This window comes from Citrus clementina, unplaced genomic scaffold (genome assembly GCF_000493195.1).
Source record: "Citrus clementina cultivar Clemenules unplaced genomic scaffold, Citrus_clementina_v1.0 scaffold_5, whole genome shotgun sequence".
NCBI lineage: Eukaryota > Viridiplantae > Streptophyta > Magnoliopsida > Sapindales > Rutaceae > Citrus > Citrus x clementina.
Genome location: NW_006262201.1, coordinates 35952786 through 36093145, shown reverse-complemented (window position 1 = coordinate 36093145; position 140360 = coordinate 35952786). Strand labels below are relative to the sequence as shown.

Genomic DNA, 140360 nt, shown 5'->3' with positions numbered 1-140360 from the left:
AGACACAAGTAATACCTTACTCATCATTATAGGATAGCGGGTCTGCAGATCGGCCATACGAGCATCACCACCATATATCTCTCCAGCAGCAATATATATCGGAGTGCTTGATGGATATCCTAGAGCAGTAAGAAATATTCCAACCTCCTTTGGAGTTAGGGGGCAATAACCTTTGGATCTCTGTTCCTTGGAATCAATTTCCTTTACTTTCCAGTGGACAGTGTTTTCTCTACGAAGTTTAAAATGAAGTTAAAACGAAAAACATGCATCAAATATCACAAACAACTAATCAAGTGAAGAAGCATCAAATTGAGCATTTAAGTCATCACTAGTCAACTCAGACCTTATTGTCCTTAGTTCGTCTGCCTCAACAAGAGATAAATCATGTGTGCATCCACTAAAGGCAAGCATGTCCTTCTCATATCGCAAATGCAGTGCAATATAAGGACCGTAAGACCTCATCCGATCCACCAACAACTACAATGAAATAAATTTTTCCCACATCTAATTGCATAGGTCACAAGAAGTATAGCACTAAAAAAGAATCAAATGAAAATTCAGGACTAATTGTTTACTTTCCCCATTGCCTCAATTTGAGGGGCAAAACGAAGGGCTTCATAGCAAGCACGGCAACGCAGCTTCTGAATATCCAAAGGTAGATTGTTATTCGCTAGACGAGAATCAGATTTTGCAGCTCGAATAATCTACAAAGAATCATGTGAGTATCAAGATGATCACATTTGGAATTCTACACAAAGCTGCAACCAGAAAACTGGTGAAGAATTTCAATACACACACCTGATAATCCTCCCACATGCTAGCTATCTCACCCTCATAGTAATCCATACCAGACCAGCTTCTGAAATGTTTAACTGCTCTCGCAGCCGTACTGAGTTCCTTAGGAACCTTTTTTATGACTTTCACATCATTAGCCAAAGAGTTAATGAAATGATCTTCATCAAAAACATCAGAAAAGTTGCTGCAGACAAAGAAAGTAGAAAACAGACCACGCATTTCAATCATTAAGAAATTGATGCAGAGACAAATAGCTAACTTCCAAAATGGGAAAGGGAGGAACCTAGAATCTTGCCAAAATGACCGTTTATCAAGCTCTGGAACTACAAGAGTGGCATTTATGATACGAGCTACTGCTACCATGTCGCATATCTGCGAGTCAAACATTTAGACTATAACTCAGCTCCCAATAATAGCCACAAAAAAATATTTTTTAACAAAGCAATTGACACAAAGCAAGAAGCAACAGAAACATAAGTTAGAAAAACTACATTTTTTATAGTTATCGAACCAAAGACGCACCAATCAACTAAACTAACACCTTTTGCATTTAAAATTGTCTAAAATACTATCAACAGAAGAAGGAAATGTAGCAGGAAAAGCAAACCAATTTCAAGCGGTAAGCACATAGATGGTTAATGAGAAAAGTAGACTGAGTAAGCACAACAAAATAACATGTCTAGTTCATCCAATCTGACACTCACAGGTAGGACACCGGGTTATGCTTATGCCTGTGTAACTAATAAAATATGAATACAATACATTCACACTTTTAGTTCTAATGATAATAATAATGAAATTAAACTAAAATGGAGAAATATAAAAAGAAGCATCATTAGTTTCTACTGTTCTGTTTTAACCAAAGTTTGGATCAATTTCCAAAAATATGAAAATGAATAAACATTAAAACAGAACTCAGAATCTGGCACCATAACAAGTCAAAATGGAATCATTCACCGAAGCATTCCAGGTGTATATTTTGTAACTTCTCAATTCACCAACCAGAAAATGAAGAGCTTTCTCGCCATGGGATAATTACACAGACAAAACGAAAAATTATGCATAGAAGAAAACAAAAATACAAACCCCAGCACGCATCTGGTTGAGTCCACCATTTGTATGAACCAGAAGATATCCACGGGACTCCGTAGGAGCTAATAAAAAAACCAGTAAATTGGTAAATAATCACACAAGACACCACATAGACCAAAAAAAAAAAAAAAAACTGTTTGCTTACATGTATAATTAGAACTAGGTTCCACACATGGCACAAAATCACGATTTGAAGGAGGCTTCCACAGCTTAACGATATTCGAATTTGAATTCCCACCAGTAACATCCAACTGTCAAATCTAAAGGAGTGAAAAACATGAAAGAGGCATGACTGCTTCGAATAAAAAATTTATAATCCTACATTCATTCTCTAATTTTCATTTCTTTCCTTTTTGTTTTCTGTTTTCATAGAGGAAAAAATTAATAATAGAACAAATTAAATATGAAAACCTTGCGAGAAGGTAACGGAGTTTGGGACAAATGAGGCGGAGCTAGTTCTTCAGTCCAGCTTTGCTCTGTGCTCAATATTTGGTACTTGATTTCGTGTTGCTACAAGAATTTTATAAAACAACAAATAAAAGCATAAATCAAATCACACAATCAAAAACTAAAAATAATAATAATAGTAGTAGTAGTAGTAGTAGTAATAATAATAATAATTTATTTTTTTTAATCTGCGGAAAGAGAGAAATGAAAAATTAAGGTAATTAGAGAAAGAGAGAGACCTGAGTAATAGTGGGGAGCTTGTAAGGATCAGCGAAGTCCGGCACTTTAAAGGAAGGAAAAACGGGCACGTGTACGTGCACGGACAGCAACGCCACCAGCGCTATTACGCATATGGCGCACGTTAGCATCTTCCTCAGCAAAACCACCACTCGTCTCCTCCGCCGCTGCATCTTCCTCTCTTCAATTTAACAACTAAGCGGCACACACACTCTCTCTCTCTCTCTGATGTGAAATGCAACGCAAACTGAGTGAAGTTTAAACGACGACGCGTTGACAAAATTTTCAAAAAAAGAAAGAATTTAGGAGATCACAACTGAGCCGGAGTGTCTGTGTCTCCTCTCCACTCCAGATTCTGTGCTTTCAATGGAGACGAAAGACAGCGGTCGGCTGTTCTTGTATCCTGTATGTACCTCCTTCTTGTTGACAGTTGCCACTTTGCTTTGGTTTTGTTTTGTTTCAGTTACTAGGCCTCCACTTATATCAAATTAACAAAATGGAATTATCAAAGTCAGAAACAAAAAAGGAATTATTAAATTGCGGATCAAAATTAATAAGACGGGCATAATTAAAAGGTTAAATAAATTTTGTTTTTTTTAAAAAAAAAAAAAAATTGATCTCGTACTGAGGAGTGAGGCGAACCCCTTGTGGGCCCGGGACCGTAATGCCCAGATCTCACCGTAATTTTTAAAGGTTTTGAACCCGTTATGAATCACTCCCTTGTTTGGTTTTCGATTTAAAAAAAAAAAAAAGGGAACGATCTTTCGCAATTTGGTTGGTTAAAACTTATTGTACATTGTTAATCTCGTTGAAAATGGCATTAATGATATGATAAGATTTAACATCTTAATTGAAAAATACTACACTATTTAGTAATATTAGATATTAGCATAATGGCAGGCTAGATAAGTAATTTTCTGAGTTGCATGTGAGCCTTGATTGAGAGAATATGTAGTTTTCATTTCAAACTTTTTTTTTTTTTAATCTTATCATTCAAGTTCAATCACAACAGAGGTTAATAAATTAATTTAGAGTGTATTCGGCTTAACGTTGATTCAAATTCAATAAGTTAAATTTTATAACACGTGACTTAAAATAAATCTTTTAAAATATCACATTGGAAGTATAGGAACATTGATTAATTTAAAATGGTAAGAATAATTTTGGAAATTTAAAAAATCGTTACCAGATTCTTGCAAAATTACCAAAAATACAAATGCAAAAAGAAAATTTCCATTTATTTGATCTGACTGAAATCTGTATGAGGATAGTTTAACTGTTTAAGAAAATAGCCCAAAAGCTTCTAGAGGGGTATTGGTTTTTTTTTTTGGCCTTTTTCTTTTCTTTGAATAGCAAGAGAAAATCTAAAAATTATTTTAAAAGTGAGAAACTAAACAAAGTGATTAAGTTAATTCGCCTTTGCGGACTTTATGATTCGTGTGAATGGATTATTAAAATACTGAAATTATTCCCGTGTGCTTTTGACTTTAAGGTTACTCTTTCATGTAAATAAATTAAATTAAAATAACACAAGAGAAGATTTTTAAGGGGTTTGGGTTGACGGTCGGCCTAATTACACTGAACTATCTTAATTCAAAGCTGCAGAAGCAAATTTTTAAGTAGTGTGGATCTCAAGAGGAACAGAATTCATTAAAAGGATAGCATGCATGTGCGGTGCCAGCCACCATTTTAAGGGCTGGGGTGTGGTTGTGTACACAATTGTATCTGGATTTTATTAGCTAAAATTCATCTTCTATCTATCTATCTATAGAAAAACGAACCCCTTTCTATTTTTCTTTCTTCTTTCTCTTATTTTGAGCCAAATACAAGAGTAACAATAGATTTGGCTTTGCTGTGTCAGGTACCGAAATGGCAATATGTGAAGTTTGCGTCAATGGTCAACATAAGTATACGCAGCCGACGGCTCTCTCGATGCCGACTAGATTGGAATGAACTGTTGAAGATCGAAGAAGACAAATGGCTCTTTCATTTCTTGTGACACCGACCTCATTTGTTTTTTTTTCCTGCTCTTTTTTGGTAGCTTCCAGCTCAGAAACACACTGGGTAGACAAAATACCAAATGTGAAAAGACAACAAATAATCAAGCGAGTTTAATGTATCTCTCGTGACTTTAAAAAGTGTGATTGGTCTGCATTAAGGGATGAAGTTAAGGGGAACTATCACATAGCTTCCTCACATTTTGTGAATTTTCAAAAAACTATACAACGTTTTGAAAGATATCTTGGAGATCAATAAACTTTATTGAATTACTACCTAACTAGATGATTTTTTTTTTTAAAAAAAAAAATGTACCAGTCAACCAACTATTTTTTCACTTAAAGTTGAGTCGCTAAGAATAACTGAAGTAGTTTAATTACATAAACATTTTCATTCATCGCCTTCACATTACCCTCTCGAACACCGCCACAACTATCAATTAGTGTTACTAAATTTGCAAGCATATTATGAGGCGCAGAATGAAAATATAAAAGAAAATTATTGATTTTGCTCCTATGATGTCATAATTTTGTTAACGGTGTTGATGAAAAAGTAATTCAGTGATATAATTAAGGAGCCCTAACCTATATGTGTGTGTGTGTGTGTTAAAGTATTAAATACTTCTTGTCTATATATTTTTTCTTTATTTATATCTCAAATGATCATAAAATTTCATCTCATTTCCCTCTTAATGACACTCAAACCCAATACCTTGTCCTAAGGGAGGCTAGGATATCTATATTTGAATATTTGTTAATAATAATAATAATAACAGTTGGGAAAATTACAAAAATAACCCAAATTTTATTTGTAATTTTCACAATTGGCCCTCCAAAGTTTTTCCTATCATAATTAGCCAAACACAAGGTTTCTTCCCCAAATTACCCTTGTCTATCAAACCAAACACAACTTTTCTTCTCTCTCTTTATCAAAGCAAACACAACTTTTCTTCTCTCTCTTTATCAAACCAAACGCATCCTTTCACTCTTAAATCATCAACGGCAAACAGCAACCGCAAACGACGACGAACAACAATAAAAGTGAACTTCGATCAAATGCAGCCGAATCCATCCGGATCCAACACCAATCTGACAAGATTCTAACAAAGTGAAGTAGAGTCAACTTGATTTCATGCGACAAAAGAGTTTCAGTGCGATTTTATGTTGTGCGACAGGTTGTCTGTCGCATCAACTTCACGTTAAAAAACAAAAACAAATTGTAAGTTGCATGTCGCACTAAGTTCCATTTTTTTTTTTACGTGAAGTTGGTGCGACAGGCTACCTGTATCCCAGATCATGTGCGACAGGCTACCTGTCGCCCAAATCATGTGCGACAGGCGTGCTATCGCACCTGATTAGGCGCGATGCCTCCCGGCACTAAGCCCACGCCAAATTCAATCTTCACCCATGCACCACACCAACAACTTCAACCATGCCATCAACATAACAAACACTTCAATCTTCACTCACCATCACCAACACAACAAGAAAACCACAACATAAAAGAAGAATAGAAAATAGAACATGCTTCAAAATCTAGGGTTTTTAAACTAATCTTTTATTTCAGATCTTGACCGACAACTTCAACCATGCCATCAACATCACAAACACTTCAATCTTCACTCACCATCACCAACACAATAAGAAAACCACAACATAAAAGAAGAATAGAAAATAGAACATGCTTCAAAATCTAGGGTTTTTGAACTAATCTTTGATTTCAGATCTTGACCGAAATTTTAGTGATGTTGGCTGTCGAGAATGGACTCCAGGAAGACATCGGCGATGAGTGACCATCTTGGGAGAGAAATCGTTGGTTAGAGAGAGAGAGAGAGAGAGAGAGAGAGAGAGAAGAAGAAGTTTGGTGAGAATGAAATGGGTATTTTCGATACTTGAGAGAGTTTTTGGCTAATGTTGATAGGAAAAAATTTAGAGGTTAAATGTGAAAATTATAAAAGTTTTTAAGTTATTTTTGTAAATTTTCCATAACAGTTACATGTGTTATATTTTTATTAAATTAAAATCCTCTCATTAATATGATGCGTACGCATGAATCTATTCAAGGTCATTGATTGAGCTCTCTTCATCACCAATTATTGGGTTTTTGATCTAAACCTAACAGTGAAGCATAAAAGTCATAATTCGTGTCCATGAACGTACTCTTTTTTTTTCTTTTTTCTTTTTTGGGGGGAGAAGGTAAACGTACTTATTAGTTATTCGTAAGGTCCCTATGTCTTCTATTTTTGTCACATTCACTAAAATTTTAAAAATTGTGATTGCAATGACCTCCCAATAAATAATCAATTGGTACCCAATTCTTGGCAATGGCATGGGCTTGGCAGCTTTTTTTTTTCCCCCTTTCCTTTTTTCTGATCAACTGTGTGCAAGCTAAAAATATTGTTCGTAAGGATTAATTGTTAGCTTGAAATAGCTTAGATTGTGCGGTGAACATTGTTATCGGATTGGGTGACCAAATTTGACTGAAACAAAAGCTCTCATCACACTGCTCTTTACTTTCAGATGCTTACATGCAAAGAATTCTTGTCACAGATAATACGATAACGCCAGACAAAAACACACGAAATTGCAATTTATGAAGGATTGTCTCATAACAGCCAGCCTTATATTCCCAGTTCCCACAGGCTATCCCTTGATAACAATTAGTAGATAAATATAGGCTAGTAGCTTTTTGAAATGTATTGGTTTAAAAAATAGTTATGTAGATTCAACAACATTCTATTTTGATGACAAACCATTGTATTAAGAAAGGAAAATGGTAGGTCAACCAAATATTGACCTAATACTATCATCTACTAATTTAATAGTAGTTCGATAATAAACCACGGAAAGAAATTTGAGCTATCGCATATATTAAGTTAATTTTTAAATATTTAAAAATAAATTTAAATTATTTTAAATATAAATTTCTTTAAACATATAGTTAATATCGATTTGAGAGATTTCAATAAATTTTCAATATATTCGAGAGATTGCATTGTTCCACAACGGACGGCGACTAAGTTACAATATATGTAACTTACATAAATGTCTAATGAGTTTCTCGTAATTCCTTAGTTGTTTGGCCAATAACAATTGAGCCATATAAAAAAATTACTTATGAGTTGACGTAAGTTATATCATATGTAACTTAACAAGACCCTCAGAATAGCTATGCGGAATATTAAAATAGAATTTTAAACTATAATATTAGTAGCTTAAAAGTCTAAAGCTTTTCTCTAATTAGGATATTCTTACTTTGATGTCCTTAAAATATAAAAAATATTTATTTTAATACATTAAATTTTTTTTGTGTGTTAGTGTATTGAAATCAATATATTTTAAAAAAAGTCAAAGAGTTAAAATTGTTAGTAGATAAGTTCGAATTATTTCAAATTTATAAATAGCAGCGATCAACACTTGCCGGAGCTGAAGAAAATAAACTGAAATTAGATTCAAGAGTGAATATGATAGAGTCTGGGCTGGACTCTGGAGTGTGGAGTCACATGCTTATCTTCATCCTCCTCCTGCCCACCTTTACTATTCCCATTTTGCCTCCAAACTTTTATCAATTCCCCAACATACCCTTCACGCTTCCTTTCATTGACAAGCTCACCGATGAAGAACCACATCCCGGGCGCCGCTACTACTTCTCGTTCCCTGTTACTGCTGCTTGCCGCCGTCGCTTCTCGTATCGGACGTATCAATTAGATCCCATTATAAATAAATTAAAAATAAAAAGGAAAAGAAGGGGTCACATGAAATTTGACAGACAAAAAGACAAAATGAGAAGTATATTACCCCTGTGGCAACATAAACGGGGTTCTTTTTTCTAAATCTATTAATAACATTTTCACTTTAGCAAACTTATTATTACCGAATTTTTTTTTAAATATAATATTAAGAAAATGACCGCAATTTGTAGACCTACAGAATTACAAGTCTGCGCCTTTATTAACACAACCACCCTTGTTTGTTTTTTTTTCTAATTATTCTCATTAAGTTCATTTCAGGGGCGACTTTTGACGTGTTTAATAGGTAAGGCATCAGTATCACAATCCAACATGAGCCACGTGGCTTGCAATTTACGGCCAAGCGAGATTGTGACTTGCGGAAATGCTGGTACCTGTTTGGTTTGAATGGAAGAATCAAGCGGCAGTGGAGTGGCCACTTTATCGTGGCATCGCACGTGGCGGATGATTCTATCATATCGTGGTGACATAATATAAGCATCAGGTGGGTCCCTTGTATTTCGCATTCACTGTCACGCCTCCTTTCAAGGCGAAACATTGCCGTCAAGAAAAGAGCAGGGCACATGCACGAGCAAACGCAATTCCATTGTGATGCCTTGTGACGCGGGAGGATTACAACGGTCGGTATTTTAGGTTAAATTTTGTAAAACTAAGGAAGTGATAATTTTCTATGCTGCCATTGCTTTGCGTGATCTTCACTGATTTCCCTCAACTATTTCCAACCCACGTATAGATGGACTTTTTTTTTAATCTAAATTAATACTAATCTTCCTTCGACTAAACGTTTGATTCTTACCATCAAGGATAATTTCGTAACTTAATAAAAATTTGATCAAATTTCTTGAAATTAACTTGAATATACGATTAAATATTTGAGTAATGGAAGTTCTATCAAATTGTTCTCTTCTCTATATTTTTCTTGTATTTATTTAGTTTTGGTCTATCATTACGTGAGTTTATTTGAAGACATCATGTAATTAAAATTTAATTTAATGCAAATATGAATATAAAAGAGTATATTTTTTTAATATTATATGACTTATGTCATTAAACAAAAACTTCCTTTGTGACTCTAATTGTTTAATTTTTACATGAATAAAACATCATTTTTATTCATTATAGGTATTAAATTTCGATCCTTTTTTTTTAATTTCTTTTATAATTGTTTACTAAAATCCATGTGTGGGTTGAAGATAGTTGAGGAGGGCATTAGTGAAGTTGCCCCATTACTTTCGATGGACTTGCTGTCGTTGACGATGATTATAAGGGGGTCAGCAAAAACTAAAGACTCTGAAAGTGAAGTGATCAATTTTGAAGAGGAATTGGAAGTTAAGGTCGCCACTCACGTAGTGCGCACGATAAGCAGGGAGTCAACTGAAAAATCATGGACACCATAAATCAGAATTAGCATCATCATCAGATTTTCTAAATGAGTACTAAAACCTTAAACAAAAAGTTTGGTATAATGCAACAGTAAGTGTTGGTACTCGTCATGATTTATTTCCATAATCATCTTTTGCTTTTATTAAACGATTAGTGGTATGTGTTGATCTAACTGATAATTTAAAAAAAAAAATTCAAGAGATTTCAACTCCCCTCGTATAAATCGAAGAAATTTATCTTTCATTTTCTTTTTTTTTTTTAAAAAAAAAGAGCAAGTTAGTTGTTGTTGGAGGTAGTGAAAGAATTAGGCTCTTGATCAGTGGGAACAGACCGACCCATTAAACAAATCATGATTGCAACCAAGACCAATGTGCAAAAAACCTTTTTTTTTTGTTTTTTGGTTCTCATTTAGAATAATTACAGGTTGTTTAGACTACTAGAAGAACCCATTGGCTTTGCTCACCTAACTTCAAGCAAACAAAAGAATAAACTATGAAGCATCAGAGAACAAGCGAACTTTGAAATAATAAACAAAAATACGAAAGGAAAATAATTGGTGAAGAAGGAGATGCTGGGAGTAGGGGCTCTAGAATTTTGGATGTGGGAGTTGGGACAATGAGAGTGCGGTGGTGTTGGGTTAATTTATTTATTTTTCAGTGGAAGTTCTCAACATCTACTTTTGTTAGCGTTGAATTGCCTGCGGCCCGTGGGTGTGGTGTGGATTCAGCAGCCAACCGTGAGCTGCCAACGGCTCTGGGACCAAACCCATTTATGAATTGAAATGATGATTCCCAAATAATGTAATGCTGTTGTATTATTAACCGTTATTTGATTTATTGTTAGTTACTGTCATTTCATTATTCAAGAAGTGGGGTTTCGGTCCTTATTCGTCAATGAGGGTTCTTCAGCTCGCTGGACTTAGCGTAGGAGTCCGCAGTGCGTGCATAACATAATATTTGGTTTCTAATATCATGTTGAACTATTGAAGGACCCATATTGGACGAAGACGCCATACAACTCCTTAGTTAGATCTGCATTTTTTTTTTCCAATGATAATCTAATCTCTTCCAAATTTTTGTGTGCGGAGTGCAAATTTCAAATCTATGATTTTTAACGCGAGTTCTTGTTATCCCAGCTAGATGTAAAGCGAATAAACCAAGACTGTTTTTGAGACGAAGCTTTTTGAATCCGTGCTGAAACATATCTCAATCTGTCAGCTAGATACTAAGCATAAAATTAATTTGATTGAAGAGACAAGTACACTCTACAGAGGATGGACAGGAAGCTAGCAGCAGCAAGTTAGGCCGTCTACATCATTACGACTTAAGAGATGAGAAATGCGGAAAAGAAAGGAGAAAACTACATCTAAAATCTCAACTAACAGACCCCGATTCAGCTTACACTGCATTAAATCCAGCCCAAATGAATTCAACTCGGCAGCTTCATTTGGGCCAATTGCCCCACAATCGGGAGAACCCATCTCAGATTCGCGTGTACGCACCACATCCATTTCTTTGTTTGATATGTAAACGTGAAAATAATTGTTGACATGAGGTTGAGACACAATAATCAATTTTATTCCTTCCTCATTCTGTCTTGTAATTCATTAATTAATCCAAATTTTGATAAGATATAGGGTGATTAGCAGTTCGCGGACCAAAAAACGCAGCAACCAACAAAAAGTAGAAAGTATAAAAGGAGGCACCAATTAAATCCTAAACAATAAATTATTTGTCATATATACCATGCAGCAAATATCACCTTATAATTAAGTGATCACATGAAATGATAGACGACGACCAAGATCTTATTGAGAATGATAGCCCATTTACCAGCATCTTGATTATTACCGATTATCATGCTATCAAAATAATGGTTATTTATTTAAAAATTCTACACAAGGAGCAGAGTCAACAAAGTATATGCCCTAGAGATACCGTATCATACCCTCGAGAACAAGCAAACTTCACATTTAGAGAAGTTGGAGTCAATGGTGGAATTAACTAGCTGGCTAATCTTATATTGTCAAATATGTCGGTAGCCATTCCAAGGAGTTTGATCAAGTATATAATATTATAAACATATAGAGATGTTAAATATTGGTAATAACAAGTGCATGAAGTATCCATGAAATGCATCGTTTGATATTTTTCCCTTTATTAAAAAGATTGGTGCAAGCCTCAGCAAGATCATCATCGTGTGAACTAATAATTATGGCCTACCTGTAAACTTATTTAATTCTTCCATGCTTTCTTTTTCCCCCCTTCCAACGCACGAATTTGAACAAATATAAATCCAGAATATAAAAAAAATGTAATTGTCAAGAACTTGATCTGGGCAATTTGCCAGCTGTCAATTGATTTTATCGATTTTCCAGTGCCAGCGTGACTACAGAGTGAGCTTTTAAGCTCGAGGGCCTAAGCTAGGAAGCTGCTAAGAATTTGGTAATGATTTATTTAATCGGCTGTCCCACAGCCACCGGCTTTCCAAGTTTGATTCAGTCTTAAAGACAACCAAAGGTTCAAAGTTAGACTTGCTGAACGTGAAGTTAAACGCAAGTCACAGACTTGAAATTTTCAATCTCATGAAATTTCGTGGATCCGGGGTCAGACCCAGACCCATTGGCCACTGTCCTACCCCAGCCCAGTTGCCAGAATGTTTCTTCGCTGTTACATGTGGAAATTTTTGTCTCATCATTTGACGCAGACAACATTAAACAACCCTTTTTATATACAAATCTTAACTATTAATGAACAAAATATAAAATAAATAGACAAAAAAGGGATCTTGTGCTAATAGTTTCTCAAGCACAAAATTATAATCATCAGTATAGTTTAAAGGGATTAACAGGAAATGAGCAACTTTTCCTTCATAATATTCCCACTACAGATCCGTACATATGTATAAATGTATATACATAAAAAAAACCTCCTAATTTTTCTTTCTGCTTGCTTTATATATAAATATACATATATTTGAGAGCTACATTCTAATCTATCAACAAAAGAAAAGAAGAAAATAATAAAAAAGAATGATCGTAATAAATGAAATCAATTAGCTAGTAGTAACGACCTCTCTCATGGTTCTTGAATGAACCAAGCCCTGATCAGCGTTCTTCTTGTTTCTCGGCCGAAATAACTTAGAAAAGAGCCCATTTTTCTTCTTCTTGCTTTCACCTTCTTGATTTCTCACCCTTGGAACAAAAGACACTAACGATCTACTTTTAGTTAACACATTATTCTTGCGACTGCCAAACAACAAAGTTGACAAAGAATGCTTTCCCTGATGATCCGTAGTAGTAACACTATACTTATTAAACACTGGAGAAGAACAAGAAGAAGCCTCAGAAGAAGAGTAGTAAGACGATAACGATGAGGAAGAAGAATAACAACAAGAATCCAACGTATTGCGTGATGACGAGCTTGAAATAGCCGCTAGTTGAGAGAGCTTATCCCTTAAACAAAGAGAACAAACCCCTGGTGATTGCTTGTGTTTAGGATGCTTCCTGCACTTGATCACCGTAGTATCATGCTTTGATTTTGATGATGGTTTTTTGAACATTAGGGTAGCCATTTTGGTAAAAAAAAAACTCTTTTGGGTTCGTTTTTTGTTTTCGTTTATGGCTGCACTATTTATAACGGTGGGTGCAAACGTGTAAGGTTCATTTCCATGAACCGTCATGGGAGCTTCTTTGGGTTTTCTTAAAAAACAAAAGTCATTTTGACAGGTTATGCAAAAGTTTGAAAAGTTATTTGGGTAGTATGCGTGTGTTGAGTGTGTGTGTGTGTGTGTGTGGACGGTTTTGATAGGAACAAGAGAGCACTGTGGGGCCAAGAGTGAAGATTGAGTCAGTGGCTTTGATGGTTAAAGTAATTCGGTTCGAGCGTGGAGTTGGGGTATGGGATAATCAAGGGCGGCGCGGAAAATTAAGCGTTCGCGCAAAAAATTAGTAAAAAGGGCAGGCGTTGACACCGTCAAGGCTTACAAAACGGCGACGTTTTTGCGACAGATCTTATTGGAAACAAATAAAATGGCACGTCGATTCATTCTTTCATGGGATGCGCACGGGACAGAAGGGAGATGTCTCCAAACGCATGCTTGCATGCGCTGGTTTCTTCCCTGCAGCCAATAATATTTTGCCACGTTATAAATCAGGGAATTTTTTATTTTATACCTCGTCAAGCATAAATTTTTAAATACCTATTTACTTACTTATATGACAAATAGAAGAGTGAAAAAATTAGTAATCTTCTAAAAAACTCTTCAAAAAATATATATATTATTTTAATCAAAATATTTTCCGCTACCAAAATAAAAGTAATTATAACACCTCTTTCTTCAAGAATAATGAGATAAAATAATATACTATTAAAATTAAAGTTCTAAAAAATTCTCTAAATAAGATTTTTTAAATGAGATAATATTTCTCTCCATTCAGTATTGAAGAGAGAGAGTGATAATTTTATTTGAAAAGTTTTTAAAACTCTTTTTTATTGATTTGACTCTTTAAATAAATAGTAAAATATCATTTAAAAAGTTTTTTGGTGATATTCTAAGGTCATCTCCAATATGACATCAAAACTATCACTAAATCACATTTTACACAATTTTTGATGTAAAATGCTTCTCTAATGTAACACCAAAACCAACACCAAAATGATGTTATGAATAGTATTGCACCAAATATGATGCAACACTATTCATTTGGTGATAGAAAAAAAAGTCTCAAATATCCTTATTATTATTTTTTATTTCCATACATGTCCTATTTTATATAATATTTAAAGTTATTATTATTATTATTTTTATTTCATTTTTAATTTTTGAATATTATACTAATATTTTAAATAAAAAATATTCAACATAAAAATTAATAATAAAAATAAAATGCCAATAACATTAATTACTAGATTACATATTACAAAATTAAATTAACACAAATTTAAAAAAAAAAGCTAATACCAGTAGCATAAATTAGAACAATTATTTAATAATATGGGAGATCATTATTAGATCCTCCAATATCATCAAAATATTGGCCAATATTATTAGAAGTATTTTGAGATGCTTGGCTTTTCTAAGATCTTCTCTGCAAAATTTTAATTTGTTCATTTTGAAAATATTGACGTAAGCTCGGATCACTTATCGAATTTAAATCTTTAAGTAAATTTTTTTTTCTTCACGATATGAGACCATCTCCAATTTTTTTTTTCTCATTTTGGGCTCGTATTATTTAAATTTGATAATTTTGTTGTCTATCTCCACTGCCTTTTTTAAGAATTTCATAAAGTCGTCAATTGTCTTCTTTAATAGTATCAATAACTAGTCAATTTTGATATTCAACTTTCCTTTTTCATTTTGCCTTCTTTACTCCAATGGGCCGTTGAGTAGAACCATCGTCAACATACTCATCATTTATATTTAGTGAAAATGATGATAGACCAAGAGATGCTGATGTTGGAGACTCCGAAGCGGAGAACCTTATTGTGATGACACAAATTCACTACTTTGCCTTCAAAAGTATAGTGTTGCAATGCTATGATCATCTCCAAATTTTTCAATATCTTTAAGGATAGGCCATACATGATCAAATTTGAACCATTTATTGTATTTCTTATCTTGTGCTAGTAACACTTTCGCTCGATTTAGCTACAAAATAATGTAATTAGAATGTTATATATAAAATAAGTGTAATATAAGCTTACAATTTCTTGTTCGGAAGCACCCCTTGGATTTTGATTTTCAATTTGTCGAATGCATCCCCTCAGTTTGCCAATTGTAGCTAGAATACTTTGCATTCATTTTTGCAAAGATCTTCTTGGTCGAACTTGAGTGGTGAACTCTGCTTTAGAATTATTGTATTCAATTTCAACTCGAGACCAAAATACATCTCGAGATTGATTTATACCAACAATGGGGTTTTGGAAAATATCAAGATATATATGACATAAGTGTATATCTGCTTCATGGGTGTATGAAGTACTTCTTGGAGTTGGAATCATTTTATAGAATAAATGGTTGAAAAGATATGTTTGAGTAAAGTGAAGTTTACAATGATATTTATAGATGAAAAATAAACATATCTAATGAATGAAAATAAGTGAAATCCATCCAAGGTTGGTATTGAATATGAGATAATCCTTATCTTTAAATTTTGAATAATGTGTAGATATTATAAGATTGGATAAAAGTAAATCTATTGGATGCAAATAAGTGAAATACATCCAACGGTTGGTATTGAATATGAGAGAATCTTTATCTTTAAATTTTGAATTATGTGTAGATATGATAAGATTGGATAAAAGTAAATTTAATGAATGAAAATAAGTGAAATCCATCCAACGGTTGGTATTGAATATGAGAGAATCCTTATCTTTAAATTTTGAATTATATGTAGATATGCTAATATTGGGTAAAAGTAAATTTATTATAAAAAGTATATACTTATGTGTACTAAAGCTTATTCAATTTACATATCTTTGAAAATGAATTTTAATATTAGAAGTTCATCTCAGCACTTATTATATTTTTCATCTTCTTCAAATTCTGATGGTGAAAATGATGATGATGTAAACCTAATAAATGATATTGAGGCGATCAATGCACATAGAGAAGCGATAATTAACATGATTGCGAACAACAATATTTGCATAGTTCACTATCTCAATCAATTAAACAACAAAGTGATCCATGGTGGCTCAGTTACTGGTCATATAATAATCAACCACGATCATGAAATGGCTGATCGTAATCTGTTCAACGACTACTTCTTAGAGAACCCACATTTCAATGATTTAATGTTTTATCGTCGATTTAAAATGTCTTGAAGTTTATTTAGTCGTATTACTAATGCTGTGTAAGGTCATGACAACTACTTTATGCAGTGAAGGGATGACGTCAGCAGACTTGGGTTATCTGGTCTTTAAAAAATCACTGTCGTATTTCGGATATTAGCATCTAGCATGCCAACGGATGTTAGCATCTACTGATGAGTATATTAAAATTAGAGAGTCTACAACAATTGAAAGTTTGAAGAGATTCTGTCGTACAATTGTGGAAATTTTTGCAGAGTAATATCTTAGATCACCCAATGCTAATGACGTCGCCAGGCTACTCCACGTTGGTAAAGAGTGTGGTTTTCCAGGAATGTTAGACATCCTAGATTGCATGCACTGGAAGTGGAAAAATTGTTCAACAGCTTGGGCCGGACAATATACTGGTTGTAGTGGAACCCCAACTATTATTCTGGAGGCTGTAGCTGATTATGATATTTGGATATGGCATTCACATTTTGGTTTGCCTGGTTCAAATAATGATATTAATGTGTTGGAGGCATCCAATCTTTTTGCTAACCTAGCTTTAGGTATTGCCCCTCCTGCTCATTATGTCATTAAAGGGAACGAATATAATATGAGTTATTATTTAGCTGATGGTATCTACCCAAAATGGTCTACTCTTGTGCAAACTATCCATGATCCATGTGGTCCTAAAAAGAAATTATTTGCCATGAAACAAGAAGAATGTCAGAAAAATGTAGAACGTGAATTTGGAGTCCTTCAATTACATTTTGCAATTGTTGCTAAACCATGACGTTTTTGGAACAAACATGTGTTACATGATATAATGTCTGCTTGCATTATTATGCACAATATGATAATCGAAGATGAACGTGATGTTAATGCAACAATTAATGATTGAATGCAAGCGCCAATACCAACCGTTGATATAAGGGTAGATGAGAATACTAGATTTCAAGAATTTCTTGCTCGACACAAACAAATCAAGGATAAAGAGGTTTACATTGCACTCCGAAATGCACTAATTGATCATTTATGGGATAAATTTAGTAATTCGAATAACTAGAATATTATTATTGTTATTGTATTTTTCTATATTAATGTAATGTTTAATTTTCATAATGTACTAATATAGTTAATTAAATGAAAATTTAATAATTTTTTAATCGATATAAAATTACCTATTACTTAATTATCTATATTAATAGTAATATTTATTGTGTTAATTGAATTAATTCTTGAGAATAAAAAGAAGAATATTCTTTTTGGCGTAAAATTTAGTGTAAATGGGTTGGAGATGAAATAGTAATTTGGTGTGAAAAATGTATATTTTTTGTATTGGTGTTACACCAAAATGGTGTTAAGCATTGGAGATGGCCTTAGTCTCTTAACCATTGTTGATCACAAATATTGTTAACATTATTATTTCATCCTTATAACATAAAGTGACTAAATTGTCTAAATAATGTGTTTTTGTATTAGAAGTTTAAACAATTGATGAGGATTTAATTAGTTAATTGTCATCATAAAAAAATTGGTTGATTGTTTAAATTTTTCTTTATTTGAAATTATTAAAAATTAAATGAATTCTTTATAATTATTCTTTTGAAATGGGGGTGGGTTTACCCAATTTGGGAGTGACATTTTTTTTACGGCTTGCAGGAAACAAAATTACATGACGCCCGCAGGCCCAGCTTGTTGGATTTCTTGTTTGGGAAACATTAAAGAAAAATTTTAAAAGAAAAAGAATTGGTAAAATGAAATGAAGCGAAACTCAAATTGGAGATTTATGTAGGCGTTGAACACGTTCTGAACGCACGTGTTGCTTTATTCCAATTAAAGTCATAAATCAACCGTCCTCTTTCCTTCTTAAAGAAGTCATAAATCAAATCAATTTGGAAATAAAAAAATGTCATTTGTTAAAATTATTGAAATTGATTAAATTCAGTTTATCTGAACTAAACCAGCCAATTTAAATGAAGCATTTTCAGAACTTAAAAAATATATATATTAACAAGTTTTTTTTTTTGTATGGGATTAACAAATTAATAAACCTCATAGCTGTGCTATTAGCACATGTATTTAGATTTTAATAAATTAATATTATTATATATTGAAATCAATCGTTTTTAAAAATATAAGTGTATAATAAACTGATGGTAATGCAAAATAAAACAATATTAAATGTGAAGATAAAGTGACACTTGTAAAATGCATCAATATCGCTATTTTATCTAATACATTAAAAAATATACACAATAACATGTGCGAATTCAATACCATTTGAGCACCGCCATTAATTATGGTCTCATAACTCACAACTTTCACATTGGGTTATTGTTCACTGCATATTTGATAAAAGCACTTTGACTTAGCATCGATTGGTCTTGTCTAGCTTCTCGATTAATTTATTTACAACCGAAACCAAATCTTCTGAGCAAAATGCTTATTTTTCCTGGCTTCCAGGGAGAGCACCGCCGCACCTGTTCAATACTTCAAGGGGTCACATTTTAGCTCCAAATGGAATTGAAACCGACATAAAATAAGCAACATATTTTATCACAAGCTTGTAACGATAGAGCAAAAGAAGAGTTGGGTAACAAAAGTAGAATCTATAGTGAAAGCCATAACTGAAGGTTGGTACTTGGTAGAAACAAGCACCGGCAGTCCTGCTAAATTTGGACAGAGATTTATTAAAACGCGGAAACTTGACAGTTTATAGTAGCAGCCTTTGAGTTCCTTCCAGCTTCCAGCCACAGAATGCCGACACCCCATCTGTGCCCATCTGTAATGACTAATGACTAATGAAGCCTTTGTCTCGCACTCTCACCGTGACCTATATCTAACTAATTCCTTCTGTGTTTCATGTGCTAGATGAGGATGCTTCTTTTTTCATAACTAGCGAGGCCAGGAATGACTTTGTAACCAAACACCTATTGCTCACTCAGTCATTAGCATAGAAAGTGAAAAAAATAAACAAGCTAAATAAGTGATTCCTGAATGTGGAACATCAATGTTGAACCTGAGGGCGAGGCAGAAAAATGCGAGCTCTTGTACCGTATCAATTACCAATCATCGTACATTCATAAGAAACACTCATACTTCGAATTAGCAACTGATAATTGTTCAAGTTTGCAGAACAAGAAAAAAGAAAAAGAAAAAGAAAAATTGTATTGAAACTAATGATACTGAATCTCTCATCTACTTTCACATTGCAAGACCACTCCCAACTTTCAATACCTTGCAGATGAGCGCAGGAGTTGGACAAAGATCACGTACCCATCTCTCTTTCTATAACTGTTTTGTCGATTCAGCAGCCTCAGCTGTTTTGAATTCTCTCGGGCACTGAGATACTTTTGTCTTTAGGCATTTTACAAAATCCTTTCCTCAAGAATTAAAGATGAACTAGTAAAAGAGTTTACACTGTCTTTTGCGAAGCATTTCTCCCTCTCTGTAACGAAAAACAGGGGACCAACATACCACGCGTGAACAGACACATACATCTTGGCAACTTTTTAAAACAACAATGGGGATTCATAAACGTTTTGAAATTCTTATAGGCTGGGGAAGGTGGGTAGGCAGAAAATCCTTAATCCCCATATGTTAGCAAGTAATTGAAACTTTTTCTCAATCGGTTCACCTCTTAATGTGAATGAACGCAACTCGCTGGTTGGTTACTTCAATGTCTCCAATTTTAACTATATCTCACAAACTTCTTAAACTATACTTGTATATTTCCTGCTAACACAAGTGTTGGAACCTGAGTCAAATGAAAATTTGAAGAAACAGAATGACAAAAAGAACTAAAAAAGAAAAACTAGAAAAATGAAAAAAAAAAAATAGTACAACCTTGAAGTGAGTCAGATCAGGAGCGGCATAGTTTAGCAGCTTCTCTTGCACCACGACATTCCCACCTGCAATCAATTGATTAGTTGATTCATAAACAACGTAGCTATCTATATTCATATGCTCAAATCACGTACTAGATATCTTTCATGCAATATGGTTTGGCTCTGTCTCTACGTATATTCGACTTTCAGCCGATTCACTGGAAACTCTTGAGGACCCAAAATCTCAATTCATGTTAAAAGCATTTCTTCATAATAAACGCAAATAAATTTTATGAACCCAAACATAAATGCCCAAAAACTCAGTAGGCCTTCTTAGCCCAAGTTGAGATAGAAGTAAAGAGATAAAATATGGGGTTCTATAGAAGCTCTCTGGGGATTTTTTTTAGGAGTCCCCATTTACACTGAAGCCCATATTACATACACGTGTTAGAGATTCTCTTATTCTAAAATTTTGTTTAAATGTTAGAAAAATGATATTTAATCACCAATAAAATATTTTAATGATAAAAATATAGTATTGTAATTTTGTGTACTATAATGCTGTATTATGAACATAATTAATTTTTTTATTTCAGTAGCATTTTTAGAATATTCAAATATCAATACTCTTAAACATAATTCTTCCTTCTTTTCTTTTTTTAAATAATCGTTCTTTGATGGTAACATAGGTTAGTGATATTTTATTAGGATTTTGTTAATTTATATTTCAAGTAACTTACAATCTATGTAAAATAATGCAAAATTAGTGATATTGACGGTGGGACTCATTGATTTTTATATAGAGTGTAAGTTACTTGAAATGTAACTTAGCAAGACTCATTTTATTAATATAAAATTTTATTGAAAATAGTGTGTTAAAGAAGTTTTTTCAGGATTCCATAATCGGTCCTTAAAAAAATAATTGAATGACTAACTATTGATGTTGATTAATTAACTAATGTGTCTTCCACAAAATGTGTTGCCTGGTCAGGAACAGCCTCGCTACAATTTTCAACTCATTTCTAGTGAGGTCACATCTCTACTGTAGCACCATCAATATTAGCACCATTATCAGCATTAGAACAACAAATCGACAAGAAATGATAGCTTTCTTGAGTCACTAAAAGACCTACTCGTTAGCCCAAACAACAAGTTAAACCAAAAAAAAAAAAAAAAACAGAAAATGGTTCTTAGAATTAGAAGAATAAATTTGATGATTGCCACTTGTCATATGTTCAAATAACAATAATAGTTTCATCGTGTTATCTCAAAGAGAGTTTGAATATTTTTATGTGGGTTGAAACAAAATTCGTTATATGCTATCATCTTAACAGTATCAACTATCAAGTTTCTTCTTTTAGATCACGAATCTACGATATCCAACTACAAATTCAACATAGAAGCAGCAATATGATACCCTCTAATCCGGAACCATTCGTCTCGTATAACAAAGGACTGAATTTATGATCCGGATGAACGAGCGCTTGTCGCATGCAAACGCATTAATTGGTGCATTGGTGCCGTGCTTTTGGAGCTTCACATAAACAAAGGATTGATGATTGATGAAAGAAACGGTTCGTGATTTGAGAGAGAATTGATAGGTTTTTTTGGGATTTTCACCCCACATAAACAAAAAGCAAACGTCATATTTACGCAACAGGAAAAGGATAGCTATGGCTAGATTCCCTATAGGGCAGTAAAAGAGTCAAAGATTGATGACAGGTGGGTCCCACTTCTGACACGGCAAAAGACTTTGGAAAATGAGCTAAGAGTCTCTGCAGCTTTTTGCGCTGTCTCTTTCCCCACCAGATAATTATGAAATCCTGAAAGGGACTTGCCTCCTCTTCGCATCCACTTATTCTCAACTCAGGACGCCGAAGTCTGATCACATTGTTGATCGACATTGTTAACCCGCAGTTCAGCTGCCAGCTTTATCACCTGATCGCTGGTTGTTTGATTTCCATGCCAAGGTTTCGACGTTTCGTTCAGTATTGTGTGGTGCTTGTGAATTTGAAATTTGCAGTTCTAGTTATGAATTGAGAGAGTCTTAGCTGTTATTTGAAAGTTGGTGCGTCACGGCTTGTTTAGTAAGCATCATTAGTTGTTAGGAGAAAATTTGAACGGCGGAAATAAACAAAGCCTTATAATACGCTTACATGGTGGGCCTAACTTGACATTTTTATAAATCTCGTAACAGCATTTGTGTGCATATGGTTGCTGATTTTTTTCACGAAGTGAAAATGTGCCCAGAAACACATTAAAGTTCAACCACTGTAGGGCAATGAAAAGATAAAGCTTCTGATGGACAGTGATGTCTTATATTAGGCGCACCTAGATAGACACGTGAATTGAGAGAGTGGTGCCACTAAAAGATCTTGAATTGTTACGTAGTCTGGCAAATTTCTTTGGCCAGTTATGTAGCCTTGCCATTCAGTTTCTTCTTTTTACCAACCACATGGGTTGATAGGTGCACATAAACCACGACCGAATATTTCTGAACTCAAATGGAAAAGCAGTTTTTGCCAATCGCATTCTTTCAGTATCATTCTTGTAAAAGCATTGATATTCTGCAAAGAAAAGGCAAATTATAATCCGTGTTATTAAGGAAAAGTCTTAGGTGCTCTCGATGTATGCACCCCTTCCCTCGTGCTGGAATTATTCTTCAATTCAGGTATCCACACGACTTTGAACATTTCAGTGTCGTTTTGGTGCCTACAACCATGTAAAGGTCTATAATTTTACGACATTAACGTTTGAATGAGAGATTAAAATTAATTATGAGATCAAATCATCCAAAGTGTTAAAATGTCAGTTCACTTAGCATATAGGTGTAGCAATTTTTACTCACTCCAAGAAGAGACATTACATGCCAGCTTCCTTGGTATTAGCTGTAAGTAATAGTAGTTTTTACAATAAGTTCACTAATGACTAGTGATAATGAAGAACACTCTTTTGCCATTGCCCATTGTCGAGAAAAACTAACTTCAAAAGCCCAAATTACAAAACTTGAAACTAAATTATTCCTTTTGAAGAACTTGAAAGTTCAGTAGTTTCAGTGCCCAGTGAAGTACCACTGAAGAGTAGGAGCTTGATCAACTGAAAAGATATTGCATGGATCCTCGGGATTAAACAACAGGCTTTGCTCTTCAACTTTCACAAGTTGAGGCTGCTGATAGACATTACTCAATATTGTTCTCGAATCAGAAAACTGAACCCAGTTCATTGATGGATGCGAAGAGGAAGAAGAGCCAGTGAAAAGAGAAGAAAAAGAAGGTGGGGATGTCAATAGCTGAGCATTTGCATTTTCACTTGAAACGTGGTTTTTGCTCTGTTCGGAAACAGGGGCCTCTGCCTCAACAGCATGACTAGTCTCTTCATTTTCTTGGCAAAGCTTAGCTTTCAATTCCCTTAACTGCAAATCAAACACCCAATGGTATATAATTTGATGAATTTGAAATCAATTAATGCTGTTAACTTCTTGTCACCTAAGTTAACATAACACTATAGTACCTCAGCAGTAAGGGCTTCATTTTCTTGTTGAAGATTATTGTGGTCAAGCCTTAAAGCATCATAGTTAGCTTTGAGAAGGCCATAGTCTCTCTCCAATTCTTTGCTCTTCAAACGAGCGCGCCGGTTTTGGAACCAAACAGCAATTTGTCGCGGTTGCAGTCCCAATTCTTCAGCTAATTTAACTTTCCTATCAGGCTCTAGCTTGTTATCGACCTCAAAATTCTTCTCCAAGGCCTTAACTTGATCCACAGTTAATCGACGCTTCTTTTCTGTAGCTTGGCTAGCTTCCTCTCTGCAGTCTTCTTCTTCTAAGCAATCCATCATGGCCTGAAACTCTCTACCGTAAATTTGCTTTCTCTTTGTACTCGTCTTGTCTTCATGAAAATGATCAAAAGTCTCAGAACCCATAAACAAAAATACTTAACTTCAGGATAAATCTGTAGTTGAATTGTGCTTACCTGCAGATTTATAGACAGTGATCAGAGCATCAAAGGAATCTGAAGAGCTGAAACGCTTCATGCTTAAAGCTAAGACACTAAGCAGAGTTTTTTAGGTTTACTGGAATAGAATTGCAAGAGGTTACAAGATTACCCAGAAATAAAAATGCTGTAAAAGAGTTGTTTTGTTTATGCTTTTGACCTTTGCTTAATAAGCTCAACATCCAAATCCATGTAACCAAAATCCCTTCTAAGGATTTTTTCTTTGAATCAATTTATAAGAGGAAAAGATGCAGAGTAGGGAAAGAATCTCACACAGTGAACTTGGTTGCGGATAAGAAAGAGCAGTCATTTATAAACGCGCCAACTCTATGAGACTGTCAAGGCCAGGCGATTAAAATGTGACGTAAAGTCAAGTTTTTGGAATTGGAACGCTCAGCTTATCTTCTCAGTTTTGAAAAAGGATACAGGACACATATTATAAGCATACGTAAAGTGATAAAAAATAAAAAATTATTATAATTTTAATCATTTAGTTGTGAAAAAGTGTTCTATCTTAAAGGGGTTTTAATATAGTCAGAAAAAAAAATCTTTTGACATGAATATTTTTATTTAATATTTACCATTCATATATTTGTAATTTTTCAGATTAAGAGAAATTTTAATCCTAAATTTTTCTCCAGTTGTTTAGACTGTTGACACGTATTTTTCAATGAATTAAGTAAAGGTAAACCTACAAAATATAAGAATTTAAGAGATGATAGAAATACATTATAAATACTCAAGATTTTTCTCAAATGAGAAACATTTAACCAAGAGACTATATAACATCATTTAGGAGTGTATACAATAAAATCTCGTAAGAGATACCTTCATGTTGATATTCATTAAAAATGTAATGATATCTCTTGAAGGAAAAAAACTAAAACGCATGGCATGAGTTTATTGAATGGTTCAATGACAGTCGTTCCACTTATTTTCTACATTAGTACTCAATCATATACTAAGGCAGCATAGAGGTTGAAGAAACTTTCTCTTTTGGAAAACAATTTAAAGGCCATTTAACAATTTAAAAGAAATGAATCATCATGCGAGTAGATAAAAGAATTCAAGAAATGGATATACCTTGGTAAACTCTCTAATTCTAAGAACATTTACAATAAAAATGAGTTGTAAGAGGATATGAAACATTGAAAGGGGAATAGTGAGAATGGAACTAAAAAAAATTCAACCCGCAAATAAATTTTCAACAGTTGACTTTTGAATAGTGTAATGATCTATATATATATATATATATATAGAGGAGCCGGCTAAGTTACGTTAAAGGGTAATTTTTAAAAACTTCCCCTGAGGTTTGAGCTTATTGCAAGTAGATTGTGAGAATTGATTTATTTATAAAAAACCTCCTACCGTCAATTAAGTTTAACATTGACCGTGCAAAGACAATATTACCCTTAACAATAGTTTATAAACGAAAATAACTAAAAAAAAAACCAAAATTATTAGCTATTTTATACTTTTTAAATTATTGATATTTTCTTAAAGTTCTTATAAAAAATTAAAATTAAAAAATTTAAAAATCCTCTTTAAATTATTGATATTTCCTTAAAATTCCTACAAGAAAGATAAAATTAAAAATTTAAAAATGAAATAGTCATAATCTTTACCTATGATATTGTAAATTTTTAGAATTGACAAGGATAAAATTGTCAAAAAATAGGGTTTGTGCTTTTTGCACCAATAATTTTGGTTTTTTTTTAGTTATTTTCGTTTACAAACTATTGTTAAGGGTAATATTGTCTTTGCACGGTCAACTAACGGTCAATGTTAAACTTAACTGACGGTAGGGGATTTTTTACAAATAAATCAATTCTCGCCATCTACTTGCAACAAGCCCAAACCTCAGGGGAGGTTTTTAAAAATTACCCTTACGTTAAATGTAACTTATGCCAGACACCACAACAGTTGCGGTCCTACTACTGTACACTATTGCTGTGTCTGACGTAAGTTACGTTGAACGTAACTTAGCTAGAGCCATATATATATATATAAACTTAGCCAGAGCCATATATATATATATATATAGACAATTGTCAAGTGTGATATAAATTATCTAACATTAAACAATTATCCCGTAATGATTGGGAGAAACATCAAAGCACGTCTACACTTGGTTGTAAAAACCTCACCTGCATATATATATATATATATATATATAGACAATTGTCAAGTGTGATATAAATTATCTAACATTAAACAATTATCCCGTAATGATTGGGAGAAACATCAAAGCACGTCTATACTTGGTTGCAAAAACCTCACCTGCCTTGTCAGAATTTTCCGGGAAAATAAAAACTTCTTTTTGGGACTTTTCACAATTCATTAGGTTAGCTCAGCGTTAAATTAGAAAGATGGTGATTGCAGAAAGAAACCATAAGAAATCGAATATTGAGTACTTTCAATTTATTACGTCGCTGCCATTCCCCTTCGACAGAAGCAGTACAGAGCCCCACTTTCGAAACATAATGATTGTAAGATCCTTCAATTTATTTTATTGCATATTTTAATCAGGTTTGCTAACATCAAAGAATTCGGGGGAAAAAGGGCCTCGTGAATCATGTGAAAAATGCACCCTTTCATATATCGCAACTTTTTAAAGATGATTCATCCCATGCAGCACAAAGGAAAAATGACATGATTACTAGAATTTTTTAACGGAATGATAGAAATTGTCAATGACAAATTCGTTATAAGATGTTTGATAAACAATCACTTTTTACTTGTCAGGCTATGATATATACGATTATATGGGTTTGTGAGAATACTTAAATCTTTTGTTACACCTTTCAATTTTTTTGGAAAGCCAGTGCACTATACACAACTTGATCCGGAGAGTTTATCAATCACGTACTTTTATTTAACGGCTAATGATCCAAGCATAAAGTATGTTTAAATTTAAATCTGGATTTGGAACGTTTATTTTATTATCTAGGAAAAAAATAATAATTACAATGGCAATTGCTTCTTTGTGCCGACCTTTGATTTGAGAGCAAATAACAAATGGATCACTATTTTGAGACTTTGGCAACACTCAAAACATGTCGGCGGTCAATCTCACCAGTGAAAGCCAGACATCCGATTTCTTCCACTGCAACGATAGTAGATGTTCAATTTATTCAATGCATGACGTTGATGGGGATACGTGTTGTGGGTTTTGGGTCCTCATAATCTCGTCGATCTTGATATCTAATGCATAACTAGATAACAAACAATTATGCATGTAGCTTTTTGTAGGTATACGTCCATTCGTTTTTAACTTCACAAGGAAAGGCATGCCCACAACTGGGTGCCCTCCAAATCCCAAAAGGGAGATCACGCAAGAGAGCAGCAACCCATATCAATATATGGCAATATCATCACATGGCTTTTGTTAGGAGCTTGTTGTCCAATTTTTGTCAAAGGGTATCGACAAATTTTAGTTGCGTGTTCGAAATATTGACGGATAAAAAATACACTAAATTGCTTGTAACGTCTATTAAGTTTCCGTTTTGTGCAAGGAAAGTGATGGGTGTTTTGTTTACTTGCGCCTCGGGGACACTAATGCAAATGGGAAAAGAAAGATAAGGGTCAAAATAAAAAAGGATTCTGAGTTGAGTTGGTGGGGGAACTGTCCTTGTGACTTTGGGGCAAGAGAGCTTCGAGCAATGGCGAAGAGAAGACCAAACATCTATACTGTAAGGGTGCATTTGGTGCGCCTCATTGAACTGGATTAGATTCTAATGTATTATTACTAATATTAAACTATTATATTTTCATTTATCAAAAGAATTAAATAACCACAGGTAGCCACTACTGGCCACTGCCAACCACTATAGGAAATTATGAACTTTCGTTTAAGTTAAATTTGGTATCATTGGAAACCTCTTCTTGATCTTTAGTTAATTGTATTAATAACGTCAGTAATGGAGCTCTCCTTCACCATATATTTGCATTTAAAATTTCATCTATAAATCTACGACGGAAGGAAGTTCCAATGCCAGTGATATTAGTATCATTGTGTAGACGCCGAGAAAATCTAACGGCACTAAACTTGACGTCAAAAGATGCTGGAAAAATTTTGATGATGACAGACGGTGGTGGTTAGTGATGCATTGCTGGCGGCAATAATCGTTTACCGGTGATAAATAATTGTTATCAGTTAAAACTGTTAAAATACATTAAATAAATAATTTAATTTTTTTTTTAAAGAAAAAAAAATATATAGACGAGGTGAGAGCCGAGGGAAGCGTAAGTCTCATTTTGGCTCCAAAAGGTTTCCAATTTATCTACACCATTGTGCTCACTAAACATGGTGCACAAAAAATAATGCAATACAGACCGCATGCCAAACAAACCCTAAACGTGACACATTTATATCCATACGAATTCAAATGGAAGGACTCAAATTTCTTTCTAGTAAGAAGAAAAGTGATTCACCGCTAGGCTATTGAGGGTTCTCCCAAGAGAAAGCAACTTTACTTTAAGCTTTCATATTTCTTTTTCTATTTTGGAAGGCAATATCGAGGATAGGTTGGAAAGTAAAGGGAAATGGGGATCTCTTGACTTTATTGTGCTCTCCAAGCTTGTCAAATACAATAAGTATGGCACTTTCGAGTTTGGTGGGATTGTGTGAACATATTTGATGTTTCAAAAGATTGGTTACTGTTCAGTGAACGTGTGTATTGACAATGTGGAATATAAATGCACATTTCACATTGCCTAAATCTGATGACTTAGTCGACTTTTGCTGTCTAAGTGGAAAAAGTGCTCCAGATTCTGCAGAAATCACCCTCAGTTATGGCACTTTGTAGTTAGTTGGCTACAGGTACTAAATTTCCACAGCCGATCCAGAAAAGTTAGGCAGATGCAACAAAAAGCTGTTTATCCTTACCGTAACGTGTTACAGCCTATAACAAAAGCTACAATGATCAATAGAGCAAAGCAGGCATTTTTTTTTTCCCTTTTTTCACCTGTCATCAACTTGTTTTGCTTTTACAGATTCTTCGCTTTCACTGTTAGTTCCACGAATCATGCATGATAAATGGCTTCCTAAAAGGCAATAGCTTTGCCGAAGTATAGTTGTGAGTACCATCATAAAAGCAACATTACTAAAGAAATAATTTAAGATTCAGACATGGAGGCTAAATAGGATGGGCAATAAAATCACTGTTATTGACTTATGACAATGAAGTATTATTGCTGAAGAACATAAAAGGTGTGAACAAATGAAATTATCAGTAGAAGAATTTCATTAATGATTAAGTAGAAGTAACACCAAAATTTTTTTCAGTAAATTGCACAAAAATAAATTGTTTTGTTTGGGGGGGGGGGGGGGGGGTTGGGAAACTATTGTACGACAACTGAGATAAGGGAAACAAAAAGAGATTTTCCGATGGGATATATAATTTCTAAGGAGGGAGCATAGGAGATACAAAATTTATGCCGCCCTGTTGTTACCTGTAAATTAGAATTCTTCAGTTTAATCTTTGGAGTGGATATGTAAGTTCCAACCTCAATAATTTGTTAAGTGTGTATTTCTAACTCTAATCCTAGGATGAACAACAGGAAGAGATGTCAATTCCGGCAACATCCATGGCATTGCAGACCCATTCAGGGACATCACCCTTGGGAAACTACAAGACAATAAAGCCATCATAAGTTTCAACAGCTTAGTTAATATTCACCATGTGATAGCTCAATACTATTTCTCTTTAATGCTAGGTGAGATTCAAAAGCCAATTTAAATGCTAGAAATTACCATTTTCTGCAGAAAATCGCAAACAAACCTGCCAAAGAAAGCGAACAACATTAGAATTCCTGCTAGCACATAGATTTGAGCCGGGAATTATGTAACATCTCGATCAGCCATAAGTTCTTCATTCCAAAAAAAAAAAAAGAGAAGGGAGAGGCAAAACAGCTTAGGGGAGGGCAGTGGAGGGGTGTAATATGAACAAAGCTGATCACAAACATACTCTGGAAACCTTCCTTCAACTATTGATGAATGTAGATTTCTGCTAAGCTGCATTCGTAAGAGAAATAACTTTTAATCACAAACAAAACAAGAGCAAAGTTTAGGAGAATATTCTCATTATAGATCAGATAGTTTGTACCTGCAGCATATAATACAAATTATGATATGACAGAAGCTGAGATCCCATAGCGTCCTTCGTAACAAGACAATGAATATAGGCCCTTGTATAGTTCTTACAAACCTACAATGACAAACAGAATACTGCACAGATAGAATACAACAGAAATCATAGATTAATATCTAAGACAAAGGAACTTCCAGTTAGAAGCATACCATACAAGCACACTTGGGATCAATAGGGCGAGTATCATTAACCATTGCATTGTGTTTGAGTTTTAGCACTCCCTGCATTATGTATCTAATATTAAGTTGCAATCTATGGGATTCTTTCCAGTGATCAGACTTCACAATCATGCCTCCATTCCATAACCCCCCCTCCCCACGAAAAAAAAAAGGATCAAATATTCACATGTGCATGTAGTAAGGTTCTGTAAACCTCATATGCAGATTTCATCATTTTGTAGAAACATATCCTGTAACTTTGTCAAAATTCATTATAAAATACTTCATTTGTCATTATAATTGTGAGAAAGATAAACTAATTCTAAAAAAATCCCAAAGATACCACGCAGCTATATTAAATGCATAAATCCAATTTCTTGTTTAACATGTTGAACAGTCTCTACTTTAAACCAAGCAAATGCTACAGCTAAAACATTAACCTGGATGTTCCAAGTGAACTACATTGTGCATGACAATACCATAGGTTCTTTTCTTTCTTTCATTTTATTATTACGATCTTTTTTAGAAAAGGTTAGAATTTAGAAAAGTTTTGTTCAAACAATTGTGAACAAAAAGCTTTCAAATAATTTCAAAGCAGAATCTATCACCTCAGGTACAAGAGCAGTGCCAAAACGAGCAGTTCGAGTGGGGTAAACACAGTCGTACATATCGGCACCCAAAGCACTGCAAACTACAATATCCAGCGGATAACCAACACCCTGAAATATAGTGCATGCGCACATCATAATATGGAATATCAAAGAGAAGAAGCACACAATTCATTATATAAGGTGGTTTGAAGGATGCAGAGATAAAATGACATATGCCATTTGCACCATAACATATCGTGGTTTATCTTCAGGCAGTGCAGCAGTACACTGAGCAACAACACGCCAAAAAGAATCCTTATCTTCACCGCCAGCAAGACCACCAATAGCATATCTGTCACAGAAGTAAAGTCGGTCAATTCAAGTCCTTGATCTCTGAAAGCAAAAGCCATAAGAATCAATCTAATCTTAAATGAAATGAAAGAGATTTAAACTGGAAACTGCAACTAGTTTCACAGTTAACTCACATATTAAGGGAAAGAATGAACCATTAGGAAAATTGCAGGGAAAGAACAAAACAAAATGGTTGAAGAAAATTAAATGTCGCAAACTCTAATAATGGAAAAGATGGAAAATTATTCATGACCTTGAGAAAATTTCAACATTTTAAAATTTTATATGGCAAAAAATAAGAAACTTAAATTTAAGTATGTGAGTGTTAAGCATATATACCCAGGTAAATTTCGATCCACCAAGCCTCTAACACATATATCCCTGATTAAATGAAAAAGAATGGTGACAAACAACTAGTTTCAGTAAACAGAGGTGCCTATTAATATGAAAAAGAGGCATTCGTGTGCAGGAAATTAAAATTAGCAAAATGATATTTCAATTGAGATTCACCTTAGCACAGGATCTAAACCTCCTTGTACAATACCAAATAAGTTCTGCTCGTGTGGTCTTTTGTGAGCTGTCCAAGGAAAAAAAATAAACAGCAAAAAGTTCTAAGTAACTAGATCAAAAACATTAATGCTGAGATATGATTGCAGATAGTTCAGTTGACACATGCCATATGAATATTTTTAAATAAATGACATCAAGCATTGCATACTGCATCATTCCCATTTACTAGTCAATTCACACAACGTGATACACTAAACCTGAGCTACTAAGGCTAAGAATAACTCAAGTCAACAAGCTCAGACTAACGAGTGCACCAAGGACACTGCCGCATTAGTAAATTTATAACTTGTTTTTTTTTGCATTTTAAACTCATCAGAACGAAAAGCATGAGACATTGAGTATTAGATATATTGCCTGCTATACATCTGTCTACCCAACGAAGCGTGCGATACATAGCCTCCTCAATTCGTGGACCAGTTATGGTGGTTCTCACTACATCATCAAGAGCCATAATTATATCTGCTCCAATTCTGTTCTGCAGAATCATAAGCAGACCAGAAGATACATGTATTAAGTACAATAATTTATTCTTTTATCTGGCGACACCTATTGTTGCACCTGACTCTTCGTGCCCACTCAGTGCCATATAGCAAAAGATAGGTAGAAGAGGCTCTTTTAGCAAGAGGAAAGAAAAAAGGCACTTAATAAAAGAAAAAAGCACTCAATTCTGTTAAAATAAGGCATATAATGTGACCACTATACTTCAACTTGAAGGATATTTTGCCTATAGAGGTAGAAAAATCAATGAGATTTGAAAAGGCACATGGATACTGTTGAACCTGGTCATCCGTATGCATTATTTTACTTATTTATAGTTATTGTTATCGCCGTTGTTACTATCTTTTATTGGAGGATAATTGTAGAATGCACTGCCTCAAATGATAAGATTCTTGGGGAGACCATGCATCAGTTTTAACAAAAAAAGGGTACTAACGCAAAATGATAAGGCTTTCAAAAGATCATATATACCAACTACTGAAAATTACATGTCAAACAGGGAAACCCAGGACATTATAGCAAGGCAAGAGAATAATAAACTTGCACAAAATGAATGCACATACTTGAATTTGAATTGACTCCTCTGGTGTTAAGAGCATAGGCTTTCCATCAACTGGTGACTGAATTGCAATCAACAAGAAAATAGCAACATATTTCAATATTTTAACAAGGAAACAGAATAAGCTTAAGAGGAAGAGCACAAATATACAAAATAGGACAGTAGATGGGCATTCACGTGAGGCACACTGTACTACTAGTGGACAAATAATTATTGGCTAAAAAAAAGAGAAATTGGTGTGATAAAAGGAAAAAAAAAGTTTCCTAAATCTAGAAACAATTACTAAAAAGAATTTGAGATAGAACATGGTCTTAATTTGTTAATTAAAAGTGTAGTTTTACAACTGTCAACATCCAATTAAACTAACACCGCCTGGCGGCTGCAGGGACACAAAGAAAGAAACAAGAAGAGAGATCAACAGAAAATTTTTGGCAATTAAGCAATAATATCAGTCACTTCCCTTTTACTAGCAACACAGACAAAGACTTGTGCATGCACATCCACAATCACAAACACATATCGACACCTAAGCATATAAGTTAAGTCTATAGTTTTAATTTTCTCTGAGATAGCGATTGAGCAAATTCAACACTGAATCTCATGAGAAAAATATCACAGTCTGAACCAAATTTCATAAGCTTTGAATTCATTTCATTAACCAAAGAAATAATAATTACCTGAAATGTTACTCCCTTTTCAGTGATGTCAGCTAAATGCAAAAGAGAGACCTGAAAAATATAAGCAAAGTGCCACTGAGTGTCAAAAATTCCTGCTACATATAGATTCGTGATACAGGAGACTTTAAGCAAATCAAAATAAACATAGGAGATATGTATGCTAATAAAAATAAACCAAACACGTCCAACTTTATGCTAAAGAAGAAAATCTGGAACAAACCAAGAATACAACTGTTAAAAGAATAAAACTATAGCAATATATGGAATATTAAGATAACCATCTGAAAGCCACCAGAGTCAGTAAGCAGTGCTCTAGGCCAGTTAATAAATTTGTGTAGACCACCCAATTCGTCAATAAGTTCGGAAGTAGGACGGAGTGCCAAATGATATGTATTTCCAAGAATAATTTGACAGCCGATCTCCTCGAGCTGATCAGTTGTCAAACCTTTTATTGTCCCTGTGATCAGGAAGACCGACCTTGCCTTATAAAAATATGTGATTAGATACACATATGAAAGTAAATCATCTATATGCACTCGCACCCATATAAAAATGCATTATTTTATCCAGAAAACATCTAAATAAAAGCCAAATAATGTGATCACCAATTGAAAGGAGTATGATATGAACAATGTCTCGTGAAAAAGGTGTTTTTCGTTTTAATTCCGGACACGCCTTCTTTTCTTTGAGCTTGAACATGTAAAGTTAAAGAGAAACTTACTCAGCAATCTGCTGTCTTAAATATAAATTTAATAAATGAAACTCTAACCTTGTGTTCCCACGGGCATAAACAAAGGTGTCTGGCATACAAAGTGAGGAAGTGTCAATTGAGCTGCACGGGCGCGATTAAACCTCCCCAAAACCTAAAAAGTAACAAACATATATAAATCACTGAATCAGTAACAAATAGTTAAACACTGGAAACACTACAGAAAGCAGTGCTCCATACAACAGGATGTACAAATAAAAGAATTCATACAATGCTAAGTTGCTAACAAAGAAGCTCCAAGAATAAACTTCCACATCAAAATAGCTCCAAATGTTAACATTTTAAAACATATATGTTCAATTTTTCTCTCATTATTTACAATAGCCAAAACTTGGCACCATGCCATATTGCACACTGCTTCCATAATAGTACTCTCAGCTTGTGCATTACGTGAGTGTGCTTGCGTCTGAGTGAAGCAGATATAATAATCTTCACCAAAAGAAAACAAAAGCAGCAACAAAAATTAAATGCCTTACCTCAAAACGAAGAGCCATTATACCAAGTCTTTACTTTTTCTCTGTTGCTTTAGCAGCCTATCCGTGGCATTAAAAATGACACAAAAGGAGCAAAAGATCAAAAAAGAAAAAAAAATGATATAAAGGAAAAGACAGAGAGAAAATAGAACCTGGGAATACCAAGTCTGAGACTTAAGTCTTCTTCCTTGGTGGCCGCGTTTGATTGTAGATGATGCCAGCACGCGGGTTTTTTCCTTTGTTGTTTCCTTTCGCGCTTGGGCCTCTTTCGAAATGGGTCAAGCCCATACTTGTTTCTTCCATTATCGGATTTGAATAACCCACAACCGACTCAGCCGGAAATCGGTCGTTGGCATGAGATAACTAATGAGGAGAAAGCTTATGCTATCAAAGGTAATACCAATTATTATTAGGATGGTATGTATGGCTAAATTTAAAGTAATTATTATTTATATCTTCAGACGTAATAATATTTTTTGTGTAATTAGTTGCCAAAAATGATTTTTTGTTCCGTAAAAAAATTATGGTGTGTTTACTTGAGAGTTTAGGGAACAAAAATAAAACTCATGTTTACTTGGCAAAATGTAATTTGAGAATGAAAATAAATTGTGTGAGTCCTACACAATTTGAGAAAAAGAAATGAGAATCTCATTCTCATATGGGGTTGCTCATTCCCAGAACTGACTTTTATATCTCTATAATTTTTTTTTATATTTTCTGAATTACTCTTGTTCAAATAATAATTAATTTTATTATTTTAAATGTCATTATTATTAAATTTATTATTTTAGTTATTATTAATTATTTTTATTAATATTATCATTATTAACATTTATTATTATTATTATTATCATTAATTTTATTTTTTAATTAATATCATTTTTATAATAATATTTATACATGTATCTAGTTAATGAAAATTACATTATTTAATACTATGAGTATTTTAGTAAATTAATTCTCATTCTCATTTATTTTGTCAAGTAAACATATTAATGACATTCCAGCACATTCTTATTTTCATTTATCTTTATCAAGTAAATATTAAAATCTCATTATTATTTCAGCTTATTCCTATTTCTATCCCATTTTCATTCCACTCAATTTCAATTTCTATTTCATAAAGGAATCATTCCGTGTTAGATATTAAATACTGTAATTAAGAGGAAAAAAGTGTTGATACGTAAGTTAAAATTAAAAAAAGGGTTATATTGGCGGATCCGGGTCAGGTACTAAGGTCTCAGTTGTGTACGGGTCTAACAACTTGAATAACCCATTCAAAGAAAATAAAACTACTTCTTCCTGAATAACGAATAGACAGAATAAAAAATGGATTGGTCAGGCTTGTAGCAAGTATAGTAGTAATAATAATAATAGCAGTCATTGCTCGTAAGTCATTAGCGAATGCATGCAATTCAAACTCTTTTGTAGATCTCGTTCCCCATTTAAAAACCCTACCAGCGCCACCAGGATCTGGAGAAGCGTTTTCAGGTCCGATCAATTCTTTCCACTTTGAATTTTATGCATCGACATTAGCTGTTTCCAAAATGTCCTTTAAATTGCTCCTGGAATAAAAAAAAAAATCAAAATAACTGTACGGTTTGTGTAGCAACCAACAATGCTTCTCATTTGTTAATTTCATAAACCCCGTAGCTAGTTGACGCTTCTTTGTTGTTTGATCGCAATTTCGAAATTCTTGTTAAAACGCTCAGTCTCGGTTGTTTTTGAGTGTTTCAGAAGCAGCTATTTGTTGACTGGATCAAGTGATTAGGTAAAAAGCAAAAAAAAGATGCAGCACGTTCCGACTACAATCGAGGAACAGTTGCTCTTGAAAGCAATTAATGAAGAATGTCCATGGGAGAATCTCCCAAAGCGGCTTCAAGCTACACTTACTTCTAAGGAAGAATGGCACAGAAGGTTATTAGTTGCTTCTACTTAGTATCCTTGCTTTATTTTCCAACTATGTGAAATGGGTATTAAATTTGACTAGAGTGAATGAGGTCATTTATAGAGGTGAATTTTAAAATTCTTTCTTATGAACTTGTGGCAAATATGTATGTGACTTCTATTCTATGGGAATGACATGCAGGATCATTGAGCATTGCATTAAGAAGAGACTTCCTTGGAACAAATGTTTTGCACGCAGAGTATGCAAAGAAGGTGAATATTATGAAGACATGGTGCGTTACTTGCGGAAAAATCTGGCGGTGCGTTTTAATGTGAAAACACTTGGGAAACTCTCTAATTATATGTAACATACATGTTGCATTTTGCAAAAGAGTTTTCATTCTGCTACAGAGTTACTCGTTTGTTACCCCTTCTGCAGTTTATAAGTTTTATTGTCTTCTTTTTTGTGCTTGTGCACTTAACTTGTTGTTGACTTCCTTTTTCTACAGTTATTTCCTTATCACCTTGCAGAGTATGTTTGCCGTGTTATGAGGCTATCTCCTTTCAGATATTACTGTGATATGATATTCGAGGTTATGAAAAATGGTAATAGTTTGCCTTTTTAGAAGAAATTAAATTTAAGTATGCTATACTGTTAGCATTGAATTTATCATAATTTTCCACTATTATATACTTAATAATATTTAGAACTCCTCTTGTGTATTGTTGTTAACAGAGCAACCCTATGACAGCATACCAAACTTCAGTGCAGCAGATGCCTTGCGGCTTACTGGAATTGGGAGAAACGAATTTATTGATATTATGAACAAGTGCAGATCTAAGGTGCTGAATCAGTTGCCTGTATGGTCACATATTCATATAGTGTGCCTATCTGTATGCACACATGTTTTTGTGCACGTGTTTGGGTGTCTCATCCATGCAATGGATTGTTCAATGACTGATATTACAATTGGCCAGAGAAATTATTCTGACCACTCATAGTGGGGCCGTGAAGTTGAAAAGAATATTAAGACTTGAAAACCAAATCTGAACCTAAAACAATTGGATAGTCTTTCCTTGATTTCTGATAGATGTTATCAGAATCAGTTGATAAAGTCATGTCTAATGGACCTAATATAATTTTAGACAAGCTTGCTGAAACATTCTGTGTTGGTGATTTCCCTGAGGCATGATTCTGTTATCTGCTGGCTTCACAAATCTATGTAAAGGTTTATTAGATTTAATAGTGTCTCAGCTTAATTTGCAATTCATCTTTATAGATGAAATAAAAGCATTTCACTTATGATATACTCATCTTGAGCTATTCAGAAAATTATGTGGAAGCTTAACAAGTCAATTGCCAAAGAGCTGTTGCCTACTCAACCAGTGGACTTTGTAATTGAACCATGGTGGGGAGTTTGTCTTGTCAATTTTACCTTAGAAGAATTTAAGGTAAGAGATCAAAAGTCCTATTTTTTTACGACTCTAAACAGTGGTCACCTCTTTGGTTTTATATGCATGCATATTTCGGCGACACACAGACACACGTCCATATAATTGCTGTTGAAGCTTCAAGTGGCTTACATGAGCTTATGTTGTTTTCCCTTCCTGCTACAGAAACTCACAGAAGAAGAAACGGCAATGATAGATAAAGTATGTAAAGAGGAGGCTAATTCATTTATCTTGTTTGATCCTGACATTATAAAGGGTCTTTATCGACGGGGACTGATCTACTTTGATGTTCCTGTATATCCTGATGACCGATTTAAGGGTAGGCTGTTCATGTGCAGAATTTTTTTTGCCAAATAATATTCTCTAATAAATAGATGAAATATGTGGTTCGTTTCTGGGTGAATCTCATTTTGTCAGGGGGTAAATGAAATACTGGAGGAGCAGAAGATTTCACAAACCTTTGATTGAATTTATAATGACTTGAGTCTCTTGGATATACATTTTTCCTTGTTCCTTGTTTTGGGATTTTTGTCTGCCTTTCTGGTAATTGAATTTCTGAGTAACTGCTGTACCAGGAATATTAGAGTTGATTCCATTGTCCACTTAGCTGACTTTTCTTCATTGTATAATGCAATTAGATACAACTGCTTTCCTTGTTCTTACTTGTTTGTGTTCTGGATGATGATGTGACTGATCCAACCTTTCTCTGCTTTTCTCATTTATTTTGATTTTAAGTAACAAGTATTTGTGATGATTCAGTTTCCAGGCTTGAAGGGTTTGTTTCCAACAGGGAGCAGTCTTATGAAGATCCGATTGAGGAGTAAGGAAGTTATTTTGGTTAATGATTCATTTTCTGTCATTTGAATGTTGTTTACTTGCTGTACAGAACTAAGATTTTAACACTATTAAACACATTATTCAGGTTGCTTTACGCAGTTTTTGTTGTTTCAAGTGAGAATGCCACTGTTGCTGAACTGGCAGCAACATTACAGGCTGACCTTTCTCAACTGCAAGCAGCTGCATCTTTTGCTTGTCGATTGGGATGGGCAATAAAAATAATTGATCCCGCTTCCATTCTTCAAGATACAAGCGTACCTAATTCACCAAGAGTGACTCTCAGTGATGAAGATGAGGCATATCGTGCTAGTATAGGCTCAGGGGTCATGTCTGGTGATGGTGATTATAGTCAACAAGGAGACAGCACAGGGACAGAGAACTATGGACCATGTGCTGGCCTCGCCCGTGTTGCTTTTATTGTAGATGCCAATATAACATCCTATCTTATGATGGGTTCTGTTTCACCAGGTCTTGTTCCTCCTCTTTTTTGTCCCCCTTTTCTTGACCGTCAAATACAACCATTTTTATGTGGTTGGCATTCCAGCCATTTGAAAAAACTCCAATTCTCTTGGATTCATAATTCATGGACCAGAATCAGATTAATACTTTTGTTAAATATAGTTGTTTATAATGGAATGGGCAGATGCAGGGTTCTCTCCTTGTACCTTTACCCACTTGTACAGCCTTACCATGGCTATGACCCTCTTCTTGTACCAAAGGACCCCATCCCACAACTTTTGCGGAACGGGGTCCTCGGCACACTCCCCAAGAGAGGGAAAAAAAAAAGGAACAAAGCCATTTCACGAATGTAAGTTTTTTCAGGACTGGATTAAGTCCCAGGAGAGTTACTTCTCCATTTTTAGGGCATAAATTGTTATTTTATGGCAGTGATAGGATGACCTGGCCTTCTCTTCAAAAGAGTTGGATTAGTTATCACAATAGTGGTAACTGTAAGTGGATATAAGTTGAGCTGCATGTTTAGCACCTCCTCCTAAGTGGCCTTTTTAATCCTGTGGAAACTCTTATGATAGTTCTGCTGAATAGCCTTTTCAATTCACTTTTGTTACTATTCATGTGTATATTTGTATCTCCTATGGGGCAGGAGTATCTAAGCATCATTCCTAGGCAAAGCTGTTCCACTATTCCAATTTGGACTGAATAGTTAAAGGAAACTATAGATGGATTTTATCTTTATGTCTGGCTTAATCTTCATTTTCCTTTATTCTGTTTCAATAGGATAGTCATGTGAATAGCATGTGACATTTCAATTAGCATAACAGATTAAGACCAAAGGAGATTAATATAAGGAAGAACAAGGATTGGAGAATGCCTGGTATAAGTTGTATGTTAAGCTTCCTTTTTATGATCATCTTCCGAGAGAATTTAGCTATGAAGCATTTCTTGGTCTCTCGGAGTCGAATCTATTATTTCCTGATTGCTGTGTTTGAAGTTGGGTTGTTGGGTACTGTGTTTTATATTCCCTATTAAGAGTAGTATGAAGGAACAAATAGTCAAACTCATTTTTTGTCAAAATATTGTGCATGGGGAATTTAAAATAGTTAGAGTTGGATGTTAAAGATTTGGAATTGTATTTTATCCATGTCATCTTTCATGTATATAATTGCTTGAGTTATACAAGTCTACATTGTTTCTTTCTATTATCTAAAAGTAACTTGTGTATTTCATGTAATATTTCAGGCTTGAAATCTCATGCTGTAACACTGTACGAAGCAGGGAAGCTGGGTCATGCTAGCATTGCAGATCTGTGCAAGGATCTGAGTACATTAGAGGGAGCAAAATTTGAAGGGGAACTGCAGGAATTTGCAAATCATGCATTTAGTCTTCGTTGTGTCTTGGAATGCCTTCTTTCGGGCGGCATTTCCACTGATGTTAAAGCAGTGGAAATTTGTGATAAATTGGACATGTCAGCTTCAAGTACTGACGAGGCTGCTTCTCTGATTGCTGATACAACATTGACTGACAAATCAGAACCCTTTGTTAGCAATGAAGCCAGACACATTATTGATGATTCCATGAATTCGAGGCTTCAGAATGTGCATATTTTGGATCAACCCCTTTCTGGAAGTACTGATGATGTGCATATTTTGGATGAACCCCTTTCTGGAAGTACTGATGATGAGACATCATTTCTTAATTTATCAGAAGATAGTAGTTTGTTAAATGAGGTCTCTAAACCAGACCCAAATTTCCTGAATGATGAGAAACAGATACCTATTGAAGAATCTGATGTTAATAAAGGTACTTTGAGGAAGAAAAAGAAATATCAAGTGGATATTCTCCGCTGTGAAAGCTTGGCTGCTCTTGCCCCAGCAACTTTAGATCGGTTGTTTCTTCGTGACTATGATATTGTTGTCTCGATGATTCCTCTTCCTTGTTCATCAGTTCTTCCTGGTCCAAAAGGTCCTATCCATTTTGGTCCTCCCTCCTATTCATCTATGACACCATGGATGAAATTGGTACTATATTCAACTGTTTCTAGTGGACCTATAACAGTTGTTCTGATGAAAGGACAATGCCTACGCATGCTTCCGGCACCTTTGGCTGGTTGTGAAAAAGCCCTTATGTGGTCGTGGGATGGTTTGACAATTGGTGGTTTGGGAGGCAAGTTCGAAGGAAACTTAGTTAAGGGATGTTTTCTCTTACATTGTCTAAATTCACTTCTCAAATACTCAGCTGTGATAGTGCAGCCCCTAAGCAAGTATGATCTTGATGAGTCCGGAAGAGTTGTTACTTTGGATATACCCTTGCCCCTAAAGAACTCTGATGGCTCAATTGCTAGAGTAGGAAATGAATTGGGATTGTGTGAAGAAGAAAGCTCGAGACTGAATTGTCTGTTGACTGATTTGGCAAACAAGATAGAATTGTGGACAATTGGCTATATCCGCCTATTAAAACTTTTTAAAGAAAGCGAATCGGAATCCTTTTCACCTGATGATGAGAAGTATGACTGGGTCCCACTAAGTGTTGAATTTGGAATGCCACTTTTTAGTCCAAAATTATGCAACAATATTTGTAAAAGGGTTGTCTCATCACAATTACTTCAAGCTGATTCTCTCACTGAGCATCACGACGAAATGCAAGGCTTAAGAAAAAGGTTGCGGGATGTTTGTGCAGAGTACCATGCAACAGGTCCTGCAGCGAAACTTCTTTACCAGAAAGAGCAATCGAAGGACTCATCTCGGCAACTGATGAACTATGCTAGCGGAAGGTGGAATCCGTTGGTAGACCCTTCTTCTCCTATATCAGGAGCCACAAGCGAGTATCAGAGATTAAAGCTTGCTAATCGACAGCGTTGCCGGACTGAAGTTCTGAGCTTTGATGGTAGCATTCTGAGGTCTGTCTTTATCACATATGTGCATCCTTAGTTTTGTTTCCTTCAACCTCTTGTGTTTAACTGCTTTTTGCTCGTCAATGATTTATTTTTTAAACCATGTTTGGTGGGCAGGTTTCTTTATAAGCTTTTCCCATTTATTTATTCTTTTATATCCGTCAATGAAGTAGATACGGTTCCTGTCCACTTCTTGTATTTTACTTTCTTTTTAACACAATCCGTTTTGTAACAAAAAAGATGTAGTTAGTACTAGGTAGGATTTCCAAGGAAGTGTAGGTTGGTTATGCGGAACTGGATGTACTTTTTTCACATAGGTTTGCATGGAATACACATCTTAAGCTGACCCAGGTTTAATTACACTTCACCACCCTTTCAAAATAGTTCATTGTTGCCAAAACTAATTTTTATTAGTTAAAGTGGAGGAAGTTTGTGCTTGCAACTGTCATATGACAATTTTATTCATGGTTTGGGACTTTTGGATCAACTGTGATATTTATTTACATATATTTCTTTTGCAAAAGTGTCAAGAGATGAATAGTATTGTTGTTTCAGTCACTTCAACAAACGAGAATTACTGGCTTTATGACAGAAATGATTATGAAATTTAATTTTAGTGGTCCAAGTTAAAACAAAGTCCAATTTGAAACTTCATTCGGTCTAGGATGGTGAAAATCAATTATTATTATTATTATTTTTTTGAAATATTGGTTATAGTCTGACAATGTATTTGCTTCTATTATGATGTGATTCAAACCTGCAGTAAATGAAACCTGCAAAACCATAATTTTACTATCATGTTTGCAGATCATATGCTCTAACTCCTGTGTATGAAGCTGCAACAAGGCCTGTTGAAGAAACCTCTTCTATGAATGTGGTAAAGCCTGAACCCGATGAAGCTGAGAGCCGAGAAGTAGTTCTTCCGGGCGTTAATCTTATTTTTGATGGAACTGAATTGCACCCCTTTGATATTGGTGCTTGCCTGCAGGCTCGCCAGCCAATTTCCTTGATAGCGGAGGCTGCTGCAGCCTCTGCATCTGTTGCTAGCAAATAGGATTTTGACAATCTTGCTTGGATGTGTATAAAAGAATTTGTCCAATACTAACAATGATGGACTTGAAAAAAAAAAAAAAAAAAAAAAAAGGTGAGAGGTACATAGGGAACCGGAGGGCATGTGCCTGCACTTATGCAAGGAGTGAATAGAACAATCATTACATGAAATGTCAAAAGAAAGTGATAGGAATAGGAAGTTCAGTTTTTTTCATTTTTTTTCCCCGTCTGTTGATTCACTCAAAGTGAAAGGGATTGACATTATAATACCAGTTATTGTGGTTCGCCATTTTAATGATATGGTGATTATTTGTTATTATTATTATTATTAGGATTTTGCTATGTTACATTTCATGTAACATACACAACCCACAAGAACCACACAATTATGTGGGTCCCATAATTTGTGTGGTTCTTGTGGGTTGTGTATGTTACTCCCTTATTATTATTATTACTATTATTTAATTTATACTGATTGTGTATAAATTAAATTGCAGTGGAATTCATTTCAGTTTATGAAAGAAATTAAACAGAGATTCATTTTCGCTAATTATATTGTTAAATGGTTATGCCTAGGGTTTAGCCCTTTCCCATGACAGAAATATTTTCATAGATGGTTGATTGGTTATGCATTTTGAATCTCCTTTATCCTACTGAAATGGGAGTAAAATCCGAAATAAAATTGCAATAAACACACTGAAACTTAAGAGAAGTGACCCAAGTTATAGGAGGATAATTTTTAATAAAAAAATAATTTAAAAAATCTTAATTAAAATCTTATTAAATTTCATTGTAAATAATTTATAACCTCGAAATTATTTTACCAGTTATTATTTTTTAATAGTAAATAACTTCTTTTAAATTACATGTTATCATTTTTTAATGTTGAATAATTCTTTTGAGGGAATTGCGGTAAGCAACTGCCCACTGATTAAATCCTCCCCTCTTTCATTTACAAAAACTAAAAGGGCCTCAGACTTTCGAGACACATTATTACACAATCTAGCGATTGAATGATATATATCTTCCAGAAACTGACACGTGTAAAGTCCAGACTTAAACTGAGCGTGCCCGTTCACGTGGCAGACAGAAAAGGAGGCAGTCCCCGCTGCCAATGCCGCTCTCGAATCACGAATCACTCCAAAAGTCCAAACGATAACCGAAAAGTCTCACACTTCACTTTCCTTCAAAGTATCAAGGCTCTCTCTGAGTCTTACGTCCCACTCTCACTCAATCAATTAACAAAACCAAAAGTAAAAAGATCACTTTGAATCTTATACTTTGCTCTTCATGAAAGCCTTCGAAGGAACCATGATGATCCATCAGCCACTTCCTGCACTTTCCAACTCTACTAAATTACTTCTGTTTGCTCCCACCTTATCCCACAAGCTCTACCGTTCGTTTTCCGCTGCTTCTCCAGCTCACGAGATGGGGTACATTCCTTTATCAACTCTATTTTCCATATCATTTATTTACTCGGCTAATTGTATGACTCCTGATGATCCTCTATTAGATTGAGATTGAGTAAAAAGGTGTCAAGAGGAAACACTCCGAGCAATTTCAATAAGGCATGTTAACTTCATTTTCTATTTCTGTTTCGAGTTTCTTATTGCCAGTAAGGGATATATGATTTAAAATTTTGCATGGGTTAGACAAGCAGCAGCGTCAAGCATACAACACCAAGTGCTTATAATCAGCCAACTCAAGAGCGTGTGCTCGAGGTGATTGCCTGTTTTCAATCTCTTCTTAGATTTATCTTTTCTTTATGCTTGCTTATCGTATGCACTTCTAAATTATGTATGTGGAATGAGATGGTTCTAAAATGATGAGAAGTAAGACTACGTAGTTCAAAAAAAAAAAAAAATTGTTTGACGCTTCTTTTTATTCTCTTATATGTGGGTTCATATTGTGCTTTTTAGTGAACTGCATTGCACCAAGAAGTGCTTGCTTGTAAATATATTCTGCATCTAAAGTTTGAGATTGATTCTCACGAATTTGTACCCTCTGCTTGCGATCTAGGAAGAATCCCCTCGAGTATCAGAAACCACCCTGCCACTGAAAACTTCCCAAGGTCAGGCATTTCCTATAGGCGTATCAGAAGTTGAAAATGGGATCAATTTTGCTATTTTTTCTCAGCATGCGACTGCAGTCACACTTTGCCTGTCACTTCCCAAGAGGTGACGATGCATTTCCTTGTCTCATTTATAGGTATAAGAGCTATTGGGAATTATGTATTAAGCATACTGTTTCAACAGGATTCTTTATTTGTGATGTATTTGAAATGGGTTTGTGATCTTTTAGTTATAACAATCTTTTCTTAAAAAAATTTCTTAGTTGATATAAAAGATATGCTATTTCCTTTCATGTACATGCAACATATATACTACCTTGGAAGCACATTAGTTTGTGGTCTTCTGCTGTGAGCAGCAAAAGAAATAAATTGAATGTCCTATTTTTATGTGATGGTAAAATTATCAAAATCTGGAAGGAAATAGTAGTATGAACAAGTAGAGGCGTCTTGGGCAGAACTTTGGATTTGAATCATGGATATTTCTGATTAGTAACTTGTCTTTTATGAGGATCAGTGATCTGGCATTCAGATAACCTGTGTGGTATAGTACAGCTTTTTAAACAAATTGGTTTGGATGCAGTTGATGCATGTCTTTCATGCGATTGATTGTTTTATGATTTTGTTATGATGGAATTGAGGTATTATAGAATTTGGTAGGTGGCACGTGAATGCACAATATGAATTTGCTTGAATGCTTATGCAGTTAACCCCTCTACTTAATGCTCTCATTGAAGTAGGGGAGGCTGTACATCAATATTTTTCTCATCTAGTATGAGGAAAAATCTCTTAGATATTATTTATGGATGATTTGATTCATCTGAATACCGTATGATGCAATATTTTCCCCAGAGAAAAGCTTGACTGGCAAGATGGTGGAATGATTGAGCTACCTTTGGATCCTTGTGTAAATAAAACTGGAGACATCTGGCACATATGCATTGAGGTAGTCTTGCTCCTGGTTTACTTATATGACAACCTTCATTTTTGGGGATAACTTCGATAGCTATCCAAATATGTCCTATTATGATGTTATCTCCTGGGCGTACTCTTATTTCATGCTATTAAGATGCTCCTGTAATTGCAGGATCTGCCGCGGAGCGAAGTTCTTTATGGTTATCGTGTTGATGGTCCTCGAGATTGGCATCAAGGACATCGATTTGACAGTAGCATTGTGCTTATCGATCCTTATGCAAAATTAGTTGAGGGTCGACGGCATTTCGGAGATGCTAGTGCTAAATTGTCTAAATTTCTTGGAACTTATGATTTTGAAAGCTTGCCTTTCGATTGGGGAGATAACTACAAGCTTCCAAATATACCTGAGGTACGCAGGTCATTAACATGGGTGTATGGTTATGAGAAGGATTCCACCCCCCACAATTTCCTGCAATTTATCATGTAGATTAAAATTTTGATTTTCCCTTGTATCATGTTGTAATGCATTTCTATTATTTGCTATATGTCCAATGCACATTTGCCTGATACTAGCTGGTTCTAAAATTTCATTGTTACTGTTTAGGAGATAATAGATTCTGTGTCATGTTTCTAATTTGCATTTGCAGTTCACCCTTTTTATATAATTGTAACTGTCTTTGCAGAAAGATCTTGTTATATATGAAATGAATGTTCGGGCATTTACAGGGGATGAATCTAGTGGGCTGGATCCAGAAATACGTGGAAGCTACCTAGGTTTGATACAGAAGGTAGATACTTTATGGTATTAAACTGAATCAAGGTCTGATAGATGGCCTTTGAGCTCTCTATCTTTGACAAAAACTTTAGAATTTTGGATGGAAACTCTTAATTTTCTTGTGAAAGTTCCGGTTCCAGATTTTGTTCATTGTGATTTTTAATAAGGATTCCATTGACTTGAGCATCATTCAGTTGATGAGATTGATCTAAAGATCCAGCTTAATGATGGTACAAGTGTGTGTATGTGTTCATTTTGGACATAAGGTCTTCAATGGATTATGATTTTGGATGTAGATTGGAACTAACTCATGTAAGGACATGGAGTTCTGTATTGGAAAATTATGAGCATCCAAGGGTTTTTTGGTCCCTAGTGGGCTTATATATCTCTAAAAACCTTTAGATTTTTGGACAAGTTATGAAGTGAGAAACAGTTGGATAACACTGAGTTTCAGGTTTAGATGTAAGGGTTTCTCATCTCCCAATTTAAGTTAAAAACTACCCCTTCTCTGCGGAGAAAAATTCAGATGCCATGGGAGTTTCCTTTGTGAGGTTATTTTAAATTAACACTTCATAGCATAGAACCACGATTTTCTGACACCAATGATCAATGTATTAAAGCTCATCATCCAGATTCTAAAAGAGAGGTAATACAAAGACCGCAAGTGTAAGTATGTGGGCAAATGAAAAAAAGGCCTTCTTTGTGGTGACAAAAGTAATAGTGACATTGGAAAATAATTAATTTGTGTTTCACTGGATGAATTGGGGTCTGACTTTGGATAAATTTGATTATGTGAATATATACTGGATCAGTGGTTTTTCTTCTTGGTGTATTGTGAAAAATCAATTACAGAGGAGATATAAGAATCATACATGAGTGGAGTGTAATGCTTTGGTTTTACACTTCTATAAAATTTGACAAATCAATAAACTAATGTAACAATTAATTGCTGATGTTAAAGCAACTCAGAAGTATGGAGATATAAGGGAAGGAGAAGATGGAGTGTAATGCTTAATGCTTCTAAAATTTGACATAAGCAGCTAACTGACTTATTGGTTGATTCTGACGTGCGAAGAGACTAACATTTGTTTAATATTCTTGATGATATGTATGCATTAATTATCAACATTTATTGTACATAGCTGAAAATAACTTTTCTGATTTTGGAATTACATTGAAGATCCCACATCTTCTAGAGCTTGGTATCAATGCAGTGGAGTTATTGCCAGTCTTTGAGTTTGATGAGATGGAGTTTCAAAGGCGCCGTAACCCTAGAGATCACATGGTAAAGTATCAAAATCCCTAATGAGCATTAAAGCTGGAAAGTGCTTCATCTAGTAAAGCCTTCAGTTACCTAATAAACTTTTCACCACATAAAATTTCTTTTGTTGCTTTGCTTTTTTTAAAACTGTTTCTTCTTGCAGTTATGTTGGATGACTTTTCCTTGGGTTCTCCCTTCTTAAATTTCTCTTCTTTTATTATTTTTTAATGATTTGCTTGACTTGATATTTCCTTTCCGCAGAGTACTGTACTGGATATTCAATCATTGAAGTTGTAGAACTCTTGTGTGAAACTCATTTTACCTTTCAATTCTTTAATTGAAAATATAATATTCTGTCCATATTCCAAGTTACTAGACTGATAATTTGACAGCTAACTAGCACAAATCCCAACTTGTAATAAATATACATCTCACAGTGATGATCAAATTGGGAAGTCTGAGAAGGTTTGCAGTGGAGTGAATATTTTGAACAGAAGAATTGACAATTTGAGTTCTAATAACTAAGCATAAATGAGTTACGAGTTGTGTTCTGTGTGCGACAACTAAAATCAAATCAATGCTTGAAGGACATGCTAGTTGCTTTCCTTTGCATGCATAATATGGTATCCTTTAAAAAAAAAGTCTGAAGTTCTTTATACCATGGTGAAATAACAGTTTGACAGATTTCTTCCCTTCTGATGTGTTTACTGTTTCCATTGGACACCATTGATGATTATTATGTTTCATTTTCTATGGAAGGTCAATACTTGGGGCTACTCAACGATAAATTTCTTTTCTCCTATGAGTCGCTATGCAGCTGGTGGTGGAGGACCTCTTAAAGCTTCCTGGGAGTTCAAGGAAATGGTCAAAGCATTGCATGGTGCTGGCATAGAGGTAAATCGTATGTTTTCTGACTTTGGAGTTAGTATTGCATGTTCTTGGTTGGAAGTAATTTTTCCTTTTTTAAACCTTTGAAAACTTAAAAAATTGCACTGAAGCTTTTACTTTTCAACAGGTCATTTTGGATGTTGTCTATAATCATACAAATGAGGCAGATGATGCTAACCCTTATACCACCTCATTCCGTGGCATAGATAATAAGGTGAAGTTACACTTCTATGGTTATGCGACAGGCAAGAGCACGTTATATCTTCGGATACTTAGACTGATCTTATAAGGTTTATTTAATCAATGATGAAACAGAGTGCAAGGATTTTTTTTTTCCCCTCTTTTCTTTATATCTTTCTAATAATCATTTTTCTGATAATTAATTATTTTAGAAGTTAATTTACCGTAATTACTACTCTGATTTTAATTTTAATCTGGTAGCTTGTCAATTTATGCAGGATGCAAACCTTTCTTTTCAGCTATACGTGCCTTTCTCTTTTTATATTCTTCAGTTAGTCATATTATCCTACAAATCATTTTGCAGGTTTATTACATGGTGGATGGTACTGGCCAGTTGCTCAACTATGCTGGCTGTGGTACTCCTGCCCTTGTCAACTGTTTCTTGTTTACTTCCCTGAAGAATTTTTTTACTTCATGTAATGTAGGAACTTACAACAGTCTTCTTGCGATCCCAAGCACTACTCAACGTGTCAGCTTTAAACAGATTTTATCTTTTAAAATTCTTGATCTTTAAATTTGATATTGAAGGTCTCTAATTTGCATTTCTTGGTCTTCAGGAAACACATTAAACTGTAATCATCCAGTGGTCATGGAACTCATCCTGGATAGCTTAAGACACTGGTATGGATTAAATTCATTGCCAAAAATTTAGGGTGAACATATAAGAGCTATGCTGTCTCTAAAAAGAATTAACATTTTATGTGGTATTGAATTTATCCTGTCCTCACGTTAAGTCACCCGGAACCATAATTTTAATCATGTAATAAACTGGAATATGATGTTAACTGTAAATCAGAAAGCACATGTTACATCGAGATTCTCTTTGTGGTTTGAATTGTTTGAGAAAAGTATTCTCGATTTTTTAGATTCGAGTTGGTCAATATTCTTCATCTCTGAGAATTAGATGACTTTACTGATATGACTTTTTTTTTTTTTTTTGGGGTTTTGTTGTTGGGGGGGCCCCGGGGGGGGGGGGGGGGGTGTGGTGGTGACTTTACTTCAACTGTGTTTTAATTAGATGTACGACAGTGATGTTGGTGACCTTTGTTTTAACCGAGTTTCTTACTGGATATTATAAAGAAGATTTATGCTAGTTTAGTATCATTGTATTGCTCTACTTTTGCATATGGCTTTTTAAAGAAGATTTGATTTTCTTTTTCTCTTTAACTTAAATTGCAGGGTTGTTGAGTATCACGTGGATGGTTTTCGATTTGACCTTGCCAGTGTACTGTGTCGAGGAACAGATGGTTCTCCTCTTAATGCTCCACCACTGATTAGGGTAAGTAATTTACATGAGTCTGGATTTATATAGGCAGGTTTGAGTGTTTAACATAGCTTTCCTTGGAACATTGAATGTGAAGACCTATTCAGTTGAAAGAATGAGTTGAAAGAATAAATGTAAAGTTGAAATTATTTTTATGGCTCTGTAAATGTGAAATTATTGTTCCCTTTTCATTTGGTATTAAGTGGGTTCATATGGCTAAAAGACAGGATCTCTAGCCTCACCAGTATGAAGAACCTTCTTTATTCTCTCCATCCTCGTTAATTTTAGGATTATTCTATGATGCAAGTGAACAATTTTGCGCACCAGAATGTTTGCAACAAAAGTATTTGTTACTATAATGTTGTACCTTTAAAAAAATTGAATTCAATAAACTGATGTAAGGTTTTCTAGAACTTTGGTAATCCTAACTAAATATTTTTTAGATGTAGCCTTTAACTTAAAAGAAATTGTGCAGTTTTTGCTGGTAATCAGAAAAATGAATTTCTCCAGGGCAATACATCAGCTTTCTTTTTGGTTTTTTTTGGGGCGGGGGGGGAGGGGGGATTGATTTTATTTTTTAGATCGATAGTGTTGTTTGCTCTAGTGACTTACTATTGTTTGAAATTCCAGGCAATTGCCAAAGATGCTATTCTATCTAGGTGTAAAATAATTGCAGAACCTTGGGACTGCAGAGGGCTTTATCTTGTTGGAAAATTTCCAAATTGGGATAGGTAACTCCATTTCACATTGTTATTTTGAGTTGAATGATCTTGTTGAATTAGAAAAATCAGATTCTTATGCATGAGTACTTGATAGTTGGCATTCTTTTTCAATATGGATTTCTTTTATAAAGTTTCTAGAGGAAAAATGATCGCCTCACCTCCATCACTTATTTCTTTTGGAAATTTTCTCATGGAAACATGCTGACCTCACCTCCATCACTTATGAGATCCATTTTGTGCAGATGGGCTGAGTGGAATGGGAAGTACCGTGATGACCTAAGAAAGTTTATAAAGGTGCGATCTCTTAATTTTGCCTTACCCTAAAATGGGCTGGTGGGCTCAAAAGGAAGAAAATAGCTGAACCAGCTGTGATGGAAATTGCTATTATAATGTTATGACATTCAGGTCAACAGTTCACAATTTAAACTCAGTGTATAAATGATTGTGAGTTAAATAGGGATGGATGCTAAGAATGTCTATTTTATTGGTATTTCTGCTAGTGTCCTAATTGGATAATATGTGCTCAACTTTTTTTTTTGAAAATAAGATATTTGTTTATTAAGTGAACATTTCTTGTGCTCTTTTTATTTATTTTTTATTTTTGGAGGAACCACACATTTAAAATCATAAATATCTTATTTTGACCTTGTTTGATTTGATCAAGTGCTTTTGCAAGTAGTAACACTTACTCTCTTATTTCTGTTTCTTATTGAAATTTTCATGATATAGGGTGATCCTGGCATGAAGGGGATTTTGGCAACTCGTATGTCTGGATCTTCCGACCTTTACAGAGTATGCATCAATATATTTCTGTTTCAACTATTCTTGTCATGTTCAATCATTTGTTTTAAGGTTTTATACTTTCAGGTTATGGAACTTATAAACAAGGTTCAAAACTGTTGAATAGCTGCTTAAAAGAAAAGACAACATGATCATAAGCTCATCTCAAAATTGAAATGAGTTGAAGATTTATGCTGGCATAAGCTTATTTTATTGATTGAAAGCCCCACGTACAGCTCGAGTGCTTTGAGAAATCTTAATTGGAATATGATACCGTTGGGTACAGTTAGAATTAGTCAGTTTTAAAAATAACTGAATGATTTTTGAACTTACAAAGGATAACCTCCCCCCCCACAAAAAAAAAAAACTTGAATCGATCTGAAATATGAAAAGTTTTTGAATGAGCAAAGCTGTAGGCCTTAGTTTAGTAATTTATAAACAGGAAGGGACATAAGGAAAGATGAAATCAACTGAAATTGGTGAAAATTTACTTCTTCCCCCTCAAAATTTGGTGTTACTGCTGTACATAATTAACTTATGTGCATGTAAATTTTGCTCATCTTTCAGGTTAATAAGCGGAAGCCTTATCATAGTATTAATTTTATAATTGCACATGATGGGTTCACACTGTACGATCTGGTTTCATACAATTACAAGGTATAAAATAATTTCTAGCCATCAATTTAATTTCATTATTATCATATTTATTCAATCGTTCTCTAAAATTGTCGTTTTTGTAGCACAATGAGGCTAATGGAGAAGGAGGGAATGATGGGTGCAATGATAATTTTAGCTGGAATTGTGGTTTTGAAGGTAGTGTTCTTTGTACGGTAGTAATGCTTGTATGACCAAGCTTGTTTTGATCAATGTATGTGAGTGTTATTGCGACTTATTAGCCATTAGTGCCCTGTGTTTCAAGATAATGTTGAAACAAATATCATTTTGAAAAATTGAGAAAATTTTACAAAGAATTTACTTCATTTAGTGTGCTTCAAGCACCGTATCATGGGTGTAGTCCACTTTATTTCTTTTAGGCTTTCTTAATTTGATGGATTCAGATCTTGAAACCTAAATTGATGTCAAAACTTATAGCAGTTTATGACAAATGGTCAAGGTTTCTTTCATTGGGGTTCTTCAGTTGCAAGGAAATAATCGATGAGAAAGTGAAGGATTGGTTATGATCTTTTTTCCATTCCTGAAATTCAGAATATTTCTCTTTGGACAGGAGAAACAGATGATGCCAGTATTAAAGCATTGCGTTCCCGGCAAATGAAAAACTTCCATCTAGCATTAATGGTATCTCAGGTAAACTGTTTTATGATAGCACGTTGCAACCAAATCTTTGTTTTACCTGCTAGTGCGCACAGAATGAGATTGAGACTGTTTACTTCAGAAGCAGTTGCACTTCTTATTTTCACTTTTAACTTTGTGGTTCCACTGACTATTTTAAGTTCGGAAATCTCATTTTTCATCTTTTGCACGTTACAGACTTTGTCGTATTTCTTCCTTTTTCCAACATATGATCAGTATGTTTCAAAAGCTCCTAATTCTGTTTCTGACCAAATACAACTGTTATAGCCTTATCAGTCATAAGATTTGAATTGTTTGCTTTATACTACTTATGAAACTTCTGGCAATGTTAATTCTTTCAAGTGATACAAACAGGGAACCCCAATGATGCTAATGGGAGATGAATACGGACATACTCGATATGGAAATAACAACAGTTATGGACATGATACGGCTATTAACAATTTCCAGTGGGGGCAGGTATGTTTTTTATTCGGCTTTTTATTTCCTGATAGCTTTTATTCAGGTAATGGCTGAATGGCTGAATCTTTTGGGGTGGCAGTTGGAAACAAAGAAGAACAGTCACTACAGGTTTTTCTCCGAGGTCATAAAATTCCGACAGTCTCGCAGAGTATTTGGTCGTGAAGATTTTCTTAATATAGTAAATTTTCTTTTCTTTTGTATCCCTAATGGAATGAAGTTCATCTAGTAAATGTGCTCTACAAGTAGTCAGCACTCACACAATTTTCTACTGATGCAGAATGATGTAACATGGCATGAGGACAACTGGGACAATTATGACAGCAAATTCCTTGCATTTACGTAAGAGATATTCGAACGACTATATCATTAGTTTGTGATGATTTAAATCATATATAAATGTTTGACATGCTTGTACATTGCTCTTATGGTCAATGTAGATTTATCTTTTCTTTTTGCTTCCCTAAGAGTGCTTTTTGCTACTCTTATTCTCAACAACACTGTCGTCTTCTGTGTACAGTAGTTTTCTTAACCAGTTCCATGGTATACAATGAGTATCCAATAAACTCAACAATTTAACAAAATATAGTTGGTTTTCCAAGAAACGTAGAACTGATGTAGCAAGACTTATAAAATTGAATGTGCAATGGCTCCGTGAGAAGCATGTTTATCAATATTAATATATCTGTTTTGCAGGCTTCACGACAACAATGGAGCTGATATCTATTTAGCATTCAATGCTCATGACTTCTTTGTTAAAGTTTCACTACCCCCACCACCTCCGAAGAGGCAATGGTTTCGTGTGGTTAGTATTTCCTTATTCTAAAGTTTACGGGAGTTTGCAGTTTCATTCTTTGATAACTTTTGTGCTCACAAATGCAATTTAGATGCTACATATTGTGTTTGTTCAAGCAATATGCATGCCAACCGTATATTCAAGTTTTCTGATTTGTCTTTGAAATTCAATTTATTAGTTAAGTTGATGACTTCTAATTGGTGATATGACTACTGCTAACTAGATCTGTTGACCGGAATTGCATCGGCATACCAAATCATTGACACTTGTGTAGAAGATTTTGATACTTTAGTAAGAGGTCAGCACAGTAGACCAGAATGCAAGAGAGAGATGACACTAAATGTGAATTATTTTGTTTTTTGTGTACTTAAATTCTTATTATACTGACAATACTTTCCTAACCCTTTGTGTGCACTCTTGATTTTGCTACTTGTACAGTTGCACCCACTGTAAAACTATAGCCACCTGCATGTAGAACTGCTTATATAGGCACCTGACAAAAAAATAATTTATTTGTCGGATGGATAATTATAAGACTGAGCTGTTGATTATGATTAGGAAATTGAAAAGGGAAAAAGTGTGTGTGTGGATTAATGGCTCGTTTGATATTCTTGTTAATTTCACTATTCATTAGTTCTATGTCTATATCAATCACTTAAATCCAATTCAGAGGTCACAACCATTGTCAATTTGTTGAATTGCAGGTGGACACCAATCTGGAGTCTCCTGATGACATTGTTCCCGAAGGTGCTGCGGGCACTGGAAGCACTTACAATTTGTTTCCATACTCTTCAATTCTGCTTGAAGCTAAATAAAATAACCATAGCCTCAGAAACAGCCTGTAGGTCGGAGCTTTGGAGAGTGTTCATGTTCTATGCTCCCACGACATGGTTACATTTTTCAGGACGTGACCAGAAATAAAGTTCGTGGATAGTGCAGTCTGATTAAAGACGTGGAACCCATATACTCCATCCACTGGTGACCTGTAAAGAGCGGATGAAGCTGCAAATGAGTCGAAAGTAAACGTAGAGGAAAAGATAATATAAGAGCATAATTTTTATGAAATAAGATGTAAGGGAGCGCGTATGGTAACTTCATACACCGCTGTTGACCACACACTATTCCCCCCATCGACCGTAGATTGGTCTAACGGTCAACTAAGCGAATCTCATCCATTACTTTTTATCATTTCCTATCTCGTGGTTACGTGAAAAGAACGAAATGGGACAGAATTAGCCTTGCTCACGATCTATTTTAATAAAATTTTGTTCTACTTTAAAATTTTTTTTTTTTTTAAAAAAAAGAACTCTTAATAGAACTCCTAATATTTTAAATTTGGGTAATGTTAACAAGTCAAAAAATATATACGTGAATTACGTTGGAAGTCAAATAAATCGAGCATTTTCAAACGAATTAATCAAATGCACCCACAAAGACTGAGAAGTGAGGGCCTAATTTTTTATTTTTTATTTTTTATAAAGAGGGGCTAATATTTGAGTAGACTTCTAAGCTTTATTTTTTGGAAGAGAAAGAAAACATTAGCATTACATTTGTTTGTTGACGGTGCGTTTACGCGGGTTCCTAATGCCAAATTGCACATTTCGTTTGGGTCATTGAGTGTCGTGTCATTGTGGACCCGGTGTTTTCCGGTGAGTGCGCTAGACAAGTTCTAAGTGGAAATTTTATTGAATCAGAGCAAAAAATTTCTTATGTTAATGGGATTTATATAATCCCAAAAAGGAAATAAATAGGTTTTAGAAATATGATTTCTTTTTTTAGGTGGTTTATTTATATGATTGACCAAGAAGAAAGCCATTTTCGGTAATTTGAAGTTCATATTTTTCGTGTACGTTTGTGAATTGTTTGCAAGTTTTTCTATTCATCTATTGCCTTAAGTGATGATGGCTATTGGCTCGATCTATCAAGTTTTAAAATATCTAACCGTTCCCAACGATCAAACGAGTCACATGTCCCCTGTATTATTAAAAAAAATTATTTATGTTTATGATTCATTTAATCGTCATTTTTAACTTAATAATTACAAAGGTTCATTTGGAGTACAAAAACAGTGAACTCACTCGTGTCTACCTACTCTTAATGATCGGTCTTAAATTATTGAAAAAAGTAAAAATTAAATTGGCATTACCACCACACAAAACTCCAACAGCAATTTATGGTCGGAATCCAAAGTGCTCAAACTAATCACCCAATGACGCAGATGGAGACTTTATAATTAAATATTAATAACACATTAAGTTAATGTTTAATTAAATTATGATCCGATGATTTTCAAAAATGAAAAAGATAGTCCACTCTGAAAAAAATAAAAAAAAATAAATGTAAAATAAAAATTAGAAGCAACAACGTGCCAATCATAACGGTTAGTGGAATTTTTGTTGTTAATTAATTATATACTGCATAGTTCGGCGAGAATCTGTCCGAGAAAACAAAAAAACCATGAGACGCTGTCGAGTCACAATCATGGCCTTAAATTCAACATGTTTCGAGTTTGTCACACATTGAACGGCCGGGATTTTTCTTTAAATCACATAAATTTATGATCGTCGCTGCCAGCTGTCGCATTTGCCAGTCTTTTCTGTAAAGCGCAAATATGTGCGTACTCGTAAGTAACATGGAAGAATTATGGGCCTACTTGTAAAAAGTATGCGCATAACATCAGGGTCCTCGCAGTTTTATGTTTTATCAGAAAATGACATATATTAGAAATTAAAATTAATTTTTTCTAAGGTTTTTTTTTTTTTTTTTTGGCAACGAAACTAAAAGGTTATTTTAAAACAATTAATTTGCCATATAGATTTAAAAAGAAAAAAAAAAGTAAAAAAGCGTTTTATTTTTGGAAAAATCGGGTACTCATTATTATATATATAATTGGAAATCCAAGAATCGTATCAAATTAAATATCAAACACTTCCTTTAGATCTACGAAATTCCCAAAATAACAATTCTTTCTGTAATACGAGAAATTACAAAAAAGGGGAAAATGGTGTTTAGTTAATGAAAATAAGAACTAAAAAAAAGGGAAATCGAAGCGAAAAAAATTAAAAACTCAGGCATTAATTAATTAAAAAGGACAAAAATGGAAATTAAAACAAGCAAAAGTAAGCAGGGCAAAAGCAGAAAGAACAAGTAAAAGAGTAGTAGTAATAGTGATCTCTTCCAACCCTCCACCACTGTATAAAACCCCACTTCCTCTCTCCTTTCTTTCAAACAAACTCTTTCTCTACTCTCTCTCTTGCCTGTTTGCTTTCTCTTTCTCTTTCTCTCTCTCTCTCTCTCTCAAAGCTCTCGCGGCATCAACGACGACAGCAATGGCCCACTCAGGCTTCGTCGTTATCGTGCTCTTGGCTCTCATCGCCGGCTCAGCAGTGGCTCAGGCTCCCGGTCCGGCGCCGACTCGCTCACCAGCCACCAAAACATCTTCTCCGGCTCCCAAGGCTGCAGCTCCTTCTCCTTCCAAATCTCATGCTCAGTCTCCATCTCCCGCGACCGCCACTCCTACTCCCGTCGCCGCGCCGACTCTCTCACCGCCGTCCCCGCCTGTATCCGAGGCTCCCGGTAACGCTCCTGTCTCCTCATCGGGCCTTCCTCTCTCTCCGACTGGTGCCCCTGCTTCCACTCCGACTGGCGCCCCTGCTTCCACTCCAGGGAACGGCGTCGCTTTGAACAGAGTTGCTGTTGGCGGTTACTTGTCAGGATTCGTTGCTACTGTTGCTTTGTTTATGTAGATCTATAGTTGATCGTTATGTTCATTTTCCTTTAGGAGGTTATTTTTTTTTTCAATATTTTGTTAATTAATTTTTATATTTGATTGTGATGGATCCTGATGACGATAGTTTGACGGTTTGACGTATGATTAGTAGTATATCTATCTAGTTTTGTGTTTTATTTTTGTTTATTTTAAATTTCGTATAATTTCATGAGTTTTAATCTCGTATAATTAATTACATTCACATATTATTTTTCTTTTTGTTCCTATTAATAAAATATACTCATGTTTAAGTTGTTTAAAACGATGTATGAAGAGACGGGTCCCTGACACAGTTAGAAAGAAAGAGATGAGGGTGGGGTGGGGGGGGGGGGGGGGCGAAGGGAGGAGAGGAGTGGTGGTGTCAGATCTGTGCGGTGTCGTTTTACGAGGGATTGCTGTAACGTGTTTGGTACAGCTGGAAGTGGTCTTGTCTTTTTTATTATATTGAGTTGATGATACGTTCATTTTTTATTATTATTTTTTCTGTTTTAAGGATGCAGGGTTAGGTTTTTGTTGTAAGTACAGATTCGAATAGAATAGAATAATATATATATATATATTATATATGAATTGAGGAGAAAAGTGGAAGGGGAGAATAGAATAGGCATTTTTAGCTTTAACAGTTGTCACGGGGTTACAGCTGTTATCGGACTTCTCATTACAGTTTACAGAGAGGAGACCCCATGTGCGCCCTTCGCAGAAAGAAAAGGAGCCTCAAAGACTTAAGAGAGACCTCTCTCTCTCTTTTTTTTTTTTGGAAGTCTAATTAAATTATTAATTAATATATTACTGTAAGCAAAATGCACCCCGTAGTTGATATTAATCCGCCCCCCGCTCGGCTCTCGTTGTTAATAAGAGACGAGAGATTCGGTTGATGGCTTGACGTGTATATTATACTAGTTAAAATTTGGCAGCAAATTCATTACTAATGAGATTGAGCCAATATAGCTAAGCCGGCTCAGTTTAGAATTCGATATCTACTGTCAAATAAGCAGCGCCTCTTTCTTTTCCGATGCGAATGTCATTGGCTTTCTCTAAAGGTTCATACCCCAAATCTTAGCTTTGCTTTCTAAGATTTAGTACGATGCTAAGAATCATCATTACTTATGGCTTGTATTAACCAAGGTTGTGTTTGTCCTAAAGCCGAACATATTCTTCCAACTTTTACTTTTATTTACTAACTCTCTTTTTAAGCTAAACATAACAGTGCAAGAAAAAAAAAATAGAATGAATCTATAATTTTAATTTTCAATTCAACCCCACACATTCTCTTATAAGGTCCAGAGAAGTTAAGAGCATCAGTGCAGAGTTAGCCTGATTATTAAAAAAACTTGAAATCTTTAGAGAATGCATAATTCATGCAATGGCTCATCAGTTGCCTAAAAAAGCTTGCATGTCATCAATTATATATCTAAAAGCTCAAGAAATATCAGATTAGAGATGAGAAAAAAGAAAAAAAAGGTCATCAGATCAGTATACTTTACGTTCAATCAGACCCCATTTTTCATTTGGAAACTATCACAAAACTTTGGTAATAATATCAATGGGTTTGTAAAGATTGAAGTTGGGTTATAACAGAGGAAAACGTGGGCCTTGTCATTCGCCAAAATAGTAGAAATAAGCCCATTACGTTGGGCTCTCAATTCCAGTAGTACCTAGATGTTAGTGTGGCGCCGTACGATCAGGATTCAGGTGTGGACGTTAGGTAAGCTCTGATTGTAATGGATTACTACAAATACAATGCTTTTTTTTTTTTTTTTGTGTGCGTGTTTTTGGTGGGGGGAATATTACAATGCTTTGTTAGGAATTGCCAAAGAGTAAGCCTAAAATGTTGTGTCTTTGACAGATTGCTAATATATAAAAAGGACTTGCTCGTTCGCTCGCTCACAATGTTACCATAAAATTCTGTGCAAATGGTGAATGTGTTGCATTCGTGATTTTAAGTTAATTATTTCAGGATTGCGTTACGTTTTTTTACTCTGGTAATATCATCACAAGGAAAATTTCTTAATACTGCTTGCTGTTCGTTGCTATCATTTTTCACTTAATTTGTTGCGAAACGCACCAGAAACGCACGAAGTCATTCTATTTCCTGAAGGCATTGTAGTTTTCACTTTTCAATAAGAGTTGGATTATTGGCACCCCTTCAAGATCCTATTAAAATCCATATTTCAATTATACTTCAGTTGTTAAAAATACCCTTTTTTAAAGAACCTCTCTTTCCCATTTAAAAATCTTTCAATTTACAATTATTTTCTCACACTTAAAATACTTTTGCGATGAAATGCAATGATTTCCCCCAAAAAAAAAAAAATTAGTACAAACTAAGTATAGATGTTACTGTAAATGGTATAGAAGATTTAGCGGAAATTGGAATTTTAGCCACTGGTCAAGGAGAGTTTAAATTTATGGCGGCATTAGTTTGCAGGAAATTTTGTACTAATAATGTAGAATTTGTAGAATTAGAAGCGGTTTTAGGAAGAGTCAAAATGGCTAAAGATGCTGAATTGTAGATGAAATTAGCAACTTCACAACTAAAAATGAAGTTATTATTAAGCATATACAATTACAACTAAAATTGTAATTTCCCTTCTTGAACACTGGAGTGGTTAGAAGAAGCTTCTGTAGAAATTGCAAATTCTGTTGTATCTTCCTTGCTTTGTTTAATTTAAAATACTCCTTTTAAGATTTTTTTTAATAATCTCTTTTACACCAAAAAAAAATGCAGTTTTGATATCTCTATTCTTCTCAAACTTTCTCTCTCTACAAAACTAAAAAACTTTAGCTTTCTAAAATTAAAAATAATTCATATAAAAAAACAAAGAAAAAATGATTGTTGTTTTAAGATTGTGCAAACTAATTGTATAGGTGAGACTAAAAAAGAGAAAAAAATATGAACAGTTAATTCTTTTTGTATTGTCTTTAAATGTAATTACAATATAACATGGATTTTATAAGATCAATTAAGGGGTGCTAATAGTCAAACTCTTTCAATAATTATGCCCAAATCTAGTTTGCCCACAAATCAAAGCATTTAGTTTAGGCTAGGGTTTGTTTGTCTATTTATTTATTATTATTTTTTTATTTTTAAAAAGAGTTTAGGTGATCTTAATTCACCACCGAACCTTATATGGAACTTCTTCTATAAAATTGATATATATATATATATATATATAATTAAAGGAAAGAAAGAAAGAAAGAATCAACCCCCAACACACAAACACACGAGAATTCTTTCTCATAGTGGAAAGAATGAAAAGTGTAGCGTCATCAACGATACAGCAAATTTTTTTACAAAAAGTAGTGCACAACACGTTATGACTCTGGAGGTATTCCAAAATCATCATCTTGAACGTCTCAATTGAGTTATATTTGCCACGAGCATTATCGACAGTAACGAAATTAGAACAAAACCATAGGCGATTAGCAAATGAGATTCTCTAGCAAGAGAGCAATAGCTGACACTAACTCCCCTTCCGTTCCCATGGAAATTTGCAATGACAAAACCTGGATCATCCCTTGCCTTCCAGGTCATGGCTGAGACAGTTACTTCGCGAGTTCCATCTGAGTGTGTGTAGTCACAAAATTCATGGGCGTGGGCACTGAAAATAATCCTGTAAACATAGGGAAAAAGTGCATTAATAAACCAACAGATTGGAGAAAGAAATTGTGCTAAGAAGAAGCATTGTAACTAAAGGCAGCAACGTCATTTATTACACCACTAAGCAACTTTACAATGAAGAGAAAAGAGCCTTAAAGATTACAAGATATTTAGATAAAAATTGTTATATATTGGATCTGTGATATTAGAATTAGCAAGATTGGAGCAAACCTCTGTCCAATTCACACTATCCTATGCCTTTGAGGATTCATTGGGTCCTATTATGTTTGATTTGTGTTTGTCTAACAAAGACTGATGACCAAAAACTTGGATCAGGTAGAATACTGTATGTTCATCATAATGTTTCTACGACAAAGCTAAAACATCAATTAATCATTGATAATTGATTATTTTGCCTTCTCTCCTCTTTCACTTTATTCTACTAAATCTTAATTAATTTCTTCAGTCTTCTTTTGTTCATTTTCTGTCCTACATCAGTTTGCACATGTAAGCGCTTTTTAGAATCTATAAAAAGCAGTGAAGTACCTATTAAATCATCCACATATACTGGGAAAAAAGAACATGGACTTACTTTGGCTTGAGAGCCTGGAAAATGTATTCTGTAGCATTGAGGGGGACGGCGTGCAGTAAACCATAGGGTCCAGGTTCAGAGAACCCCCTGAAAGAATAAATTCAACAGAAATACGATGCATCACTGATACCGAGCAAGTTCAGAACATAAAATCAAGCACATGAATCAGAATTTCAAGCGGCAAGATGAACTAATGCCACACTGATGCAAATTACTGAACACAAATATAATTTTCCAGTTCCTACAACTTCTTTAAGAAAACAAATCAAAACAAGAGTTAAAATTAAAAAACAAAAAACCATAGATCAATAAAATAGATAAACATGAGGATTCAGGCCTAAGTCAAATGACCTAGCCCTTCCTACCCAACTTTGACATAACAGGTTTCATAGCATGCCCTCGACTACCCACACAAATATGCATTGTTAATGTTGAAAACTGAGCTTAAGTACTTATCTACATTATGGAAATCAATCTTATAAAACAGTGATGATGGATTACAGGGATGCATAGCTACCTTTTTTCACGTGTATTTGAAATCTGTGATCCACACTGACTTTCCATTGTTCGGTGCAAAGGAAAATGAAGTAATAAGACAGGACCAGACTTGGAAGACATAGCTTTTTCTCTCCAAGCAAAATTACTGAAGTCATGAACTGCTTCAGCTGAGCCTTTGGCTTCCATTCTAAGATCTATACTCTCTGTCTCTATAACCTTTTCAACACTAAACCTTAGTTTATTATTGCCACAGAGCAACGCCACAGCATTAAGAGAGAGAAAGCTGATATTGCTAATTTCAAATGCACCGCAACCAGATGAATCCAGACCAGGAAAGTTCCCAGCTATCCAATCGACAGACCCAGTGTCAAGTCCACTGCATTCTCCTACATCCCTATCACCTAAAAGCACATGAAAAGGAACACCAAGAAAGGTTCCCAACATCTGATGAAATCGATCTAGCACAGGCAACCAATCACTTCTCGTCAACTCTGACCCTTTTGCGGAAACATCTCCCAAGACTAGCAGCATATCAGGGTTCAGAGTATGAAAAGATTTCTGCGTCACGTATAACAATAACAGATGCTTTATTTTAGTAAAATAACAAGGAATATCAAGGTAACACATTCACATTGAACAAATCCAATCTTGACAGCCATTTCTCATTCTCCTATATGCATGTGCTCCAATAGCAGCTTTATGTAATTGTTTTTAGAACGAATATCAAACATACGTCCTGAAGCATATAATGCTTTCAATGACACTAAATTCATTTTTGCTTCCAGCCTCAGCTCATAAGATAAAATGTGAAATTAATGCAAACAAAGCTTCTTTGCATATAAATATATTAATATATAAGCAGATTTGCCAACTTACTCTGAAAAATTTGGCCATGTAATAGTCTCTAAAATGGCGGTCGACGAAACCGGAATCCGACCCGACCAGTAACAAATTAGCAACCATCATAACCTTCAGATCAACCCCCGAACCCGAATTTGGACCCGGTTCGTAATCATTAGGATCCGCGGAAGGCATGATTTTGCAAGAAGGAGTGGAAACCCACTCGTCGTAGATGATCAGAGACGTGACTATGATGAGAGGCAACAGTGAAATCCATGCAATTCCCCGCATTTTGGAACCTTTGGTTTTCCATTTCTGTGTTTTCACTACTCTTATTATTACTGTTTTGTGATTCACTGATTGCCGAACGGGGAAGAAAAACTTAGCAAGTTCCGAAGTTCGTCTGGGTTTTCTTTACTATGACAAGTCGTACAATAAAAAATGACAAAACCTACTTGCCGTATTACTTTCGAAGATCAGCAACGACCTTGAAGTAGAATCTTAGGATGATATATGCAAAATTTTAAGAATTAGCATAGTTGTCGTATTGTAATAATATTTAAAACTGACATGTAGTACAATGTTTATAAGATGACCGTCACTTGTAATTGTTTTATTGTGGCGTCAAACCTGTATGACAAGTCGCACAAAATTTAAATTGATATCCGATTCCTCGTAAATTAATCAGTGTAGGAACCGACATGTGGTATAAAATTCCTTGAAGTATGCCGGCATGAAGAATCGTGATTTTCCCGGTGCGAAGATGTTATTGAATTGAGTTACGAGTTAGTTGTCGTACTGTTACTTACGGTAATGGAGTTGTGAACGGAAACAAACTGAAATCCAAGACAAGAAATACACAAGACATTGAGATAAACAAAGCTCTTTTGTTTTTTCTTGAGCCAAAAACGCGCAAGTATGTGTAAATTTTGCTGGAGGTGGGAACAGGAGGGGAACAGTCTAGTTATAGATTTATATGCGTGTGTCAAAAATTAAAATTTATGTAAGTTTAACTATGAATTGCCTTATCCATATGTTCGTCATGTGTCAACAGTCCAACTGTGTTAGACTTCTTTCCAATGAAATTTTCTTTTTCTTTTTGGTGTACCAACTGCTTCTTCAACATCTGAAGCGTCTGGTAAGTACCATTTTTGTTTTGAAGGTAATGGGTCACGACTGCATACCCACTGATACTTGATATTCTTATCATCGCACCTTAAAGGCAAACAAAAGTGAGAATCTGATTCATAATATTGAGGATCAAATCCCCTGTGATTGTGAACAGAAAAGCTATGGCCCTATAATAATAACACACGCATAATTTTTGTTTTTTTTCAAGGAAACAACCTACTAATTGATAAAACCAGGCCTCATGAATACAAACTAGAAATGCATAACGTAAAGGAGAAAAAGCACTGCCTCTATCCTGGTCATCAGCAAGGAGAAGCTTATGAGAGAACCAACATGAAGAATGCAACACAAGTAATTCCTAGAGCAACAAATGGAGAGAAATTAGCCCCCGAAGATAAATCAGGTGTATAAGGTGAAGTTTTGGTGGTTGTCGTATTGCGGCCAGAAGGCAGCGAAGAACCGCCAGAGCCACCTGTAGATGATGAACCTGAGCCTGATGGAGAAGCGGTTGGTGACCCTGATCCCACAGTGACGGCAAGCTTCATGCCGCTGCCGCAGTGACCAGGGACACCACAAATGAAGTAGTGTGTTCCGGCAGTCTTTAGAGTGATGGTGGTGGCACCTGAACTGTCTGATGTGATTGCATTTCCCACGGTGCATGAGTTGTAGTCACTACCACTCACTTCATCAACAGTGTGCCCACTTCCATAGTTGAAAACTATCAAACAAAATTCAACATTATAAGTTTGTATAGCCATGTTAAGGATAAGGAACACATCAAACGCTTGATGAAATTAACTCACCAAGGCTGTCACCAACAGCAAATGTCTTGCCACTGGTCCAAGTGCTATAGTCAGTACCCATTGTCCAGCCTGAGGACTCTCCTACATTGTAAACTGTAGCAAAGCTTGGAACCACCACACAAAAGACTAAAACTGCACAAACAACCAACCCAGAGAAAACTCCTGCCATTTTAAGAGAGATATATAAAGAGAAAGCAAAATAATTGGAAGATGCTTGGTGGATAGTTGTTAGAAGGAGAAGGGGTTGTTTATATAATGATGTAGAGGGATTGGTGTAAATAAAGTTTGGTCCACTTAATTATCATGTGATCTCTGAAATTCGGAAAAGGACTTTATCTCATGAGTATTACTTCAACCGAACTCCATACCTAATACAATACGAAGTGGATTCTTTCTTCTCTGTTTCTTCTAATTGCTTCAATTAGATAGAAATGGTTGTTGCATTGAATGATTCTTCCTGTTATCAATAATGTGTTTATAGCGGACAGCTGCCAGTTCATATAAGCATTAGGAGGCACCAAAAAAGCATGTCTTATTAATGGCTTTAAAATTTACAAGTGATATTCTTGTTAGTTGTCCCTTATTTGTCTCTATTTGAATGATGGATTGTAAATGAAGTAAGTTCTTGTTCATGTGATGCTGATATTCTAGTAGGATTGGTAATTCTTCAAAAAAGATGAAAATTTGTCAAATTTAGGAGTCTATGAACATCACAACTCAGTATATAGGCTTGATTTTATTATGGAGACAGAGAAGTTACTGACTTAATGCCTACTCAATGTATTCAGGGAAATTTGTATTCCTTTTTCAAATACTATTAATTCTTTTGGACTAGCCAAAAAGATGCTTTTTATTATAGAGAAACTCCTCGAGTTTAGCGAATACTATGCAGAGTGGAATGAAGGAAAGGAGCTATGCCTATTAGCATCTTTTAGTGACGTGAAATCAATAAATTAAGGGATACTATAATTTTTCCACCAAAATTTTTTTGACACATTAAATTAGTACTATGATTTGGTGAAAATTATATTTTAGCACCAAATATTTACGTTGTTAGTATAATTTCGTCATTTCGTTAACACAGTTAAAAATTTACTGATGTCATAAGAGTATTTAAAGAATTTTGTGTTAAAGTCAAAACACACAGTCTAATTGTAAAAGAGATATTATCATTTGTCCATTAGAAGTTTGCTGAAATATCAATTTAGTGCTAAATTTTTTTAAAATCTATATTTTACTACCTAATGTTTAAGCTATTATCACTTTATTACCAAAACATTAACACAAGAAAAAATTTTATAATATCATAAGTGCATTTAGGAAATTTCATGTTGAAGTCAAAACATTAACACAATTGTTGAATGATGAAGTATTAAATTTGGAGTATTTGGTTACCATTGTAGTGTTTGAAATAGCTTAGGGTTGCTGGTGTTGAAAGATATTATTAAAACTGAAGTGTTTGGTTTATATTACTTAGAATTTGATATTTGAATGCACAACATGTTTATATGATAAAAAAAAAAAGTAATTGATTTTGTAATATAACGGCTACTTTTATAGGATAATTTCTCTTATGTAATTTCTTTCTTTTCAAATGAAAAAATAGTTTTTATACTCTAGGTTAAATATTTAATTATTTTTAATGTTTTTGGTGATAAAATGATAACAACTTAAAATATTATGTGGTAAAATATAATTTTTTTAAAATCTTAGTACTGAATTAATTTGTCAGAAAACTTTTGGTGGATAAATGATAAATTTTCTTTTTTTGTAATTCTTTCTTTTCAAATGATAAAATCGTCTTTTATGCTCGAGGGCAAAATCGACTCTCAACTCATATTCCATTAAAAATTAACTTATTTTTAACATAATTGTGATAAAATACTAACATGGTAAGCGTTTGGTGATAAAATATAATTTTCACCAAATTATAGTACTAACTTAATTTGTCAGAAAAACTTTAGTGGAAAAATAACAATGTCCCATAAATTAAAGTGATATTAAGAAAATCTTGAGTGTCTTCAATTTATTATTGAATTCCATTTTTGCTTGTATTCGCTAAAGCACCCAAAAGTTTAACGTCTCAACTTTCATACATAACATCCCCCCCAACAAAAATGGTACAAGAGGTCGTGATGGACATGATTATCAGCAGGTGAATTAGGATGACAAGTCAATGAGTGGATTAAATTAAAATGTTTCATTATTACAAGGGTGAAGGCAAAGTACGTAGGGTCCCACTCCCATCGCATGACAAGCTCGACAAAGTCATGAATCACATCGACATGGTGTACTTATAGATTTGGATGATTTGAGTTTTAGTTGGGCTGTTTTGGGTCCTATTGTTTCTGCCCAACCACTCCTGCACCTGTTTACCAACTACGCCGATTTAAGAAGGGTCCCGTAGGTTTCTGCCTCACTACTTTTCTGGAAAGTGGAAAGCAAATATTCCTTCACCTTTTTCAAGCATTTAATGAAGAATGATGAGTTTCTGATTTTTTTTTCCTTTATATAGCATTCTTACCTGACAATGGCTCTATATCAAAGTATGTTCACAAAACACTTCAAAATGCTTCTTGGTTAAACACTATCTTCGTCTACTTTGATCAAGTATAATAAAACAGATAAAAATAATTTTTCACGTATGCAGTCTATACACAAGGATTTGCGATGAGACACGTAGAAACAAGAGACTTTTTGCTATGGGCTCTGAACATGCTCGAGTATAATGATTTTGACTGGTAAGTGGTAACAGAGGATGCATAAAATAGAACAGAATTCAGTTTATGTAAATCCCAGGTCACATTTATACCGTTTTCTAAGTCATGGTTTATTTCCTGGGGAGCAACTTCTCCCTAACCTAAGTACAAAATGCACATACAAAAACAGGTTTAAGTTGACTAACCCACCTAGATGAGACTTCACAAACTTGTTCGAGTGCGGTCTCTTACTAACTTGCCTCTACTTTCCCTGATTCACCATTGATACGACGATCACACTCAAGCAGCACAAGATGCAGACACCATGCATGGGCGAGGAAGAGTAATTATCCCACAGTATCAAAAAGTGGTTGAAGCAGCATGTACAAAAGTTGACCCTTGACAGACAACTGTTGGCATATGTTCCTAATCGCTACTCCTTGTTCAGTTCTGCTTGACATCTTTGGTGATAATAAGGTTTAAAATTTAAAAATTTGTATGTATATAATGAATTTAGTGTGCGTTTTGGGCAGCTGCGCCGTCTCCCCACCCTATAATCTAGGAGATATTCTCCTAGGATATAGGGTGGGGAGCAGCTGCACCGCCAATCGCACCCTTAACCATCTCTTCTCAGGTTTTGTGACTACCAGGAGTAAAATACATGACTGGATGTGGTCAAACCATTTAATTAAACAAGGGACTGAAGACATGGAAATTTAACAAGATATATGCAGGAGAAACGCAAACAAAATTTCTCTCATGTCCAGTGTTTGGTCACAGCTGGGTCAGAAGCCAGGCCTTAGTCACTCTAGAATGTTCATGGAGCACACTGAAGTTAGAAAACCAGCATGTTCACCGTACGTTCACGGCCAGAATTCCAATAGGAGATGATACTGAAGACCACAATGAGACTTGAAGTCCATAGTTTTATCGCCAGCGGGTGCCTTCAGGATAAGGAATGTCTACATGCATGTGAATTCTATACCTCATAACTGTCAAATACTTTCTTCGTGTATGCTAGAATTATGTGAATCTTATTGTGCATTCAGTTAAGCCAATAGTACTAGCTGTCTTAGCAGGTAAAGGTGGAGCTTCTAGGAGTACAAGTCTTGAGATCAAATGACACTTATATCAGGGTTGGCACAATGCATAGAAATGAGTATCTTTTTTTTTTTTTTTTTTAAACTTTGACAGTGATGCTGGTTAGTAGCACAATGATGCTGGAACACATAGAAGTACTTCATCATCCAGATTGCACAAAATATAGCTGTATATAACATTTTCTTTTGCCTTAATGATCACAAATCTTTTAAATCTGTGTGAATATAAGAAAATTTACCTGCAAAATTACAAGTCAAGTAAATGAAGAATTTTAAGTGCCCTCAGAAGCAGTTCGTTTTCAACTTACATCGGCCGTGTCTGCTTCCTCTGCATTAATGTTCAAGTCGTCTGATGTTTCGTCAGAATGCAGACCCTCTTTTGTTTGAAGTCTAGCAAACTGTCTACTAGGAGCCACTCGAAGAGGTCGTCCCATAAATAGCTGCAAGACAAACACCTCTCAGAGTTCTTCACTTCAAAACCAGCTTATTCAAACAGCAAGATTAACTAAGTATCGATAAATGCAAAATAAAAACATATTATAAGTACAAATAACTAAGTGCAATCACTAAACACATGATTACCTTCCCTTGAAAAGCAGAAATAGCTGCCTCAGCCACTTTCTTGGATTTGAAGGACACAAATCCATACCCAGCAGACCTTCTTGGATTATCATGGAAAATAACTTCAGCAGAAACAACATCCCAGCCTTCTGATATGAAGAACTCCCTAAGATCTTTAGCTCTTGCTTCAAATGACAGATTTGCTATGAACAGGTTGAAGGTTGCAAATGGCTTTGGCTGAACAGGTGGGAAAGGATTCTTCTTTTTTATCTTTGCATAATTGACCTTTAAAGTACGACCCTCAAATTCCTTAAAAAATAAAAATAAAACTAATCATAGGAAGAACATTTCCAAGTTGAAAAAATGGCATGAAACACAGAAAAATTAAGCCTAGGCATAGTCGGTAAGAAAATAAAGAAGATCAAATTTATTTTCCATCGATCATATTCATTCCCTTTACTAACTTCCTCACTGTAAATATGCCAACAAAATTTAATTGAAAACCATAAAACAAACAAATAAATAAGCTACATAGTTATTTTAAACTACATTAACAGGGAGTTGTCCCAAATTACTAAAGCCATCTAATCATTACTCCACTTCAATGCATTTCCAATATAATCATCAAAATTTTTACGAAAACATGAAAAACTCATTAAAGAATTAAACTTTTATATGCTTACATACGATTCGAGATTATTGAGAGCAGCAGTAGCCTCGTCAGGGGAACCCATCGTGACAAAAGCCAAACCCCTGTTCCTGTTCTTCGAATGCATCGAAAGCTAAAACCACAAGAACAAAACAACAAAAAACCCCCATCAACAAACCAATCAAAAACCAAAACCCATATCACAAAACAGAAAATAAACTCCGATAATGTAAAAAGAAACCTCAACGTCTAGAACTGTCCCGTGCTGCTCAAACAAAGCACGAATGTCTTCGTGAGTAGAAGTCCAAGGAACGTTCTGGGCAACCAATCTGGTCTTAGAATATTCTTCTTCCCGTTGCTCAGTATTTACAGCAGCAGCAGAAGAAGAATCAACAAATGGGTCTTGAGTGGTGGCTGAGAAATGGAAAACAAAAGGGCTAACTTTTTTGGGGGTAATTGGGAATGTGTAAGCATGAAAGGGAGACGAAGAAAGAGGGAAAAAATAGTTGTAATGTTGTTTTTGCTGTTTTTGGAGGAGGGATACAAAAGGGGCTTCATGTGATTGTTGTTGCTGTGGTTCAGTGTACAAGTACGAGGTTGAAGGGAAACAACAGTAAAGACGAAGAAGAGACATAGCCACTATCCACTTTGAGTTTGGGAGAGACCGAGTCTGATGGTGTGTTGTTGGAACAATTTGGATAAGGAGAGCCTTGAGTTCCACCTTGGCCGTTTTGTAGTGGGACTTAGGAGGAACTAGTAAACGACGTCGTTCATAGGCATTGGACTTTTTAGATGGATTACCCATACTGTGTGAAGATATGTGGATAATACACTCCACATACCGTTAGAGAAAATAGTCAAACTGTTGAATCGAGTTCCAACGACAGATTGATTTCGAATTCTCTTCTAATATGAGAGCTTAGGATAAAAATTAATCTTTAGAGCATCCAAATGACTAAGCCTTAAAAAGAATATATAAACCCACCATCACTAGTTAAAATGGTTTTGCTACTCGAAGTCATCAGAAACAGTTACAAGATTACAAATTTAGAGTTTGTGGCTTCAAAAAAGCTATCTTTGAATTAGTTTCTAATACCATCATGTATACAATGATTTCCAAGAAGGAAACGAATGAAATTTGGACAATGAAAAAAAAAAAAAAAAGACATCACTTCTTATGCATTCTAGAGTCTGGCGAGTTGTATCTTAAGGGCGATAGAGGCTGTCTTGCTGCTGAATCCAGATCAAAACCAATCTTCTTCTCAATCGGACTGCTCAACTTGGGACTGGATTTTCGCTTGTTTGTCTGCGAGAAAGGCATGAGAGTTAAAATTAAAGTCATATTAACCGTCTAGTCTGGCAAATGATTTAATTTGTTCTTCTGGAATCACAGATGCAGTAAATGTATATGTATACAATGATTTCCAAGAAGGAAACGAATGAAATTTGGACAATGAAAAAAAAAAAAAAAAGACATCACTTCTTATGCATTCTAGAGTCTGGCGAGTTGTATCTTAAGGGCGATAGAGGCTGTCTTGCTGCTGAATCCAGATCAAAACCAATCTTCTTCTCAATCGGACTGCTCAACTTGGGACTGGATTTTCGCTTGTTTGTCTGCGAGAAAGGCATGAGAGTTAAAATTAAAGTCATATTAACCGTCTAGTCTGGCAAATGATTTAATTTGTTCTTCTGGAATCACAGATGCAGTAAATGTATATGTGTACACACACACAGGCAGAGCATGAGAGGTTTTCTGCAATCATGTCTCTCTTTGACCATTTTCCCCTCTTACCTTAGCAGATGCACTGCTGCTTTTCTTTCCACCAGAACCATTACAGTTTCTTTCTTTCTGAAGTTGCCTCAGTAACCTCTTGTTCTCCACATCCAATGTTTTGTTTTGTTCGAAGAGCAATCTCACCTCCTCTTCAGCTCTGTCAAGGTTCACCCTAAGATGTTCCTTATCCTTCTCAAGGGTCTTGAATTCAGCAGCTAAAGATAGAACTTTCTGAGTTGATGGCTTCAAGCTGCCACAACAAAGGATAACGGCATTTCAAGAAATAAATCAACAAATCTTCCAACTAAAATCTGCGACACACGGTTTGATAAGTGGAGATGTAAAGTGTTGGTAATTGATCAACACATCACCCTCAGCCAAGAAAGCTAAGTAAAGACGATGCCCAAAATGGCGGGAAAAGGTCCTCACCTATTCCACATTCTCAGCAGCGAATGACATGGCTCGTGTCCCCTATTTGCCTCCAGGAATGCATGGCCAGACATAACTTCCTCTTTACAAACCAATGTCAAAATGGACTCGAGTAAAGTTTCTTCAGTAGATGTGCCCTCAGTAGAAGATTCAACCTTTGAAGTAAAGAAGAACACTTATAAACTTCATAAAAGTGTCACAATCTAACCAGACGCTATTACCACAATTCAGTATAAAACAAAACAAGATATAAGAAGAAACATAAAGGACAATTAAAGTCTACATTACATAGCAAGTGCTTCCAATCAACCATAAACATTAAAAAACCAACGACTATCTCTCCACAAGTAACAACTATATGTGATAAGTTCATGAAATAAAGGAAATTTATTCTTAATAGCATCTGATATGATTATTTTCTAATCTAATCACAGAACTAATCTGCAAGGGAATCTACATCAAAGTTGTGTAAACAAACATTTCCATTGAGATACAATCTCATACACCACTGTATTTCTGCCGACAATTTTCACTATTGGACCTACTTCGTGTAACCTCCAAGAATCAATATGCACAAGCATTATTGCCTCAAATATAAAAATATTTGTTTGGATTGATAACAAGACCACATCTTCAGTCACGAACTCTTATTTGATACCCTAAACACTATTACCTACAACTTGATAGTTCATATACATTTTCAATTGGGCTAATAAATTCCATATCAGTTAACTTTCAATGATTGGATTTCAGTTTCCATAACTTCTGGTAAGACACTCATAAAGCAGAAAAAGCAAACGATATATTCAGACCAAACCAAATTATAACTTACAAGCGACAAAAGCTTAAATGAAACAAGCAATAACAAGTTTTGAAGAAAAGAAAGCATTTTAATTACCCCACAAGTTTCATCTCGGTGCTTGTAGAAATTCAATTCGTCTAAAACTTTCCCCAGTTCAACTTCCAATTCTTGAACCCTAATTTCGGCCTCCTTAGCTCTCTCATCGGCCTCGTTCCCGAAATCCATCAACGCCTCTCTGTCATGATCGTACAAAGAGCATTCCCTCTCCCATTTGCTGCAATCACTCAACAATCTCTTACACTCCTCCGCCAATCTCTGGTTCTCCTCCACAAATCGTTTCACTGCCTGCGCGTTCATACTCGCCTCTGCCTATTAAATACAAAAATCACAAACCAAAATTGGAAAAATTGAAGCAAGATACCATAACATAACGGATGAAGAATTAGAAATACGAACCCTAGCGCGCTCGATGATTTCATCTTTTTCTTTGCTTTTGGAGAGTAAAGAGAAACACTCATTGCGAACACGTTGAAGTGATTCTTCGTAGGCAAGGAGTTTCAGTTGAAGGGTTTTAGTGGAGACCGGGAGGCCTAGTGTGTGATCGATTGATTCTTTTATGTAATTGTCGATTTCTTCGGGGATCTCCATTCAAATTCAAAACCCTAGCTTCGATTTTTTTTTTAAACAAAAGAAAAAACAAGGGGGAAATAAGGAAATTCTTTATTCTTCGCTCTGTCTGTGTGCTCCGCCTCGCTGCTGGATTTCAGTTTAGGATTTGAAATTAAAAGCGAGAAGGGCTAGCCGTTGGGCGCGTTTATAAATGTGATTTTCGTCCGTTGGGTACACGTGGCAGATACAAGTGTCTTGTGTTGGTCTCATTGGCCCAATCAAAGCCCAGCCCAATTTTTTAATGTGTTTTGTAGTAACAGTTTTTTCCAAACTTTATCCGTCTGACTATTTGAAGCAAACCGTTTTGCGGCTTGAACAGAATAAAACAAATGTAATGTCATGGCACAAGCAAAACTATAAAAAAATCGGCATCTTGCATCTTCTAATCTGGCTTTTGTAGCTAGTGTTGATTATTTGATTCATGGGTTGTTTTCATTCCGTCAACGTCTTTTCTTATTTATTTTATAAAAAAATATTTTAATCATTTGATATCGTCTACTGAAATAAGAAGTTAAGAGTTTAAGTCTTAAAAAGTACATTTAATTCACAGTAGCATAATATATCTCATCATTTGTTATTTTTAATAGTAAGAAATGATAACAAAACTTAAAAACCTTGAATCTAATTGTCATAAAACACAAATGCTGCTAACTTAATTAGTTATAAAACTAAGATTTGCGAATAATGATATATATTCAGCATTTGTCTTGAATAAAGTACTTTGGACAAGATGTGAATGTTCGCATTTGGACAAAATGTAAACGCCCGCATTTCATGTTTAACTGGCTTATACATTGTTGTTTAATTATTTATACACCGTTATGCATCGTTATTTAGCAAGGCCAAACCTAGGTTACGTGTAACGTAGCATACATTCAAGAAGTGAAATATCTATTGGCACCCTTGAATTTTATGGAAATTATATTAATTGAATTAAAATGGTAAATTAAAATATCAAATGGTATCTATTAATCAGAATTAATCAGAGCATATGTTGATAATGCCCTTTAATCAGAATTAATTCTTAGGAATGATTTTAACGGTAATTCTGAAAGCTATTGCATGTTAATTTTGAAGTCTGTCATGTATATTTTTTATATTTTTTATATAATTTCTCTTTAATTAAATTATATAATTAAATTACATGCAATAAACCTACAATTCAAGATTATGATTAATAAATTTAGGACCAGAAGTTTATTCTGAATTTATAGATTTGTATGAATTTGATAATCATTTAATAATGTTTAAAGAAATAAATAAAACTTTAGAGAAAATAAAAAATCGATGTAGGAGGGACGGAAGAAGACAAATACATCCACAGCTGTAAAAATTGAAAATAAAAAGAATTAGGAGGGCTCATATGATATTTGCCAAAAAGAAAAAGACAAAGAACGTAAGGTACATTGATTGTAACTTAGGCGTTCCCATTTAGCAAATGTTTATGTAGTAGCACGCAGAGCTCAACACGTATTTCAAAATATGCCAACATCCAAAAAATCGTTACCTAGATAAAGGAATAAATATTAAGTTTACAAGGCTTACTTTATGGGGGAAAGAAAAAAACAAAAAAAGTTTATTTAGGCTCAATGCATGTGTCCATTAATCTCTGTTGTCAAATTTGATGTCAAAATCTGGTAATCATATGCCACAATCGGGCGTTTATTTTCATTTGCTCATCGGCTATTTTCTGAAGTCATTTTTCAAAATATTATCTTTGTCTTTGTTTATTTCTCGAATCATTATTGGATCATATGATATATGATTTTTAGGATAAAATATGTGGTTTTATAGATAAAGGTCTAGCAATAGTATTAATTTAAGACAAGTTTTAATAGTCCCCGAAGTGAAACGTTAATTAAGACTAAAGATAAACATTTGTAGCCCAACCAACAGATAATAGCTCAATAGTGACTTGAAAATTTAAAAAAAAAAATTGTCAAAAGAAGTTGCTAATATGAGAAATCAAACTATGTCGATGTTAAAAAAATTGTTTGGCTAAAAAGTTGAGCTGATAAGTAAAGATCCAATAATAAAAGTATTTAAGATAAATCATAACATTAAAAGTAAGGGTAATGAGGATTGATCTAGCAGACACCATTGCTCACTTTACGATGAGCGATAGCCACAACTCTCCTACTGAGATTTGGATACGGGGCTGTCTACCATATCAAACTCAAGAGTAATAAAGCAGCTTCTTATTTGAGAGCAAGATGCTGCTTAATTGTCAAAAATGCTATACCTTTTTGATGCACAATGTTTTGTGGATAGTTGTTTAAGGTATATTTTATGCTAACTTTCTCTCCGATAACATGAATAATATGTTCAAATATATCTAAAATCAGTTAAAAAATATTATGGGAAAAAGTCTTCAACAACATTTAGAAAATACTTATAAATGCGCTTAAATCATTTTGTTAAACTATTGCATTAGCTGCCCCAAACGGGTCCTATATGATGAGACATAAATCTCTGTGCCTCGGAGGCTTTAGCTTTCCCTAAAGAGTCCGCTCCAGTAATGAACAGTTTTGATTCAAAACACCCTCGATTTGGATTTACAATATTTTTATAAGTGTGATATAGGTTCACATCTAAGATGAATCAATAAAGTATAACATTATTCTTTTAAGTGGTATAATTACCTGGTTTTGCCCACCCACCAAACGTTCCAACAAACTTAATATTAAAAATGTTAATAAATATAGTTGATATGAGGTCCATTTCATTTACTTAGAGACAGAAGGACATGTAAATAAATGCTACCCCGACTGTGACTCCACGGCAGCTTATTAGAGATAATGTTAATTTCACCAACTTTTAAGGTATGATATATCATCACGATTAGGACAACGAAAACTACCAATACTTGCAAGATAATTCCTCCTTTTCGTATTGTATTTGTATACACTTCCATCCACATAGAGTAAAAAAATGATTAGATGTAGAATGAATCTTATTTTAATTAATGTGTAATTTTTAGAGTCAGTTTGATAATACTGTAAATTTTAAAATAATTGCTGTTAGTTATATTGTATAAATAATAGCTGTGAAGAAAATCAGTTAAATGTTTAGTAAAAAAAAATTTTTAAAGTGATATGAATTTAAAAAACAGTTGTTATATTTGGTAAATCTTATTATTAAATTACTGTAAGTGTATAAATAATTAAATTAAATATAATGTTAAATAAAATTTATTTACTCATTTATAAATATGCATGCAACATCAATTAGAATATAAATAAATTTGATAATTGAATCGAGAATAGATTTTATTGCAATTCGATTATTTATTAGACAGAGTGGACACAGAAATGGAACTTCTAGATCACTTGGTGCCAAAACATAACAAACACGATTCTTCACTCTTAACTAAACCTTTGAAAGTGACACAGTACTACAATGTCTTGGTCTCGTTGATTTCTTCTCTTGTAATTCAACCAAAGACACCTCATTTCTCTGAATTTTCTTCAATTTTCTCTCAGTTTCTTGCACTTTCTCCCCCAGCAATGAAACACAGGAAACTCTTCCCAGCTTCAGAATCAAATGGAACTACAAGTTGCTCATATTACTGTGACCCAAATTGCCCTTTTAATTACAATTGTGTCCCTTTACCAGGCATTTACTACCTAGAACCACCTCCACCTCCACCTTCTCATCAAAGTAATTCAACCCCACCTTATGTGATCATCTTTGTTGCATTAGTACTCAGCTTCATCCTTTTTCTTGCTTTCTATGTTATTAAATCCAAGACTGGTTGGTGCAATTCAGAGACCAACGAAGGACACCAACAAGCTCAATCTGACGGTGAAGATGAAGACTTTGTTGACGAAAATAGAATTGATCACCCCATTTGGTTGATTCACACGGTTGGTTTGCAGCAGTCGGTTATTAATTCAATTACGGTTTGCAGGTACAAGAAAGGCGAGGGGTTGATTGAAGGAACTGAGTGTTCTGTTTGCTTGAACGAGTTTCAAGAAGATGAGACTGTTAGGCTGCTGCCCAAGTGTAACCATGCTTTTCATATTTCTTGTATTGATACTTGGCTAAGTTCTCATATTAATTGTCCAATGTGTCGCGCGCATATAGTTCATGAGACTGTTACTGCTCCTTTGGCTACTACTGCGAACCAGAACTCGGACAGCTCTTCTTTAGCTGTGGATAATCATACTGAGCATACGGGAAACGATCGCGAGCTGGGTGAGAATGGGGAGAGAAATCGGGAGGATTGTGAAAACAGAACAGAAACAGAGGCTGATAGAATTTTGAAGGATAATGTTAATGCTAATGAGAATGGAGCTTTACAGGTAATTGATGATTCGGGTGATGATAATCAGGCATTACAAGCACAAGCACAAACAATAAGGAGGTCCGTTTCACTGGATTCTTCACTGGCTGAGACCATATGCCTTGGTTTGGCAGATTTCGGTCTTCTTGAGTCTTGTGAATTTTCATACGACCAAATTACAAAAGATGCTGAGAAATCTGATTCTCATTCTAATTCAGCTATTGTTGCGAAGCAAGATGGTGCATATTCAAGCTCGTTTAGGCTGACGAGGAATTCTTCGATTGTGCAAAGCCTTCATAAAGATTCTGTGTCTATGAAAAGATCATTCTCGTGCAGTGGGAGGTTTTTGTCGCCTCTATGCAACAGCAACAGGAACCCGAATGCGATCCTTCCCTTGTGAAGATTTAAATTCTTTTGCATATATAGCTTCAAGATCAAGATGGTTCATTCTGTCTGATAAGTTGGGAGCTTATTAATCACAAGAAGTGACGGTTTTTTTTTTATGAAGAAGCCTACATCAGAAGAATATGCAAGCCGAGAGTATTGGTTTTAAATGGTTTCAAAGTTGTGTAAGTATAACTAGAATAAGATTCTGTATCACTCAGCTGAGTCTGCCTTGGGGGGAAATCACTCAGCTGAGTCTGCCTTGAGGGGAAAGGTAATGTCCCCACTCAAAACCCTACCATGCCATATTGTTGTTTTTGGGTTATGTAATCGATGGTTGAATGAAATTTAGAGTTGGTGTTTATGTAAGAAATGTTTTTTGCTCAAATGAAACATGTGATTCCAGTTTTGATTGCAATTTTTTTTTTAATTGTTGATAAGAATGTACCTTCCAGCCCTTCGTCTATTCAATGAAACTGGTGGTTTTAATGACTCAGGACATGCTAGCTTACTTTCAGCAAAACTTATAGTGATTTCTCATGCCGTAGCGAGAAAGAATGATCTGTTATTTCTGCTTATAGTGATGATCCGCACATCAATTTATTTCTACTTGGTTCACCTCTCCACCACCCCCCCCCCCCCTCTCTCTGGACACTAAGCAAGATTCTGCAAAACCCAGCTAACATCTCTGGCCTTCCAGAAGATGGCAATGCCAAGTAACAAGCAAGCACTTGTCAAAATTGGGATGAGTTTGGCTTTCTGATGTGATGTGGAAGCAATCAATTAATCTTTCAATCATATCCTTCATCTTTACTCTTAAGATGATGGTCAAATCCCCTACCTTTTAGATTGGATATTTTACCTTACCTTAACCGCGTAACGCTAAGTCGACAGTAACTTAATTGTCTCACATACTCCATTAGCCAGCAAATGAAACCAAGTTAAATATTAATTATAGCCTACTTCTTGGAGCACTTATGGTAGTTGAGTTTCAATAATGAGCAAAAATAAGAACGCGACATCCCGTATTATTAGTAAGAGAAGGTGAGCTCTTTAAAATGTGGATGTATTTGGGTTTCAAAATCCTACAATAAAATCGTGATGTATTGGGTTGTCACAATTAATATTGAAGTTGAGAATTTGTATCTTTCCTTTCATATGTAGGACTATACATTTTCCCTTTTCTACGAATAAATTTTTCGAACTAAAATTTTGATAGATCAAGATAGATTATGTTTGATATGAGGCTAAGTTTTACGTTTAGATAAACTTATGCTAATGGATTTATCAATCGATTTACGGTATTATGTAATTGCATGTTCAAAATAAAAAGGAAAAATCACAATAATCCAGCGACAATGTGTTAAAGAATTTTTCAAATAAATTATTATTAAAAAAAGAAAATCACTTGATCTAAGGTAGTGTTTTTTTTTTGTTTGAAATTTGAATGGATCTAAATTTTTCAAAAGTCTGAATGAGTTTGAATATGAAAATTTGAATCACATGTTTATTTGTTTTTTTTTAATATCTGAACATAAGTGGTATCTTGTTTGTTTTTATAATAAAAAATATTTTAAACTTGATTCTTTGACATTTATGTCCTTATAAATTAAAATAAAAATAAAATTATGTTTTATAGTTTAGGAAATAAATTATTTTATAGAAATATTTTCAGAATATAATATTTACTTATCATTCAGACATTTTTTCATCAGATAAAAATCACAAAAGTTTACTTCTTCTATTCAAATATAAATATCTGAAATTCAGACATAAATATCTGAAATTCAGGCATAAGTTACAAAAAATAAATAAGTAATTTTTTAAAAAAATATGAAATTAATAAAATTTAAAACTACGGCATTTAACAAATAATCTCTAAGTCTGAAAACAGCTTACCCGGTACTGGACTGCGGTGTCACAAAATGAGTAGCAAAAGCCCAAAAACATGCCGATGATGGGCTCATCAAAGCTTTTAATGTTGGTCTGGATGTTATCATAAAGCAATGAAGCCCAAAACTATTTATTAATTATGAACTCATGTTGGCCAGTGCTTTGACCTGTGGTCAGCCTGTCACCCAGTATTTTTTTTTTGTTGATTGACAAATTCATAGTTTAATTAAGAACTAAGAGGTTATATTTAATAATTAATCCGTTGAAGAATCTTTTTCTTCATGCGACTTGTCTTCCGTGAGAGACATTGCTCATAAAACCATTTGTTGATCAGGAATCTAAAACTTTTCTTCCAAAAATATTTGATGGTCAAAATTAATTGGTGCAACAGAAGAGACAACATCCTGTAAATTAAACAAAGAAAATCCTTCTCGTGAGATCTTATGAATTCTAATAAGTTTCTTAAAATAATAATAAAATTTCAGCGTCTTTAAAAATAAATCAATTAATTGTCCAAAGAATTATATATTTTCATAACTTTAAAAGACAATGTTGACTGGTAAAAAGAAGGGTTAGTCATTGTTAGAATAAGAAAAAAAATAAATAAATGTTCTAGATAATGGCAAAAACAATGTCCTCTAAAAAGCATAATTAACTCTTAAATTAAAACAGGTACTTATATATATATATATAAAGATTCGGATTGTTTTAAATTAAGTTACTGATGAATAACTTAACATGACCCCTTAATTATATAAGCAAATGAAATGATAATGGCAAAAACAGTACACTTTCTGGGGGTTATCTGTTATCTTATCACTGAAAATACATTATTATTATTTCCATTTGCAATCATTCCAATCCATTCATGAAATTATATTTTGATGCTACCTCTCTCATTAGCACTCCATGTAAAACGAATTTTTCCGTTTGGTTAATTGGTTTGAGATAAACACCTTTTACTCTTAGCAAGAGTGGAATTATTTTTGTTATTTTATCCTATGTACCCATAATTTTGGATTAACAATTGATAAATTATTTACTTATCAGACGTACGTGAAATGTCACCTCTAAAACGGTCTTTGTCTTTGAGAGTGAGATCTCTCTTATCATGTATATAACACAACGAAATTTAAGCTCTATATATCAAAAAAGTGGGGCCACCAAATGAATAATTAATGCCAATAATTATGGAGCTAAGAGGTTATTTATCAATAAAAAGCTTGTCGCTTTCTGAAATACATAAGAGGTTATAACTACTTAATACATGTAAAACATGTGTATTTAAATTTAATATAATTGTCACTTACATGATTTTTTTCAAAATAAATATACATATATCATATTATTATTTATTTATTTTATGACTAATATGATACCGCTAATTTTATTCTAAAAATTTTTTCATGGGAAAATAGTTAATTATCACTTGCATGATATTTTTTCAAAATAAATATATATATCATATTATTATTTGTTTATTTTATAGCTAATATGATACTTCTGATTTTATTCAAAATTTAAGTTCTATATATCAAAAAGTGGGGCCACTGAATGAATAATTAATGCCAATAATTATGGAGCTAAGAGATTATTTATCAATAAAAAACTTGTCGCTTTCTAAAATACATAAGATGTTATAACTACTTAATGCATGTAAAATATGTGTATTTAAATTTAATATAATCATCACTTGTATGATATTTCTTCAAAATAAATATACATATATCATATTATTATTTATTTATTTTATAGCTAATATGATACTTCTGATTTTAGTTTAAACATTTTTCCATGGGAGAATAGTTAGCTAATCTTTTTTCGTCCTCTAGCTGCCTTTTATAGCTTCTCCTTTTCCCCTAAAGTGTAAGCAAGAATCTAATGGATCCTTGTGATGGACAAATTGTCACGAATTTTTTAAATGAATTCATATTGTGCCTCATCATGCAGATATGTTACAGCCCACATGTTCCTCACATTTTGTCAACGTTGTGCATCATTCTAACCAGCTACTAGCTAGAGGAATCGCCAGAAAGGTCATCAAGATTATCATTTCATCAAACTTTTGGTTTTGTTATTATGGTTTTCTTTTTGGGTTGGTTATATCTTTTCAAAAATAGATATTATTTATATATCCATTTGAGTGCCAACAGAAGAATCTAATCATACATATTTTATTTTACAGTGCCAACAAACGCATAGAGACAGGGTGAGATTATGAAGGAAGTCATCAGGTAAACGAGTTGATAACTCGATTCATGAGCATAAAATCAAACAATTCTATATCCATACAAAGAAGATTCAATAAGAGGTATCGATGTATATGCTTGAAAGTTCAATTTCCCTTGGTTGCACGTACAGCTAATAATTTTTAAGAAATTATTGGTTGTTGTGCTGATAATTGAGGGATGGACCCTGCATGTTTCTAATTTGAATATATATTGGGAACGAAATGTCACCCAAAAAAAGAAGAAAATTACAAATTGGTCTTTCTGCTGATAATTGAGGGTTGGACCCTGCATGAGGTGAGCCATTTGCACACCACAATAGCGATCGGAGGCGGGGGAATATTGAGTCGTCTTAATTTTCTTCTTTTATTCTTTTAATAAAATACTGCATAACTAGGCAAAAAATAGAGGTAGTTAGATTGGCTTGAAAAATTGATATTTTGAAGCGGATATATGCTTAGATTTAATATATAATTGGACTCGATTTATTTTGTTTTTTCTAGCAAAATACAAGTACATACGTTGTCTATTGTAGTTATTAAGTAATAATACGTGGAAATAACTAAATATTAAGCATATAAACTCACAAAAGTACCTAGTCAAATATTCGGGAGAATGCTTTAATTCTGAAAAATTATGGGTAAAATTGGATAACAACGTGCATGCCATGCGGCAATGCCTAATTTGAACTTAGGGATGTGATCGGATAAATATGGCCCTTCACAATTATTTCTCTTTCAGTTTCGGAAAGATCTCTGCTCTCTGGCATGGTAACAGAAGGAAATAAAAATATCGCTTACCATCCGTGTGAACAGATCTCTAGCTCACTTCACTTGCAGCATGAATTTAATTAACACTTTACGATTTAATATATATATATATATATATATATATATATATATATATATATATATATATATATATATATATATATCAAAATAATACTACAAACTTGGCTTGAAATTACACCACAACAAATAATGACCTTTTGCAACGACAACGATTTGTTGCTCAAAGTACCAATTTTTGTTGTCTTAGACTGTTGCAACAAAAATACGTTTGCTGCCAAGGTCATCCGCCTAACATTGTCACACTATATATTTAACTACAAAACAAAAGTTTTCTGGCCCTAAGTATCATTTTACAACAAAATAGATTCCTGACAAAAGAGTGTCCAACTTTTTTAAGAAATTATTTTGTAACAAACTCTTTTAATTTGTTACACCTGCAGTAATTTTTTTTATAACGAAATTATTTTGTTGCTAAGAAATAAAATAAATAATTTTACAAGTGTAGAAATAATTTTTTTTTTCAACAAAATTACTATATCACAATCTTTAAAATTAAATGCAATGAATATTAACACTGTTATGAAGAAAAAAAAGAATTAATTTAAAAGAATTATTATTTTTTATGAAAAATAGATAAAAACAATTACAAAATGTAATATCTATTTTTCTAGTTGTAAATGAATAAAACTTCTAAGTATAGTCATGTAAGATTGTAATAAAAAAAGATCAAAAAAAAAAAAAGAAAGAAAGAAATTACACCATATTGAAGAGAAGCAAAAGAGATAAGAAGATAGAGATTGAGTTAAAGAATAAGAGAACGAGAATTGTACATTAAAGATGAGAGAATGAAAATTAAAGAAACTTATAGATGAAAGATTTAAAGAATAAAAAGTACATTAGATACAATAGGGAGTTAGAGTTTTTAACGAAAAAATTGAAATTTTTATTGCTAAAACTTGATTTGCCAAAAAACCACTAGCCTTTCACCTTTAAAAATTGACTTTCTATGACAAAATTAGAATTCGTAGCTACAAATACATATTTAAAGATGGAATTTGAATTTTGTCACAAAAAGTCAAAAAGAAATTTTTTTGGTATTGGTCACTCTTTCGTGATGAAACTATTTGGCAATGAAGGTTCTGTCACTAAATGTTTCGGTGCTTACATTTTTAGTTTGGCACTAAATCTTTTGGCAACAAAAAGTTAATTTGTTGCTAATGTATGTCCTAAACTACAAAATATGCATCGTTAAAAGTAATAATTAAATATTAGTTTATTTCTTAAATATTTGGTAAATAAATATATTTTACTTTGCCACAACATACCTAAGGCAACGAAAACAATTTTATCATTAAAATACTTGTTACTAAAGACCTTAAATCTTGTAGCAAAAGAATCAATCAATTTAACTATTTACGAAATGGATTAGCATTCTTTCATTGTCTATTATTTTCTTTTTGTCTCTCCTTATATAATGAGTGGCTAAGATAGAGTCAAACTAATTTTTTTTTAATTATAATCAAATCAGTTTTTTTTTAAAAAAATTAAATTATGAAAGTAATAAGAGGGAAAAAAAACAAGAAGAGGATCCTTATTCTTTTCTTTTGTTATTTTAAATAAGGATCCTTATCTTTTTTTTGTTTTTTAAGGATTCTTACTCATTTCAGACACACTGAAAGGTAATTCTTTTTCAAAGAAAAAGACTAACAAAAGGGAAAAAAATCTTGAAGATATAATAACAAAATTATCATAACCGAGATGATTCCTACATTTTTGTCTTGTTAATTATAAAATTAGGGAAGTCGCTAGTGATTAACTTCAAGTATTGAGAGACGTCTATATATAAAATAGCCTAGCATATATAGATTTACGGCATAAGCTTTGAATAATATCCACGTCTCCCAGACCATTTGTCCGTTTGGACAAATGTTGTACAAAACTACAACTACACAAGATTCTCAAAGGACCCATAATGACACGTAGCAACAATGAAAGGGAAACATTACGTTTAATTATATGATAGAGAAATAACCCCGTTCACATAATATTAAAACACACACTCACAGACACACACAAAATTAGGGTTGTTTGAGTTTCAGCTAGCTAAAAGCTGTTGCTTCCTCCTCAATTTCCAGTAGTATTTGATGAACGGCAGCTGCAATTTCGTCCACTGTATTCAGCTGGCTCCCTTCCTCAACCTATTAATTTCACACAAAATAAGGATTAGTTAAAAAAACAACAACAATAATAATAATTTAAGATCCTTTCCTAATTTGAACTTCCATGATATTATAAAAATTTTGTGTCACATGTTTATTAGTACTAGTATATCGTTGAGATTTAATTATTCTTATATTCTTGTTAATAATCTACATGCTAATTTTGCATAAAAGAAACTCTTGATTAAAAAAAAAGAAGGAAAATTACTATAGAGGAGCAAAATTGCATATGTATATAAGCGTATCACTGACCTTAACACTGACTGAATACAGGACCATTTGATCAACGGTGGAGACATTTAAATGAAGAACACTGAGCCTGAGATTTTGGAAACTAGCAACCATTTTCAAGAGCTGCCTAGGTCGTTTCTTTGTAAGTATCTTAATGTTGGCATGGCTCTCCGCCATGTTCACTTCTATGTCTGCTACATTTTCGGTCATACTCGATTCATGATCTGGCGCCAAATTGTTGCTCTGACTTGAGCGTGTTGAGTACTGCGGGAAGGTGAAGAAATTGGCAAATGGGGATGAGACACCATTATCGCCTGCTTTTAATAATTGACTTGTATTTCTCTTTTGTGCCTCCATGGACTGCAAGAGCTGCTCTAGCTCCTTAACAAAATTAATGGAGCCTCCAATTACTGACGCTTGGTCACCCTGCAGACATGATAAAATTATTTGCATTTAATTCAAAAAGAGAAAACACTTTTTCTAACTAAAGAGCTAATCATTTTATAAGGACTGTGATTGATGATTAATATATAGCAAACTTTCAACTGCACACACTGTTCAAATCAGCACTAGATCCGAGTTCCTGTTAAGAGATGGTAAATTCTTACCCTTTGAACATAAGAAGGAGGCATAAGAGATCGAAGGATAGCTAGGTATTCATTCATCTGCTTACGGCGGTTGCGCTCAACAGCAATATGAGTCATCCTCTGATTCTCAATTTCTTCTTTGTTTTTGCTGCTCTTCGTGCGCCTTCGCTTTCGTCTACCTCCTGTTGTTGCTGCTGCTGCTGGAGAAAATGATCCTGCAGAGAGAGTTTGGTCAGCTGCGTAGGCGTCGGGAGAAGAATTGGGACCCCATGATTCGTTTGCATGTTGCATAATTGAAGGAGATGATGATGAGTCCCAATTTGCATGGAGGCCTTGCTCTATGATGTTAGCATCAATGATTCCAAGAAGAGTTCTGTCTTCTTGTTGAAAGCAAAAGTCATAGCCCCAAGCTCCTCCTCCTTCTCCTGGTGAAGAGTAAATGTCCTTATTACAAGAATAACCAAATGGGTCTTGGGGTTTTGGGTAAACTACGGCTTCTAAAGCCATAAAGGAGAGAAGTTGTGGTGGATAAAAGCTTGTTGAAGGTGAAACTGATTCCTTTAAAGAAACCCCAATGAAAGAAACTGGGCTTTCTGAGTTTGAGATAAGCTAGTTGGCAAGGCAAGCACTACATTCCCAAAAGACCAAACAAAGTTGCCCTTTTATGTATGATAGATCTCTCCCTGTGAGGAAGATTAAGCGGCTTTATAGATGTTTTAATCTGAGAGAGATAACAAACAAAAGCTACAGCGTGTTGCACGTGAGATTGCACTGTAGACCAGCAGTCACTTAGACCACACAGACAGAGAGATTCTCTTGGCAATTGGAGCTATAAGCTAGTCATACTGTTTCAGGATTGTCCTCAAAATTTACAAACTAATAACATACACCACAATAGCCAAGTCCTTACAGAGAAAAGGAAAAAAAAATGAAACAAAAAATAAAAGTAATTTGAAAATTATGGAAGTAGCGTCGTGGGTCCAAAGGCATATGGTGAAATGAGCACCAATTTTAGTGGAATGACGGTCGTCTCCTTGGTGAAAAACATTTGTTGGTGCAATAAGATAGAGGTCAAAGTTGTCTTTCAGCTAGTTTGGTTACAAAAATGTATCAAGATCCTCTCCTAATCTTGCTTCTTCTGAGCAAATTTTATTAATGTGATTAGTAGCTAATAAGTGAAAAAATAAAAGTAATTAAATTGTAATTATATACTAATATTAAAATACAAGTGACACGAAATTTATAAAAAATAAAGTGATCTATATCACGAGAGGAGTCTAGTATGAAAATATTATACTCTGTCCGAAAATATTATACTATTTACGATTGAAACAGAGGTGCATCATGCCTAATTATATGTGACGATGGGGTGGAGGGGTGTTGTTTCATTGGGTGAGAATTAATAATGGAATTAATAATGGCCTGGGTAGGACACATGGACGCTAAAAAGGAGAAAGGAGACGAAAAGGTGAAAGTAGCTAGCAGCATTGAGATTCTGATGGAAGGTGTATAAGAAATAAAAAGTGAGAGAGCCTGTCTACACAATTGATGATTCAGCTGAGTTCAGGTGTCTGTACATGTTCAGAGGAATCCATGTGACTCTCCACAAACAGTCACTCTGTAATCATCTACGATGAAGACTATGTGCCTACTCGCAAACTCTCCTTCCCAAGACATACTACCGTTGCGGTCCTCTTTTCTCCTCTTCCTACTACGTTCATAGCAAAATAAACCCACCCCTTCTTCTTTAATCTTTAGCAAAATTAATCATTTTCCTCTCATTATCTCAAATCCGCCTCAATCCTCCAGACGTTAATGCCAATAACTTTGCTGCAAATTTACCCTTGAAGTTCATTTATTTTTCCACTTTTAAATTTGTGTGAGGGATGGAAGTGTCCTCCAAAACGAGTATTGGTCTATTTAGTATCGTAACATAAGAGAATTCAGATGAATTTTTAAAACATGAAGAAGAATGGTTAATTTTTTCTTTTTTCTTTTTTAAAAAAGAAGGTTTTGGTTAGTTTCACTTCCACCAATATTATAATCAATTACTATTTTTTGGATGGTGATATTTTCATCCCACAATTTTTATAAACACCTACTCCACTTTTAAAAAATTATTACCGTAAATTTATATTATTTATAAAAATTTCAAATGAAGAATAAATTTGGAGAACTTATCAATTAAATCCATCTTCATTTTTTTACTATATTTTCTTATTTATATTTGACTATTGAAGTTGCTTTCAGCATAAATTTAATACGACTATTTTAGCCTCATAAGCTAAAAGTACTAAAATACATAAAAAAATTATTTTAACTTCGAATTTTTTATACAAAATTTATTATTTCTAAATAATGTATTTATAAATAATATTCAAGCAAGCTAACAAAATATTTTTATGACAAGTAACATATTGAAAATTATTAAATTTTATTTATAACATATTAGATTATAAAGCATAAAACTACATGTCTAAACTAGTACATATAATAATATATGTTTCTTGGAGCAATTTAGTTATTTTCTATTATAATGGTAAAATAATCACATTAAACTTATTTTAAAGTAATTCAAATGGTCAAAGACCTAAATCGGAAAAGAAAGAAATATATATTAAAATAATGATTTTATTTATTTATTTATTTATTTAAACTTATCGTTAATTTATAATTTTGTAAAATATTATGATTATTTATAGAAGCGAGGTGGGTTTACAAAAATAATCGGGTGGAATTATCTACACCTTTATTCTGTTTTATTTAATGGTACCTAACTTGTATTGAAAATGATAATTAACTCACATCAATAAGACATTCTCTGGGGTTCCTTCCCTTATTTTTGGGGGCATTCTACTTCCATGGAATATTGACTACACCGAATTTTTATATATTTATTTTTATCTAGGTGATGAATTTGTGAGTAATGAGTTGAGAATTTCTATATTACTGTGCAATTTGAAAGTATCGATGCAAGGATTAAAATAGAAGGAAAATCGATGACCAACTGGCATTCCTTTGAATGTATCACCGAAATTGTAGTTAATATATATGAGATTCCTGTGACTGATTTAGTGTAATTTAGAAATGCAATTTGGCTAATGTTATTTCTTTAATCCTGTCATTTTCTTCCTTAAGATCTCTTCGGAAAGATATAGCTCGCTTGTGGATCTATTATTAATATTCGCTTAATATATTAAATTAGATTTGTAATCAATTTACTATTTTTAGTATCAAGTTTCAGACTCCAATTTTAGTACATTACTCACGCATCACAGTTTGCATCTCTAGTTTTCTTCAATAGCGAGCAAGAAGAAATTTCTCAAGCAAGTGAAATTGATTGTATAATTTTATAATTCCCATTTACCAATAGGTAACACATTTCTCCTCAAGCATATATATATATATATATATAATTATTCTCAAGTATAAATATCCGTAACTTTTAAAAGACAGATACTCTATATGCACCCTGTCTATACTAAAAAATGACAACATATATATCATCCCTTATATTTATCATATGTAGAAAATTAATTAACATCAACCTTAATGTTATTTTGTTTTATTTTATTTTTAAAGAAGAAACCTTAACTGACTTGTCATAAATTGATTGATTTATGGAATGAGATTAACATATGGCAGTGATAATACAAGTCTCTCGATGCCTAAGGCTTTGGCTGCCGAGAAATTGAACAAGTTGCAAATAAGAATATATGCCCTAGCTTGTTTCACAGCTCATCACCTAGCAAAACACCAAGATTAGTCTTTGATTAAATATGTTTAACAAATGATTTATACATAATTAACAATCATTCTGTCGTTCATCGTAGCATGTGATTCAAAGCGCGAAGTACGCTACTAAAAATTCTAACCTGGGCATGTGGGCTCAATGTACTGGTCCGGCTCTCGTGTATATATTATATATATATGTATATATCACAAGAACTGGGTCGATTTTGTTGACTTGTTCAAGAAACCGGGGATATGGACCTCAAATTCGGGGAACTTGCTTGCTGTTTCCTTTTGTTGCCATCTGACATAGTTCAGATTCTCACAATGAGTTCTGATCTTACACAGCCAGCATACTGTTAAGTCATTGCAACTGGGAAGGTGCACCAATCTGCGTGTGCCACGTCACAAACAGACCAGGGTTGCACAATCTCTGAAAGCAAATCTAGCTAGCTGATGGGCCAATATTCAGATTTCAGAGCCTTGAATTTAGCACAGTTTTGCGACACCCAGGCATGCACCATGCTCATGCATGGGCTAACTAACATCTGCATCCAACTTCTTTCCAACTTGAAAATTGATTAAACAAAAGACAGAAACTACTGAATAATGACTATCAATAATTCAATACGCAATTCTGCATTCGAACATGAAGGATTTCCCCACTACTTTAAGTGTTCGTGAATTCTGAAGCTTGTAGTTACATCAACTCCAATACTGCCTGGTACCCTGGTCCCTGTAGGCCTATTCAAGTTTGTCCCTAATTCGTTTCCAAGTTGATGACGCCTTCTACAATGGAAAAAAGCAACCAAAGGTCATTAGGGGGCCGGGGCATTTTGTTTCTTTTAGGTCGATATATTGGAAATTATTCTCCATCACCTCAATCTGGCAAAATTTCATGTAGTCACTAAAGAATTCTGACAATGACTCCATAGCTTCTAAGTTTACATTTTGTATCGATTAATAATTATTATATCGTTAAGACCATTAGGAATTTGATGTGGTCACAGCATCAATTACGTCGTTTCAACAACCAAGGGAGGAGCTCAGACGAAAATTCTACGTGATCAAATTTAATTTCAATTTTCAAGTTCTTAAAAATAATAAATTAGTAACAAACCGAATCATTAAAAGTAAAATATATATATATATATATATATATATATATATATATATATATATATATATATTGAGACTATTATTTACTGTCAATACCACATGAAAAAAAAATTGTATTTATAATCTATGGAGGAAAATACATAATTACAAAGGAAAAGAATCCCCGCTCCATATAAACTTCCAAGCCTTAAAGTACAATGTCTATCAAATATTAAGTGCGCAAATGCTAATATGGACTTTAGCACTAAATTTTTTATATTTTTATTTAATCACCCCCAAAATTTTTTTTTAAACTCTACAGTGCCACGGGCACCCTTGCCCTATAGGTCCTCCCCCCCCCCCCCCTTGTCAACAACCCTAAACCTTAAGTGAAATTTTCATAGTTTAAACAAATTAATCCTTAATTAAGACCCAAAATTGATTTTGTTTTCCTTTATTTTGCTTTATTCTTTTCAACATTTCTAAGTTTTATTGATGCATAGAGAGATCAAGAAACTGTTGTAAGGGTAAAATAGTCTTTTAGCACATATTCTTCCATATCTTCTAATGATATTAAAGACAAAATAGTTGGTTAATACAAAAAAAGTCAAAAAGCAAAACTTAGGTGATGCGTAGCCAACATGAATTTTTGCGACAAGTGAGGTGATACAAAGTTAATTTCGCTACCTACATTAATAAAGGAGCTTTTAGTAAGGGTAAGAGGTATTTAACAAAATAAAATAAAATAAAAATTAGTTGTTTGCTCATCAAATTTAGCTTCTGCTAAGTGCATTTTCTAAATATTGTTGTTGGAATTGTCATAAATGATTAGGAAAAATTAAACGTCAAATTAGATGTTTGGAAAAAATTTTAGCTATTAACATACAGTGAAATCATTCAATCCAACAATAAATTTTAAGTAGAGAAAAATGTAATTTTGAAATGGAAAATTATAAAAATTTCAAAATATATATTACAAATACGATATGTATTCAAAATTAATATTACGAAGACAAAAATAAGCATTTGAAAACAACTTTTAAACACCAAATTTGAGTTTCTCATAGTAGAAACAATAGTTATTTTAATCCCAAAAAATCTCCTCCAATTAAAACCAAACGGTAAAAAAAAAATTGAAAAAAACTCATTTGGTCAATGGAGAAATCATACCGAATGAGTATTAAATATTGGTTCCTCTTATGCTACTCCTGGGATGAGATGAAGTGCAAATAACCTAACAGATATCAGTATCATTGTTATGATGATGATTCAACTAAACCACGTTTCCGTATGACACATAAAATGATCGAAACCTGAACAATTTTATGTTGTTCAATTACAGCTCTAACATTGTCTTGTTAATTAATTATCACCATATAATTAAAAGATCGTATCTATTAATCTTGCCTGCCCACAATATCAATTAAGCTGTTGTTGGCGCATTTTCTCAAATGATTATGATTATGATTATGAGAGCATTGTCGCAACTCACAATCATATCCCAACACCAACGTGCACTATTAAGACGTCATCTCCCCACAACAAAACAATCGAAACTGCAAATTAAGTGCAATGAATCTACAACCCTACAACACAAAACCAATAGAGTGCAAACGAAGGAAAAAAAAAAGGGTGGTGGTGGTGGGGGGGGGGGGCGATCGTAGTTGTTTATTTCATTATATATAATCTTAGCATTTAGTGCATGTTTAGCATTAGGAACAAGATATTTAAAAGACAAACATTTTCAAACTTCCAAAAGGTGTTTTGTCTTTGGGTCGTTGTATGGAATGTGAAAACAAATTGATATTCAACAATGCATTAGCTTTATGAATCTATTGCTTATTAAAAATGTATTCATTTAGCCGGATCCAGTTTTTCTTCTATTTTTTTTTTATTTTTGACCACGAGGTATTCTGGGGAGGGCTTCAACTGTGGAAGGCACCTTTAAGCCCGTACTACAATGCAGACTAGAAGTCTCCGCTCGAACCGAGAGGTACAAGTTCTCCCAACAAAGGCGACTTCCCTGCGACTCGAACTGGAGAGCAAACCCAATCAAGCCACTTAAGGGACTTCATTGCCAGTGGAGCCAACACTTTATTGATCCACTTTTTCTTCTATATTTCTTTCGAAAGAAACTCAGTAGGTAAATATTAATTAATCTAATGGCAGCCACCACAAAACTTTTTGCACAAAAATTTATGGGATGCTTGTTGTCTCTTATAATATTTATTCAACATCTGCATTAATTGCTTCTAAATTTCTCCTCCTACCTAGTTTAGTAAGAAAAAATTCCCTCACATGTAACATAAATTAATAATTATAACTTTATTTTGATGTATAGAAAAATGCTTTCTGGTACTACTATATAATCTTTTTTTTTCCCCATAATGCTTTGCATGTTAACAAAATTCCAGTGATCTTTGTCTTTTCATATAAATTAATCAATCAATTTTTTTTTTTTTGAGAGGAAATTGATCCATTAATCAATCTAACCAATAAAAGAAGAAAAGAACATGTACCAGTACCGCCGTCTTGTGTTGTGTGATGAATTGAAAATAATTAATTAAGAGGATCATTTTCATTTAGGTGGTTTTTGGTTTTAAATCTGAATCAATATAAATTTTAACTAAACTAAAGGTACTTTTTTTTTGTTTTTGTAGGAAAAATAAACCACTTAAAATAACTTAATTATTGAAACTGACGGGCATTCAGTGTTCAGCAAAAAAAAAAAAATTCGGAAAAACAAATAGGCTCTAGATAATGAGTCATAAATGACAATACATCATTCTGTAATTCAATTTGTAGATTTAAATAAAATAACTTTTTCTTAATCAAATAACTTGTTTTTTACTTCTTTTTGGCCGAAAGAAGCTAATTGCCGATTTGCTGTCGAGATAAAATAGAAAAAACAAACACGTCCGCCCAAAAAAAAATAAAGGAGTGTGGAAAGAGTCTACAAGCAGAAGCAGTAGATTTGGTGCGACATCTGATTCGTCCATTTCGATTGCACAGTGAACAAGTTGGCAATTCTACACGGTACACGTGTTTCTCTAAGCCCAACTACAAGAATCCTGATTCCTGTCAGCGTCAGGAATTGAAGCGCAACGAAACCGCGGCTTTCCTTCAAATACCAGGGGCCGTATTTGCTTAAATTCCTTGTTGAGAAGCAACCGTAAATAAAATATAACTGAAATTATATATATATATATTTTTGTTTCCGAATTAATGTTCTTGTTAGTGCAGACATTAAGACATATGATCTGAATGATCTATTTTCGAGAGTCCCAGGTGCAAGATTTTATAATAGGATCAATTTAATTAAATAACATTAATTAAGAATTTTCAGATGAATATTTTTTCCCCCTTAGAATTAATGTTTTTATGACCAGCTGTTACGTCTTTTCTTATTCTTAGATTGGTGATTTTTAATGTCGTATTCGGTTGGTCTCACGAGCTGTTAAGAAAAATAAAAGATTGTATTTAGGGTTTGCTAGTGTAGCCGCCGAGGCCAAAAAGAAATATTGACAATGACAGGTGGATTCACATTGGTTTCTAAGGTTTTAGGACCTGTTTGGAACTGTTTTTGGAGGGTTAAAAAGTAATTTTGAAAAATAAATTAATTTTAATATTTGGTAAATTTTTTTAGAAATCAAGTTTGGTAAAATCACTCATATTATAACAAATTTTTTTTTTTTTTTAAAAAAGAGGAGTAGTTTTTCAAAATCTCATTTTAAGAATTATTTTTAGGGAGCCTTTAAGTTACAATGATTGTAACTTACACCTCTCATGTGAACCACATAAAATTATAAGACCCGCAATTTATGCGGTTCACATGAAATATGTAAGTTACAATAATTGTAACTTAGCATTTGCCTTATTTTTATATTTAATATAATTTCATAAATGTTGTGGCTTCTTACTCTGTTTTTGGAGGGTTAAAAAATAATTTTGAAAAAATAAAACTAATTTTAACGTTTGGTAAATTTCTTTAGGAATCAAGTTTGGTAAAATCACCCTATTTTATAACAGATTTTAAAAAGAAATTTTGAAAAGAAGATAAGGAGTGCCTTTTTCAAAATCTGATTTTTCAAAATGGTTTGGAAGGCAAAAACCGAACAGTTCCAAAATAATCAAACCAAGTGATTTGTATTCGGTTTGGCTCAAAACCGCACCAAATTGACAAACCAATCGGTTCGGTCAATTTAATTAAAAATATTATTTAATAACAAAAATCAAAATCAATTCAGTAATTCCTAATTTTCTAACCCTAGATTGGCATTTGCCGGCAATCAGCAAGCTTTTACACAATCATGATCTCACACTAGCGGTCACGAACTCACCACCAATTTATGTTGTCTCCTGCTATCATCTTTGCCAACCACCGTTTGTCACTCACGATTGAAGCATCAACCAACCATCAATCACAATTCAAGCCGTTACCATAGTCAGAGGCTGGCTTGTCTCTTGTCATTATCTTTTGTTGGTCGATGATCGTCACTCACGAATCCTCCACTGCAGCCGACACTCGTCTAGTTTGATCAAAACGGCCTTTGTATTGAATATGCTCTTCAAAATTCAAGTGTAGATATGGTGTTCTTCTAATTGGTAGAGTACTTTGAAGCTTTTAGCATTGCAGCAATATCGGGTATCTTGATCCATTTCCCATATACTATTCATCTAAGATGGTTATGAAATCACTGGTTTATAATCAATTATCAAAGTGAAATTACTTTATTAGCTTTTGAAGTAATCTGGAAAATCTTAATTGTTTGTGTCCTTGTTTTACAAGTTAGGAAGCTTGAATTTTTCATTGGTTTTCTTTTATTTAGGTCCTGTTTGGGATTGAAGTATTGTAATTTTTAAACTATAACTGCTGTAAAAAAAAATATAATTATAAAATAAATATTAATAATATGTAATAAATATAAATTTTAAATAATAATTTTTATAAAATTATTAAAAATATAATATATTTTTTTATCATACTAATAAAAAATCATATCAATATTTTTTTTAAGATACAATAATTAATGTTTACTAAAATACTTTAGTACTGTACCTTTTAAACTATAATCACCTAACCTCAATTCCAAACGCATCTTTAATATGGTTGCAAAGCTTGGCTATGCAAAGCCTAATTTGTTGTCAACTCAAAGAAGATGGTGCTACTGGTCTCACAATTTCACTTTAGTAGAACTTCGCACATCCATGAAGCAAATCGAACTAAAATATATTCGGTTTAGTTCGATTCGGTTCAATTTCGGTTAACCAATCGGTTTAGAACCGAGCTGAACCGCATCCTGCCCACCGTAGTCGTTGTCTGCGACTTATGCGCAGGCGTGGCTTCTCTTTTCTCAATTTTGAAATATGGGCCCTCGACTGGGTGGGCTACATGATTGGCTGGTGGTTTGCTATTGCTAAGTACATTCTTAATATTTGTTTATACACCCAGTTCTTTTAAGATGATCTTTTTCAATCATTAATTTTCCATTATGCTCGTCGTAACAATTCCCCCCCTTGGTTTGCGCAATTATACAGATAGTAATGGGGCAATCTCTATCTTACATGCATGTAAGATAGAGGGACCCTAGTAATGGATGGACAGCCACCGATCTTGTTTATAATATTATTTACTCGAAATGGAATAAAATCATTAAGGTTACTTTTTTAGAAAATAATTACATACATAAAAAATAGAAGTGTAATAGCGTACAAGTTAAGGGTTTTATTCTATTAAAATTTAGTGATGCACAACGTCAGAGATTATGTAATATGTAAGCCCGTAAAGTAATATCATATGTAACTTATTTCAATGTAATAGTGTACACTATATTAGAATTAAATATTTAAATCAGTGAACATTATGTACTATATTTATTTATTTTGATACAGTCCATTGTATTGCAAGATAGCATTTTTCTTCACGTTTGGGTATAGCCCAATATAATCAGATAAGATTTGTTGAAAGTTGCTCTGATTCGTTATATAATTCCACCTTATTATGTACTCTCTTCTTTTCATTTTTCTCTTAAAAATAATTTCTCTCAATTATATGAAAAAACATAGTCAAATGAGAGATCGCCCGCCCTAAGAATTTGTGTTTTCAAAGCAAGCAAGAATATATCCTTCCAAATAAAAAACCAAAAAAAAAATTGTTACATGCGACATAAATATAATTCCGATAGATGAGTAATACACGCGACAAAAAAAATTAGTGAAAAGTACTTTGTATAAATGAAATTGTACCCAAACATATTCAAAGATTTTTGTTATTCAAATGGGGAGAAATCAAGAAAAAACTAGCTCAAAGTCTTTTCTTATTATCAGTTTTTTTTTTCCCATCTCAATCATAACCTGCATTGAATATATAGACTAGTCTGAAAGCAAAACAAATAATATAATATTATTCAACAAATATAAATTTTTTTAAGAGTTGTTTTATACATCTCAAGTTTGTTTTTTTTATTTTAAAAAACTACTCAAATAATAAGTCATTCGTCAATTAATTAGTAAAATAATATACTTAGATCATATAAAAATTACAAACCACCTAATAAATAATATTTATTATTTAAAATAAAGTCTAAGATAAAAAATTTAAAATGTTATTATTATTCTTTTTTTTTTCTAAAATGGATTGATTACACGTCAACAGAATTAAGTGATGAACCAACCCGCCCATTTTCCAAGATTTTAGATAGGGATGGCAAAAATCCACACAGGGACGGGTATCCTCAGGGATTTTCCCCATTCGGGGAGGGTATGAGGATAATTTCATACCCAATTTCTTATTCGGGGAAGGGACGGGGAAATTTTTTTATCCAATTTCTTATTCGGGGAGGGGACAAGGATGAGGTAGAATCCCTATCCCCTACCCATTTTCTCATTTTAATTTTAAATTTTATTTTTATTTTTTAAAATTACTAGTAAATAAATAATAAAATTTGAATTATAAAATTATAAATATTGGTAAAAATAAAAAATATCAAAATATTTATATTATTAAACTTTTAGGTCTAATTAACTAATTAAAGTCCTAAATTTTTATTTAGCACATTAAAAAAACCGGGTAAATTCTATTTGCCCAAAAATTTTATTTTAATTTTAATATTCATTAAATGTTTTAAACTTAAATCTATTTTTTATTTATTTTTAGATGTTATAATTGCCCACAGCGAATCATAATTTTAATATCTAATCTAATCTAATTTAATCTAATATTTACTCTTGATTTGCTCCGACTTAACTATTGTGCTGTAAAGGGAATATTCCACATTTATAAAGTGCCTACGCCACCATTGAAAAAGTTAATTTTGAATATAAATTCGATTTTATTTGTAACCATTTTATATTAGACTATTAATTTATTCACGATAGTTTATAAAAGAAGTTTGTATCCCTTACATGTTGCATTACTTACTAATTTAATGTATGTGACTTTTGTAATGGATATTAATATAAGATATATTTCAAACTTTACTTTTATTTGAATTTTTTTATTTTAATATGATTAACTCAAAATCGAAAACAAAAAATGTATTAGTTATTCGAGGATCGGGGACCCTCGGGGATCTCCTGTTATTATTCGGGGAGGGGATGATGATTCTTTCAAATAATTATGATGGAGACGGGGACATACACAAAATATCAAGAATGAATACAGAGAGATTGATCTCCTCTTCTCCCCCTCTCCATTGCCATCCCTAATTTCAGATACCGAAATTGTTATTCAAATTTCGGAACGGCTACAAAATACAGGTCATGCTTCCAAACAGGCGTTTTCTTCAAGAATGATTAGGTTAAGAGGACTGGAACATCAGCTTTTGGGGAATGGAAATTAAAGGTGCATTATTTAGCTGACAAAGTCAAGACTCATAATTAATTACACAAATAAACTGAGGCCCGCCCGCACGAGGAGAATAGAGAATAAATTTTGGTTGATAATTACAACTCGCGAGGAATTTCTTTGTTTGCTTCGTAGCCTTTTCATATCTTTGAAAGCCTACTAGGTTTATTTTTCTTGAAATATTGTATATAAACCATATTTGAACTAATTAACGCTAGTTAATGAGTGAAGATTTAAGAAATTAATTAGTTTGATGGAGTTTAACAAGTCGACTCATGTTTTTCCCTTATCAACATAAAAGTATGAAAATTTTATTGGCAATAGAGATAAAATTGATTAGTTTTGGAGATTTATTTACATGCATCTTTCCGTGTATGGATAAAATCTTATATATACTTATATATAAACAAACGTCAACTACCCTACAAAAAAACTTCATAATTAATTTAAATTATATATATATATATATTCTTTAGTGAGGTTATCCTCACATACACTAACAGATAAAAAAAATATAATTATTAATATATTGAAATTTGTAATTTTTTATATTTTAGTATGCATTCTCACTATATTAAAATGAGGATACATTCGCTAGAAAAAAACTATAGATATATATAATGTCATTTTCTAGTGCGGACGTATTTTTTCTTTTTTTATGCTAACAAATTTTTAAACCGTGGGATTTAATAGAGTCAGTTTTTAATGTTATTAAACTGCATGGTTTTATAATCTATTGAAAATTAACTCTATTAAAATATATGATTTAACTGCATGTCTACATTAAAAAAATTGAGGGTCACTACCTGAGAATGACTATAAATGTGTGTATTGTGTGTGTAGGCGTTGTTGATTTTGTGGTAAATTTCTTGTTATTAAAATTAATTGAACCATCCATGATCCATGTGTGTGAAAAAGACTTGGTCATCGCGGGCTATACAAAATTCAAGCTTAATTTCTTGAATTGATAAGAGGAGTGAGAGTGACTAGCGAACGATACATATATGATAATTGACTTAAAATCAAAATTAAATTTCTTCTGGCTCTTCTTCCCATCCTTAGTCCTCCCCTTGAATAATCCTCTTAGTTTCTTTTAAGTTGTTGAGTACCACTATGAAATGAGAACATGTGAAGGTACAACGAAGGCACGAACGATGAGCCATCCTTATCAATTCTTTTAATACTGTTTTTTTTTTTTCCTTTTGATGTCGTCAGTGAGAATAATTATTGGATATAAATGAATTTAATTAAATAAATGATAATATCATTTACTTGTAATTAAAGGCCCTATTCCTTTATAAATTATAACATCATGACGGACGAACGTACATTATCCTTTTAGCTGAAAATTACTTGAGATTATGATGACCATTCAACGCAACAGATGAAGAAGTTCAGAACCACACACGTGCACGTATGCACGCACGCCGCATAGATACCGCGCACCACACGCACGACAACACCTTAAGGATGTTGTCTGAATTTGTTTACTTGTTAAATAACATTTTACCACTGCTTGCTAACTTAAATTGCAACAATAGATATATTATCACACATCTAGAAGCTCAATGGTGAAATCGCATTATCTTTAACAACCTTCGATCCCTTTCAAAAAATAAAAAATATAGAATAAAATAATTTTAAATCACAATTATTGATGTAAACAGATTAATGGAATCATATATCTTAATTAAAATAAAGAACAAAAAAAAAATGTTGAAGAGACTCAACCGACAAAATAAACTATAACAACTTGTGGAGGTGTCATAAGATTGATTAATTATTTTATCCTTTTTTTCTTTAATATTGCATAAAATTGTAGTTCATTTTTATTTTAACATATTGTCAAAATTTATTTTCCATAAAAAAAAAGGTAACACACATACACTACGCTCATTCAAGATCCTCGTTAGTAATCAAAACCCGACCAATCACGGATACTCTAACTGCCACTTGGCGTCCACGTCATAATCATACAAAATACTTTGACATCTATGCATCCGTCGAGTTTTGTTCTCTTGTGGGGTCCGTCGGCCCTTTCAAAGTCAATAATGATACGCCCTGGCTAGGCCGTCGTCGACCCGCCATTTTCATTCTTATTTTTTTTTCTTACGTTTTTCCGTATGCTTTTGCTTTGTCTTAGAAACAAATCTTCAGAGCTCCGAGCCAAAGAACCACTCATGATCATGAACAACAACTACAATTACTTTACTTGAAGTGATGACTGTTCTAACGCTTAATCCGAGCCGTTCAATTTTCAATCCTATGATATGCGATCATGGCGTGGTCAACTTTCTTTTTCTCTTTCTCTATCTCCACGCCTTACCGTATGTCACCGCACAAACTCCACCGCCGCCACCGGACGCGTTTTCTGTTACGGGGCCGAAATTCAACGGTACTATGGCCATAGTAACCGTAATATTGGTCAGCGTTTTCTTCATCTTGGGCTTCTTCTCCGTTTACATCCGTCAGTGCACTGAAAGGGGCCGAAACAGCCCTGACGCTTTTGCTACTATAATTGGAGGGATCAACCAACGGTCCCGCAGAGGGGCGCGCGGGCTTGACGATTCTGTTATCAACACTTTTCCCACCTTCCTCTACTCGGCGGTCAGAGAGCTTAAAATCGGCAAGGGTTCTTTAGAATGCGCGGTTTGCTTGAACGAGTTTGGAGATGAGGAAACGCTGCGTTTGATACCAAAGTGTAGCCACGTGTTTCACATGGATTGCATCGACGCTTGGTTGTCTGCTCATAACACGTGTCCCGTCTGCCGCGCAAATTTGGTGCCACAACCTGGCGAAACTCCCTCCAGCTTCATTCCAGTTCTTAACCCGGATGTTGGCTCGAGTCGATTGGAACAAGGTTCAGATAATATTCAAGAGATTTCATCGACTGATGTGCAGAGGAGAGATGAAGAAGCTCCTGACGTGATCCTGACCAATCAGAATAGGCCACCTAGATCGAGATCGATAGGGTGGAGGAGGCCGTCCGGTTGGTTTCCACGTTCACACTCCACCGGTCACTCAGTGGTCCAACCGGGTCAAGATTGTGAGAGGTTTACGCTAAGGTTACCGGCGGAGGTACGGAGTCAACTAATGAACTCTTCTTTGAGTAGAAGCAAGAGTTGCGTGGCGTTTCCTAGTGTGAGGAGTTCGAGAAGGGGTTTTAGAAGTGGGAGCGGAGGATTTGTGCTTGGAAGGAACCACAATCACCATTTGTACGAGCGGTTCGGTCCACCGTCTCGATCCGGCAACTGGGGGCTTGGTTTGGCTCCGCCTTTTATTTCAAGAACCGGTTCGGTTCGGACTCCAAGAACAACGGGTGATGGTGTTGAGGTATCTTGTCTTCCATCAAAGAATTTATTTAGTTCTGCAAAATCATCATCGTTCGAAGATGACAGAGAAGGGGAACGATCATCTGATAGGCTCCGACCTGATAATCAAGTTTGAATTCTTGTTTGGGTTTGATTTACATGGGCTCGATCCATTGAGATTTTTATGTATATAGTTTTTTGTTTTTGTTTCCTTTAACCTTTAATTTTTTTTCCCCTGAAAACTTAAGAAAAGATCCGACCACATCCCTTAGATTGGTTGTTCACAGAAAATAAAAGGGATTCTATAGTTTGTAAAAACAACAGTCCGTTAGTAGTCCTTATAAATTTTTCACCGAATTTGAGAGCGCACACTTGGGAACAACTTTTCGGATACTGCCTGCATTTTTTTTTTTTTTTTGGGGTAAATTAATTTGAGTAATATCGTTCACGATAACGGCCCAGCACGAGACTCGTGCATGATAGCCTTCAAAATTTAAGCACGTTGGGTTGGGCCGTGTCTTACACTTTCCATGAACTGCCCTTACCCCTTGATGAGTTATTTAAAGCTGTTGTCTTAGGCCTGCGAATTATTTATAGTTATGATCTCTTGGTCTGATAGTATGTTAAGGAATAAGGAGTAATGAAATTTATACCGAATTTATTCACAAGACATTGCAGTGATAATTTGCATTGTTCCGTGCACACTATGTGCACTGCAAAGATTCTATGAAATTATTATTGCTTGTTAAGGTGTTTATTCAAAATTTGGCTCATCCGCTATTGGACACATGGTGGCCAATCACATAGAGTGAAAGATGCATTTTCCGTGCACACTATCCATTATATTGAAGCTTAAGCGAAACAATACTTCCAAAACCATGGGAAAATTTATAAAAATAACCTTAAAACTTTTACAATTTTTAAATTTGACCCACCTAATTTTTTTCTATCATATTTAGCTAATTTTTTTTTGCCCCAAATTACCCTTATATTTTCAAACTCCAAACTCTCTCTAGCCACACTCTAAACTTGTGGTTTTGAACGGCAAACGACGACGGCGAACTAAAATCCAACCAAATCCACCGTAATCTGTACGAACCAGAAACGAATCTAAGAAATTGAAAAGAGTTCAAACCCTAGCTAAGTAAACTTCAACATTTTCTAATTATTTGAGTGAGTTTGATTGGAATTTTAGATGATTATAGGTTGTTGGAGTGATATAATGAAACAAAATTTAGCTAAAATGATGAGTTATAACTATCGCATATTAGGTGTTTGATGAAATTCCTCTAAGATAATTTATGTTAGTTTTTGTATAATAAAAGTGTGATGGGGGAATTTGTTAAGTTGTGTGCATTCTTTTACGTATACCAAGTGTGATGACATGAAAATTTGGCGATGGATGAAAGAATAGAAGCGTTGTATGCAGCGAGTGCTCTTATCGCACCAAGAGACTGTCTTTTTAGGTACGACAGTCACCCTATCGCACCAAATGACATTTTTTTTTGTTATTGTTGTTGTAGATGTTATGAATTTATTGACATGTAATTATGAAATATAATAATTTTATTTTGTAACTTGTATCAGATAAATGGCGAAATCAAATATAACAATTTATAATTCACACGGACCAACGAAAGACCCAGAAATGATAAAGATACCTTATGGCGATCACCTTCTCGGGCGTGTTGCAAGTATGTGTAAATTAAATACAGTTTAAATGTCATTCGAGAAAAATTAACAAAGCAACGATTGAAACTATTCAAGGATGACATATTTGGGCATTTCACTGAGTAACGAAGCTTTTCATTTAATGGTGTAATTGTGCATAATGTGTTGCTTGGGCAAGTGTCCCGTGGTGAAAGTAACGAAAAAATCAGTTATGATTTCAAATTAGTGAGGATTTGATACGCTTATCAATTAGAGCGTGGTGCCTAATTACGGAACTTTGCTATGGTAAAGATGTCGTGCTGAAAAAGCATAAAACAATGTGCATGTTACTTAACAAGTATTTTGGGGATTTGTTTCGTAAGATAAATCTTGGCTAGTTCGAGATAAAATTTATGGACTTAGACTTCGAGGCTATGGATGACAACAACGCGCTAAAGATCACATTGTTTTACTTTGTAAACAGAATACTAAACGGAAGAAAAAAATATTTTCGAATCAATTTCAAGTTGCTTAACGAGGTAGATGAGATAAATCACTTTTGAAATTGTCTGTGGGGTCATTTGTCGTGGGAAACAATATATGAAAGTCTTGACAATGCATTAAACAGCAAAGGCAAGGAATTTAAGAAGGCTTGCGTAGAAAAACCCAAGTATAAAATTGAAAAATACAATGTTTATAACTTTACATCTGCAGTGCAAGTGTGTGACAAATTTTTTTATAATTTAGTTTTGTAATAATGTATGTTTAATGGTATGTTTTATAATTTTATATCTTTCCTTGTTGAAGGCATGAATTTTTGAAGCGATTGGAGGACTACTATTAGAGTGGGTCGTGAAAACTAAAAGGAAGATTCCTCGAATCTTGCAGTGGAAGCCTATGACTTCTTCCAACAAAAAACTTTGGTAATTCTTTACAGTAATGAAACATTTTACAAACCATCGAACTAGATGCAAAGGAGAAAGCCTCAAAATATTGGAATAATGGAGGATTGCGTGCCATATATCCCAAGTTTAGTCCGTAATGTTGGGTATCTTTTACTGCATCATTTAAAAGATAATCAAAACTTAAAATTTTTTGTTGTGGTATTTACTCATTTTCAATGTTACTTTGTGTAGCACCAACCTTCAATCAACGCACCATCCATTAGAAGGACAAAAGAGGCGGATCATGACACCATGAGCACAACACAAGTGCAGTAAAATCTCGTTGAGGATTAGTTTGCTGTCGACATCCATCACAAATCCAGATATGATTTTGATGACACACATGATTTAAATGTGACTTTTTGATTTAAAAGATCATTTTCTTTTAACATATATAACTGATTTCAGCGCTCTCTCATTACTTTCTTATTTCGTGATAATAGTTAAGGATAAAGCTCTGCAATGATGATCTTATTCAACGGATAGACAAGATGGAGCGTTCCATTTATGAACTAAGGTCGGAGCTTCAGACAGAACGCAGAGAACAACAACAGTATAGAAAAGTAGTCATAAAATTTATGGCTTTATTTAGTGATGGTACTTCCAAGCGCGCATATAGTGATTCTCCAATTGGACACTCGTAAATAGTGAGCAAGTTTCACATGCTCTAGTTATGTTCTTTTAGTTTTAAATTCGATATTAGCTTAATATGTTCATCTTGGTGAATCGACAAGCCCCAGATGATTATGGTCCGTACACTAATACTGGCAATTATGATGATCACACTGCCATATCGTTGTATAGTCTCTGTAAGGACGTATGTGGTGATAGTGTGCAGATCCTCACGGAGGCACCTCCTAGCGTAAGTAAGTTTGGACGTCCGTACAGATCGTCATATGTCTCTAGCAACCCTTACTTAATTCCTTATTTCAAGAGAGTTAGTTAGGAACGTCATACATCCATCCACACTCGAAATAATAGACAGTGAAATTGATGAGAAAACGAATGTGGATATAAATCCGCTTAGGGGCCTAGAAAATCTAAGGCTATCTGAGGAGTTTGATCAGTAGTTTTCTGGTAGAATTTTCGTGGATCGCCCCTTCCAACAGTTCCAAAAATTCTTCGATATACTTTTGGACAATACTTTAATGGGGTGGTTGGGTGACGAGGTAAATGTTATTGATGAGTGGGAAAATATCATGTCGAAACAGATCACGGATGTCGTGTGGTACGTATTGCTACTCAATCTTGTGGATTTTAATTTTGAAACGATTTTAGACATAATAAAGTGATAAATTTATGATTTTTTTATGCAGCTATTCATCCTTGTGAATATGGGTGGTGATCATTAAGTGCTGGCCCGAGTAAACCTTCGCGTGAAGAGGTTACAAATTTACAATCAGAGATAACAATTCATTACAGTCAATACCTTCCTTCTAAGCAAAACCTTTACAACAAGTCTTTCCTTATATCAAAGATTTATTTGATTTAGAGAGCCTTGCTTGGAGTAGACATATTTATTGCCAATAGTCCTTTTCCCTTTAGGCAACTCTATAAGTTCCCAAGTTTAATTTTAATGAAAAGACTTTATTTATTCTCCTATGTTTAATTTCTATTAACCAATTTCCTTACTACGCATAGCTTTAGGGGTGGCAAAAAAGCCCGGGCCGGCCCAAGCCCGCGGGTCTAAAGCCCGGCCCGCAGGGGGTGGGCCTGGATATGGGCCTAAAAATTATAAAGCCCGCATATGTTGGGCCTGGACAAGGGCTTAGCAAAAAAGTCCGGACTTGGCCCGGGCTTTCTAAATTTATGAATAAAAAATAAATTTAATTTAAATAAAAAAGAAAAAAATCAAAATATTAAATTAGTTTAATTTTTTATATTAGTATTTGTTATTTTATTAGGTTGTATTGCTAATATTTAATGTATTTAACTATTATTCTATTTATATATTATATTATTATCTTTAATTTAAATATTTTTCTTAATTTAAAAAATATTTTATAATTAATTTAAAAAGCCCGAGCCCGTCTAAGCCCGGCCCAGGCCCGCCTAGGCCCGGCCCAAGTTCGGCCCGTCCAACTTGGACGGGCTTTTGAAGGGCTTGGACATCATTTAACTAATGTGGGCTTGGGCCTGGGCTTTAAAAAGCCCGGCCCAAGCCCGCAATTTGCCATCCCTACATAGCTTCACTGAAAGTGTTAAGGATATCATCATCAATAATTGAAAATGCATAGGCTACCATCATATCTTCAGTAAGTCATTTGAGTTTATTTACTACTCTTTTTAGTCTCCTTGTTGCTATATTGACATTATCATTTTCTACATCGTCAGTTGTTTTTTTTTCTTTTATGGGACATCAAGAGAAATGACTTTTTCTTCAACTCTTGGGATCACATTCAAAGTTAAACTCTTTTTTTATATAGAACTAACTAGTACATATAGAGTTGTATCAAGCTCCACCTGTTGTAATATCTCATTGGTTTTGTTTTTCAACTATTGAGAACTTAAAACTTTAAACATAGAAGCTTCATTAAAAGTAACATTTCTGTTATACACAAACTTTTTATCTTTGAGATTCCAAAACTTGAAACCTTCAACTTAATCTTTGAATCCCACAAAGATAACTTATGTGATAATAAGCTGGACGCTTAAATACACGAATGGCGTCGTAGTTTTGTGCATGCTTTCCAAACCATATTTCCATAGGATTTTTACCTCCAATTACAATATAAGTCAACTCAACCAGTTTATTAAGTGACTTGTGTATCTCATAGTCTTAACCTAAAATTTTTTATTTAAACAAGTATAAGATAACATACATCATACTTTCTTCAGCAAAGTACAATTTTTTGTTGCAGATTATGTCTCACTGTAAATGTTTTTTAATACTCTTTCTGACATACTTGCAAGAATAGATCAGAAATAAATTCACCCTTATTATCAGATCATAATACTTTGATTTTTTTATCATTTTCAGTCACTATTAGTTTCTTCTATTTCACGAAAAATCTCTAGAACCTCATCATTTGCTCGCATGGTGTACACCCATATACGTCTAGAGAAATCATCAACAAATGAGACAAAAAAATAGTTTCCACCAATTGACGCAGTTTTATTTGGTCCCCAGACATCACTATGAACGTATTCAAGGATCTCATGAATATCGTAATTAACCATATCAAACTTAATCATTATTTTCTTACCTACAATACAATGCTTATAGAAATTTATTTTATGGGTGTTAGTACCTTTCAAAAGTCTATGCTTTATTAGAGTTTGTAGAGACTTTTCTCAATTATATCCCAGTCGTACATGCTATAGTTTGGTGGTGTCACCATGCACTTAAAAAATATTAGCTTTATCTATTGTACCTCATTTAAAACAGTATAAATTATGATATCGAACCCTTTGTAGAATCACCATAGCCCTATATGTGAACTTTATTATGTCATATTTAATTGTAAATTTGTAGCCTTTAACTTCCAAATCATCTACAGAAATTATATTTTTTTAATGCTAGAATATATCTAACTTCTTTCAATTCTTTGACTATTCCATCAAATATTTTGACCCAAATTATTCTTATCCTTATTGTGCGACAAGGTTTATCATTCTTATCATAACTACACCTGATTTTAAATTATGAAAATCTGTAAACTATTCCCTTGTAGGACATAAATGATAGGTTACTTTGGTATCAAGTATCCCCTTACCCAAGTTAGCCACATATGTTGTAGGCATAATACTTAGCGAATAGTCAAAGTCTTCATCTTTATATGTTATATTGGCTGCTACTAGTTTCTTCTTATATTTCTTTTGAACCTTTGGACTTTTTTTTCCTTCAATGACTTTTTTTATGACAAAAGGCACACTCATTTCGAGCTATATTCCTCCTTCTCAAATTAGATCGAGAATTCTTTCCACTGCACTTCTTCTTTTTCTTTATCGTCATTTCTCTTGCTAACAAATATTCAGACGATGTTCTTTCGGATTGTTTATCATTAATGTAAATTTTCAAATTAGTCAATGCCTTGCAGACATCCTTAAAGATGATTATGTTTTTATCATATAACAAGGTAGTCACAAAATGATTATATTTTTCTGAAATGAGTGCAGTAGAATTATAGTCTTGATTTCATCTTTAATACTTTCATCAAGATTCTTTAAATCTGCAAGTAACTTTTTAAATCTTAAGACATGACTGTGCATTGACAGCCCGAGGCTTTATTCGAAAGCCATATACATGACTTATTGTATAAAGGTAATTTTTAGGACTTTTCAACGAGTACTTTTCTTCTAATATACACCACAAAGTCATCGCATACTCCTTATCTTTCACCAGATATTTCACTTCCTTAGTCAAATAAGATCTGATCAGACCACATGCTTTCTTATTCATACGATTCTAAGTTTCTTCGTTATACAAGTGTCTTTTATTTTTCATAACAACATCAAGATTGATTTAAATAAGAGTATCCGTAACTTTGCGCCTCCACATGTCGAAATTAATTTTCCTATCAAACTTTTCAAAATTGATCTTCTGGCCTCTTATAATAGGTGTTGAATGGTGATGTGACAAGTCTTATCTCCCACATGAAGTGTCCCTGGAATAGTCTAGATAGATATCTCCCCGCTTTTGAAAGTTTCATCTTCTACCATTTTCTCAATGAACTATTCTCATTTGATAGATCAGTACATATGAAATGCACGAGGAAACTTCTCAAGAAAGACTGGAAGAATCACACCAGTCCTACTTGAAACCTAAACTCTTTAGTATTTTATCGCTTTTATGACATACTCTTCCTAGACATACACAAATCCACACTACTATACAAGCTACTAATCCTCACAAGTATGAACTGTTGGTTTTATCGTATTCGTGAACTATATCGTATGTGTGAACATTTTTGTATACATGTACAATACCTATGTGTGAACAATACCATCCACCCCGACTACAAACCGTTGACTTTGATACCACTTGTTTTGTGTGAAATGCAGAATCAAATGTATTAAATAATCATAAAAAATAAAGGATATAATAATTTAACGTGATTCGATAATTTTGCTTACATCCACCGGAGCAAGAGAAAATAATTGTATTACTAACAATTATTTGAGTACAATATTTAAGTGAAGAAATTTCACTTTCGAGAACCTAAATGCACTAAGTACTCTCACACACACTTGAAAGGAAAGAACCTCTCAATTGCTCACACTCAACAATTCTTCACTTGAATTATTTCTTTCAAATTTTGGGATGATATAGATTGAAGAAATGACCTTTATTTATAGGTTTCAAGCTTGCACTAGTGCACCTAACTCTTTAATTACATTTCAATGATTTCAGCCACCTCCAAATGCATTTGAACAATTTCAGCAAAAAAAAAAAATCTTGCATCCAAATAAGTATTCATAATTTTGCAAAAGTGTTCATGCCCCTTTTGATTTTAATACGGAAAATGGAGAATGGAACCTTAGAGAGAGAGATAGAGAGAAAGAGTGGGTGTGCGTGAAGGAGAGAGATTAAACATTAAATATCAACTCCTTGGAGTAGAGTAATGATAAATATCCTAAATTTTTGGGATAAAAAATTTGAAATGTGTAGCACTGCTCTTAGAAGTATTTGGGGACTCAAAAATTTAGTGGTTGTTAAATTAAACATTAGATTAATAGATTTGATCATCCAAAGTAATAAATGACAAATGTAAAAAGTTTGAAAAAAATAGTCAAATTCAAGATCAATAAAAAATCAAAATCCATAAATATATTTTGTGGTTTCTAGTCCACTTTACGTATATTTCTTGTGCTAGTTCTTTTAAGTATACTGTTGATTTCTACTGATTAAATCTTGCCATGTCTTCCCCTAATTAGTTGTATCGTTATTCTTTTTTTCCTTCAAACATATTTTCCTCAAGATCTGTCAAGATTAATTCGATAATAATAATTAAAACTAAAAAAAATGGAAAACCTTAAATAAAATGTACCTTTTCTTTAGTTTTTTTTTTTTTTATGTACTGGGTACCAATGTGGTCCAGAAAACTTCAACCACCTTAGAAATTTGCCTTGGTGCTGATATCCTTTCCCAAACTTGGACATCACGGAGCCACACAAGAGCAAAAGCTAGCGCACAAAACTACAAAAAACGTGCATCTACCTGTAGACACGCTTTCTAGTTCCATTACAATCATCAGTTATCACCACAACTTTTTATGCTGTTGCATGTCGGCATCTTTCACCAGAAAAATGTGCCTACTGCCTACATAGGACGCAACTTTAACATTAATTATACTTTTGATATGTGAGGCCAGAGTCATGGTACAAGAAATTTTTTTTTTCCTTCTTTTTGAAGAATAATCCTAGATACCTTGTTGTGTTCGAGACAAGTTTTGTTTTTCACGTTTTCTATATATGAAAGAAGGATTTTGTTATGTTACATTGAATGTACCATACACAATCAACAAGAACCACACAATTATGTGGATCCCATAATTTGTGTGGTTCTTGTGGATTGTGTATGGTACATTCAATGTAACATAGGGGCTCCCATAAAAGAAATGCAACAAGCAACGGACTCAGTCACCTTTCGTATTGACTGGCATAATTATGTTCGTTTTCTACGCAATCATCGCAGCTTGTTTTGAAATAATTAATAATCCTCTCAATTTGGAAATGGTGAATACAAACATAAGGCAATCCCTATCTTACATGCATGTAAGATAGGGGATCCCAAACATAAATACATCCATAGAAAAAGTAACCATTAAATAACATGTGCTCAGACTTTAGCAAAAACGAAAATATACTACTACAAATAAATTAATATGAGAGCAAAAGCCTTACTGAATTCTCCAATACCAATAATTGTGAGCTTGAGTTCATATAATTCGATGGTTTAGGATGATATCATCCTAACCATCCTCTCCAGTGGTCACAAAACCACAAAGACTATTTTAACTTCTTTTGATCAATTTTATGATGCGCCACCATCATGGTCCCACATGGACATGCAGCAAAATTGTCCTTCGGCCTCTTCTAGTTAATGAAAAGATGATATTAAATTGTTGAGGGCGACCCGTCATCTTATTAATGTGGCTGAAGATGGAGAGTGAGATAACACGTACAGGGCCAGTTTTATGAAGCGTCTGAGCACTTCAATCTTAGTAGCTTGCTAAAAATTTGACATCCACATGCTTGGCATCAGCTGTGCCACATTTTTCAGTATTTAAAAGGGCATCTTCTAAAATGAAAGAACCACTTTACTTGCTTCCTCTTATTATACAGGACTAGCAAATTCTATAGATAGTTTCATAATATTTATACAGAAGCCTTCACACCTTGGAATACATATATATGAAAAATGTTTTGTGTGAAAGGATTAAGCGAATCAGGTCGTCTCACATCTGTTCCTTCTAAGTATTTCTTTGAAAAAGATCTTAATGATGATTGCATAAACTCAGAAGCAGAAACAATCCCCATCATAGACTTTTCCATGCTTACTTCTGGTTCTCCGGAACAACGTTACAAGACAATCCAAGCCATCGGCAATGCATGCCTCAAATGGGGTTTCTTTGAGGTAAAATATTTATTATTGTAATTATTCAACAGCGGTATATATATGTATGCTCTTGAATATATAAGTAAGTATGTTAATACAGGTATTATGCATATATAATTAAGTTTCGATGATATTTATACTATAATTAATACTAGGTAATTAATCATGGAGTACCGAACACATTGCGAGATGAGATGATAAGGGCAAGTGAAAGTTTCTTCGATCTGTCGGACGAGCAAAAGAGAGAGTACGCAGGAAAGAAGCTGTTTGATCCAATAAGATGGGGGACAAGCTTCAACGTTAATGTCGACAAGACATTATTCTGGAGGGATTACCTGAAGATCCACGTCCATCCCCAGTTCAATGCTCCTCAAAACCCTCTTGGCTTCAGGTATATATCTCAAAATTAATCTTCAATTCTTTTGTACGTATTTGAGGCCTTCTCAAGTCTCTGTGTTGAAACGTCTGATCTTAATTTCCCCACATATTTATTTTGCACATCCATAGGCATGACATAGTAATTAATTAATTTGGACTTCCTTAGTAGATATCCATCCAAAATATTTGGGATGAAGGTGTGGATATTTTAAAAATTATCTATCTTGACCAACAAAGCGTTGGTTCGTGTTGGCTCCACTGGCAATGGAGTCTCCTTAAGTGGCTTGACTGGGTTTGCTCCCCAGTTCAAGTCGCAGGGAAGTCTCATTTGTTGAGAGAACTTGTACCTCCTGGTTCAAGCAGGGACTCTAGTCTGGGTTGTGGTACGGGCTTAAAGATGCCTCCCACAGTTGGGGCCCTCCTCAGGATACCTCGTGATTAAGACAAAAAAAAATATATCTATCTTGTTATTGGACGGACATGAGTATTACTTTTCATCTGATATCCATCAATTACTTAAAATCGAGTGACATGTTCATATTAGCCTTTGCTAAAAGTATAATAATATACTTATAAATTGTAATTTTTTATTTTTTATTTTTGTATCTAATAAATATAAATTTAATTGTAATATTTATGAAAACAGTTAATTACAGCCGTTGAAAACACAGTCGGCATCTTTGAATTCTATCTCTCAAGATCTATTCGATGGTGGCATCATCGGTGTTAGAGGAGTAGCGGAGGCGCCAGCCAAAGTCACGATTGTACTCTTGATGGCGCCTAGTTACAGTGCATCGCCTACTAATTAGGCAATTGGAGCGGCATGGCATCCTCTCCAATTCAATAGGTAATGCACCGTAACTCACTGCTGTTTGACAGCGGCGGTATGGTGTAATCCTTTGGCCAATGCTTCTGGCATCTCCGCTACTCCTTTGACGTCGATGATGACACCATCATATAGATTGCGAGAAATAGAGTTTAACAATGCCTGCCAATTGTGTTGTCAACAGCTACCTTTTAATTTTTTTTGGCGAGTCACCAGCGACAATAACCTGTTGCAAATTTTTTGTTTACTTTTTATATTTAGTTTATAATAATTATAACTAATGAATTAAATTCCAAAATTTAAATGTATTCAATATTAATATATGCTAACACAAATTTTTAAAAAGATAGCTTAATATATTAATATTATTTTTTAATTTTAAATATACCAATTTGATGTCGACAAACATCCATATCCATATGGATAAAATTTAAATCCATATCTAGTATCTACAATTAGATATGGATGTGGACGTGTTTATCAAGAACAATTATGGATTTACACGTGGATGAATAATATCCATATTTAAGTAGATATTTTCCATCTCTTCTTAAGGGATGATACCATTGGATAGATCTCTTGAAATAATAATAGTGTTCGAGGGTCCTTCCTATTTCTTGGTGGGGGAGTCCGAGCCAAAATTGAAAATTTGTGAGGTAAGGATCCTTTCGTAATTTTTTTTTCTCTCCTAGTCTTTCTGAATAAAATAAGTGGCTAAAATTATATTTTAAATTTTGATATTAAAAATCAAACCCCTTTTTTTCACTTTATTTATAATTAAGTTAATTATTCGCTAAATTTATTGGGGTAACACTAAGAGATGATCCTCATCAAGTTTGTAAGTAAAAAGTCGCAAGGGTAAAACTTTTGAGGCCCGAAATCTAAAACAAGTATGTAAATATGGGTAAAATATTAAATTATTTTACTGATTAAATTTAGAAATATGGGTCGGCAAATGTCAGGCCCTCAACATCATGATTGCCAAACTAGAAATTGATTGGTTCAAATTTTGAACCAAAGTCAAACCGATTGGGTCAAATTGAGCATTTTTGCTCACCTTTAATTACAGAGATATCATTTGTCTATATGTTTTGGCACAAGATGTAGCTCCACACCTATTGGTGGGAATTATACAATTTATGTTTCGTTTTTACTTTTAAAAAAAGGTTAATTAATTTGGTTGATTTAATTTGGCACAAGATGTAGCTCCACACCTATTGGTGGGAATTATACAATTTATGTTTCGTTTTTACTTTTAAAAAAAGGTTACTTAATTTGGTTGATTTAATTTGCTTTCTAACCATTTATGATTTTCTTTTAATTATTATATTCTTACAGTAAAACCATACAAGAATATTGCAAAAGAGTTCGAGAATTGGCCAATGAATTACTGAAAGGGATTATGGAAAGCTTAGGATTGGAAGAAAGCTATATACAAAAGGCAATGGATCTTGAGACAGACTCTCATCAGTTGCTTGTCGTCAATTTATACCCTCCTTGTCCACAGCCAGAAGTAGTGATGGGGCTGCCTCCTCATTCGGATCATGGCCTCTTAACCATCCTTATGCAGAATGACCATGTAGGTCTTCACGTACGGCACGATGGCAAATGGATTCCCGTCAATCCTCCACCCGGCTCTTTCGTAGTCAACATAGGAGACCACATGGAGGTAATTCTTTCAAACCATTTTTATTTATATCTTCACTCAACACATTCTCTCTATGTGTGTGTGTCTATATATATATATATATATATATATATATATATATAGATACATAGATAAATAGATATAAGTCAATACAATTATTGATGCAGTGTGGTCTTCAACAGAAAACTCTACAACGAATTTGACACAGCGAAAGAATAAAAGATGTAGGTGATTGATAGATAGGAATATTTTCAATACTTCGTTGATTCTTGATAATATTAGAATAAAGAAATAAACTAAATTAACATTGATTCTAAGAATACCCACGAATCTACATGTTAAAACTCATTGATTCTACAAAACACCAAGAAATAACAAGAGTATAACTCAAACCAAGAGCTTATTCCATGAAATAATAATAATAAATAATCAAGACACTCGTATAAAACCTACAAAAGACACATATTTATACTAACTATAACTTTTTTTAATTTGAATAAAAAATCGTTTTCAATAAGGCTCATACCTAAATTAGTAATACAACTTAAATAAGTTATGCCTAGGCAATGAAATTTTAAATAGGAAACCAAATTAAACTATAATACAAATTAATTAAGATATCCTAAATATCATAAATTTCAATCTAATTGGGATATCTTCAATTTCTTGCTTTGCATCAAGCCATCAATTATTCAATAATATTTAGGGTTTTAATCACCCCAAGCATTGATGTTTGAAAAAAGAAACTAAATAGGCATATAGTTTTAAAAATATATATCACCTAAATGAGAATTCTAGAATACATCAAAGGTGATATTTAGTCAAACAACAAGCTAATGATATTATGATAGGTGTGCATTTATTTTGAAAAATCATCATGATATTAAATTAAATTATACATGTCACGATTCATTGATTGATTATATTACCTCTGATATATTCTAAGATTTCTCAACTTAAGTTAGCCTCTTTATCATTTACATTTTGTTTCATTAAAGTTCTAAACAAATTTTCACAGTTATAGAAACCAATGAGATCGATTTAAGGCTATTTTAGTCCATTCTGATTGAGGTGCTTTAATATTCAAATGTGTGACACGTCTAAACTCTAAAGGGTTTAAAGTAACTAAGGTAAGTATTAATTATGGTATAAAATACTCGAGTTAACAAAACTTATGTACCATCTTTATTAATTGGGATGGAGTTATTTCGACTTAAATTTTTGAAAAAAATTTGAGTATGTATATTGAAAGTTAACCTAACATTTAATGATGGCTAATTGTATAGTGTATATGTTTATGTATATATAACCACTTAAAATTGTATTTTGGATATAGATACTAAGTAACGGAAAGTACAAAAGCGTGTTGCACAGAGCAGTAGTGAACGGCAAAGCAACAAGAATCTCCGTTGCAACGGCACACGGGCCTCCTCTTGACACGGTCGTGGGCCCTGCTCAGGATTTGCTTGACAATGAGAACCGACCCCCGTTGTATCGTGGGATCAAATATAGAGAGTATTTGCAGCTTCAACAGAGCAATCAACTGAAAGGGAAATCCTGCTTGGACCACGTCAAAGTCAATATCAATGATACGTGTTGCAAATAAATTTGTTTAATTATCACTTTCCAGATGAAATGATTGTGATGTGCTGCTTTATAATTTATTTGTAATAAGAGATGTAAATTAAATAAATTCTATTACTTGTTATGTTAATGGAAGATAATTGATTAAACTCTAACATATAATTGGATGTGGCCCGCTCAAAGCTTTAATTTTGTCATATTTATTATTTCCCCTCCCTTGTTTTTCTAACTTATGCAATACGGTCATTTCCTTCTGAAAAATGAAAGCTCAACAACTCCATCAACGCTGTCCCATTGCATCAAAAGTACTCGGCCTTTTCGTTTCTTTAATTTTCCAGGGGTTCAATCAAGTTGTCTAAGGCGCACATGATTGTGTCTGATTTATATAAATAGTTGAAGCAGTCAAAATGGTTCTTGTGCGCCATCCATCTCGAGGATTTGTAAAAGTAATTAAGAAATTGTCTGTAGAAAGGCGCTTTTAAGTACATATATACTTTCTCCTGCATTTTTTCACACATACATTCACCCGTATATGTTTTTTATTAGTAATTGGAATGTGTTGAAATTGAAATGAACTGTAATTAGAATGGGCTAAAATAGGAATAATTAATAAGAATCGTAATAAATTATTTATTTTAACTATAAAAATTAGAATCAGAATGAACTGCATTACCATTAAAATGTTTATTTTGTCTGGAATCGAAACAAATCGTTGCAAGTTAATAAAATAATCTATTATTGTCATCACTTGTTATAATAATTGTGATGATTATTTTTTTAAATAATTATTGTTAATAACAACAACAACAATAATACTTTCTCAAATATACATATATTAGAGGTTTTTTTTTTTTTTATCTACTCGTATACAACCATATACACCATACTTGAACAAAGGTATACAATATTTTCTTATATTACTCAAATTATTGAACAAAATGTCAATAATTAGTGTTGGTATTCAATTTGCAATTTGTTTTAAACTGGTGTAAACGTTGACACTTGACAATAGACTGGCTCAACCATTGACAACATTATTAAGCAATCTTTATACGTTTCTTACGCGTGTATTTTCACTTGTGTCTATTTAGATCACAAAATTCTCCCAAGTCCACCCATCTCCGTTGAATTAATGGGCCGCCTAAAGCAGCTAAGAATTTTCAATGGCGTCCTCAAAGACAAAGCCTCCTTAATCAAAACAACATTATCAACCAAACGCCAGACCTCCTTCATCCGCCGTGCAATCCTCCGAGCCACCACCCACGGCTCGTCTTCTCCACCGTCTATTAATCGCATCGACGCCGTAATATCCTCCGGCAACGGGTCCCGCCCCAGGGCATGCGCATGCATCCAAGCTCTCATGGACCGCCTGCATGGCACGCGCGATACTTTTGTTGCCCTAAAGTGTCTGTACACAATCCATAATATCATTACAAAGGATTCGTTTATTTTAAAAGATCAGCTTTCCATATTTCCAACTCTCGGCGGCCGAAACTTTCTTAATCTGTCTGAATTTCATGATGATTCGGACCCAGAATCGTGGGAGCTGTCTGCATGGATAAGATGGTACGCGACCGTCTTGGAGCAAAATTTAACGGTGTCTAGGGTTTTAGGTTATCACCTTTCATCTTCTGATTCCAAGAAGAATCATAAGGACAAAGAAGAGAAGATTTTTGCTTTGTTAAGCTCAGATTTGTTGATAGAGATAGATGCTCTTGTAGGGTTTGTTCAAGAGATAAGCAACGTGCCCAACTCGTTGCATCTTCAAAGGAACAATCTGGTGTACGAGATTGTGAGATTGGTCAGTGAAGATTACAGACTAATACAACGTGAAATCTCCCTCCGAGTTGTTGAACTTGATGAGAGAATGACGAGTTTAAGTGTTGATCAGTTGACTTTGTTCATGAGTGCTTTGAAGAAATTTGAAGATTGTAAAGAGAGATTGTCATTGTTATTTGTGAATAGGAAGAAGAATGATGGACTGTGGCACCTGATTGGCGAAACAAAGATGAAAATCGAGACGATGATGAATAAAAAGGCAGAGGAGATGGCTTTAGTGAGAATAATGAAAAGGGACGAGACAAGGGAGTGGTCCCGACAGCCGTTCCGGTTCACATCCGACGGTTCATGGTTGGGCTTGGACCGGGTTTCTTTAACTGTATCTACAGTTAGATGACCTGTACAAATGAACCCGGTTTCTCATTTTGCTGCTGCATAGATCGGTTATTTTGTTTGACTGAATTTTATGTTAATTAGGTGTGAAAAAATAATACTTTGTTAATAGAAAATAGAATATGGACGTAACCGGGTTTCCCTAATGTAATACAATGGGAATTTCTTCATAATTCTTGATGTTTAGATTTTTGTGGTGCTATAAATTTTAATGTGTGTATATCACTGATTTCTCATATTTTTCTTATTTGTTTCTTTTTCCCTAAAAAATTACTCTAAAGGTTAGTTCATTCTTGAATGTTGATGTTGTGTTTTCCAAAATATTTTTTTCATTATTTTGTGGTACAGAGATATTATGCCAAACTAATGGGGAATAAATCTCGACTAAGTATATAGACTTGAGGTAAAAATAATTTATTTTTTTAGTGTATTAATTAGGACGCCTGTGCCAATTATGGAGTTAATCCTTATGATTGATCTAACTTTTATATATATCGCATTATTCTTGATATTTAACATATAAATCAAATGGTAATTAGCTCAAACTCTAGAAACTCAAGCAGTATTTACCCGCTAACGCAATCTTTTAGCAAATAAACATCAATTTTGATTACTGTCAATGAAGTGTTCAATTGCATATGATTCATGATAATTCTGGACGCACGATGAGAAGTTCACAGAGGAAGAAACCAAATAAATACAGAAGCATGACCCCGAAGCCAGCTGACACTGAGAGTTGGACACCAAAAAAGGCTTGTCTCTAGAATCCAGTCCATGCCAAACGGCACCAACCCAACATATTGTAACCAAAAAGCCCAAGAAACAAACCCACCCAACAAATAATTAATTAGAGTAAGAGGCTATTTGTTAAATGTCTGAAGTATGATATTTTATTAATTTCATACCTTTTTTAAAATTTACTTGTTAGTTTTTTGGAACTTATGTATTCTTTTCAGACATTTACATCTGAATAGAAAAAGTAAACTTTTGTGACTTTTATCTGAATGGAAAAATGTCTGAATGACAAGTAAATGTTATATTCCAAAAATATCTCTGTAAAATAACTTATTTCCTAAACTATAAAATGTAATCCTCTTTTTTTGTTTTAATTTACAACGACATAAATGTCAAACAACCAAGTTTAAGATATTTTTTATTGTAAAAGCAAACAAGATATCACTTATATTCAGATATTAAAAAAAGAAAAACAAACATGTCATTCAGATTTTCGTATTAAGACTCATTCAGACTTTAAAAAAATTCAGACCCATTTAGATTTCAAATAAAAAAATAAACGTTATATAAGTCTTTTGACACTCCGCAAAATTCCACTTAAAACACTCTTTTAATTGAAATTATTTGAATAACCTAACACAAATTAATTCATTTCTTATTATGAATGAGAATTAAACATTAAATATATTATTCTTTTAACAATTTTTTTTACAATTCACTCAATTTCATAATTTATATTTATATTTCAAACTATAATTAAAAATATTTTTTAAAAAATTCCTAGCAATTTAGATGTATAAAGATAAATCATATAATTAAAAAAATTTAAGATAAATTTAATGTTTTAGGATTTGTATGTAATTTAAAGAAATATTGTTTGGGTAAAATTTTATAGAACGGTAATTAATTTTAATACATGGATTTATATTTTATTAATAAAACTGAACATATTTTAGGAAATAACATCCAAAAAGAGTTTTATAAGAATTGGATAGGTGTCAAAAGCTCCACTCAATTAATTATACCGCTTATCAACCTTCAATTATAATTTCTAAAAGTAAGTTTACGATAAACTGTCTCAACATATGAGCCAACTTAATAAAATCGTATCACCTGTTTTTATTTTAATTTTTAATTTTCCACTATCACTGTAGTAACTAGTAATTGATTAATATTCAGATAAATGTGCATGTATTAACATTTAAGAAATTAAGAGGATGAACTTAGGAAAGTTTCACTCTATGAACATTATTGTAGAATATTAATTTTTAATTTCATTTTTTCCAACTATTGATCGCTAGTTAATTGGATCTAAATGTTTGAAGTTTCACTAAAAAATTATGCTTTTTATAATTGAATTTAAAATTTGGACTTGTTTATGCAAGATAATGTCCTCAACAATAAATACAACAGCCGCAATAAATAAAAGATAACGAGCTGAAAGCAGTAAATCCAGCTTGCTATAGCTTTAGACCATGTGAGAGGAAAATAAATGAAAAATTACACGGAAATGTGACTAAAAATCAGTTTCCACAGACTAATTAATTATTAATTTACTCTCCGCATACTGAAGATCGTTACACAATCCAGTTTTAATAGCAGAAGAATATCATAACCAGCTAATTAAATTTGTATTAACAATTTTCATTCTCTTCATCCGGTTTGTAAAGTTTCACGGACCGCATGTTTAGAGGCTGTAATGGTCTTGCATTAGTATTCGATTCCTGCAAAGTTGAGAGTTTATGTATTTAAGATTTTATTTACTAGTTATAAAATATAAGTGGGTAAATATAAACTTGTTACGCGAAACGAACTTACATCATGTACGGCTACACGAAGTACTCTCACTTGCTCTCTTGTCACGCTCCTCACCTGAAATGAGAGTTAAGTGAAATAAGATGCAAATAATTAATTAAACGTTAACAACAAATTAAATCTTGAGGATTAATTAGTTTTAAAAAGCTATAATTGTGGCAAACCTTTCTAACAATAGTCCACGTAACATTTTCTGTGCAGGGAGGAACTGTAAGAGAGCCAATGTATCTGTAATATTTTGAGCTGCCAATCTTTATGGCCCTTGGATCAATAACACCAACTGTTGCATCTCTTTCATTTGAACCCGAAATGTTTCTTAAATGATCCGATATCTGATTAAAAATTGAAAGAGAAAATAAGCGAAAAAAAGCTGATGGGCGAGCCAAATTAAAATTTAAGACGGCACGATTTGGTCCCTCGGTAATCTACCGATGCCAAGAAAGAATCAGGTCTTCCAATCTTGTACACGATTCCTACGACAGCAACTTTGCCATCATGGCTCTCATGAACCATGTGAGCCTCCAGAGCAAATCTGCAGTTAAATTATATTGGAAAGATGTTAAAGAAGAATGTTCTCCCATTTTATTTAGTTCATAACTAGCTGATGTTTAAGTTGTTATATATATTGTGAACATTTATTTATTTATTTTTAAAAAAAAGGTACCTCTTGCCATCGATGGTGTGCTCCGAAGGTGAGTGCCAGTGGCACTGTTGCAATACATATTTAGTTCCATTTATCAAAATAGTTCCTGCACCGCCTTTCCATTGTAACTGCATCCAAAAATAATAATTCAAAGGGATTAATTAACCTTCCTAGCTATATATATATATATATATTTTATTTCACCGAATTCAATTCAAATAATAATAAATAAATAAATAATTTTCATTTTGGTACATTCTAATTTAATTTACGTCACCATAATATCATGGCCCCTATTCCTGAGAGTGGCATTAGAAGGCTTGTAACTTCTTTTAAGCCTTCCTAAATGGGAAACTACTACAACTCTTTCATTCAACAGATCGATGGGAGACTGCATTGTTCCATTTTTACAAGCACTCCATTCGCTATGAATCTCTCCCCATCGATCTGGCCCATGCTCACCTCCTTTTTCATAATTGAACTCCTTCTCTTCATCTGCATGCCCATCATAAAATCATTTTTAAATTTACAAAGAAAATTAAACAATTGCAACCAAGAGAGAGATACTGCTGTATGTATATATGCGGCATGCATTCATTAGATTACTAAAACACGAAGATCAGGATACACATTGCATACAGTTGCACGTAACAAGATGATCAAGAAAGGTTGTCCGAAAGTTGATATTTTTTAAATAGTAATTGTAGGAAAAAAAAAAAAAAAAAGATGTGAGAAAGATGGAAAAGAAAGGAGTTAATTTCAACTTTCTGGCCAATATAATTCTTACCAAATTCTTTAGACATTGCTGAGCCTGAAAGCAAAAGAATAACAGCAAAGAAACGATAAAACAAGAGTTCGGTTGCAAGTTTCTCCATTTTTTTTTTTTTAGCTTTTCAAGACTTAATTAACACATGTATTTGATTAACTGCCCACTAGCTATCAGAGATTCTCTGCTTATATACCCTCCATTCCGATATGAATGCACTAAAGGTTTCTTTATTGTAATAAAAAAGAATTTTCGTAATTCTTTTCAAGGTCATATGAGAAGGGGCTTGCTAACCATATTATACCAAAGAATCTTGTGTATCCTTCCAATTGACTAAGGTCTCCGATGACGAATCTAGGGTTGATAACAACATTATAAGGTTAATTTGTATATAAATCTGTTCGTTAATTGGATGCATTATCAGGTTCGTTACTTCCATCCCCAAACGTTTGAATAAGGTAATTAAAGATCGATAACTTGGAGGAAATGTAAAATCTTATATAATTAAATAAAAATCACTTGTCGGACAAAAAACATCGAGCAAGAAACATCTAAATTTGGACGTTTGTCCTGGTCGGTTTTGTATTATAAAACAAATGATACTCAAACTTGTCATTATCTTTTATGGATTTTGTTTTTAATGTAAAATTAAGCAGGCGCTAAAGAACTGGTCCAATCTGTTTTTATTTATTTTGATTTTCTGAAAATTTTTTATTCGATCTATTATCTCGAAATACACAAAATATTAAATTAGCCATACTAATATATTGTTAATATGGTGAGTAATAAGATGAGAGTTATAAAACAATGCCTTAATTTGTCCCATTTGTTTCAACCATTTTCGTCAGTTACTTTTGGTTAATGACCAAATTTAAGTTTGTTTAATAGTTGATATTGATGGTGGTCATAATTTGACCATATTAAGGCTCCCATATTTTCTATCAAGTATCTCTGAACTTTACTCTTTATGTTTTTTTTTTAATCTTTTGATAAGTGCTCTTTATGTGTTGATATAGATATTTTATTATATAGTTGTTCTAAATTTTGTATATGGAAATGCACCCTTACAAAATCAATTATTGCATTATGGAGGTTACAAAATCAATTATTGATACAGATATTTTATTATATAGTTGTTCTAAATTTACTCCGTGAAATTGTCTGAAGGAGCAGAATCTTTCGTTAAGAGAAATGCTATCTAGCATGTCTTGGCTTAACAAATTGGGAGGAAAAAAAAAAAAATGAATCAAGCATTCCTCAACTTAAATAGATCCAACATGTTTTTTTCAACCGAACTTATTATAATTGAATTGATGTTATATAAACTAAATAAAATGGCTAATCAAATGTCTTCTTGTCCTTGAGGACTTAACTTACTAGTTTTTGAGTAATTTTTTTTTATTCATCTATGTTCAAATTAAGAAGGAGGGAACTAAAAATTAATTTTTTATTTTGCCTACTCCAACCTTAAAAAAAAATGTCTTGTCTCTTGAAAATTAAGATAATTTTCATCTAAATTATTGATCCTCATCTTAGTTGATTTGCATTAAATCAACTACTTGTTTTGAGTAATGATATACTTTTTTTTATTAGTATTTCAAGTGTTATGTGTTATTCATCTAGTAGATGATATAATAAAGTAATAAATAATTTTGAAACTCAAATGTTAGAAATTTTTGTACTATTTATAATTTTATGGATTAATAATTAGTTATCCACGTGTGGAGCTAGCATAGTGATAAATGGCAGAACCCACACACTCTATCATATCTAATAATTAGTAAAAGAGTGTTTCATTTTTTAAAATAAATGGTTTGAACTATCACCATAAAGTAATCAACAAAAATGCAGCATGGTGGCCAAAAGTCAAGATGGACTTTCAGCGCCTTATCGCACCACTTGATATCTTTATGCGAGAATTATTTGTCTAGTGATATTTTATCGTGAGGTAGAATGGAGAATTTTATTGAGGACCAATAGTGAGCCTCGTTATGGGACCACTAAATTTAATATTAAAATATCAATAGATTCTATAATAAAATTCACTATTTTACTACATGATAAAATATTACTGTACTGTTTCACACAAATTTTTTTCCTTTTATGCATTGTAGACCAACCAAATAATTTAATGTTGGAAGTATCTAGAGCGTCCATGACTGTAAAATTTAGTGACATTATTCAGAATTCGTCATTTTTTTTAAGGCAATCTTTAAATTACATTATTATTATTTTAACTTATAACTAATAAAAATAATACAAAAATGAGTAATATGTAAGTAGACCATATAGACTCAATATCTTATTTTTTCCCTTGCTTTTGATGGATGTAAGTTCAAATAAATGTAACTTAAGGAGACTCATTTTTTTTTTAAATGATATGGAATTCTCTTCAGATGCTCGGCACGGACTTTATCATATAGAATATTAAAGAAAAAATTGATGGTAACACTTTTTTTTTTTTGGTTGAATATCCAACTTCTCCCCTGCTTTTTCTAGACATAGCTCAAGATTTTTTTTAAAAAAATAATACTTGAAGATCCCCTGCCAGCTAAATTTTTACGTAATAAAGATTTTGATTAGAATATAAAACTAAAACATTGACTTCCATCTGAACTCAAAAAGCCACACAAATTAATTAATATACATAGTTTTTTTTTTTTAACGACAAGAGTGAATTTATATTAATACTTAGGGTTAGTTTGGTAATGTTGTGACTTTTAAAGTAAAAATAATTAACTATAAAGAGAATCAATTAAAAGTTTAATAAAATTTAATTATAAAAGTACTATGAGTTTTAAAAACAGTTGTATGTGTTGATCTATTATTAGTTGTAAATCTTATTGTTGAACTGCTATAAAAATTCAAATGACTAAAATAAATATAATGTTGAATAAAATTTATTTACAAATTTATAAATATGTACATATAATTTTTTTTATTGTGCATCTATAATGCTTGATAACTAAAATAAATTTTTTTTATTTTGTTATCTCAATATAATTGGTAATAACAATCTCTTTAAATTTTATAAGTTTTTATTTCCTAATTGAATGAAGATAATTTTATGTGAGGATCTAATTGAAATTAAATTAATTATAAAACTGATTTTAAAAAATCAAATTTTGATAAGCTACTGCTTCCTTATTTTTCAAAATTTGCTATAGAATAAATGATTTTGCAAAAGTGATATTTAGAAAAATTTATCAAACATCAAAATTAGCTTTTAACTTTTTAAAATCACTCTTGAGTCTTTCAAAGCAATCCCAAACAGGCCCTTAGCCCCAATAGTTAAATTATGAGATGACAATTATATAATTTTATTGACAAAATAATAAAAGTAATGTTAGAGATCTCAACATTTGAGTTTCAACTAGTGTGATATTCATTTATTTGTATGGTAGAATAGTAATTTTATAACTTATGAAATTTGTCATCCAATAAATGAGTGGCACATACTACTTGAGACTCAAATATTAAGTCCCTAGCATTATTTAATCAAGACAAGAAGAAACACCAATTACAAGAGATTGAGATACAAGATCAGAAAACTATTGTTTTGTGATTCAAAAAGCTGTTTTAGATTTTCATTTTTCTCATTTTTTAAAAATCTAAATATTAATAATTAAAATACTTGCCATGTGGCACTCAATCTGTCGCTAGATATGAATTGGTGCATGCATATAGAAAGAAATTAAATGATTTTTACCACCATAATCCAAACCATTTAGGCATTTACTAGCTATTCTATTGGTGGATGCAGCTATAATAATTGCTTAAACAGTCAAATATTAAAATCATAATTACTGGGATGAAATTTGAACCATAATAATTAGTTGATATAATGATAGCTTGGTGCTTAGCATTGCCAATTTGCCATCCAGTGGTACTAATAAAAGATGAAGACACAACTCGATAACGATAAGCACACATATGTAAGCAATATTTATCAAAATGGGAATGCTATCTTTTGTAATTACTAGAAATTGAATTTGATTCACTAGTAGTGGAGAAGGAGTTTTCGATCAGAAAGTTTATCTTCCGACAGCACTTTCAGCGGCCATTTGTTTGCTAAATTTATCAAAGTTAATGCGAGCAATTACAAACGAATGATAAAGAAATTTAGCAATAGTCAAGTCTTTTAGCTTTGTAGTTAATCTTATAACGGAAAAATAAACAAATAAAGAAGAACTCCTTGGTTGAAGAAATATATTGTATAGCATATTGAGTTGTCAAATGGACTCACAATTTTGATTTTATGGCTATGGGTATTCAAAAATATTCTAGATTAATTAGGACACCTTTTTTTTTTTTAATTCATATTTGCTGACAAACAAAATAAAGAATAATTTTAATAAAAATAGTAAAGATATTATAATAAAATTAATCTAACTTCCAAACTTCAACAGTAAGTATTTATCAAACTCTTTAAAATAATAACTTTTAAGCTACAGTTGTTCAACTAGAATACCAAAACTATAATTTAATTAATTTGGCAATAAGTGCTTAATCTTTAATCCAGAACAACCTCCAAATATCTCGCCAGAATTAAACCCGCTTCACAAATGTTAAGTTCTAAGGAAGGTTTGAAGACGTATGAGTTACTTATTAAGAGTATGGTTTGACATCACAATGCAACAGCTTCTCCCTTGTGCCTAGTTGACTTTTGGTTTAGAATTGTCTATTTGCTAATGTGGAAATTTCCTATTCATAGTGCTGATTTGGAGAAATCGTTTTGCTTAACTCTATCATTCTAATAGTTTTAAAAATAATTTTTATTAGATAATATGGCCATCCCACTTAATATTGCCTCTCTTGGTGGATAAATCCATCAACAAATTGAGAAAATCTTGGATATTTTTTTGTTTATACTCTGTTATCTGTTTGATTCTTAACATGTGTATCTCTCATTTAATTATGTTAGAGCAAATACATACGTAGCAAGAATCAACGGATGAGAGAGCATGCACCGGGAAAACCCAAAATGTTTTCCACCAAGTTAATTTATATTATATCCGTCGATTAACCCTAGCATATGCCTCTATATAAAGAGTTCAAACTTCTCATTCCTCCGCACAAATCATCACCAAACTCTTAGCTCTCAATCTTTAGCTAGGTAAGTAAATATCCTAAATGCATCTCCAACTAGGCGTAGATATTGTTATTATCTGACCATCTATAATCTTCTTGTTATTGCTTTTTTCTTTTTTGAAAAGAAAAAAAAAATTTGTTATAAATTTTATCGTATATATAAATGAGACTCAGATGCATTATTAAACTTGAATTTTGTCCGAACTTTATATAACAGTGATCGGAGAAGAGATCAAATGAGTGGAAGAATGAGGCTTTTAGGGCTTGCTGTGGTGCTTGCGGTACTGCTGTGCTCTTGCTTGGCTGCAAACGGAAGGGCTTTAAATACCGAAACCTATTCCTATGACGTGCATCATAGGAGTAGCGGCCGGGTACTGGCGGAGGAGGACGACCAGAATGTGAAACCTGAGGCCCCTGCAATCGATCTAACTAACCACCACGGTATTCCCAGGAGCCAATTTCATGCAGGTGGCAGTGGCTAAAGCTTTGTTCTCTTCTATTAATTGATGATCATGTAATTAATGATTATATTATATGTGTGAGGATTATATTTATGGTCTGTATCATATTGCTTGATTTGTTGAGTATTTCTGGATGTGGATTGTATTATCATCATATGTTGAAATTTATAAACAATCCGTATGTCTCTTGAATAATTATTGAAGTATTAATATAATACAGTTTGTTTTATAATTATTGATGTTAATCTTGATATCAAATGGTTGATTGGAGTCACAAAATTTGCCTATAGGAGACAATAGAATAATAATAAAATTTAAAATTTTAATGTAAATTGACATGTGATTATTGAGACATAAATACTATTTTTAAATCACCGGATTAAGTGAATACAATGAATGAAAAATGAAGTGAGTGACCGAGTGCCTCGGGATCCCATGAATGCAGCTGCATCTCCTTGATAAAAAATGTCGCTTTAATTTATGTTATCTTTATATGCAAAATGAAATAAATTAAAAAATTATCATAATTTTTCATTCGTGGGAAACAAATTTTGTTTGCAAATTTTAACGAAATAAATGTCGCTTTGGTTGCAAATTTTGCAGCCTTACCATTCCCAGCTCTTAGCTCATTAGCTAATCCAAACTCCGCAAAATTAGTACAAGGAAACTTATGAAAGAAAATGAAATCAGTGGATAAATAACTGTTAATTAGTAAATTCGGAAAGAAAGATATGTTTGAGTCCAAAATTTGTACTCTGTTGCAGCAAAGCAAGCAATAGGAATCATCATCTGCCATCCACTGATACTCGTACTACAATTTCGTACAAGCAGGGAAGGATAAAGAAATTAGAAAATAGTTAATTAATTAACCGTGTATTACACGTACATTGTAATTAGGGATGGCAATTGTACCCGCAAACCCGCAAATCCGCCCAAACCCACCCGTCAAAACCCGCCCGTTGCGGGCGGATTTAGTATTATAAATTAAAACCCGCACATGGATGCGGGTGGGTTTGGTATTAACCTTATATCCGGTGGATATCCGCATAGATATCCACCAAACCCGCAATATTTTTTTCAAATATTTTTAATTTAATTTTAATCTAAAAATCTATAAAGAAAATAATATCATTAATTAAATTACCAAATAGCCAAATGCTCAAAGTTGTGTATGTGTGTATGTGGCCTATATCCTATTCTAAAGTCATAATCTAAAGAAAACTAAAGACATTTTCTTTCGAATTAGTATTTGAAAATATTAATCTTAATTATTATTATAAGCATTGTGTTGGATGGGTGCTTATGGTGGTGAATGAAATGAATATCTTCTCTTGGAGCTTGTTTTAAATGATAATATGAAATGTAATTATTATTTTTAGATACTAGTTTGTGTTTTTTAAATGGATTTGTGTAATTTATACTTAAATTTGAGAATTTGTGTTGAATTGATGTGGAAATTTTAATTTTTCATTTACATTATTTAAATATAAAATTGATTATGTTATATGGAATTTGAGGTTATTATTATAAATTTATATATTAAACATTTGTGATTTTAAATACGGAAACCCGCAAAAAATCCGCCGGATACCATTGCGGGTTTGGTAATTGTTAAAACCCGCTGTGGGTGGGTTTTTGTAAAAAAATTAAAACCCGCTGCGGGTTGCGGGTGGGTTTGGTAATTTAAATTTTGTGCGGGTTTGGGTTTGGTAATGACAAACCCGCTGCGGGCGGTGCCCATTGCCATCCCTAATTGTAATTTAATTAATCTATATACCCAAAAAAAGAAAAAAGATGATGCACATACCAGACTCATGACAAAGCATCCACAGATGATTAAAGTGGCATTCTTTAAATACTCAGTCATCATTATCAGTATTCTACAGTACCTATTTTCCAGACTGCAATGCAACAAGATCAAAACATAAAATGATTCTGTGGTTTGAAATCCTCTAGTACAGAAATTGAATCTTTAAAGTATTAAAAGACATATGTACACACACACACACCAGAGCATGACCCCAGCAGCTGCAGAGAGTTTGACAAAGTCCCAGATCCCAGAAAAGGCTCGCATTGAGAAACCATTCCGAGTTAAAGGACAGCCACCAAACACGCTGTATCCAAACATCCCAAATACTGAAACCCATCCTGAGATATCAAAAGCAGCAGCAGCACCAAAAACACCAAAATCTGGCACATAAACAAGTACACAACGTGAGAGAACAGCAACAAGAAAACTCCAAGCTATCACTCGATTCTTGAGCTGGCTCTGCATGCAGGAATTCTGCAGTGGAAACGAAAACGCAAGCTGAGGCAAATGGAATACCTAACACCGCCACATATACTTAGGGGCGGTTCTAGTACCAGGCGAACTAAGCTGTCGTGTAAGACCCCATATTTAAGAAGGCAATAAATTAAGTATCTATTTATTAATACAATAATAATAGTTATTTTAAGATTCTAAATTTGTTTAAATAGGTATATATGGTAGGAAAAGTTAATTTTTAGACATTTCCGTATTATTACTTTCATTCATAATTATCTCTATATTTTTTATAATGTTTACCTTAAAAGTAATTTTTTAATAAAAATATGATTTTTACGGTGTCATAATGATTTTAACTCTTTGAAACTTTTATTAGTAATTATAAGAAAAAAGTTCAATACTTTCCAAAAATTAATTACTCTATTGAAATTATTTATGTTAGATTTTAAAACTTTTATTATTCTATTAACTCTATTAAAAACCTAAAAAATAATAGATGTTGAATCAACAATATTCAACTAAAAATATTTTTGCTTTCGTATCTATAAAGAAAATCCTTGATCTTCTCTATAAAATTCAATGCCATCATCTTACATCTAACCACCATATCCATCTTAACTAGCCAACTTTGTATATGCTATCATTCTAACTATTTTAAATTATTATTATTCTTATTTTTTAAAATTTATTATACTTTTATTTGTTGTATTGATATATGACTTGAATCAACTATGAACTTTGTGATTTAAATACCATAAATGTTTTGTCGATAATTGTTAAAATTCATGATATTATTAACGACGGTTAAACATTGAGTTATTTTATATTACTTTCAGAGTCATGTTGTTTAATGTAGAAAGACCTTAAAATTAAGAAATGTTCGCTCAAGGCCTCCAAACTATTAAAGCTGGTCCTGCATACCCTGAAAGCTCTGCCACTTCATCTCGCTGGCTTACATATTTCAAGATTGCTGCAGCCAGAACGTACTACCAAGATTCAACATAAGAGTATGACAATCCAAGATCTTTCAGGTAAATGCCTAACATGTGATACTTGTTGACCCCAAAAGCTTGTCCGAAAAGTTTATCCAATGCGCTTGCCATTCCCAATTCCCAACTAGTGTAGAAATAAAAATTAAAAAAAAAGGATGGCATATTGGAGAATACAATATGTGAAAAATCAGACTTCTTCACTTATATTACATTAGAGAAGAATACATATTTATATACATTACACCCTAGGAATAAAATGGTAAAAAACAGCTAAGATATTGCAAATTAGTATTCCTGAAAATTAGGGATTATATCTCCTAAAATCTAGTATTTAAGTCAACACATAGCTGTAAAATACAGCTAACATCTACAACAATAGTCAACACACAGCTCTGTAAAATATAGCTGACATCTGCAACACTCCCCCTCAAGCTGGAGCATAGATATTCTTCATGCCCAGCTTGCATACAAACTCTTCAAACTTGTGTCCAGGCATTTCTTTTGTCAACATATCTGCAGTTTGTTGTCCTGTAGCAATATACACCAAATAGATAACTACAGTTTCTAATTTCTCTTTAATAAAATGTCAGTCTACCTCCACATGTTTTGTCCTGTCATGATGGACAGGATTATGGGCAATATTAATTGCTGCCTTATTGTCACAGTAAAGTTGCATAGGACTGTTTTCTATTAACTGTAATTCTTTGAGAACACGTTATATCCACATAAGCTCACATACCGCATGTGCTAGTGCTCGAAATTCTGCTTCTGCACTACTTCGTGCCATTACAATTTGCTTCTTACTTCTCCAAGTTACAAGGTTTCCCCACACCTTAGTACAATAACCTGTTATAGACTTCCTATCCATGATGTTTCCAGCCCAATCCGCATCAACAAAAGCTTCTACATTCTTTTTTTCTCCCTTATTAAAATAAAGTCCCTTTCCCGGTGTTGACTTCAGGTATTGAAGTATTCGGTTTACTGCCACTAAGTGAGCTTCTCTTAGGGAGTGCATAAACTGGCTTACTAAGCTAACCGCAAAAGCAATATCAGGTCTAGTATGGGAAAGATAAATTAATCTCCCTACTAGTCTTTGATATCTCCCCCTCTCCACGGGTGCATTATTTTCTTCAAGACCCAACTTGCTATTTGGTTCAACTGGTGTGGTAGCAGGTTTACAGTCAATCATACCAGTATCCTTTAGCAAATCTAGGGTTTATTTCCGTTGTGTAATTAGAGTACCTTTAGCTGTTCTAGCTACCTCCATTCCCAAAAAATAACGTAGTGGTCCAAGATCCTTGATTTCAAACTCACAAGCTAATTTTTCTTTTAATCCTTCCAGCTCTTCTTTGTCATCTCCTGTTAGTATAATGTCGTCAACATACACGATCAAAATAGCTAACTTCCCTTCTTTAGACTGTTTGTAGAACATAGTATGATCGGCTTGCCCTTGAGAATAACCATAGTTCTTCAAGACTTTTCCAAATCGGTCGAACCAAGCCCTATGGGACTGTTTAAGGCCATAGAGAGACCTTTTTAACAGAAAAACTCTTCCAGCATGTCATTTTTCTTCAAAACTAGGCGGCATATCCATGTAAACTTCCTCTTCCAATTCTCCATTCAAGAATGCATTCTTGATATCAAGCTGGTTGAGAGGCCAATCTAAATTTGTAGCAAGAGTGAGAAGGATCCTTACAGTATTAAGCTTTGCCACTGGGGTAAAAGTTTCTAGATAGTCCACCCCATAGGTTTGTGTGAAACCTTTCGCCACAAGTCTTGCTTTATACATGTCCACACTTCCATCAGCCTTATATTTGACTGTAAACACCCACTTGCACCCCACAGTCCTCTTGTCTTTAGGTCTTGGTACAAGCTTTCATGTGTTATTCTTTATTAAGGCTGTCATTTCTTCTTGAACAGCTTTCTTCCACTCATTTAACTCTAGGGCTTTATGGATGTTTCTTGGAATAGTGGTATTAGATAGATTAGCCACAAAATTCCTATACTCCTTAGATAGATTTGCATATGACAAGAACTTGTAAATAAGATGTTTAGTGCAATTTCTTACCCATTTCCTTATCGCAATAGGCAAATCTGTGGACTTCTGAGCTTCGTTCTCAGCATATTCACTAGGTGGGTTTTGATCCTCCCTTAGTTCAGATCTTGGTTCTGCTTGGTCTATAAGTGGCTGTACCTCTTGAGTTTTATTCTTCTTTCGTGAATAGACATGAAACTCGCCTATAGGTTTCTCCAAATGTGAATTGATTTTTATTCCTTCATTCCTTGGTGACACTATTGGTTGATTAAGTTCTATAGTGTTAGGTAGGTTATGATGAATGTCTGGACTGAGGGAGGAGGCATTTGGTAGATTAAGTTCATTCATTCCTTGGTGACACTATTGGTTGATTAAGTTCTATGGTGTTAGGTAGGTTAGGATGAATGTCTAGACTGAGGGAGGAGGTATTTGGTAGATTAAGTTCTAGGCTGGAATTACTGGACATATTGGGTTCTAGGCTGGAACTGCTGGACATATTGGGTTCTAGGCTGGAATTACTAGGCATCTTAGGTTCTAAAATGTCAAGAAGATCCCAAGAATTATCTTCTCTCAAATTCTGCCCCTGAAGAGAATTACTCGTGTAAAAAGGTTGATTTTAAAAAAACTTGACATCCAATGTGACGAATAATTTTTTGGTAGGAGGATCATAGCACTTGTACCCTTTCTTGGTAGGAGAATATCCTAGAAATAGGCATTTGATGGCTCTAGGAGACAACTTTGTTCTTTGAAGACTCAGAAGATATACAAAGGTTGTACAACCAAAAGTTTTGACTGCAAAATTAGAGGTAACAAGGTGATTTTGTGGGTAGCTGTCAAGAAAAACAGAAATAGGTGTCTTGAATTTAAGAACTCGAGAGGGCATACGATTTATGAGATAAGATGCTGTAAGAATGACCTCTCCCCAATATATTTTTGGTACATTAGTTGTGAACATAATGGCCCTAGCAACCTCTAAAAGGTGTCTGTTTTTACGTTCTGCAACCCCATTTTGTTGTGGTGTTCCGGAACAAGAACTTTGGTGGACAATTCCTTATTGTGATAGGTAATTCCCTAAAATAGAATTGAAATACTCAGTTCCATTATCTGTACGGAGTACACGAATGTCAGTTTGAAACTGAGTTTTTACCATGACATGGAATTGTTTAAAAGTTTGTCCAACTTCAGATTTTTCCTTCAAAAGGTACACCCAAGTGGTCCTAGAGTGGTCATCTATGAATGTAATGAACCATTTTGCTTTTGACAGGTTGTTAACCCTTGAGGGGCCCCAAATATCACTATGAATCAAAGAGAAAGGTTGGGATGGTTTATAAGTACGGGCAGGAAATGGAACACGTGTTTGTTTAGCCATTTGACAAAAATCACAATATAATAAACTCAAATCTTGATTTTTAAATAAGGAAGGAAACAAGGTTTTTAGATATGGAAAGCTAGGGTGGCCTAACCTATAGTGCCACAACATTATTTCAGAAGAAACAAATTCACATTGAGAGACTTGAGCATGTCCTTTCACGGGTCCTTTATTGTCGAGATAGTACAGCCCCTCATATTCCTTCGCATTCCCAATCATCCTCCCCAAGATTGGATCCTGAAATAGACATTTAGAACCACAGAATTTAGCTACACAGTTTGTGTCTTTGGTAAGTTTACTAACTGAAAGAAGATTGCATTTAAGATTTGGGACATGTAAAACTGAAAAAAGAGTCAAACAATTTGATAGTTTTACTGTTCTTTTTCCAACAACAGTGGATAATGATCTATCAGCAATCCTCACTTTATAATTACCTGGACATGGAGTGTAACTAGAGAAAAATTGAGAAGACCCTGTCATATGGTCTGAGGCCCTTGAATCAACAATCCAATAATCTTTTTCAAGGGATTGAATGCTAAGGGCTGATGGGTTACCTGTATGGACTGCATTACAACTAGAGGAGGTCAAGTCATTTTTATTTGCTTGCTGATTTTGTATGAGAAGCTGTTACAGCATCTCAAATTGATCTTTTGTGAGAGCAAACTGATTAGTTTTCTCTGTCACCATTCCATTTGCTTCTTGCTGCCGTTTTGGTTTCCAATCTGCTGGTTTTCCATGAAGCCTCCAGCATGAGTCTCAAGTATGTCTTTTCTTGTGACAATAGTCGCAATAGAGACGTTCTCCATGTTTTTGTCCCTTTTGGTCAGCTGACTGATCTGTCTTTTTGGTCACCATCGCTAATCTCTCTGCCTTAGGTTCCTTCACCAGTCCCATCATGACTCTCTTTCGACTTTTTTCACGCCTCACCTCAGCAAAAGCTTCTCGGATGGAGGGTAGAGGATTTTTTCCCAATATTCTGCCACGAACTTCATCAAGTTCTTTGTTGAGTCCATAAAGGAAATCAAAGAGACGTTCTTTATCCAACATCCTCTTATATTTGATGGCATCCTCAGAGTAATGCCACTGCGATTCATAGTAAAGGTCAAGTTCATGCTATATATTGTTTAGAGAATTGAAATATTGAGTCACTGAAAGACTCCCTTGCTTTTGGTCACGTAATTGTGACTTGATTTCAAAGAGCTGAGCTACATTCCCAAGGTCAGAGTAGGTTTCTGTCACGGCTTCCCAAAGCTCCTTCGCAGATGGTAGGAAGAGATAAGTCCTACCAATATCCACGTCCATCGAATTGATCAACCAAGTTTGCACCATTGAATTTTCAGCATCCCACTGCGGATAACCTGGATCCAAGACATCAGGGGCTTTGGTTTCCCCTGTAATATACCCTAATCGGCCTTTGCCACGAAGAAATAGGGTGACAGATTAAGACCATTGCAAAAAGTTTCTGCCATTTAACTTGTGCAAAGTTATTTGCAAAGAGGGGTTTTCGGTACCTAAGGAGACCGAAGAGATGTCCTGCCTTGTTACAGAACTGGAGGAAATTTCATATTCTTGTGTAGGGTTTGTTGTCTTCTCCATTGGAAGGGTTGAGAGTTTATAATGAGAAAAATTCAGAGGCTTAGTTTAAAAGAGCTGCTCTGATACCATGTGAAAAATCAAACTTCTTCACTTATATTACATTAGAGAAGAATACATATTTATATACATTACACTCTAGGAATAAAATGGTAAAAAACAGCTAAGATATTGGAAATCAGTATTCCTGAAAAGGGTAAAAGCTTGTTTAGTCCCTATATTATGAGGTTAGTGTCTATTTAGTCCCTGTATTTTTTAAAACACCTCAAAACGTCCCTGCTACTAAATATTGACACTTATGCCATTATTTTTTTTATTTTTAACTTGCTTTTACAATATTACATTTTTGCAATAATGTTTCTTTTTAGATATTAATAAAAAATTAAATTATCAAATTAAACTCAAAAATAAAATAAAAACAAAAAAGGTATATATTAATTTTTGTGGAAGCTCACGTATGTCTAAAAAATTAATATCGTAAAAAATTACATTATCAATTTTTTTAGAAAAAGTAATATTTTAACTCAAGAGTGTGTTCTACAAAAATTAATATATATATATTTATTTTATTTTATTTTTTGGTGTTAAAGTGGTAATTTATTTTTTTCTTTTTAATAATGTCTAAAAAAATTATTATAATAGGGTTATTTTTTTCTTTTTAATAATGTCTAAAAAATTATTATAATATGGCAATATTATAAAAATAAGTTAAAAGGAACAAAAGATAATGGCAAAAGTGTCAATAATTTAATGGTAAGGATGGTTTGAGGTATTTTTAAAAATATAGGGACTAAACGGGCACTAACTTCAAAATATAGGGACTAAACGAGCTTTTACCCTCCTGAAAATTAAGGATTATATCTCCTAAAATCTAGTATTTAAGTCAACACATAGCTGTAAAATACAGCTAACATCTACAACAATAGTCAACACACGCAGCTGTAAAATACATCTGACATCTGCAACACAAGATTCAAATGTGTGTGTGTATATAATCTGTGTATAGAATTAGAGAGGTGGATGATAATAATATTAATAAAAACCAGTTTAGCACGAGGCCGAAATTGAAGCTGACGATGACAGTGTAGGCTATGGAAATGATAGCGAGTTGAGCATCACCAAGTGACCGTCAAAAGCTTGGAGGAAGATGTTCGGACAGTAGGCGGCTAGCAGACTGAAGGGTGCCGGGCCGGCTATGCACGATACCTTCTTTGATTCAATCCAGATTTTGTCCCTTATTTGATTTGTCACCTCCATATAGTTGTACCTTTTAGGGTTCATTTGTTCAAAACATTTATGTACTAATTATATTCCTTTTTTTTTTAATTTGATTCATTGTATTTGCTTTGTTTAATATGATGAATGCGAACACGTTATTCTGGAGTTGAAGATTGTGGGAGAGACAGTTGATGCCATATTGCCATGGATCGAATATCGGAACTGCCTACTTTTATCATTCATCATATGATGTCCTACATCTCCCCAAAAACAGGTAAGTCGAGTATTTTGTCAAGGAGATGGAACCGGTTTCGTATTTCATTCCCCATCTTGGTTTTCAATGTAAATTACCTCTTCATGGGAGAAAGCAGGTTGGATTACCCAAATTTTAGCTCGAAGATGCAACAGGAAAATTTTCCTGAAACTATAAAGAAATTCCTGGATACTTCCCTGGTTCGGTTCTGCAAGCTTAAGCTTTTCTTGCAGGAGTAGAGACTTTCAGTAAGTCTTGTGCATGTTGAAATTTCTTTGGTAATTGGATAGGATTAGCCATAGGGAATGAGGTGAACGAGATACATTTTCGGGTCATGTCACATGAAAATTTCTTTGTACACTATGTTCAGACAATCTTTAATGGTAATTCAGAAACAACTTCATAGCTAGTTGCCTAGTTTGATGTATGTTGGAGCAGCCCTCTGATATTATAAGGTTAAGTTCTCTCAAACAGCTAACTCTGTTCAGAGTCTGTATAAAGGAATAAATGGTCCAAAATTTTACTAATTTTACTAGTCAGTGCCCCTTACATGAAGATTTGTGTTTTTCTTTTTGTTGGGCTCTGAAGCATCTGTGCCTCTAAGGCTTATAAACTCAAGATTATGCAGACTTACTCATCTGCGGATGAAATTGAAATTGTTGAAATTGTTG

At 33.7% G+C, this 140360-nt stretch overlaps 17 protein-coding genes across 33 annotated transcripts in view; 7 read left to right on the top strand and 10 right to left on the bottom strand.

Moving 5' to 3' along the window:
- Positions 1 to 3049, bottom strand: part of LOC18042064 (O-fucosyltransferase 7) — a 5100-nt gene extending 2051 nt beyond the window's left edge. The window contains exons 1-9 of the mRNA XM_006433864.2: positions 2574 to 3049; positions 2299 to 2397; positions 2033 to 2138; positions 1882 to 1949; positions 1079 to 1167; positions 799 to 979; positions 576 to 704; positions 344 to 477; positions 16 to 229 (exon numbers count right to left, since the gene is read on the bottom strand). Coding sequence (XP_006433927.1) covers positions 16 to 229; positions 344 to 477; positions 576 to 704; positions 799 to 979; positions 1079 to 1167; positions 1882 to 1949; positions 2033 to 2138; positions 2299 to 2397; positions 2574 to 2744 — 1191 coding nt within the window. The 5' untranslated portion in view covers positions 2745 to 3049. The remainder of the gene's footprint in view (positions 1 to 15; positions 230 to 343; positions 478 to 575; positions 705 to 798; positions 980 to 1078; positions 1168 to 1881; positions 1950 to 2032; positions 2139 to 2298; positions 2398 to 2573) is intronic.
- A 9514-nt stretch (positions 3050 to 12563) lies between these two features.
- Positions 12564 to 13317, bottom strand: LOC18042063. The gene has a single exon (XM_006433861.2). It carries the CDS (start codon positions 13271 to 13273, stop codon positions 12755 to 12757), a length of 519 nt encoding a protein of 172 aa, XP_006433924.1. The 5' UTR covers positions 13274 to 13317; the 3' UTR covers positions 12564 to 12754.
- A 9847-nt stretch (positions 13318 to 23164) lies between these two features.
- Positions 23165 to 24730, bottom strand: LOC18042198 (homeobox-leucine zipper protein ATHB-6). Of its 3 annotated transcripts, none has more exons than XM_024184338.1 (3): positions 24590 to 24730; positions 23838 to 24295; positions 23165 to 23739 (listed from the first exon to the last, which is right to left on the bottom strand). In XM_024184338.1, exons 2-3 carry the CDS (start codon positions 24243 to 24245, stop codon positions 23380 to 23382), a joined length of 768 nt encoding a protein of 255 aa, XP_024040106.1. In that variant the 5' UTR covers positions 24246 to 24295; positions 24590 to 24730; the 3' UTR covers positions 23165 to 23379. The 3 variants fall into 3 exon arrangements, with proteins under 3 accessions (XP_024040106.1, XP_006433921.1, XP_024040105.1); XM_006433858.2 differs by lacking the exon at positions 24590 to 24730 and adding an exon at positions 24296 to 24577 and having other exon boundaries at positions 23838 to 24211; XM_024184337.1 differs by lacking the exon at positions 24590 to 24730 and adding an exon at positions 24429 to 24577.
- A 4915-nt stretch (positions 24731 to 29645) lies between these two features.
- Positions 29646 to 35478, bottom strand: LOC18042721 (queuine tRNA-ribosyltransferase catalytic subunit 1). 12 transcript variants are annotated; one of them, XM_024184633.1, is made up of 16 exons: positions 35266 to 35477; positions 35117 to 35173; positions 34641 to 34734; positions 34150 to 34328; positions 33872 to 33922; positions 33199 to 33255; positions 32492 to 32612; positions 32078 to 32144; positions 31907 to 31948; positions 31463 to 31568; positions 31235 to 31345; positions 30618 to 30689; positions 30424 to 30525; positions 30286 to 30332; positions 30072 to 30099; positions 29646 to 29946 (listed from the first exon to the last, which is right to left on the bottom strand). In XM_024184633.1, the coding sequence occupies exons 2-16, from the start codon at positions 35132 to 35134 to the stop codon at positions 29863 to 29865; spliced, it is 1179 nt and encodes a 392-aa protein (XP_024040401.1). In that variant the 5' UTR covers positions 35135 to 35173; positions 35266 to 35477; the 3' UTR covers positions 29646 to 29862. The 12 variants fall into 12 exon arrangements, 3 of the variants coding, with proteins under 3 accessions (XP_024040401.1, XP_024040402.1, XP_024040403.1); XM_024184634.1 differs by having other exon boundaries at positions 29884 to 29946; positions 30424 to 30545; XR_002905512.1 differs by having other exon boundaries at positions 29887 to 29946; positions 30072 to 30187; positions 30424 to 30545.
- Positions 35479 to 36414: 936 nt separating this feature from the next.
- LOC18042223 (protein FAM91A1) lies at positions 36415 to 44007 on the top strand. Of its 2 annotated transcripts, XM_006433855.2 has the most exons (11): positions 36415 to 36604; positions 36851 to 37030; positions 37203 to 37320; positions 37510 to 37606; positions 37737 to 37843; positions 38330 to 38452; positions 38618 to 38771; positions 39212 to 39272; positions 39375 to 39757; positions 40988 to 42644; positions 43446 to 44007. In XM_006433855.2, exons 2-11 carry the CDS (start codon positions 36903 to 36905, stop codon positions 43690 to 43692), a joined length of 3075 nt encoding a protein of 1024 aa, XP_006433918.1. In that variant the 5' UTR covers positions 36415 to 36604; positions 36851 to 36902; the 3' UTR covers positions 43693 to 44007. The 2 variants fall into 2 exon arrangements, with proteins under 2 accessions (XP_006433918.1, XP_024039938.1); XM_024184170.1 differs by lacking the exon at positions 38330 to 38452.
- A 762-nt stretch (positions 44008 to 44769) lies between these two features.
- LOC18042281 (isoamylase 3, chloroplastic) lies at positions 44770 to 56410 on the top strand. Of its 2 annotated transcripts, XM_006433854.2 has the most exons (24): positions 44770 to 45121; positions 45202 to 45256; positions 45341 to 45409; positions 45708 to 45865; positions 46609 to 46702; positions 46844 to 47080; positions 47355 to 47459; positions 48627 to 48731; positions 49467 to 49601; positions 49723 to 49809; positions 50140 to 50191; positions 50393 to 50456; positions 51015 to 51114; positions 51730 to 51830; positions 52064 to 52115; positions 52551 to 52613; positions 53169 to 53258; positions 53342 to 53414; positions 53827 to 53906; positions 54267 to 54371; positions 54454 to 54552; positions 54652 to 54713; positions 55068 to 55176; positions 55872 to 56410. In XM_006433854.2, the coding sequence occupies exons 1-24, from the start codon at positions 44979 to 44981 to the stop codon at positions 55980 to 55982; spliced, it is 2349 nt and encodes a 782-aa protein (XP_006433917.1). In that variant the 5' UTR covers positions 44770 to 44978; the 3' UTR covers positions 55983 to 56410. The 2 variants fall into 2 exon arrangements, with proteins under 2 accessions (XP_006433917.1, XP_024039972.1); XM_024184204.1 differs by lacking the exons at positions 44770 to 45121; positions 45202 to 45256; positions 45341 to 45409 and having other exon boundaries at positions 45723 to 45896.
- A 1956-nt stretch (positions 56411 to 58366) lies between these two features.
- On the top strand, positions 58367 to 59071 carry LOC18042280 (classical arabinogalactan protein 10). The gene has a single exon (XM_006433852.2). It carries the CDS (start codon positions 58497 to 58499, stop codon positions 58911 to 58913), a length of 417 nt encoding a protein of 138 aa, XP_006433915.1. The 5' UTR covers positions 58367 to 58496; the 3' UTR covers positions 58914 to 59071.
- Positions 59072 to 62149: 3078 nt separating this feature from the next.
- LOC18042279 (metallophosphoesterase 1) lies at positions 62150 to 64795 on the bottom strand. The gene is made up of 4 exons (XM_006433851.2): positions 64504 to 64795; positions 63647 to 64185; positions 63130 to 63216; positions 62150 to 62550 (listed from the first exon to the last, which is right to left on the bottom strand). The coding sequence occupies exons 1-4, from the start codon at positions 64756 to 64758 to the stop codon at positions 62280 to 62282; spliced, it is 1152 nt and encodes a 383-aa protein (XP_006433914.1). The 5' UTR covers positions 64759 to 64795; the 3' UTR covers positions 62150 to 62279.
- Positions 64796 to 65689: 894 nt separating this feature from the next.
- Positions 65690 to 66802, bottom strand: LOC18041960 (blue copper protein). Its single transcript, XM_006433850.2, has 2 exons — positions 66402 to 66802; positions 65690 to 66316 (listed from the first exon to the last, which is right to left on the bottom strand). The coding sequence occupies exons 1-2, from the start codon at positions 66568 to 66570 to the stop codon at positions 65916 to 65918; spliced, it is 570 nt and encodes a 189-aa protein (XP_006433913.1). The 5' UTR covers positions 66571 to 66802; the 3' UTR covers positions 65690 to 65915.
- Positions 66803 to 70352: 3550 nt separating this feature from the next.
- LOC18041958 (30S ribosomal protein 2, chloroplastic) lies at positions 70353 to 72227 on the bottom strand. The gene is made up of 4 exons (XM_006433847.2): positions 71652 to 72227; positions 71445 to 71543; positions 70783 to 71070; positions 70353 to 70640 (listed from the first exon to the last, which is right to left on the bottom strand). The coding sequence occupies exons 1-4, from the start codon at positions 72213 to 72215 to the stop codon at positions 70500 to 70502; spliced, it is 1092 nt and encodes a 363-aa protein (XP_006433910.1). The 5' UTR covers positions 72216 to 72227; the 3' UTR covers positions 70353 to 70499.
- Positions 72228 to 72387: 160 nt separating this feature from the next.
- LOC18041911 lies at positions 72388 to 75189 on the bottom strand. Of its 2 annotated transcripts, none has more exons than XR_002905675.1 (6): positions 74872 to 75189; positions 74512 to 74784; positions 73614 to 73768; positions 73203 to 73434; positions 72821 to 73024; positions 72388 to 72512 (listed from the first exon to the last, which is right to left on the bottom strand). XR_002905675.1 is itself a non-coding variant. In XM_006433845.2 (6 exons), exons 1-6 carry the CDS (start codon positions 75061 to 75063, stop codon positions 72686 to 72688), a joined length of 1017 nt encoding a protein of 338 aa, XP_006433908.2. In that variant the 5' UTR covers positions 75064 to 75189; the 3' UTR covers positions 72390 to 72685. The 2 variants fall into 2 exon arrangements, 1 of the variants encoding a protein (XP_006433908.2); XM_006433845.2 differs by having other exon boundaries at positions 72390 to 72716; positions 72891 to 73024.
- A 3295-nt stretch (positions 75190 to 78484) lies between these two features.
- Positions 78485 to 80052, top strand: LOC18041910 (RING-H2 finger protein ATL54). Its single transcript, XM_006433844.2, has one exon. The coding sequence runs from the start codon at positions 78591 to 78593 to the stop codon at positions 79767 to 79769; it is 1179 nt and encodes a 392-aa protein (XP_006433907.2). The 5' UTR covers positions 78485 to 78590; the 3' UTR covers positions 79770 to 80052.
- Positions 80053 to 86757: 6705 nt separating this feature from the next.
- On the bottom strand, positions 86758 to 88360 carry LOC18041819 (transcription factor bHLH96). The gene is made up of 3 exons (XM_006433843.2): positions 87724 to 88360; positions 87137 to 87541; positions 86758 to 86863 (listed from the first exon to the last, which is right to left on the bottom strand). The coding sequence occupies exons 1-3, from the start codon at positions 88207 to 88209 to the stop codon at positions 86765 to 86767; spliced, it is 990 nt and encodes a 329-aa protein (XP_006433906.1). The 5' UTR covers positions 88210 to 88360; the 3' UTR covers positions 86758 to 86764.
- A 13891-nt stretch (positions 88361 to 102251) lies between these two features.
- LOC18041818 (RING-H2 finger protein ATL11) lies at positions 102252 to 104012 on the top strand. Its single transcript, XM_006433842.2, has one exon. It carries the CDS (start codon positions 102599 to 102601, stop codon positions 103823 to 103825), a length of 1227 nt encoding a protein of 408 aa, XP_006433905.1. The 5' UTR covers positions 102252 to 102598; the 3' UTR covers positions 103826 to 104012.
- A 9366-nt stretch (positions 104013 to 113378) lies between these two features.
- On the top strand, positions 113379 to 118435 carry LOC18041817 (flavanone 3-dioxygenase 2). The gene is made up of 4 exons (XM_006433841.2): positions 113379 to 113862; positions 114000 to 114235; positions 116387 to 116717; positions 118033 to 118435. The coding sequence occupies exons 1-4, from the start codon at positions 113647 to 113649 to the stop codon at positions 118300 to 118302; spliced, it is 1053 nt and encodes a 350-aa protein (XP_006433904.1). The 5' UTR covers positions 113379 to 113646; the 3' UTR covers positions 118303 to 118435.
- Positions 118436 to 119239: 804 nt separating this feature from the next.
- LOC18042250 (putative clathrin assembly protein At4g40080) lies at positions 119240 to 120646 on the top strand. The gene has a single exon (XM_006433840.2). It carries the CDS (start codon positions 119413 to 119415, stop codon positions 120454 to 120456), a length of 1044 nt encoding a protein of 347 aa, XP_006433903.1. The 5' UTR covers positions 119240 to 119412; the 3' UTR covers positions 120457 to 120646.
- Positions 120647 to 122821: 2175 nt separating this feature from the next.
- Positions 122822 to 124614, bottom strand: LOC18042249 (alpha carbonic anhydrase 7). The gene is made up of 8 exons (XM_006433839.2): positions 124608 to 124614; positions 124433 to 124456; positions 123923 to 124140; positions 123667 to 123773; positions 123432 to 123534; positions 123167 to 123334; positions 123006 to 123059; positions 122822 to 122911 (listed from the first exon to the last, which is right to left on the bottom strand). The coding sequence occupies exons 1-8, from the start codon at positions 124612 to 124614 to the stop codon at positions 122822 to 122824; spliced, it is 771 nt and encodes a 256-aa protein (XP_006433902.2).
- Positions 124615 to 140360: the final 15746 nt, after the last annotated feature.

Excerpts from the sequence above, each read along its gene's own strand:
- LOC18042063 (XM_006433861.2), bottom strand. The coding sequence starts at position 13,273 with ATGGCTACCCTAATGTTCAAAAAACCATCATCAAAATCAAAGCATGAT.
- LOC18042198 (XM_006433858.2), bottom strand. The coding sequence starts at position 24,356 with ATGAAGCGTTTCAGCTCTTCAGATTCCTTTGATGCTCTGATCACTGTC. Across the intron at positions 24,212-24,295 it reads CACTGTCTATAAATCTGCAG|ACAAGACGAGTACAAAGAGA; the intron begins GTAAGCACAATT and ends ATTTTCATGAAG. Across the intron at positions 23,740-23,837 it reads ATGAAGCCCTTACTGCTGAG|TTAAGGGAATTGAAAGCTAA; the intron begins GTACTATAGTGT and ends TTTGATTTGCAG.
- LOC18042721 (XM_024184633.1), bottom strand. Across the intron at positions 32,145-32,491 it reads GGTAGACAGATGTATAGCAG|CTCACAAAAGACCACACGAG; the intron begins GCAATATATCTA and ends TTCCTTGGACAG. Across the intron at positions 31,569-31,906 it reads GTGGATCGAAATTTACCTGG|ATATGCTATTGGTGGTCTTG; the intron begins GTATATATGCTT and ends CTTCTGTGACAG.
- LOC18042223 (XM_006433855.2), top strand. The coding sequence starts at position 36,903 with ATGCAGCACGTTCCGACTACAATCGAGGAACAGTTGCTCTTGAAAGCA. Across the intron at positions 37,607-37,736 it reads ATTCGAGGTTATGAAAAATG|AGCAACCCTATGACAGCATA; the intron begins GTAATAGTTTGC and ends TGTTGTTAACAG. Across the intron at positions 42,645-43,445 it reads TTTGATGGTAGCATTCTGAG|ATCATATGCTCTAACTCCTG; the intron begins GTCTGTCTTTAT and ends TCATGTTTGCAG.
- LOC18042281 (XM_006433854.2), top strand. The coding sequence starts at position 44,979 with ATGAAAGCCTTCGAAGGAACCATGATGATCCATCAGCCACTTCCTGCA. Across the intron at positions 48,732-49,466 it reads GTAACCCTAGAGATCACATG|GTCAATACTTGGGGCTACTC; the intron begins GTAAAGTATCAA and ends TTTCTATGGAAG. Across the intron at positions 54,372-54,453 it reads ACAATTTCCAGTGGGGGCAG|TTGGAAACAAAGAAGAACAG; the intron begins GTATGTTTTTTA and ends TTGGGGTGGCAG.
- LOC18042280 (XM_006433852.2), top strand. The coding sequence starts at position 58,497 with ATGGCCCACTCAGGCTTCGTCGTTATCGTGCTCTTGGCTCTCATCGCC.
- LOC18042279 (XM_006433851.2), bottom strand. The coding sequence starts at position 64,758 with ATGCGGGGAATTGCATGGATTTCACTGTTGCCTCTCATCATAGTCACG. Across the intron at positions 64,186-64,503 it reads ACATGGCCAAATTTTTCAGA|AAATCTTTTCATACTCTGAA; the intron begins GTAAGTTGGCAA and ends TACGTGACGCAG. Across the intron at positions 62,551-63,129 it reads TTCCAGGCTCTCAAGCCAAA|GATTATTTTCAGTGCCCACG; the intron begins GTAAGTCCATGT and ends CTATGTTTACAG.
- LOC18041960 (XM_006433850.2), bottom strand. The coding sequence starts at position 66,570 with ATGGCAGGAGTTTTCTCTGGGTTGGTTGTTTGTGCAGTTTTAGTCTTT. Across the intron at positions 66,317-66,401 it reads TGCTGTTGGTGACAGCCTTG|TTTTCAACTATGGAAGTGGG; the intron begins GTGAGTTAATTT and ends TTTGTTTGATAG.
- LOC18041958 (XM_006433847.2), bottom strand. The coding sequence starts at position 72,215 with ATGGGTAATCCATCTAAAAAGTCCAATGCCTATGAACGACGTCGTTTA. Across the intron at positions 71,544-71,651 it reads GGACAGTTCTAGACGTTGAG|CTTTCGATGCATTCGAAGAA; the intron begins GTTTCTTTTTAC and ends TTGTGGTTTTAG. Across the intron at positions 71,071-71,444 it reads TCAATAATCTCGAATCGTAT|GAATTTGAGGGTCGTACTTT; the intron begins GTAAGCATATAA and ends TTATTTTTTAAG.
- LOC18041911 (XM_006433845.2), bottom strand. The coding sequence starts at position 75,063 with ATGGAGATCCCCGAAGAAATCGACAATTACATAAAAGAATCAATCGAT. Across the intron at positions 74,785-74,871 it reads AAATCATCGAGCGCGCTAGG|GCAGAGGCGAGTATGAACGC; the intron begins GTTCGTATTTCT and ends TGTATTTAATAG. Across the intron at positions 72,717-72,890 it reads GACTCTAGAATGCATAAGAA|ACAAACAAGCGAAAATCCAG; the intron begins GTGATGTCTTTT and ends CCTTTCTCGCAG.
- LOC18041910 (XM_006433844.2), top strand. The coding sequence starts at position 78,591 with ATGAAACACAGGAAACTCTTCCCAGCTTCAGAATCAAATGGAACTACA.
- LOC18041819 (XM_006433843.2), bottom strand. The coding sequence starts at position 88,209 with ATGGCTTTAGAAGCCGTAGTTTACCCAAAACCCCAAGACCCATTTGGT. Across the intron at positions 87,542-87,723 it reads CTCCTTCTTATGTTCAAAGG|GGTGACCAAGCGTCAGTAAT; the intron begins GTAAGAATTTAC and ends TCATGTCTGCAG. Across the intron at positions 86,864-87,136 it reads TGTATTCAGTCAGTGTTAAG|GTTGAGGAAGGGAGCCAGCT; the intron begins GTCAGTGATACG and ends TGAAATTAATAG.
- LOC18041818 (XM_006433842.2), top strand. The coding sequence starts at position 102,599 with ATGACTGTTCTAACGCTTAATCCGAGCCGTTCAATTTTCAATCCTATG.
- LOC18041817 (XM_006433841.2), top strand. The coding sequence starts at position 113,647 with ATGTTTTGTGTGAAAGGATTAAGCGAATCAGGTCGTCTCACATCTGTT. Across the intron at positions 113,863-113,999 it reads TCAAATGGGGTTTCTTTGAG|GTAATTAATCATGGAGTACC; the intron begins GTAAAATATTTA and ends AATTAATACTAG. Across the intron at positions 114,236-116,386 it reads CAAAACCCTCTTGGCTTCAG|TAAAACCATACAAGAATATT; the intron begins GTATATATCTCA and ends ATATTCTTACAG.
- LOC18042250 (XM_006433840.2), top strand. The coding sequence starts at position 119,413 with ATGGGCCGCCTAAAGCAGCTAAGAATTTTCAATGGCGTCCTCAAAGAC.
- LOC18042249 (XM_006433839.2), bottom strand. Across the intron at positions 123,774-123,922 it reads ATAGGGGCCATGATATTATG|TTACAATGGAAAGGCGGTGC; the intron begins GTGACGTAAATT and ends TTTTGGATGCAG. Across the intron at positions 122,912-123,005 it reads TTCGTGTAGCCGTACATGAT|GAATCGAATACTAATGCAAG; the intron begins GTAAGTTCGTTT and ends TCAACTTTGCAG.